Raw genomic sequence first — 134,229 nt, 5'->3', positions numbered from 1 at the left:
CTCGATTCTTTATCTTCCAAAAGCCTCTTCAAACTTCTGCTCTTGCAATGCAACGCATCAAAATGCTTCACCTGAAAAACAAAACAAATCACAAACCCAATAATGTGAAACAGAGGGAGCATAAACCCAAATGCCCAAAAGGGTCATAAACCCTGATGTTAAAAACGGCCATAAACCCTAAAAATTGAAGCTTTACCCAAGAAGAACGGCAGTTCTGGACGAACTGTTCCCTGGCTGGTTTACACTCTGTTGGGTATAACAGACCCTTGGATGCAATTTCAGTCTGTTTCTTATCTGATTCTTTCTCCAAACAAGCATAGAATGCATCTCGAGCCTAAATGAACCCATCAAGTTTCGGATAGAAACCACAAAATTCAAGACCCAAGATTGAAACTTTAAGCAAATGAATCAAAGATTGAATGCATAGAAGAGTGAATAGGACCTTATAGCAAGATTGTCTTGAAGCAGAGAGCACGTCGGCGTGAACAACATCTGGGTTTCGTGTTGCTAAAGTTTCTTTCGCCATGGCTTCGCTAATCACAGAACCTTTCTTGCTTCTGCGAGTGTCTGATTACTGTTTGGAATTTTTTTTTATAAACAGTATATGAAGTTTGCTCCATTAAGAATTAAGGGTATTTAATTGTTACTACTATTTATCCATTAACTCTGTTCAATTTATACTACTATTTATCCATTAACTCTGTTCAATTTATACTATTATTTATGGGAAATTTTGTTGTACGCAGCTGACTAATCCACCGTACACACTTCCACACACAGCACGTGTATTTTATGAAAGCCCTATATCAACCATTTAATTATGTATGTATTGCACACACTGCTGTAGAGCTGAACCCACTATTTATCCGTAAACCTATATATAAAGCCGTAATTTTGATTTTTTTAGTACAGTCTATTCAGTATAGTGGTATTCTATATATATAGGTCTATTTTTGTTTTTGGTAATGGATATATAGGTCAACATATGCTGGCTATACTGCCTCTTTCGTCAATACAATATTAGAATCAACCTATTTTTCCAAATTTATTGGAAATCTATTAACAAAGCAAACTTTGATTCTTTGTCCCCCTACAAATGAGATTTGATTTACAAGTAATTCATGGATTGATTTTATGTTGGTGCTTTCCTGAAGAACTTGCTGCTCTCTTATATGGTGCAAAGAGATTAATTGTTGGTATTCATATATTTGACGGGATGTTAGAATATATTAGTTTTGTAAATGAGGATTTTCCTAACTTTAGCCACCTACCTATTCTATTGTGATTTGTTGCTAACAGTTGTTATGTTATGTTTTTTTGCACTCATTCTTAGTGTTCTTCTTCTTATGGTTAAAGAAGAATATGCTACCAACTGAAGGAGGAGGGATTACTACCCCCATGAACCAGATAAATCAAGAAGAAGAAAAAGTGAGTCGTACTTTCTCCTTGAAGCCATAGGGTCCTGGTATCACCTCTTTTATTCTGCTTTACATAAATGATTTCTTGGATAAGCAGATCAACCATACTTGCCTTCCGCAAAAACTATGTCACTAATGCAAGGAGGTTATATGATGTCGTGATATAAGATGCCATCAAAGTTCAGGTACTGTCATTCGAAGAGCATATCATAATTCCAGAAGCCATTGCTGAAGTAGTGCACAAGCTATTGGTCAATAACTCAGTAAACTTTCTGTACGACATAAAAAAGATTGTAGCATATGGTCGCGTGGCTGAAGGACCAAAACAGAAATTTTTAGAAACCTACAGAGTCCTCCCTTGAAATTTAAGTCTCACAGTCTCACTCACTCACAGACACAACAGTTAAAAAAAACCAGAAAAATCAAACCTTTTCAAAAACCCATCTTTGGTTTCAAAACCCAGAAAGACTCCACTTTTGTGTCTCAAAACGAATGTTACCGATGAGCAACAAGACACTGCTGAAGGAGCTTTGCGTCAAAAGGGGATGGGCTACACCCAAGTACAGTGGCACCAAGCAAGGCCCGGATCACGTGCCTCAGTTCTCTGCCACCGTCGTCGTCAACGACCTCAGCTTCATCTCTCCGGCGTTCGTCAGCTCCAAGAAGGAAGCTGAGGCCTCTGCTGCCGGTGTCGCACTGGAGAAGTATCTTGGTTACCAAAGCCAACAGCCCATTAGCCCAAATGTCAAGACTTTCTCATCTCCAGGTAACAGGGTTTTACAAGGGTTTAAGATATTATGGGTTCTGCAGTGGAAATTTGATTGTTTGAGATTTGTTGCAGGGAAATTTGGTCAGGTGGGCAGAGTTGAGGAGAATCAGACAAGGGTGAGTCTCAGACTCTCAGTTTCTCATTATTGAGGTTAAAGTTTCCGACTTTAAGAGTTGAAGTTAACTTCTCCATTCTCATGGTGCTGTAAGGCTAGCTTCCTTATATTGTTCAATGTTCATAATATGTTGTTGAATTGAGTTGTTACAGTGAATTGTACTGGACATCTTTCAGAATTGATATGCTTGGAGTAGGATAAAGCATTGTTAGATAAGCTTAAAGTTAACAAGATGTAATGTTGATTAGTTGTTGTTTGTATATAGTTTCGTGGTTGTGCAGTGCTTCCTTGTTTAAATAGTAACTTCTCCTTGTAAATTAAGTTATAGTGATTTTACTTATCTCGTTTTTGTACTACTGTATATTGCAATTTGATTCCATAATGTACTATTTTAGAGTTTTTGATGGGGATAAAATAGTTGCCTTTCTCTTGCAGAGTGACAATGACACCCCACCGAAAAAGAAGGGTGCTGGCGAAGTGGAGCAGTTGTTGGCTCAAGAACGGAAGGTTTGCTATTAGATATTTGGTTTTGCTTGCTGATTTGGTTGGTTATGATGAAGTCATGAGCCTCTGAAAATTGTTGTTTTATGATTAACCAGCTATGGCATAAAGAGAAGCATCTGCTTGAGCTGAAAAACCTTGAATTGGCGAATGCGATTGACGTGAAGAGTAATGAGATCCAACTGTTGGAGAAGAAGCTGCAACATATGGTAATGAATACTGTGTTGGTGTCAATGAACTTGGTATCTATTTATGTGTTGGTAATCTAGTAGCCAATATATGCTTGGCCGAATAGTGACTCTTGTAGTCTTGGTCGTTATATCTAATATGAGATGTTTCCTTTCAGAAAGAGATGGGAACAATGGAGCAGAACAAAACAGAAAGGATGATAGCATTGCTAGAGGGGAAACAGGTTTGTCGTCACTTGTCCATATCTTTTCTGGAAATGTTTGATTTTGGATGAATGAATCTTTATATTTGTCTCCTTGATTCTTTTGACAACTAATGGTTGAATATTAACTGGCATTTACAGAAAGAAAATGAGAAACTTCATCTTAAAGTGGCTGAGTTAGTAAAGCAACTCCTGGCAAAAAATGCGAGGCATGGGGATGTGGACGTAGACACAGAGTTTATCGGTCTCTCTGACTTTTCCAATGCATATATTGTCAATGAGCAGAGCTATAAAGATGAACTCCAGGAGGCTCGTAAGGCGTTGATCAATGTATGCAAGTCTGTTCTTTCTGGTGCAATAATCTGGGCAGTTCGCTATTTATTATCTAGATGTTATATATTATTTATAAAATATTTCCCATAATTTGTAGATTATAAAACAAATTGAATCAATTTCATAGTTTGTTATGCCTTAAACTTATTGGAGCCTGTTGGCCTGATTTGCTGATCTAAAAATGCATTGAATTTGTTGGGAAGGTTTGGAAGTTGGAACTACAAGTGTTGTCTTTATTTTGAGCAATGGGTGGGATACAATTATGTCTGATATCTTTGGTGTTGTCTTTCTTGAGGAGTGTATTGTAGCTGTAGTCTAAGCTTTGTTGTTCGCAGGTATTGCGTGATGGTTCAAAAGTTTCTATTGGGGTGAAGAGGTTGGGGAATCTTGAATTGAAAGCATCTCAAGTTGCTGCCAGAAGAGAATATTTTGTGGAAGAGGAGGTAAATGAGAGGGCAGCTGAGTTATGCTCTATGTGGGAGAGTTGCCAGAGATCCTGATTGGAAGCCATTCAAGACTATCCTGGATATGAGAGGAAGGAACAAGGTACTTGTTCAAGTAATTATTTAACTAAACTATACAACCTTCCAAGTTTGTTTCCCTTGGCATTGGTTTCTGACTTTCTCACATTATGTCCTTGTACTCTGAATTCGTTTGTTTCCCAGTTCTAACTTTGCCAAGTGTGTCGCATTTGTGGTTACAGGTAATTGTTGATGAGGAAGATGAAAAGTTAAAGAATCTAAAGGAGGAATCAGGTGATGAAGCGTATGGGGCCGTACTAACTGCATTGTTGGAAATGAACGAGTATAATCCTGGTGGTAGATATGCAGTTGAAGAGCTATGGAACTTTCAACTAGGTAGGAAGGCATCATTGACAGAGGGACTCCAATATCTTCTGAAGCAACTTGATTCGGTTACCACAAACAAGCGACAAAGCTGAAGCAATAGATCTTCCCAGTGTACTTCATATTCTAAAGCTGGTAGTAGATTCTTTCCAGTCCCACTCATGAGGATCAAGCAAACCGAAAATCACACATTAACCTGTTCCTTTGAAGCTCAAATGGAGCTTGTACGTACTAGATGCTGAGCTTGGCATTTTGAGGAGATTTTGACTGTTTGGAAATGTCTGTAGTTTGTTTCCAAATCTGGGGTCCTCAAGCTCATGGTTGAATTTAACAGTGTAGACATTTGATATGGCAATACTGCCAAGAGATGAAAGATTGAAAGAACACCAAAAACCAGTAGCCAAAGCAAATCATGGAAGTTCTCTATGGAGAATGGATGAGATTAACAGTGATCATAATATAGAGTACCGAAAGTCCGAAACGAATTCGGGGAGCTAGCCCGGTGATAACCTCAACATAAGTCATTCATCCCGGTACACTATCACAATCCACAGGTCATCAAACACTAGTCATCAAAATTAAGACCCCCTATAATTTCTCAAGACATTGAACGCCGAAAGAACAATCTCATCAATTTACTTAACCCCTAAAAAAACGTCTATATCCTTGAGAAATTCATGATGATCCAGAAAAGAAGGCAAATTTCTTACCCCTCCCAACACTAGATGATATGCATTATTTAGTCTTGATGTACTGATGTCATTATTGACTCTTAATTGGAAGTGATGCACTGATGTTATGGCATGGTGACACAAAACACTGATAAGAAATGACTTGCGGACATGACAAAGTCCTAATCCTGCTTTTTAGAATGACTTTGTAACATCACATTACTTTTGAACAAATGAAGCAATGAAAGATGCGTAATACACATAATAACTAGAATCATCCGTTATGATGATGGCAATTCTTCCATAATCTCACTGTTTGTTCAAGGAAATGGCTTGGGGACTCATTTCTCAGTTATTATCAAAACTAGGGGTGTTAATTGAAAACCGAAAACCGAAAAAAAACCGAACCATAACCGAAAAAAACCGAAGAAAAAAAAAACCGCACCAAACCAAAAAAAAACCGCACAAACCGAAAGATTTGGTGTGATTTTGGTTTGGGACGTTTGGAAACCGAAATTGAACCGAAAAACCCAATATATATATATATATATTATAAAGAAATTATATTATTTATAGATATTTTTAATATACATAATTAAATATGTTATCGATCGAGACCCAAACTTTATCAAAATTCGATGAATTTTTTACCATATCTGTATTTATATATGCTGATCACATCCGACGGTCGAAATTTCATAATTTGAATTTTAGATATTGGAACCACAACATGTCTACTAATGTGGTATAACTTGTTTAGTGGTCTTTTTGCAAATGTATGCAGTTGTGAAGCAACTATATCTTATAAATAGAATTTTGCAAATTTGTCTGCATGATGCATTACGTATAGTGAAATATGGTTATAGTAAAAAAAATCACATATTTTCGATAACGTTTGTGTCCCGATCGAGGCGGTCAACCCTTTTTACGCTTATTATCACCTATGGGTAGCCTTATCCCTGGAACATACAATTTTTGAAAATTTTACACGAGCTGCTACATCACATATATGTGAGAGTGTGTGCATGAAAAAATCCACCAAAACTAGTCAAGAAGGAGGGGGTAAGAACAAATTCACTTAATTAGATGAAATTAAGTTAATGTTGACCACATCGATCGAGACCCAAACTTTATCAAAATTCGGTGAATTTTTTACCATATATGTATTTATATATTCTGATCACATCCGACGGTCGAAATTTCATAATTTGAATTTTAGATATTGGAACCACAACATGTCTACTAATGTGGTATAACTTGTTTAGTGGTCTTATTGCAAATGTATACAGTTGTGAAGCAACTATATCTTATAAATAGAATTTTGCAAATTTGTCCGCATGATGCGTTACGTATAGTGAAATATGGTTATGGTAAAAAAATCACATATTTTCGATAACGTTTGTGTCCCGATCGAGGCGGTCAACCCTTTTTACGCTTATTATCACCTATGGGTAGCTTTATCCATGAAACGTAAAATTTTTGAAAATTTTACACTATCTGCTACATCACATACATGTGAGAGTGTGTGCATGAAAAAATCCACCAAAACTAGTCAAAAAGGAGGGGGTAAGAACAAATTCACTTAATTAGATGAAATTAGGTTAATGTTGACCACATCGATCGAGACCCAAAATTTATCAAAATTCGGTGAATTTTTTACCATATATGTATTTATATATGCTGATCACATCCGACGGTCGAAATTTCATAATTTGAATTTTAGATATTGGAACCACAACATGTCTACTAATGTGGTATAACTTGTTTAGTGGTCTTATTGCAAATGTATGCAGTTGTGAAGCAACTATATCTTATAAATAGAATTTTGCAAATTTGTCCGCATGATGCGTTACGTATAGTGAAATATGGTTATGGTAAAAAAATAACATATTTTCGATAACGTTTGTGTCCCGATCGAGGCGGTCAACCCTTTATACGCTTATTATCACCTATGGGTAGCCTTATCCATGGAACGTAAAATTTTTGAAAATTTTACACTATCTGCTACATCACATATATGTGAGAGTGTGTGCATGAAAAAATCCACCAAAACTAGTCAAGAAGGAGGGGGTAAGAACAAATTCACTTAATTAAATGAAATTAAGTTAATGTTGACCACATCGATCGAGCCCCAAATATTATCAACATTAGATGAATTTTTTACCATATCCTTATTTAAATATGATGATCACATCTGACGGTCAAAATTTAATATTTTGAATTTTAGACATTGGAACCACAACATGCTTACTAATGTGGTATAACTTGTTTAGTGGTTTTTTGCAAATGTATGCATTTGTGAAGCAACTATATATTATAAATAGAATTTTGCAAATATGTCCGCATGATGCGTTACGTATTGTGAAATCTGGTTATGGTAAAAAAATCACATATTTTCGATAACGTTTGTGTCCCGATCGAGGCGGTCAACCCTTTATACGCTTATTATCCCCTATGGGTAGCCTTATCCCTGGAACGTAAACTTTTTGAAAATTTTACACGAGCTGCTACATCACATATATGTGAGAGTGTGTGCATGAAAAAATCCACCAAAACTAGTCAAGAAGGAGGGGGTAAGAACAAATTCACTTAATTAGATGAAATTAAGTTAATGTTGACCACATCGATCGAGACCCAAATATTATCAACATTAGATGAATTTTTTACCATATCCTTATTTAAATATGCTGATCACATCTGACGGTCAAAATTTAATATTTTGAATTTTAGATATTGGAACGACAACATGCTTACTAATGTGGTATAACTTGTTTAGTGACTTTTTTCAATTGTATGCATTTGTGAAGCAACTATATCTTGTAAATAGAATTTTGCAAATTTGTCCGCATGTTCTTTTTATTTCGTTAAGAATCAAGTAGGTAGACAAGGAAAGAAACTCCGATTTTCTTTACAAAATAACCGAAAGAAAAACCGATATAAACCAGAGAAAAACCAAACCGAACCAAACCGAACACAATTGGTTTTTATAAAAAAAAGTGAAAAACCAAACCGAACTAAACCGAATAAATAGAACGGTTTGGTGTTCGGTATCACCTATAAACCGAACCATTCAAACCGATTAACACCCCGAATCAAAACCATTGAAAGAAAATGAATGGTACATATTATCTGGTGGGAAAGATGAGAATTGACAAGGCAACTAACTTGAGAGAGATTGGGATGGCCATCTCGAAAGCCACAGTCAAAACAGCTGAATGAAATTTTGGTAACTTGCAGGAAATTTAGCATACACCAGTGTAAGAAGCATATAAGTTTTACTCATCTACCATATTTAGTGAAATAATGCACGTGTTTCACATAGCATATGTTGTACATTGAATTCAAGAGATCAGATATATCAGACCAGGTCCATCCGTCCAAGTTCTCTTCTATCAGATTCCCAGGACATTATAAAAGTTTGTCACAGATTCCTTGCAATGCACTTGCGTTTCTTCTAGTCTCATACAAAAACTCTTCTACCAATTATGAATGTTAATTATTCAACTTGGTTGTAATTAGCCGCGCCCGCAGTAATCATCAACCTTAAGCTCTTCTGTCATACCGTGAATTGGAAAATTGCCAGAGAAATGATATATTGAAAGTGCTGAACTTCATATGCAGAATCTCTCTGATATCCTTAATCATGGCATACAATTTAAGCTACGAAACATAATTTCAAGTTTAAGTTGGTGGTCTATCATTCATCAGAATAGTGCGATTTAACAAATAAGCAACTAATTATTCATCTGTTAGATACTTTATTAAAGTACGTAACATCATTTCACCTTCCCCAGTTTCTCCACTGAGCAAACAAAAGAAACCTAATTAAGAACAAGTGCTGTGTTTTTGTGTCGAAATACAATGGTTTCCAGTAGTTAGACAGTTCTTCTAGGGCATGTGAGCCACAAGAAGTAGAAGAAAAAAGACCATGAAATAATACCAAAACCATGTGCCTCATTTGTTAATTTTGCACCCTGTGACTCTAATTTGGCAACTCTCAGTCACAGTCTGAGTCATAGTCAGTACTCAAGTGTCTTTACATAGTCCTACCTGGGGATAGGTTCATACATCGTTATGCAACCTAGTGGAGTAGTGGTTCATTGTTTGTTCATCATTTAGCACTATGACAACCGTTTTCTCAACTACTAATGCCCTCCCATTATTTCATTACATAAGATTAGAAAACAATAGCATTTGGAACAAACGATGTCAACTTGCAAATGAATCTTTGTTTTCCTGAGAACGAATGGAGTAGAGGACTTTGGACCCCAACTGATGGGAGTTAGTGTCTAAAGTGTATTTGAAATCTTAATTGATCCAATTTAGCAAACCTAAGACCAATTTGTGAAACTATGATTGTTCTGTTGGGCCATTGTCCATTGATTCTTTTAATTTGATCGATCAAGAAACTTGCTTTTCAGTTTTCAGTCGTCTCTAAGCCTTTGGATTAAATTCGAGTTTACTTTGGATGAATTCGGTGTAAATAAACAGATCAAAAGGTGAAAAAGTACAGTAAACACAACCGGATCCCAAGTATAATGAAAAAACTCCAGCTGAAGATAATAGAATCGTTCAGTTTCAACGGAAACTGTAAATTTATCCAGTAGCTGCAATGGTGAAGTGGTAAGTCTCTATCAGCCATGTTTGTTCAAGAACACACCTTTAAATGTTGGTAATAATTCAGACGGATGCAGACAATAATAGAGCAAAATAGTTAAGAGATAAAAAATGGAATATCCAATCATGCATGCAAACGGGAAAGGATAATAGTTTTGGCTCTCATCAATCTTCACCATCCTCTTCTTTTCAGTATCAAATCTCAGTATAGGCTACAAGTGCTTTCTGGCGTGTAAAGCAAACTAGAGCAACCTACCCTTTCTTCCTTTCTTGAATCCGATATATCTAGCAACCATATAGGCCCATAACTCCTACCATATGAGTAAATGAAATGAATCCTGCAATTATCTCTTTGTATTTTGTACATTATAAAACAGCACAAGGGTTTCAATCTTTTCATAATTCCCACAAACACAAATGACTTCACAGTTTCAGTTATTCACAAACAGAGGAAAACAGAAAGCATAACAATCAAAACGGAATTTCAGAGCCTCAATGGCCTTAGCCAGCTTCAATTTCACTCTAACAACAACAACAACAATTGTCACAATTCACAGCAACAATAAGACTAAAAACAACGAATCAGGCAGGGGCGGCCGAATTGGTCCAGACAATGTCTTTGAGCGCCGGTCTGAGCTCTTTGCTACAGAACTGGTTGTACTCCAGAGTATCACCACTGTCCTTCTTCACCTCCACAACCAAAAACGACGGCGTTACAGTGAAAATCTCCGCCGCAATCACCAACTTCCCTTTCCTACCACTCTCCTCACCCTGAAGCCTCACCATGGAGTCACTCTTCTTCACCCTAAACCTCCCAGATTTCGCCACCTCCACCAGCTTCGAGATCACGCTGCTCGCCGACCGCGTCGTAGCGAATCTCAGCTCCTCCCTCTCCTCCCTCTTCTTCTCCTCAAACAGCGGAGACAAGTCGAACCCTTCAGAGAGCGAAATAATATGAAACGCATTCAACGTCTCCATTTGCTTCGAAGTCTTCTCTGTACTTTCATCGAACTCCTGCTCTTTCTTACTCTTCACCGTTTTGGGCACAGACTTCTTGAACCAAGACGACTCCATGATCTTGGAAATGGATACTCGTGTACTCGGGTTCGGGTCTAGAAGCTTCGTAACCAGCCTCCTCGCCTCGGAAGAAAACCACGGCGGACACTTGAAGTCTCCTCTGTAAATCTTTCTATACATGGACACCAAATTGTCATCTTGAAACGGCAAGAACCCGGCGAGAAGCACATAAAGTATAACACCACACGACCAGAGATCAGCCTTAGCTCCGTCGTATCCCTTTTTCCCGATCACCTCCGGCGCCACGTAAGCCGGGGTCCCACACGTGGTGTGCAACAGCCCGTCTTGCTTTAAGTGCTCGGTGAAAGCGCTCAGCCCGAAGTCAGTGACCTTCAAGTTGCCGTCTTCGTCGAGGAGGAGATTCTCGGGCTTCAGATCGCGGTGGTAGACTCCTCTGCTGTGGCAGAAGTCGATGGCGGAGATGAGCTGCTGGAAGTAGACTCTGGCGACGTCCTCCTTCAGGCGGCCTCTGGCGATCTTGGCGAAAAGCTCGCCGCCTCGGACGAGATCCATGGCGAAATAGATCTTGGACTTGCTCGCCATAACCTCGTGAAGCTCGACGATGTTGGGGTGCTTCACCATCCTCATCACCGAGATCTCTCTCTTAATCTGCTCCATCATCCCGACCCTGATCACTTTCTCTTTCCCCACCACCTTCATCGCCATGGGTTTTCCGGTCTTCAGGTTCCGGGCATGGTACACCTTTGCAAACGTGCCGTGGCCCAGCATACGGCCCAGCTCGTACTTGCCGCGAAGCAAGGCGGAGGCGCCGCCGTTCTTCTCGTCAGCCATGACAAACAAACTAGAATATACAACGTAGAGAACAAAAAAAAAAGATGAAGAAAAATGCTCCTACGAAAATGGCGTTATATCGCAGTTAACGTAACGAAGAGAAAGCCGAGCCGGGCGAGGGGGGCGAGTAGGTCACCCGTCCTCCACGTGCTTCCGGTGACAGTTTCTGCCGCCGATGCAGCGTTTGGCTCGTACACACAGCTCAGGCTTTCTCAACGAAGCTCCTCTCATCTCTCTGCATTCCCTAAAACCCTTAACAGATATATAAAAGCTTTAGGAGATTAGGGTATGGTTAACAAAGGACCACCGTAGCAGCCGAAGAAGAAAGCTCTGTTTGGTTTTTCGCTCTGGTTTTGCTTCTTCTTCTTTTTTTTTGCCTCCGGTTCTCTTCTTCATCCTTTCGGGTTATATACAACTCCGTAGCTGTTAAATTACGGTTCTGACACTCGTCGGGGCTCGTAGACGACTGGTTGGCTCGAGCGGTGTCCTTCCCACCTCATGGTTAGTACGTGTCGAAAGCTCTGACGTCTGTATGTTGGCCCCGACGTCATATTCTAGACACGTGTGAGGTTTCGCTTGGGCTTCGGACACAGCGCAATGCGTTATGACGATGTTGCCCTGATTGGAGAATTTACCATTTCCGGCTGGTTTGGTTTGATGATGAGCTTGAATTATGTGGATGATGATATGCGAACTACCACGGAATATGAGCAGTAAATTAGGGGAGTTGGTTTGGAATTTCGTATACGATGCGAGCCTCAAATGGTAATAATGTGTTGGTATATTCAAAGAGTGGATAAATGCATCCATAATCCACCAATGAAATGGTGGACACTTGTGAGTGTGATTGATTAATGGCCATGAATGATTCTTAGATTGGCAGTCTGGTGGGTAAGTGACAAGTCAGCATTGAGGGGTCCTCATGCAGAGGGTATACTTGATTTCTGGAGGGACAGTGACCTAAGCTTTGATTTGAAAAACCCTAATAATTTAACAACCAGTAACAGAAAAAACAAGAAGGATTTTTACATCTTGAAATTTTGGACCACGAGTTCCAGATTTGCTATATTCGGGATAACAAGAAGGTGTATCAAACTCATTATTGGGTTTTCTCATTGAAACGATGATAATACGAAATTTATCGGTTTATTTTGTTTGATTTTGAGTGGAGTAAAGAATGATTTGAACGTTATCCATAGCAAAGGACGACACATAATTAATGAAGGACCATTTGCACATGTACGTATTACTCGTGCTAATCTTGGAGTTATGAATATAAATTACGATGTGGGGTTGTTATGCTTAAGATAAACAACAATGGTGCATTGCTGACTTGTAGGTAGATGAATGACTGAAAATTAGAACATGCCCCAAAACATCGAATGACTATAAGCTAGATGAAACTCGAAAACGCTAAAACACAAGATGGCTTAGTGGCCTCTTTGTCATGTACCAACCACTTGAATATTAGAAATTAATTTCTGGTAAATTTTATGCCGACTTTAACCTGTGGTGCACTAGGGCAGACCTCAATTATGGATACAGTAACAGAGCACTGAAATAATTAAAGTCTATAATTCCTCACATGCGACATATCAGCTTCAAGAAGAGTCAAATTTTGAAGTCCGAAGTCCGAACCAAGCATATGACTAGAGCGGTTGCCAGGAACTGCGTCTAAACTTTGCATGTGGTATTTGGGCGGCTGATCTCGGTGACTGATGCAGCTTCTGAGAAAGTTGCAGTTGAGCTCAGCCGGCCCAAGGTTTGAATAATCCATTGTCGCGGCGGACTTGCATTGGTTAATCTGGAGATGATGAGAGGAAATGAGTGGGGGAGTGTTCGTCTGGTTCAGGTTGCTTTCGTGATCGATAATAACTGTAACTGTTTGAGTGGTGATGGAGAGTGAAGAGGTAAGAGACACGAAAACATGGATATATGACATATAGTCATATTACTCATATATGCTAATTGAGGCAGCTGTGCTTTGTTTCTCTTTTGTTTTTGTTTAACAAGTTGACTCCCAAACCCCACACCATCCCACACTCCATCTTAATTTTTACTATACTTCATTTTCTGGAAATGCATATTTTATAGCATTTATCCCATTCATTTCACACTTTAAAATTTTATTTTAATCAGTTCACTCCGTATGTTTTCAAATAACATTAACAAATGACAAAATTCATTTTTTTAATAAAAATCCGATTAAAAATTATCAAAAAAATGCTTCAAATCATATATGCAAGACCAAAACAAAATTCTTAATAATTTTACAACACTAGAGCTTTTAAAATTAGGTATTGTAGCATACATATTTATATAATCCATATAAAAATCTGAATTTTGTTATTTTTTGATGTCATTTGAAAATATAGAATAGTGAATTGATTAAAATAAAAATTGTAAAGGTAAACTAATTTTGAATGTAAAATTTATGGAGATAAACTGAAATTAATTCTTCAAATTAATGCCATACTAGTATGAGAATCTAGTGCGCGCATATTCAAATGAGTGAGTATCACTATAATACAACACGGCGAGTTAAATTTGAGAACTTAGTCAATATTTTATCGTAATTATACTAAATATTAGTTGCATCCGACTTCATATCCGAACAAATTAACTATATTAGAATATGATAGATAGAATGGTTCATTTAATTTGATCAAGAAAGATATCAATCAGTATGTGATTGTGAACTGTGAAGCATATGCATGGTGGACCAAACTTATACCAATAATATGTAATTATACATCAATAATAGACTTGTAAACTCTACCAAATGTACTAACTAATTGAGAAACATTCCATAATGTCTAGGTAGGTGATGAATTACAATGCATAATCATCCTCATCATTGACATATAATGTATCTAGTACTCTATCAACAATGTGTGGGTATTATGTATATGTGTTTGTGCATGTGTACGTGTACGTATCACTGAAGTCGATAGCTAGCTAGCTACCACGTACTAGCTCATTTAATGGAGAAAGGGGATGGGGATCGAGAGGCTAGTTTAGAAAATTAAGGCATTTTCGAAATAGAAGTTAGAATGAAAGAATTTTCCAGTAAGAGTAATTAAGGCTATAAGGTATACGTAGTAAGAATAATATATTCTATACTCCAGCTCTGATAAATAAATCATTTTTGACATAATATAAGGCTGGTTAGCAATACTTTTTCTCACAAAAACAATTCGTGTTAAGATGGGATCGATTTGTATAAATGCATGCATGAAGCGGATTCTTGCTTGCCCAGTAGTAACATCACAAATCGATATCACATCACACATTCACATTCACATGGGTCATGCAACAATGTAAGAGATTCGTTTGGTTCATTATTATAGATCGTCAAATCATGCATATGCATGTTTTGTTTTTATTGCCAGATTATAACCTATTCAAATATCTAATTGATCAACCGATGTGATTGATCAAAATAAACGGTCTGATAGATATCTTCTGGTATTCAGTATCGATCGAGTTATTCAATATATATTCTTTTTCATCTAGCTAACGAATACAAGTATGTGTATTTTGCATATACGTACATATATATACTAGTTGGTATATGTATCTGGCATTGTTTGTATATCACTGCAACCCGAAGTACATACAACTCGGCCTGCTGCGCATGGTGTCGTAATATTCCTGACGGATGGGATATGTTATTCTTATTTATAAGATAATAAGATATGTATTTGCAATTATGTGTCGCCTCTCTTTTGGACCTTGTCCTTACATCATGCGTTATTCCAAAATTCCAATATCTCGAACGTACAGTTTAGGCTCGATTAGCCAAAGGTGATGGGAAGGGTCGCTTGACCTTAGAACAATAATAAACAAAACGAATGTATTTGTAATTTGTCCCGAACCATCTTTAATTTGTACATCATTTTTACTATATATTATACTCGGGTCGGATTAGCAACAGTAGCTACAGTGGCCGCGAGGTGAACAATATTGACTGTTCGGAGGAGAGTTGCATTTTCAACATTACCGCTACAGTACATGCTGGGTATTTGGGCCTCTAAGTTCCTCAATGATTGATGCGTGTATTGTTGCTTCCTTCTCTTTTACCGTTTTTTTCCCCGCAGCAACGCCCGTGCCACTTGTCTAGTCTGTATCAGTGATCAGTGATCTATTTCAAAATAGAGCTGTAGCAATTGTAACATATCTAAGTTCTTCCTACGCAGCTAATATCTTATGGAAGGCGAATGCAATGACGACCCATTAATCCGAACCAAAATCGTACTAAACCCGACTAGCTAGGTAATTGGGAGCTGATCGTGCATTGATTTATACAGGGTTAGAAAATACAGACTGTGAGCCACCATCATCATTGTCATCGACCTTTCATGCATTATTAAGCTCGATCATGGATTTCTTAATCATGTTTTTCGAGCATCATTTAGTCTTGTTTTTGTTTAGTCTCCTACTAGAACAATTGCTGGACAACTACCAGAGAATTATATAGCTACATACCTATGTGCAACTGATAATTAACGCATTGACCACTGAATTAATTGATTATAAATTAAGTAGCTACTTACTTGGCTTTGCAATACTTCTAACGAATGCCTTTACTTATAAAATGTATATTTGCATACACTTAATTAATCTTCTGTAAGGTCCATAATAATTGTGATTCATATGTAAATCGAGTAATTTTGTGACTAAATGTGCTCCAAATATTGATTGGTTGAACAAATTATTACAGTTGATTAGTTGCGTGGAGAACACCTTTCATGCATGTGCTCGAAATTGAATTTGCATTTATAAATTCCACAAGTGTTTCATATATAAAATATAAAAAATAATAATGGATGAATGAGAGAAACAAGAGCAAGCTAGTAGTCAAGTATATGGAGCTCATTGTTGAAGTGGCTAAATATGTTAATGTGTGTGTGTGTGTGTGTGTATATATATATATATATATATATATATATATATATATATATGGACTAATTAGCGTGAATTAGCATTCGTTAATGTGATGAACTAATTAACGCACCTTAGATGCTCATTGATATAGAATCTTTAGCTTCCATGGATTAGTAGAACTAATTGAAAAATAAGCTCTTTTTCTTGAAGTTTCTTTGGTCAACATATTAGCTTAGTGATTAATCAATACCCTGACCTTCATGTGATAAACTAAGCGAATTATTGTTCAACTTAAGCCGACGAGTTTTAAATCTTAAATTGTGTGGAGCAAAGCGGTATATGCATGGTACGTAATGGTTTGCTTGTTGTTTTCAACAGTGTCTTGCATAGATTTATTTAACTTTATTCTATCCATGGACTATGGATCTGTGGCTCAAGGAATCTTATCGTGAATCCCCAAATGTTTCTGATGATCGATCTGATATAAACAATTTATATGTATGTTCATCTCATCGATCTGATGGTGTCATTTGGAATACTTCAATCAAATTTACTCATGAATTTTGTTAGCCTCTTGATCAATGATCTGATTTGAGCATTTTTTACATGCTGGGCACGGGATCGGTAGGGACGGAACAAGATGCGGCTCATTCCGTGGTCCATTCCATTTTTAGAATCGGAACGGGACATACGTTTTTAATAATGCATTACACTCGGGATTAATTCCGGTTAGAATCACGACGAGATGGGCCTAATCTCACCGTTATATGACATTAAAATATCTAATTTCTCATAGACAAATAATTAAAATAAATATTCAAGTATTCAATTATGATTAGGTCAAACAAACCCTTATTTCTTTCCTCTAGCCATCCTTAACCAATCTGACAAAATGAAACCCATAATTGTTCAAAGTTTTATAACCCAAAAATCAACTAACAAACAATTGAAAACAAAGTTTAACAATGAAATCTTACCCAAATCGAATTGCAGCTAGCAGAGAGTGGAAAACGAGGGTAAAAATAGGGTTAGGTGATCGATATGAATCTACGATTTGCTGATTTCTGTCTATTTGAAGTGAAACGAAGAGGAACGATTTAGCAAGATACTAATATATGTGCTATTCATGGTGGGTTAGCGAAGAGTTGTAAAGAAATGAGGCGGAATGATTTAGCGAGAAAATGAGATGAGGAAAGAGGAGTTGTAGAGAAAAGATGTAAATGACTAAAGAGGAACGCAAAATGAAAGTTAGTCATGTGTCTCTTTTGCGGCTTATGTCTTAACCCTAATAATTATAAATCAACGGTGATGATGAGATATTATTCAACGGTCAAGATTAAAAATTATTTAATTACGGGACATGATGAGACTAAACGGAATAGAAATTGTTCGTCTCACATCTCATCTCATTATAATAAAACAGGACGAGACAAATGTTTTTAGACTTCGGTCCAATTTAACTCTTACAATTTTCTGGACGGAATTGAGATTTTAGTTTTTTATGACCGGTCCTAACTGGATCAGTGGAGAGAATTAGGGACACGAGTATGAATGACTCAGAGTCTGAGAGGTGGATGTGACATTGACCAAAGCACGAGTAGGTAAGCGCGCAGCACCAATAATACATGTAAAGACAACCAATTTCAAATTATTGCTTCCATTTATATATACGAATCGAACATTGGCGCGGAGCATGCATGCATATATTGATAAATAGTTCCAATACATACCGATCGAGCCTTTCTACATGTAAACTGGCAGTAGTTAATGCTCTTTCTGTTTTCCTACTTACAGTAAATGAAGGGTTAATTAACCTTTCCCAACAAAAAGGATTAGCACTTGATAAGTTGATAGCGTATCAATACTGAGAGTAATCGCATGCAGCTATACTGTTTCACACACATGCGTAGTTACGAAAATTGAAGGAGAATAAAATGAAATTTAACTATGAAAACCTCGTACGCGTACGATACCTAATTTTCAATTCTTGATGTACAATTAGATACATTTATAACAGTTCTTATCGGCCGGCTAACGTTCACAAATGCATCACTAGAGCACATGTCCTCAGTTATGTCTTTATTTAAGATTTGTATTGTAATCGAGTTTAGTTGATCCATCAAAACTTCAAAAACCTGAACAGCTTAAACCATGAATTATTAAGCTCTTTAAATTAACTAGGGGTTGGCTCAGGCTGGTAAACAAATAATGTCATCCACAAACTTGCGATTTTGAATAGACCATAGCCAGCATTCAAAGCAAGTAATTGATATATGAAGTGACATACATAATAAATATATATATGTCTTGTATCTTTTGCTAACACACACACACACAAAATAAAAGTCATTTTTCTCAGACGTGACATCTCTGTCTTTTGCTACACACATATACAAAATGCCCCACAAGAAAATCATTTTATATGCACATTCAGAAAATGAACTTAAGAATTCCCTAACTAATTAAGTAAGAGTTTTTTTCACCAACAGTCCCTCAACTTTGGTGTACCTACCAATGTGATACATCAACTCTTAATCGTACCAATGTGATACCCAGACTCTAGTATTGCTATCATTGAAGTACTTCCGTTAGTTTTTTTAAATTTTTCCGTTATCTTGGTGACGTGGCAGGTACGTGAAGCCCACAAAGAGGGTTAAAAGACAAAATTAACCTCATCTGAGATGAGCAATGTTTTTCCCGCCCTTTATCTTGAGAAAGACACCCAACAATTCCAATTTTGGCGCCAATTTTCCCTCTATACTCCTTAATTTGTCTCTTATCTAAACTAAAGAACTACCGCTAACCAGTCGACCACAATCTGATAAAACCTAGATCAATCTCATTTTCTATTTTTACCCTAGCACTTGTTAAACTAACAGAATAAATATATATGGAACATCTCATTTCCACAATCTCATAAGAATATAAAAACACATAACTTAACGAAATTCAAATACATGTTTAAGTACCATTAGTTGCCACCTTTTATGTTGATCTGCCATGATTTTTGCTTGTAAGAACTAATGGTACATGTAGTTGAATTTCGTTAAGTTATGTGTTTCTATATTCTTATGAGATTGTGGAAATGAGATGTTCCATATAAATTTATATATTTATTCTGTTAGTTTAACAAGTGCTAGGGTAAAAATAGAAAATGAGATTGATCTAGGTTTTATCAGATTGTGGTCGACTAGTTGGCGGTAGTTCTTTAGTTTAGATATTAGACACAAATTAAGGAGTAGGGAGTGAAAATTGGCGCCAAAATTGGAATTGTTGGGTGTCTTTTTCAAGGTAAAGGGCGGGAAAAACATTGCTCTTCTCGGATGAGGTTAGTTTTGTCTTTTAACCCTCTTTGTGGGCCTCACGTACCTGCCACGTCACCAAGATAACGGAAAAGTTGAAAAAAAACTGACGGAAGTACTTCAATGATAGCAATACTAGAGTCTGGGTTTCACATTGGTACGATTAAGAGTTGAGGTATCACATTGGTAGGTACACCAGAGTTAAAGGACTGTTGGTGAAAAAAACTCATTAAGTAATAAAGAGGATAATAGATAAAGTATGACTAGATATAATACAACCAACACATCATAGATCATATCATTAAGTGCTGTCAAAATCAACTCAAGACAACATTTTAGATACTATTGTCTTTCACCATTTAACCAACTCATAAAATAAGAGACACAACAGGCAAAAGAACATTTGATTTGTGTCGATCCTTTAGGTAAAGTCGTAAAAACACACACATTATCATATCATGCTATATAGTAGATGCGTATATAAGTAGTATAAGTAGGAAACACGTACATCACTTCACCACTAATACAAAGAAAGTTGCATATGTGTATATGCGGCCTTTGTAAAGTAAAGCCATCGATTTTTGTCATGAACATGACAGGTTGCATATGCAATGCCATTCAGATAAGGAAGATACTTGTGATCAATTTTCCAAGCCTCCAAGGTTAAGAAGCGGTACTTTGACTGTGAAGCGAGCGACTTAAAGCATAGACAGATCGAATTAGGATTTACTTCTTCATGTTCATCAGTACGTACATGCTTCGATGATAGGGTGATATATTTGACGTTATAAAAGATACATGAGACTGAAAGCTATCGAAACTAACAATGCTAAATTTAATAGAAATGTGAAAATAATAATCAATCACTTGGTGAAAATTCTACATGGAGTGAGGAAGGTCACAATTAGTCATGATAAAGTAGTTATTGTTTTCAGATGCATGCATGAAGAAGAATAGTCACAGACAACATACCTTATCTCTGTCCTCAAAGTCATTGTTTTAGATAGGCTATCAAATTCGGCACTCAATTATTCAAACTCCCACCTCATAGTTATTGATCTCAGTTCATCAAGCAATATGCAATATGATGATTAAATATTTAAACCTAAAACCCATCTCTACTTGGTAATTAGAAGTTTAGAACCAACAATTAAAACCTGCAACGATCATCTCACAAGTTGAAACGTTCAAACACTAGACACCATGCATCAAGCCAATATATATCACCCAGCAATAGTCCAATACGTACGCACTGTCTCTTCCGAACTAATTAATTTGCCTTCCCTTGATTCATAGTTTTCATACTAATTAAATGTTAGAATGCTAGATCGATTTTGACAGCTACAGACTTTCCTATATATCCGATAAATTTGCAGATTACAAATATTGATTAGTCTTCAAGGTTGAACTGATTAGTCTTCAAGGTTCAAAGTTCAAACGTTGATTTCAAACTTCTTGCTTGCTAGATTGGAATAAATTGGCTTGGACAACTCAGACGACAAAAAAAATTTCTATCAGTGAAGTTGAGTAGAGTGAGAGATGGCTACTTTTTACGTTCGGGGAAAGATGGAGATAAATCTTACCCAAAAAGTAGTTCTTATCTAGCTCTATACTCGATTAAGTCGATTTACTTTCAGGGCAAACGTATATAGAGGAGAAACCTAATCCTACATGATCATTATCGAGCTTTAAAGGTAATTTACTGATAAGCGATAACCTCTTATATATAGTCTCATTCTAATATATTTCTGCTAAAGTGATAATACATATCTTAACCTCTTTACGGGAGACATTAATTTATTCTATCATAGTATCTCAGTTTCTGCATGTAATTGGTCGAAATCCCAGTATATAGTTATATACTATTAGTTTGAGACTTTTGATCAGTGGTTGCTTACTCATCCAGCCATGACAAGTAATTAAGTATACGTATTTAATTGAAAGGAGCGTAAAACTAACATATACGTGCATAATACATTAATATATGATCGAGTAGTCATTTAACAGAAATATATAGTAGGTTGTGAGTTGTGACAAGTACGTGTGAAGTTTTGAAATCTACATATCAGGTCATTCATCAAAGCCTTTCCAGAATTATCACGAACTAGCATTTCCTAATTAAACAATCGGAAAACCGAAGTTTATAAGTCTGTCGGGTGACTCGGGTCTATCTAATATTCTGTTTCGTCTAGGAAGTTCCATCTTTTCATGTGCTGGAGAATGAGCATCTGCATTTCTCCATCATGAAGCTTATTGAATTCTTGTGGTTGTACTCGCGAACGGATCAGTTCATCATGAACTGAAGACAAGTCTATCACGCATCGACCTCTGAGTCTTATTTCTTATCTAATATAATTGTTTGCCCACTATCTACACGCGTCACTATAGTGAACGATGATCAGTCTCTGTAGGTGTGTATATCGACCTAATTTGATTGTCAAAGCTACAAAGCATTCTTGTTCTGTGAGTAGCAACATGTGTCTTAGTTCTCAAACCAGAAAACCAAAGACCTAACAGTCTAGGCAATATAGGTTTCGAACCAGTCCCTTATGGAATGTTTGGTTTGATAATATAGAAGATGGTTGGATGGGGATGTGTCACCTTTATGGCTATATCTCAATTTTACATCAACTCACAATCACTTCATTCACATCAACGAGAGTTGAGTCACTGAGTGAGTCGACCTCCCCTACTTTCTGCTGACACTTGTTCGACTATGCTAAATACCATTTGGTAATACACAATATAAGCTGTATTCATGAACATTAACTTGTGGGTTGAGAACTTTGGGATGTATTGCTTAATCCCATTTCCAGTTTTTCGAGTTTCTTGCGGATGGATCATGGAACTTTTGTGCTCAGAATCAGGTTTAGACTCATAAAAGCCCAATATGAACCGGTACTTCTTCGAATGACATTAGTGAAGAGTTTAATGACAACAGATCAGAAGCTTCTATCTAATTATAAAGACAGCTGCCGAAACTAGTGACACATCCTCCTACAGCCTTAACACATCTTCCGTTCTTGTTATCTGACAAATCAGGCTGTATCCATATACAAATTCAAGAGTAAAGCCTGCTCTAGTCGAATCAGCATCAAAATTCACATTAGTCATAAAAGTTCTACCAAAAAAATTTCTACAACTTTCCCAAGTTATCCTCCACAACAAGGGCTGGTTTTAGTTATCTCAATAAAAAAAAAATCACTGTGTTGGGGTTTACATTTTCGCTTCAGTGACTGGAAACTTCTCTTCAGGTTGCTTCCGCCACATATAATTTGCAGCTTCAAGCCACCGAGGATGGACCAAATACTTCTTCTGTTTCACTGCCCAGCGAGACTTTTCCGTTCCAGCATCTAATGCAACTACATGGGTCACTGATGAATCCACTTCTGTACAACAAATGGCTCCCAGCTGCTCTGCCATCTTCCACAGATGATGACTATCAGCCTGAAATTTTGAAGGAATAATACGACTGAACACAACTTTGCACCCCTTCAAAACTTCCTTCCTAACAGTTCTCAGAACCTACAAGAATAACACCCATTTAGAACCCATGTGTGTGTGTGTGTGTGTGTATTATATATTTATATAAGGCATATCATATTAATATGATTAGCAGAACTGAGAGTAGAAGAAGCAAAGCTCTCCAACAATGTACATATCAAACATAAGCAAGGAAAGAAGTTTTGGTTGGTGGAATATTTACCTGTCTCACATCTCTATCAATAAGATTGCCTCCCAAATCCTACAAGAAGGTTTGCCAACAATGGTTCAGTACACAGCATGACAGCAACATCACATACTTTAATCAATATGGAGACAAGAAGATGCACTTACATAAAAGAATATCTTGTGGATTCGCTTAAGAAGGTCAAGAACATTTGCAAGGGCTCCGTCAGGTTCACTCTCATCACTCTTCAACTCTGATAGAGACTCACAAGTGTACCCGAATTGGGCACAACTAGATCTAAAGAAATGATATCTTTCCATCAAGATTAAATTGTCCTTGTGTTTTATCCATGCCTACAATAATATAGCAACATTAATAACCAATCAGAACATAAAAACATTGGCACATCATTAAAATGATAAGCACAAGATAATTCCATTGTACTAAATTGTGAGTTTATCCAAATATAAAGTTCATCATAACAAGTTCATTTTCTAAAGATTTGTTTTACTAACAGGTATATCTCTGCTAAATCATAAGCAATATAACTAGTTCAGTTAGAGGTAACATAACTAGCTCGGCTTTCCCTGGGTGGAACATGCTATTATGACAATTTAAACAAGCTTCTTCAAAGATTAACTACCCTATAACAAGGTTAACTGGTTACGAAGTACTACAAAAGTCACTGACACATGGAAAAACTTACATTTTCAGTATCATCCAGTATTAAAACAGCACTTTCTTGCCCAAGCACTATATCCAGACCCTTTTGATGCTTTTGGGTGCCGTCATCCCGTGATATCACTCTATCTCCAAAGTACTCCTTTTTGGGATCAAGCAACTTGGCCATTTCCAGTGCATAGGCTCGGTCACCCATTGTATATACATACATTTCAAATATTTCACTGGCTTCCTTCAAAAATGTCCTAATGAAGGGCCTTAACTTGGTCATCATACGCATAAAGTCCAGTCTAAAGAGGCTGTCTTTCAAAGCATCTGGAAGTATCACATCGCAACCAAAATCAAAAGATTCAAGTCAATACTCATTAAGGTATATATACAAGCAAGCAACTAGCAACCAGAAATGTGTAAACATCAAAATTGAAGCATTAAACATGTTAAACTAGAAGAAAGACTTTAAAACAATACATATAATACCTGGAAGAGAATCTGGTGGGCTCATCAAATATTCTTCCTCTGCTGTCATATGATTCTGTTGGGTAGAATTCAGCAGGGTATGGTCAAGATCAAGTACCAAATATAGTTTCTTATTATTTAGCGACTTCTTGATGTCTGTGTTCCGTAACCGGTCGATTTCATCATTATGAAGTCTTAATCCCTGCAGAAGCAAATGTTTCATACTATATCACATCCAATAAGATATGGATAAGGTACAATCTTAAATAGAAACATGGAATGATGGAACAATTAGGTAATTTCTTTATTAAATAACCCCAAAAAAAAAGGCCATTAGTAAATCAACAAGTCAGACTTGACTGAATAACCTATGCATGGAATTGTTGTTCCCTAACACTAGTTTATTATTGAAGGCTGCTCAATATCCTGAATAAAAGGTGACAGCTAATGGGAAAGACTAGTGCCTGTACAAGCTAAATCATGGCATAAACCATTTGCGTGTAGTCGTGTACACTTCCTGTAAGCAGAAGCATTCAAAACTTTCATATTACAACAACTCATCCAGGGGAATACCTTGTGTATGTACCCAAATGTCACACCAGACTGTTCAACCAACCTCTGGCCACAAAGAAAGCACATATCTCCAAATGACCCAGGATGTGCACACAAATCCTCCATTGCAGACAGATCTGCACATAATTTCCGAGAAAAGTTTAAAAACAGGGCAATTGTAACTGTATCCTCTGAGGTAGAGATAAACAAAGCAATTAGCTAATATTCTGTGTTCAAAGTTCAAACGAATCGAAACTTGATGCTCATTATATATGTACTCTCTGGTTTCTTGAATCGGAAAAACTCTCACTTTCGGGGTGGAAACCCAAACCCGGATACATGGTGCATCCACTTTTGGGTGGCTCCAAGCCATATTTATCCAAACAATCTGCTCTCTAATAGAAAATAAATACTGGTGGAAAGTTTCCCAGTTGAAAATAGTTTTATGCTTCCTTGAACTGGAAAGACTATTCCACTGAAATACAGCATCACCTTAGTTTATTCCGGTAATGTTATTTTCTACTACCATAACTGAAGCATGCCAAAGGAAATATGTTCTCAAATGTAATTCTCAAAGTGTTTGTTTTTATCAAAGAATACATGCAATGATGCAAACAGCAAAACAGTTCATCAGACTCGAGACATACAACTTAGTGATACTTGATTGATATTTGCACTTAATGCAAACCGACCAAGATGTAGATTGACATAACATTAGGAACGAGAGACTAGGAGCCCGCTAGTAAGTCATTGCAGAAAAGCTTTCTCATTAGATGGGTCTCAGGATGTATAGCAAACATGTATGTGTCATATAAGACAGTTCTGAACACTTTGTACACAATCAAGCACAACACTATCCAAAAGAGATCAAAATGCTACCTGAATTTTCTTCCAGTAGTCCTCCTGAAGTCGACGCATTAGCTTCCTCTAAGATTTCTACAGTCTCTACCTTCTGCCTCTTTATCCTGCAATGCAAGTTACACCTCACAAGTCATATCTGAACAGCTCCGAATACAATATCTGATCAAAACTCACACTGCATCAAACACGAAAGTCCGAAACAAAAGAGAAAAATGCACAAACCTGCTCTCAATTTCAACATCACTGCCATCATCAGCTGCTGCAGCTTTATCTTCCTCATCCGGCGACGACTCCGAAGAGCCAGACTCAAGTTCTCTCTCAAGCAAGTCAGCAAATCCATCACTGCTGGAAGAGTGTACCGGAGACTCCGCAAGACTCATCGGAAATCGTTCAGGCAAAATCAAATACTGCAATACATTAACAAAGTGCTCACCACAAAATCGACACAGCAGAAAGAATCAAAATTTCCAATGAAAAACAACAAAGAATGTAGAAAGATTGCAGCTTTTACTTTCAGAGCAAAACGAGATTGAAGGAAACCCTAGAAATCGAATTTGCGGTGAAAACTAGTAAGCCGCGAACAAAATGAAGAGCGGTGGCAGTTATAAAGAAGAAAGAAGATGATATGAAGTAAGGAAGGTACCGTGAAACCCAGCGCGCAGAGCAAGACGACGTCGTTTAATGATAGAGAGGGAGAGAGTGACTGAGGAGCTCGTCAAATTTTGAAGCTTTTGTTTTGGGAATAGAGAGAGAGAGAGAGTCTGAAAGCGGGTCGTTTTATTCCGAGTCCGGAAAAATGGGAAGTCCGTTTTGTGAACAAAGTTCGCTGCGAACTTTATTCATAAACAATTCTAAAATTCACAATAAACTTTCTTAGTAAAAACAATTTGGGTAAATCCCTCCGATAGTATTATAATATATTTTAGGGCAATATATATTTTTTCTTTTTTTTTAAGAAATAAAATAATTTTGTTATATTATAAAACAGATACCATACTACACTAAAGAACTGTTAAAAGATTTATAACAAAAGTAAACAATTCTTTTAAACCATTAAGAATATACATTGTAATTTAATACTAAGATCAATACTCATTATTGGTAGTGTGTGAGGTGACATAACAAATAATGTTAATATATATTTTATAAATTTATTTGAAAATACAATAAAAATAAATATATTTTTTTAAAAAATGAAATTTTCTTCTCCCAAATATCTAATATAGCTAGGGTCGTCAATTCCGACATGACTTGAAACCCTCACGATTAAAAAGCAGATCAGTTGACCCGCTATAACTCATTTAATAAATGGATTAACGACAGATTAATCCGCTAACACGAAATGAATCCGCATGACACATTTAATAAAAAGGTTAAACTAAATTTTATATAAAATATGTGTACACTAGCTATTGAAAATGATTACATCATATGTATATAAATGTTTATTGATTCTTTTCTCATTTTTAACTAGAATTTTAAGTAATATATTGAATTTTTTTGTTTGAATATTGATTTAGTTGGTTATTTTATATAAAATGACATGATATATTTATTAAATGGGTTGGAAACATGTAACTAGGTAAATAAATAAGTTGAGTTTGAGTTTACATTTTATGACACACGAGACACATTGACCCGACACGAACTCAACCCGACACGACCCATTAATAGTCATATCTCTGATATATTTGATATCTCTCTTTTTCAAAATAGTTGGATAAATCATGATAGTAATTTCTGATTATTTAGACAATATGATACATTGTATAAAAAGTTTGAAAAGAGAATTTGGTTCGGAGAGCAAAACGGTGTCGTTTTGAACAACCAAACTAATTGATTCAGGCAAAACCCAATTCTTGTGGGCCTAAACTGGCTGGAGGGGCCATCTTTAAAATAAATCAAATTAAGTAAATTGAATACTTCACTGTATCAATTTTACCAACTCAGTGGTATAAAATCAATCAAATGAACTAACTGTCATTTCATTCATATATATATATATATATATATATATATATTTGTAATGGTACACGTAATGTGAAGTACTTATTTGTTCACGAACTCACAATGTCCTCCTAGACTTGTTAGTATGACAGAATGAACAAATGTCCCTAATATTTACAGTAAATCAACGGGACTAAAACACAGAAATGCAGGAGATGACAGTGCGTCATTTTTATATGAGATATCCCTATATGTATATACTTTCAGAATCCTTTCCTTTGTTTAGTGATGTGAATATCAATCAACTGGAGTGGCTCCTTGCCAAGTATCTTCAGCTCCTTCTTCTTCTGCTACATCCTCTTCCACCCACTCCTCCGTCACCAACTTCTGCTGATAGTACCGGAACGCCACCACCAATATGAACGCTGCAACATTTTGTGTTTCGTAATCATGAACATAATTTACATATACTATTGACTGCTCGAAATATTTACTAGGGTGAATAAGATTTTCTTACCTGCCCAAATTCGAGCCCCGACTGAAGACAGGTTCCATACTAGTAGAAAGATCCCAACGGTTACGGCTTTCTTGTGAGTGCAGGAGTCCCAAGCATCCCGAAACCGTCGACCCCAAAATTTAGCTTCACATATGAACACCAATTTAACACATCAGATAAGTGATATTTCACAATGGCTCATTATCGCAGAACATTTCATGACATTAACTTAGTCTTCTTAGAATTTCATCTACACCTTTCTTTTTAAGGAAGAATAGAGCTGTTGGGGCAGCATAAACCCATCATTACCCATTAACGTAAACATGAAATTGACAGGCCGTGAATTATAATCCCACCCGAGAAAAATATGGGGCCCTAATTACTGTTGTTGGGTCAAAATATGGGAGGAGAACAATAGAGGTTTTCTTTCAACAATGAGAAAGATGAATATTGAACACTCAAAACTAGAGATTGAAAGAAAACAGACCGACAGTTTCTTCACTCTGGAATCGGAAAATGCGAAGAACTCTCCGATCAAATTTTATGTGCGTCGGATACTTTTTTTTTTTGAGTAAATATGTCGGATATTATCTAGATGAAGAAATCAATTTATTTTCCACGAACCAAACGAGGCCGTACAGCGTTTAAGTGTCTTGGTCGATCACCAATCCCTTTAATGTCATGCCTAATAATAGCTGCAATGTTTTATCTTGTGATCCACCACCATGTTAGTTCAGTTCAACGACCGTACCCATCATGGGAATTAATGTGTGAGGTCAGATAAACTTGGGCCCCTACAGATCCAGACCCAGTCCAATGGAGCCGTTATATGAGACAAGGATCATGATGGGTTAGGTAGTGTACAACATTGGGCCACATTAGGTAAAGATCTTGGCTTATAGTCGAAACAAAAGGTGCTACAGCTAACTACTATAATGGTGTAAAAATTGATGCTGTAAATTTGTGATAGTACCATGCATGATGTGGAGTAAGAGAGGAAATGATTGCAGGAATTTACCGTAAATTGTTATCTGGGTGGAATACAAAGAACAGATTTTTGGTACGGTAAAAACTCCGAAAAAGCCTGTAATAGTTTTAGCACAACCAAGCAAGGGTGTCAGTATGTAAAAGTGAAAGAAGGTTCAGACTGGGAGACAGAGAATTTCACACAGTTGTCTCACTATTTTGGCTACTGGGAATAAAAGCTCACCATCATTACATTTACTGTTTCACTAGAATGATCTTAGTCTTTTTTTTTTTTGGGTGATTCTCATCTAAATTCTAAATAAATTAGAGCAAAGAGCAAGTGGAACTTACCAACTTTGGCCATAGTCCAAATGGTTATGGAGCTGCCACACCTGGCCAAAACAAAGAGCAGCACTGCCAACTGCCAATGTGTATCATCATCTTTCTATGTTCTTTTATACATTTGCAGAAATAAAAAGAGATGGAGGAAAGGAATTAAGAAAAAAAGGAGGAAGAGAGAGTTACCTTAATTGTGGTGGCAGGGTCACCAGAAAACAAAGCTTTAAACTTTAGCAGGAACTCATTCAAGTAAGGCAGGACCAGTTTCAGTAACCAAATTGCTTCTTCTTCACCCACCACAGAGTTTGCATTTTCTACTTCATAAGCTCCCCTGAAATTGGAATTTCCATAAAGAAAGAAAAAGAATCGGAAGAGATCAACTTGGAAATGTATGGTAATATTGACATGTTCATAATGATGGTTGCAAAGTAAAGAATTTACCTGCAGATTATGGACCTGAAGAGGAATTTTACAGCCAGATAAACGAGGCTCATATATGATATGACAGAAATGAAGCTGTAGACCCAAAAAAAAAAAAATTAGAGCATAATTCAAGCTGATATTTAACACTTTTCAGTTGGGATTTTGCTTACCTGATATTTAGATCCTTCATGTAGGAGGATGATAGTATCACAAATGTTCCGATTCCGAATATAAAAACTGATCTTGATACATCTTTCCACATTACTAAATCCACTGGAGAAAAAGAGAGGAAAAAATGAATCTTTTGAATTAAAAGAAATGCAGAAGGTACAGTTCAACATATTAGGAATGAAAACTCACCTAAACTTTGCAAATTGCTATGTCTTTCTGGGAAGCTATGGTACTGATCATTCGAAGCTGCATCTAATTGGTACAAACAGAACAATCAGGCTCAATTCTATGTATATGAAGAAAAAGATAGATAATTTACAAGTGAAAAAGAACTTACATGATGTATTTTTAGGGAGATTTGAGTAGACTGCTGCACGCCTCATAACAGGAGACTGCTTTTTCAGATTAAGGGAGATTGTTTCTGGCTTTGGATGAACATGTTGAAGCTTTTTCACTTCTTGATTTCTTGATTTGCGGTCAAATTGGAACTTCTTAACTTCCTTCACTACCTTCACTTCATTCACAATCTTGCTTATTCTCTCTTGAACTGGGGCTTTCTCTTGTACAGCTGGTTCTTTCACCTGTACTGGTGCATTGATTTCCTTAATATCAAGGCTTATATTTTCAACTTCAACATCAATTTCCTCATCCATCTCTTCCTCCAACTCATCTTCTTCTTCATCGCCATCTTCTTCATCAGCAACAACATCATTCACCAATTCCGCTGGATCAGATTTGACCACATTCACATTGCTTGGAATCACCATTTCTTTGCAGACTCCAAACTCCTTGCAATTCTCATTGGATCCATTCTCCTCCTCCTCAACTGGGATTTTCTCAATCACCTCAACAGAATTCTCAACATCCTTATCAAATTCATCAGGGGAGGCCTTATTCGACTCTGATTCCACCATCCTCAACTGAACAGCATTGCCAGGAGAATCACCCCCCTTAGTAGACTCTGATTTCACCTTCCTCAACTGACCCAAATTCTTCTCGTTCCCCTCATCCTTACCCAAATCACTAGCACTTTTCACCAGTTCAATCTTTGTCCTCCTACTCCCAACAACCCCATTTGGACTCTCCCTGCTTCCCTCAGATCTAATCCTCCTCACAGACCTCACTTGACTTGGACTGTTCTTGATCCCATCAACAGAAACACTCAACTCCTTGCACTTCTCATCAGAACTCTTCAACTCAGATTTCCCAGTATCAGAATTCCAAGTCTTCCTCTTCCCATTATTGACTGCTCCACCAAGAGATTGACCCCTCTTCAGCCTTGTCCTAGGAGTTGTTGCAGACACCCCATTACTAGTAGTGCTGCTGCTCTCTTCAGAATTCTCCTGGTCACCATTGAAGACCTTCATCCCACCTCTGACCTCATCAAGCTTCATTCTGCTCTCCCACACTGACCCTGCAACCACAGTGTTCCCAGTCCTGAGTACTCCTGCATCTGATCTCCTCCTGCCCACTTCCATTGCCTTTAAAATCTCTTACCTTGGCAGGTAATTCTCCTCTGTTTCACTTTTGTCTTCTCTTTTTAGCTAACAATGAGTACAATGGGGCATGGATAGTACAAATTATGAAAGAAAAAGCTTTAAGCTGAAGAAATGGCGGTTGGTAATGGTGGGGTGAGAGCTTTGGCATCCCTTTGCCTTCGGAAAAGCAAAGAGAGCAGAGTGCTGGAATTATTGTGTTATTTGTAACAAGAAGGGAGGCTAGACGCTAGTCGAAATAGACAGTAATATTTCAGAACTATTTCTTTGTTTTTACCATTTAAAAGTTATTCACAGACTGAAAAATAGTTTGAGTTATTAGAGAACTAATCAAATTAGAATGCATAATATATATACTAGTCAATAGTCATTCTCACATGCTCTGCATGATCATCTTATCACGGTTGGCTTAACCATGACTTTGAAGTGTCCAAATAGTTTACTAACTACTTATAATATGCTTAAGTTATGATATTGGTATCGTAATTAGAGAATGAAGACTCAAATGTTTTTATATTGAGTGTGACTTAAGAAAGTAATTGTGAAAACGTGGGGTGAACTTATATATGGTGTGGTAGAATGATTAGAGATATAAAGGGGGTGTTGAGGATCGGATCAATGACGTAGCTACATACGGTTACGGTGGATTGTAACTCACCTCGTATTACTAAAAAATTTATATTTCTAGTTAAATTTTTAGTGTAAAAATTTAAATTTTAAATATGAATTCACCATAAATTTATATATATTTCATAAATAATCGTAATTTTTTTCTAACCCAATCAATTATGAAATCTTTCGCTCTTTTTTTCTTTTTCCTGGGGAAGGATGACCGGAATTTGATTCCCTAATAAGCAGACTCACTGGCTTTTGTGTTGGAGGATCTCTGCACTGTGAGTCTGTGATCGATGCAACCACAAAGTAGTCATCAACCTCACAAAGCCTCACATGCAAATGAAAGATTGCATACTTTCCTAGCTATCTTCCTTATTTTGGAGTGGTGGAGTTTGGAAGCTAGCATGTGGTGATTTCTGGGAAGTAGTTTCAGGGAATAATGGCTAACCTTGATCTCCAGCTTTTGTATTGAAGGTGTTAACCCGACCTATTCATCTGCGCTCTATCATCAATTATATATGCAAAGTTTGCTTCTTTTTCTTTTTTCCTTTACCCCTTTTCTTCTACTTGGATAAGTAGGGAAAGGCCAAAAAAGGATGAATATTAGGAAGCTTCACGATTTGATCGGATACATGACATGCACTACTTGATCTGTATCAGCAGCTCAGCACCAGTTGTTCTATATAGAACTAATTATAGATTGACTATAGTTAGCTAATGCGTCTTAACACGGTAGTTTGCTTAAACTAGATGGTCTGTTTTTCTAAAACAATTTCACCTTCATTATATTTCGTAGCTACACTGATGAAATCACATTATGGCATTTTAAAAAGCAATGTAGTGCGACTTGAAACCTTGAGTATTTCTTTGCGTAGCCTAATCAGGGCTAGGGTGTAGTATGCGCGTTAGTATATAAGCATAGTTTTGGTGACAGGGTTTATTCCTTCTAAGTATCATTATGATCGATGTTAAGGCATGCAGAGTCTTATTATTATACATAATTGCCTAATTGGTTCTTCCAATCAATGCAAGACGCATACGGATAGATTAATAAAGGTGCAGACGGCAGAAGATGCAGACATGGAATCATACACTAAAATAATTAATGTAGTTGCATTTGGATCGGATCAGTGCCTATGTGAATAATGGACAAGGAGGATCACAAAATCAATTCATATGAATAATAAGAGTGAAATTGACAAGGCCACGGACCTAGAATTTCATAATGATTTGAATTATAAAAAATATACAATTATTTATAGGTTATATATAGAAATTTAAAATGAACTACACTGTAATTCATATGTAACTACGTCTTTGCATGTGAATGATTAAGTCGCTTTTTGAGGGACTGACGTGGTGATGTTGCTCGTTGAGAAGGAATCCAATTAACATCCTTGCCATGCCCATTGAAACAGTGGTTCACGTACGCAATGATCTATGTACAAGTTCGTCGATACGAACACGTACATTCAACATATACAAATTTTTCTCATAGTTGTTTGCAAGCATGCATTTGGTTTAGCTACATAAGTTATTTCAGCTTAGATCGAGTTATCTACGCACGTAACTAATTATAGATGAGTTAAATGGTTTCAGTTAATTTATGGCAACTTAAATCTGATTTTGGAGTCGGCATGCGAGTCCAAATCATACGTAGTAGTGCAGCAGTGCTGCACTGATGAGTACGTCAGACGGTGACAGGTTTAACTCAATCTCACCGGCTACCTCTCTCTCTCTCTCTCTCTCTCTCTCAAACACTCACCGACACTATACTTGCAATATTCGAGGAAAAAAAAACGAAAAGAAAAAAAGGTTAAAGTAGTGACAAGCAAAGAAAGGAAGAGACGCATGTCATGTGAGTGGAAGAAAGCCTAAGCATAATATACTACAGTAAAACTGCGTTTTTTCAACTCTTGATCTATTTTTCAATGCAAACCATAATATAGATTATAGACACCAAACACTATCAGAGGTCAGCAGCCTCTGGGGATTTGGTTTCCGAAAAACTAATGGTTGCGTTAATTTCCATTTAGAGAAAATGACAGCATAATATGATTTTGGGATTGAAAGCATGAGAAGGGAGGGAGCTGAGCTTAGCTGTGAAAGTGTGAATAACAGCAATATTGAAATTCTTGGCAGAGAGGCCCTGCAGTCTTGTAACGTTGAAGGCACGTGAGGTGATTTGCTCGACGAACGAGACATATGTTCGTTCAAGAGTCCTGACATTATATTAGTGAGAATCCCACCACCCAAAACTAACGTACATGCCAACCCTGATCCAATAACAACGTTTTTAATCTTATTAGGGAATTGCACCAAAACCAAACTTGTATATACTCTAGCTAGTTTACTTTCATCCATGAGTTAAAGAAAAAGAAAAAGAAAATTACCGTTGTCAGCTTTCTTTAAGGAAGAACATGAACCAATAATTAACACTGGTATTAAACAAAGTAACTGGGCCGAGGCCAGTAATAAGATAATCATTGTTTGATGGCTCAACGTCAATGATTGGAGCCAGTTCATTTGGATTTTACCAGCTGAAGGGAGGAACGTGAGACCGAAGTCAAGTATTTCTTTACGTGTATAATATAAGTAGGAAATCACCTAACTCAACCTGCTTGTCTGTTCTTTTTTTTGGGTTAAAACCTGCGTGTCTGGTTGTTTGTACTTGCAACCAGAAAGCGATTACGTTGCGGTCATTGCCTCCAAATCCCATATCTTATCTTAATATTATAACTGCAAAAGTATTTGATGAACTCCAACTTTAGCTGCGGCCGTGAGATAATCACAAACCTCAGTTTCAAGTTCCTGGTTTTCTCGACAGTATGTAGACATGAGCAAAAATTAGATAGAACAGCGACCAACCCAAAGGACGAGTTGTAGTTTATTCAAGGCAGATGAAACCTGGTAGAGTAGAACCTTACTAGCCAACAACCATATCCTGATAGTGAAAATGATCATGAAGTTCAAGTTGGTTCTTTTGACAAGTGACAACGATATATAGGGATCACAAAACGAGTGACCATATACAGGAAGTCAGTTTGCCACTCAAATATTAGAACTGACCCTTCCCGCAGAAGCCATCACCATGAAGAATCAACTTCGTATATACCGAACATCGCACAGACGTACATGTCATGACCCTTGAATCTCTTCCGAGTACATAATCTTCTACCACCCCAGAATCTAAATTTTAAATCACAATTGAAGACTTGACTATAATAAAACTCGAATAACAAGCTTTCAATATTGGAATTAACTAGCCGGTATAACAAAACCCAATATTGGGATATCACTAAACTCCATCATACTTTCAACAATAAAAGAAATTTATGTGGTGACTACTTTTAGTTAGTCAACATACTGAATCCTGAGGGTATGTCATGGTTGAAACTCTGCCTATCTGAGGTGTGCCAACATAAATAATGAGTCCACATTAGTAAACTCACTAAACGGAGAACATTAGAAGCAGAAAACTTATCAGTAACCACTAGCGGGCATAAGAAAAGAAGAGCTTAGGGAACAAGGTTACCTCTCGGTGGACGACAAAATTAGGTCTCGAAGCTCTTATTCTGTCCCGTCATTGCCCTTTACCTACAGGCTACAGCTTCGATACAAATACAATACAACCTAGATTATGTACATTCTAGTTCCAACATCAATAAGCGGTCTTTTCCCGGTTAGACATGTAAATCATTTGATATTGCTATTATGGATTGGAGTACGCAACACACGTTCTGACTGCTTGGAAGCACCCCTCTTGACCTTCTCACTTTCTGCTGCTTTTTTCATTTCAAGCTCACTCTGTTTGCAATTTTCGTCATGGGACTTGATGAACATTCTGACAAAGTTGAGTAAGGTTGAAACAACTGCAGCAAAAATTGAAATGGTTAAAAAGCATGCACATACTAGTTCTTTCTGGGGTTTGCTATCCTGGGTTGAAAGAATAGTCCTCGTATGGAACTCAATATGAGGTATTACACAATAAAGAAAGTGCATGCTTAACATATTGTGAATAAGCCTATACGCGTACGTGAATGTCACATTTTAGTGGATACCTTGTTCAAATGGGCATTTTGCAGGATCCTCTCCAAAATAAAGAATCAATGCATCCACATTTCTCCCCTGTGAAACATTTATCCGCGTGTAAGAAATACTTCTCTCAACAATGTAAGCTTGGAATAGTATGCTTCGAAGCAAGACTTACCACGGTAGAATATAGTGAAGCCAAAGATCTCACCTCGGCTTCAGCAGAACGGAGAAAACCCTTCAGAGTCTGAAGGTTGGGACAAAGATAGTCAGAACCTGATGAAGTGATGATCGAGCAAGAATCTATGCTGCTGGTCACTACATTAGATCCTAATATGACAAAAAGATTCCAAAATAATATTCAAGCATATATGCCAGTCAAAATGGAGATCATGTGTCTTCTATTATCGATTTGAGCGCACTGGCTGAATGTATGCAATCATCTACAGTTAACCAAAAAAAAAATGCAATCATCTACAAAGATGTGTAAAACTGCACCAAGAGATAGGCAATGACCCTAGAAAGAAAATCTGGTAGACACACCAAGCGTCTAAAGTCTAAACCACTGCCCCCTACACATGTAAGTCCATAAAGCACATAGACAACGTGGGGTAGCCAGGCTCACGAATATTGCAGCCCACTACCAGTAAACAACCAATCTACAGTGCCATATTGAAGACAAATTTTACAATTAGAATAACCCAAGACAGAGGATGGGATTGGCATATAGACAGTAGTGTGAATGCTGAAACTGATTCAGTCATGGATGTTCACAACATCCAGAGATCCTTTAGCACTAGCATATAAATCAGCTAACACTTTGAGAAAATAAGTACCTTACGGAAATTTTCTGATATAGGACCATCACTTTCAGATGTAGATAGTTCCTGTACAACTTTCTCCAGTCCTTTACTTACTGCTTGCATTTCCTCCGCCAAAAATTTCAATTGTATCTGCAGTGGATCGAAATTCGAAATTTCAGTCAATAGATACCAAAAATATCGTGGATTATCGTGCAAACACAAAAGGAGTACCTTTGATGCAGGCTCTAAGCTGGCCAGGTCCTTATAGAAATCTAGAACCTCTGGTAGTTGGTCGGCAAGAACCTACAGCGTATCAAGTATAATTCAGTATAACAGATTGAGGCATTGAGCAGTAATGTCAAGCAATGCATTTTAAGAATTATAACACAGAGAAAAAAAAAAGGATTATGCAAGGTGAGTTCCTCATAACAAGCTTATGCCTATAGAAGCTTCAGTCTACAACTCATCATTTCCGTATATACTAACATTTTCGCAGATCCATACTGGTACTCACCATGTATACAATAAGAAGATAGCAACTGATGCACATGACTGCACAAAGACAAAGACAGCTTACGGGAATAAGAATCAAACTGTACCTTACAAAGATAATGCATAAGAGTCATCTTGTTGTTCCTTGCGCGAGTGTCAATAAGTTTGAGAAGACTATCCAATCTAAATCCAATAGCAGCCCCTAATATAATATCAACCATTAGACTCAGTTAAAAATGAATGGACGTGATAGTAATCAGCGACCAATGTATGTTTAGTGTGTGATGTGTACAGTTGGTCAGTTACACAAATGCTAATGCACGATCTTTCCCATCACAATTTGCATGAAGTCACAGACAGATTATGATATGAAGAATTCACAAATAGACCAAGAAGTTGCGTCCCACAGAACCTCTTGCTGTCCCCTGGTTTAAAGCATTCCCTAGTGAAAGAATGGTCTGCATAACTCTTTTCAACTTGACTGAATTTCTGATCTGCTAAGAAGCATCTGTGATAAGTTAAATGCAGTATAATTTATGAGCGATTACCATGAACGGTTTAAAAAGACCAAAATGAAGAACTCACCTCTTCTGCTGCAGAGTTTACAACATTCAGGCTTTTTCTAAGGTCAGAAACCTACATGACCATAATATGGCACCATAAGCATTGTGTAAAACCTAAACCACATGATTGCTACCTGATATATTTGATATTTCACCTGGGCAGAGAACTGTATTTTGAACGAAAAAACTCTGAGCTTGGATTCCACTCGAGGTACTTTCATCAACTCTAACAGAAACTGCCCTCAACATTAAAAAGAGCAAAATAACACAGAAGTCAAGCGTAGACAATACTCAAACATGTGATTACAATGACAATCAAAATGGACACATGCTATATAGTTTTGCAAATGAGGTATTGTGAGCCATAATCAACAACACAATCAACGATGATATCCTTCTAACCTGTTCACATTTTCCTAATTTCTCCTTGTCTCCCTTGTATCCCTGAACACAAAATATAAAACCAATAATGAAATTGAAAAGAACAAAAGGTTCTTTAGTATCAGTTTATAGATCTACCTTAAGTAGCTCTATCTCCTCCTTAGTAGGACAAAACTTGATTAGGTTCTCGACCTGGTCAGGATCTAATGCTGTATCTTCCAGGGCAAGCACCGAATTCTGCCAGTATAGAGAACAAGACATTTTAAACAGATTATACTGATCTGATCTATTTATTGGTTTATGTGGAACAAGTTTATCTACAATGTTAATGTATGTGGAAGTATGATTAAGCTCACCATTAACTCATGCAGTGGAACCTTCACCTTTGAAAGCATGATTTCACAATTGTATGCCCGTCTGTGGTCAATCTGCATTCAGAAAATATATACAGTAGTGGATTCTTGTTATAATCTAGACAAATTTCTACTAAGAAAACAGAACAACACGCTAGCTCCAATAAACAGAACGATAAGTCGAAAAAAGAAATCAATCAATATAAGCCACTTCATGTACCAAAATAAACAGAAGCGCATCATTTTATTTAAAGAAGAAGAATTTACCAATTGTACTTTGTCAGATTTAGGGGCAACTGGACCTGGTGCAGTTGCTTTCTTGCCATGATCTGAAGTTGGAACCGCCGCAGCGAAAAGATTCTCAAGCTCTGACATGTCGATCTCTGGAGCCCTATCTCAAGGAAACAATGAATGGAAATGTCAACGTCAGAATGCAGCTAGCATGAATGATCAATATCTGCATTATAAAGATATCCAGTTTGAGCATACTTTGTGTCTTCACTGGTTTTGTCTGCCTCAGCCCATAGGCTTCCCTGAACTGCTCTTGATAGTTTCAACCAATGTAATGGCTTCAGCTTCTTTTGATTATCCTTGGAACTTATAGTACGTGATGTACGGCCCTTTGCATTACTAGGGGAGCTAAGTGGTGGTGGGGGAGGAGTTCCCGGATTGGAACCTCCTTTAACCAAGGGTGCCGGAGGAGGTGGGGCACTAGGAACAGAGATACCTCCAGATTTCCCTGACAGAGGAGGAGGAGGAGGAGGAGCTGGAGCACTAGGTGGTGTTGGTGGCACTGGAATAGGAGATGAGTTTGTAGTGCTTTTAGCTCTCACCGAGTGCAGAGGAGGCGGTGGAGGTGGGGGAGGTCTATAAGTAGCAGCACGGTTCTCTTTCAAAGGAGGAGTTGGAGGAGGAGGAGGTGGTGGTGGTGGAGCAGGTCTAGAAGTAGCAGCAAGGTTATCTTTCAAAGTAGGAGTTGAAGGAGGAGGAGGTGGAGCAGGAGGCTGAGACGATGAAGTAACTTTAGAAAGTGGAGAAGGGGAGGTTGGTATTCTCCCAGGGGCAGACGGTTGGGAAAGTGAATCTTTGGGCTTTGAAAGTGGGGGTGATGGTGGAGGAGGAGTTGTTGTAGCAGAAGTAGATTGCGACGTAAGAGCTGGTTGAGGTGTTGGTGGTGCAACTGAAACAGTCTGGGATTTAGGGAAAACTGGAGGTGACAGAGAAGGTTGGGGAACCGGTGGCTGAAATGCAGTATAAGTTTCTTGGGGTTTAGCTTCCTGTTTATTGAAAGGGGTATCTTGAGGTTTCTTAGGTGAGGCTACACGGCTGAAGATCTCCTGCACTTGAACGAATGCTTCCATTGGTGTTAGAGTAGGAGGTTGAGGCCGTTGCTGGGACACTGAATCAGGTTGGTTAGGTGGCTGCTTTGCAGTATGAATGTCTTGATGATCTTTCGCTTCAGGTTTAGTCTTGGCACTATCTGGAGGTTGTGTAGGTAAGGGTACTTGGATCAAGACCTCCTGAACTTGAGCAAATGCTTTCAATGGCTCTGACTGAAGAGGTTGGGGCATATGCTGGGTCACTGAATCACCTGCATCGTGTCGCTGAACATCTTGAGGTTTAGCTTCCTGTTCACTGACACTTGTATCTGGAGCTCGCCTAGGTGAGGCCACTGACTGCACCTCGGAGGAGGATAGAATCCTGGGATTCTTTTTATCTGCTATTTGTTTAAGACCTGTTTCCTGCATTACATTTCTGTCATCCCGGGAAATATCATTATCCCACTTTTCGTGGGGGATATTCGACCCACCTAGTTGGTGAAGAACATTCAGTGCGGCGTCTGCCTTGGGGTCTAACCAATCAACATAACTAAAAATCTCTTGAACTTGAGAGAATGCTTCCATCGGAAGTCCCTGCTTATCCTCAAAGCATGATATACCACCAAGAATAATGGATGTGACAGCATCCATCTCTGAGAAAAGAATCTTCAACAATACAACAACCAAATATATGTCAGCAGGAAAAGATAGAAGTGAGGAAGCAGTAATGCATAGCCAAATAGAGCAGAAGCACACACCTCTACTCTGAAGTCCTTTGGGAATTGTTCTTTTGCATCCCACAACATGTCGATTTCATCACGATTGAGCATCAAAATATTAGATCTTATAAAAGCTGTATTGAACATGACGCGGAACATCATATCTTCACGTTCCATGTCATCATGCAAGTTAATGCATTCAATCACAACATCACCTTGAATATGGCAATTAATGTCAATTTTAACCAGTTCACATTCTGCCTGCGATACATTCAGAAAAAAAAAGGATTACATGATAGATTAGAAGCATTTATGTGTGAAATATAAATGGCAGTCATAAAACAATAAGCTGAAATTTTCCAGGAGAGCAAAGCTCAGAAATCTGAAACCCAGGTTAAGGAAAGATTAGATTTACTTTTCTGTATCACTAAGAAAAACTTCATGAATCGAATCCATTGCATCTGTCACCCAGGACACACTATTCTCCCTTAAAACGAAAATAATTTAGACCAAAGAACATACAGTAAAATGATCAGCAACATAAACAGTTTGAAGATAGGTAGTTAGACATTCTAGTAGGTAAAGTACTGAACCTTCAGGTCACGAACCGAATCGTGTTTGCCCAACTGTATTGAAAAGTTAGCCAACATGAACATACTAATCAAAATCCCGCTTGGTTCAGCAACATTATTCACTTAGAAGAGATATGCTTCATAAAATATTATTGCATTAAAAAATAGAGGCGAAAATGTAAAAATGTAAGAGAACAATAAAGAAAATCTTACCTGCTTGTAACCCCGGACGGTTTTGGTTCGTTTTGGAGTCGAGTATAAGACTTTGGAAGTTCGATCAGTAACAAGAAAAGGGTCTTGCCCATATATACGAAATATAGGATGGCAGCCTCCTTCCCCATCAAAATTAGGAATAAATCTAAAAATGATGCAGTCCAAGGTAAGTGCTCGATCCAGAGGAGGCCATTCTAAGGCAACATTCCTCCTCGATACATACTGTAGATACCTAAGTTGAGAAGGAATAGGATTCAAGGCTGATAGCAAATGCAAAAGCTCTAGCGGAGCCTGCCTGTAAACCATGTCCAACGTCCTATGCTCACCAGTATAATGCTTCCTGTAAATCAAGAGTGCAGCCAGCATGAAGGCTAAAACAGGCCAACCTCCCCGCTCACAATGCATCAAAAGGACGTTATTGTGCCCAAGTCCCAACCAGCTCTCACTTGATCTAAGAAAGTGATGGATCAACTCCATTGTCAAAACAGGACAACCTTCAAAGTGCCGAGGGTAATCCATTATGGTCATATCACACTCAGACAAGATGCCAGCCATCTGGCTCTGCGCTGAACCGTCATTGAAGTTGAATACCAAGAATGACGCATCTGGTAAGTGCTCTTGTAATTGTCCAACCATCCCACCAATGTAAACCTTATAGTTTTCCTCCTTCCAAGCATCAGTAGTGAAGCAGCAATCAAAAACTATATGTTGACGAGTTTAAGAACATTAGTCTCTAATTATAGACTTTTAGGCCTTTAGGCTATAGACTTTTAGGCTCAGGTATATCCAGGATAGTTCTAAATTTATTGTCTACAATAAGCCATTTACACCAACACTCTGTTGGTTGATTATCTGTTTCACCACAATACAACACAACAAGGCAAAAATCATCCATCTTAACATCAACCAGCTGCTTTTGGTGCAAAATTACAACATTCCTACCGAAATGAGTCCATTATTCGACTGTGATTGATCACTTTAGAACAAAGAAAGGGACTGTAATTGATCGTTAGATAAGTCAGGTTACAACATTCAATAAGACATCTCAGAGTTTCAAACTTATCTTGAAATTCATTTCCTGATTACCCCAGTTACAAAATTAATCTCAACCAACTTGCACTTACGCAATATACTCACAATCAAGCACACAATGTAGCCACTCCCATACCCGATTATACATTCATACACGAGATTATTCAACTACAATCATCATTTTAGCATAATAAACCGAAAATCAGTCACGAATCTACAGTTTAGAACAGAAAACGCACCGTAAACTCGCTCACAGATCTCGAACAGTCCATCGGGCGGTTTGCGATAGAACAATCTGCGCAACAACGCCATATCAAAAGCACTCTTCAAATTCCGGAGCTCACAATCAGAATCACCTCCTCACCTGAAATTTCCGATACAAAATCACGTACATGCATGGTGTTATACACAATATAAACACACGCGAAACATTCAAATGATTGCCAGGATGAAACTTAGAGCTGAAAATCGAAAATTGCAACGTTACAAATCATGAAGGAATTGGCAGAGATGGAAAATCTTACCGTTTTGGAGTGATGTAACGAATTCTTTGATTGCTCTGTCTGCCGTACTCGCTAGAGGGCTTGTTTGGCTTGGCTTTGTGGTGTGGTCTGTGAATTAGATTATGAGATTTTCAGAGTGATGAAGAAGATGGTGATGAAGGATTTGGTTATTGTCTGTTACTCTCCTTTTGTTTTTTGTTTTTTGGTGTTTCTGTTTGGTGCTGCTTTCTCCAGCAATCAGCAGCTGGAGATTTCACCGACCCGTTGGCTCTGTCAGCTCTCCGATGACGTGGATGCCGCCGGAAGTGGCCATCTGTCCCGGCGTCCCCAGGGGCCAGGCCAACGTGCCTCTTTTTCTTTTTCTTTTTGATTTATTTCCTCTTTATCTGTTTTTCCTTTTGACATTTTTTTTTGTTTATAATAAATTACAATACCATATTCATGAGCACGCAAGTGCGACTGCACTGCAGAAGTAGTTGGGGGATTTAGGGAATACATCACTAACGTGCTTAGAAATGGTTCTAGACTTCCTTTAATTAAAAGTAAAAGAGTTTTTTTCACCAACAGTCCCTCAATTCTGGTGTGCCTACTAATGTGATACCTCAACTCTTAATCGTACCAATGTGATACCCAGACTCTAGTATTGCTATCATTGAAGTACTTCCGTTAGTTTTTTTTAACTTTTCCGTTATCTTGGTGACGTGGCAGGTACGTGAGGCCCACAAAGAGGGTTAAAAAACAAAATTAACCTCATCTGAGAGGAGCAATGTTTTTCCCGCCCTTTACCTTGAGAAAGACACCCAACAATTCTAATTTTGGCGCCAATTTTCCCTCCCTACTCCTTAATTTGTGTCTCTTATCTAAACTAAAGAACTACCGCCAACCAGTCGACCACAATCTGATAAAACCTAGATCAATCTCATTTTCTATTTTTACCCTAGCACTTGTTAAACTAACAGAATAAATATAGAAATTTATATGGAACATCTCATTTCCACAATCTCATAAGAATATAAAAACACATAACTTAACGAAATTCAAATACATGTTTAAGTACCATTAGTTGCCACCTTTTATGTTGATCTGCCATGATTTTTGCTTGTAAGAACTAATGGTACATGTAGTTGAATTTCGTTAAGCCAGAGGGAATAATACCAGCAGATAAAGCATTGTACTAATGGTACTTAAAAGTTCTTACAAGCAAAAATCATGGCAGATCAACATAAAAGGTGGCAACTAATGGTACTTAAACATGTATTTGAATTTCGTTAAGTTATGTGTTTTTATATTCTTATGAGATTGTGGAAATGAGATGTTCCATATAAATTTATATATTTATTCTGTTAGTTTAACAAGTGGTAGGGTAAAAATAGAAAATGAGATTGATCTAGGTTTTATCAGATTGTGGTCGACTGGTTGGCGGTAGTTCTTTAGTTTAGATAAGAGACACAAATTAAGGAGTAGGGAGGAAAAATTGGCGCCAAAATTAGAATTGTTGGGTGTCTTTCTCAAGGTAAAGGGCGGGAAAAACATTGTTCCTCTCAGATGAGGTTAATTTTGTCTTTTAACCCTCTTTGTGGGCCTCACGTACCTGCCACGTCACCAAGATAACAGAAAAGTTAAAAAAAACTAACGGAAGTACTTCAATGATAGCAATACTAGAGTCTGGGTATCACATTGGTACGATTAAGAGTTGAGGTATCACATTGGTAGGTACACCAGAATTGAGGGACTGTTGGTGAAAAAAACTCAAAGTAAAATTGGTTATAGTGTATGATCAGATGAATTTGTAAGAGTTATTGTAAAGAATATAACTAGCTTAATTTTTTTTAATTAATTTAATTTTTTCTTATGTAACAAACAAATTGGTATAATTTCATCTCCCAATTTTTTTTAATGAAATTTCATCCCCCAATTTTGTCACGCAATTCATATTACAAAAAATCGCACGGTTTTCATTCACTTTCACCATAAAATCAGCCGAGCACAACCAATATGTACTTGACTTTTAATCCATGATTATTCAACCAATTATATTTATCATGGTTTTGGTGCTGACGAGAGAACACGAGTGAAACACAACAAGCGGCTGTGGAAAGTAGAGAAAATCCAGCCACACTTATCTAGTGAGGCAAAAGGGGCAGCGACAAAGATAGAACTGCGCAGCCTAAACCAGTTGTGGTCTTCCCCCCTCCTCAGAAAGCTCTGTTTTTTTTTCACTTTCATTCAATCTCAAACTCAATCACTCAAAGCTGAGAGCTTCGAAGATATAGAGCTCTGAAGTGGGGGTCCTTGTGAACTGCAATGGCTTGCAGACTTGCAGATTCCATGTTATTATCCAAGGTGAGCTGACCTCTATCATGTTTGGTATTCTCTATCAAATCCATTTGCTTATAATTTGATTAAATTCTCGTTCTTTTTTTTCGGGTTTGAGTTTCAGGGCCCCTACCATAAGCCAATTCGAAGCCAGAGACTTGGAGCCCATTGTTCTTCAGGTCTGCCATTCTCGATTTGTCTTCATGGGTTCCTCAATTACTTCATGAAGTTTTGTTCTTTTTTGTGTTTATGTGGTCATAGCTAAACTGGAGTTTGGGTTTTTATTCAGTCCATTACAATTTTAGTTGCAGGGTGCATTTCTCTAAGCAATGAGCAATTGTATTGCACTGGTTTTCCAATATGAAATCAGGCAGTTGCACACTTTATTCTCTAGCGCAAAGTGTCATTCTTTAAATATTCAGCAACCAACCAACATTCTTGACCAGGGTAGAAAATAGATTTTCACAATTAAGGATTCCAAATTTGATAAGAAAGTGAATTATTGTCCTGAAATTTTCATCCTTTACTCCTTATATATATTGAGTTAGACTCGAAACTTTGTGTATATTAGACACACACTGAAAAAATGAGAAAGTATATTTAACATTGCTACAGTATTAGCCTTTTCAGGATTGGCACTTGCTGCTTGTATAAGACTTTAAAGAGATATTTTTGGGCATCTGAAAATGCTTGTCATGAACAGGAATCTACAGTTTGAAATGGGACAACCTATTCCAACAAGGAAGTAAGCGTCAACAGTGTTCTTTTAGAAATCAAAGGACGTTTGTACAAGCGATTGCCATTCCAGTTGCACCATCTTCACCAGACAGTGCTGAGTACAGAAAACAATTATCCGAAAATTATGGTTTCAGACAGATTGGAGAACCACTCCCGGACACTGTTACGCTAAAGGATATCATTGATACCCTTCCAAAAAAGGTAGTAGATTTATTGCAGAGCGATCAGTAATGCAACTTATTTGTTTTCCTCATTGATGCGGTTGTATAGGGTTCAGCCACTGTGAGTGGCTATTCTGATCAAATGAGTACATTTGGGAGTTAATTTTACTGAGAAACTCCATACTGCATGCTTGGAAGTCTTTTTTCCTTAATTGTTACTGAATGAATTATGTACTTAATTTCGTGGGAAAGGGGGTGTCGCAGCATCATAGATAATAATTCGTCATTTCTCGGCTTTTTGTTTCCATTGCAAATGACATATCTTCTTGTAGCATAAAGAGAAGGTATAATACAAACCAGTATTTTGATCCTGTTAGTGCTCTAATTGGCGGCTTTCAGTTGGTTCCACGAGCCTTGTGCTGACCATGATTATCTTTATTGTCAGGTGTTTGAGATTGATGATGTGAAAGCATGGAAGGCAGTTCTAATATCTGCCACTTCCTATGCACTTGGGCTCTTTATGATTTCGAAATCCCCATGGTATCTACTCCCTCTGGCGTGGGCATGGACAGGAACTGCAGTTACTGGGGTCTGTTCAAAACACATCTCTTCATTCTATATTGGTTTAAGTCCAGTGTCCCTTTTATTTTGTAATTACAACAGTGAATCTAAGACAACTAATTCCTTTTTTTCTTCTTTTTCCTGCCCTTCCCAATTATAAAGTTTTTTGTTATAGGCCACGATTGTGCACACAAATCATTCTCAAGAAACAAATTATTGGAAGACATTGTTGGGACTCTGGCCTTCTTGCCGTTGGTATATCCATATGAACCATGGAGGTTTAAGCATGACCGGCATCATGCAAAAACAAATATGTATGTGTTATTCCCAAATAAATGCAATTGTTCTAATGTCTCATATAGGGACCCTTGATCCCAACATTAAAACCTGCACGATTGCTTAAGCTCCTGTACATTCTATTGTCTTAACTGTAAACCTCCTTAACTTCTCTTTTCACCTCATAACCACAGGTTAGTTGAGGATACAGCTTGGCAGCCTATTCCGAAAGACGAGTTTGATTCATCCCCTTTGTTGCGCAAGGCACTTATTTATGCATATGGCCCAATTCGTCCTTGGATGTCAATAGCTCACTGGTATGCAATTGTAAAAGAAGAATCATAGATTGTCTGTGTTTGTTTTTCAAATACTATATGACGAAGGATCGCTTTTTAGTGGTGATTTTTTATCTGAAAATGTCCAATAGGCATATCTAAATGTTATTTAGCATCTTAATAGGTGGCTCGTCCACTTCAATTTGAAGAAGTTCAGAACAAGTGAAGTTAAAAGGGCGGCTATAAGTTTGGCTTGTGTTTTTGCATTTATGGGGATTGGATGGCCACTAATTGTGTACAAGATGGGGATCATGGGATGGGTAAAGTTTTGGCTGATGCCATGGTTGGGCTACCACTTTTGGGTAAATATTATTCCTTGGTCTCCAGTGCTTTATTTGCTTACTTATCATGTAATGATGAACATGAAAAAATTGCTTTCGGGAATTTTATAATTATGGAGCTTGCTGAGTTTTTTTATTACTTGTAGATGAGTACTTTCACGATGGTTCATCATACTGCCCCTCATATACCTTTCAAATCGGCGGAGGAGTGGAATGCTGCTCAGGCTCAACTCAATGGAACAGTTCACTGTGACTACCCCTCATGGTACTATATAGTACTATGCTCTTGTTATTTTCCTTGTGCCATGTGGATTTATAATCTAACATTAAGACAGCATATGTATTAACGTTCTGAATTCATTCCTTTGTTTTCTCAACAGGATTGAGATCCTATGCCATGATATCAATGTCCATATACCCCATCATATATCTCCAAGGATTCCAAGCTATAACTTACGAGCAGCTCATAAGTCTATCCAAGAAAATTGGGGAAAGGTTAATTGAACTTCTTTCTCTGTAGCTTTGCAAGTGAAAGCATAAACATGCCCTTAATATAAATACAACTGTTGAAAGGTAAAAAAAAGGTCACCAAAACATTAAAATGGAGGGTGTTGTTCTTTTTCTCTCAACTTTGTTTTGCATTTGTCATTACAGTATCTCAATGAGGCTACATGGAATTGGCGCTTGATGAAGACGATAATGACAGTCTGCCATGTTTACAACAAGGAGGAGAACTACGTCCCCTTTGATGAACTTGCGCCTGAAGACTCTCTTCCAATTACAATCCTCAAAAAAGTGATGCCTGATTATGCTTAATCAAGTTGTGAGCTTTGTGGGGCGTCTCAGCCGTTTTGGTCTCCTCTTTTGCTTTGTCTTTATGGGTCAAATTAGGTATGCTTAAGCCATTTCTTACTTGTTCTTGCTTAATCTGTATCTGTCCATTTCAAAAGTTTTCTTATAATTTATAAATAGAGCGATTCATTGGAGGAAATTTCCTGGAACGGCACTGAATAGCCTTGAACAGAGTTGATCTGTTCTCTTTTTTTTTTGTCATGTTCTAGTAATCCTCTAGACTTGGATATGTTTTTTTAATGTTCTCTTTTCTTTTTTGGTGCTTGTTTGCAATGAAAATTGACACATTGGGTCAGAAACCACTGAGTTCATGAATTAAACTAGATAGGGATCAGGGTAATGTTGGTTGGAACCTGTGTTGATCTTTATTTTACATAGCTGACAATGATTTCTCACAAAAATATTAATGCCTGGTACTGACGCTAAAGCTTGAGATTAACAAGCTGTAAAAATTAATAAGATCTTAAACCACAAGGACAAGGTCATGTTAGCTACTCAGGTCAGTAGGAATAGAGTACAGGCTCACCTAACAAGAAAGTCTACCCGAGTTTAGTATTCTATATCATCATTCAGGGTTTTTAAAACTGAAGTGGGATTTCCTCCTACTTCATGCATATAAAATTGAAACACCGAGCTGTTCAAATAGATTAATAGACTTAATGTTGGACAATGGAACAGCAACAGAGGCAGTCGTGTTTGGTAAGCAAGTTTTCTAAGTCTGAACATAAACAGAAGCAGAGGAACTGGTCAGATGTTCATAAAATGCAAAAGGCTCATGGTTGTTTGTTATTGTGGTTGATAGATTCCAAGTTACCCGAGGCTGCACCCAATAGCTTTATGCAAAGCGCTGCTGTTCATATATACATCCATCATAGCGGTTGCAACTGATCACATGCAAAAGAGGGAAAGAAAAGAAAAGAGAGGTTCTTCCCAAAAGTAAAATCAAAAGAGTGGAAGATAAACCTAGTTGTAGATAAGCATTCAAATTTCATTTCTAAAGCTTTAGTAGTTAAAGCTAACACTTTCATACTCTGCATTCAGCAAACCCTATACACCATCAGAATTTTGCAAGTTAACCAAGCCTACTATTTCTTCAACATCCCTATAGTCTAAACTTTAAACATTACTGGCAAAACTATGTATTGTGTATGTCAGAAATGAAAGAACACTCGAGAACAAGGAAACTATAAGCTGATGAAGTATCATATAATTGGCGAAGGCGGAGTCTCCCATATGTCAAACACATTCTCCTCGCTATGAAGAGCGAAAAGCCGATCCCCTCCAATCGAGAAATCGCAGATGGAACCTCCATAGCTTCTTCGGAGCCTTGATGTCAAAACCCAATCAGGTCCACAGAACACTGAAATCGAATCATTCATGGACGAAAACAGTTGCCCTTCATGTAATGCAAGCTTAGGGTAGCAAGGCTCATCAGGCATTTTCCCCTTCATGAGCTTACTCCTTGAGCTCCACCTCACACTTCCCCCAGAATTTCTGATATCAATAAACCCCAAATCCTCATACTCATTCACAACACAGATTGCATTGCTCTCTTCCATAGCTATGGCATCCCTAACCCTCTTCTCATCCGACGTTATCGGAGCTCCCATATCGGACCAAGACCACACCATCTTCTTCTCCCGAAAATCCAACAAACTAATGTAACAGTTGTCGTTCCTAGGAAACAAAGTAGCCACCAGCAAACAGTTACTCCCATTCAGCCATTGCAGCTTGTCTGCATCACCAAGAGACCACCCCAGCGGCTCGTAGAAGAAGTCAGTCTGCTTCCCAGTTATCTGATCCCAAACTCCAATCCCATACTCATTACTCCTCCCTTTACAGCTCGAATATATCTTATAATCCGAGCTGAAACTCAAGGCTCCAGCAGTGAAGCTCTTCACTTGATTCTCGTGACTCACCTGAAACTTGTCCCTCAGCTCACCGCTTGACGAGCTGAACAGCCCAATTCCGCCGTCGCCGCGGCCCATCCTCTCACAAACACTCACAACTATGTTCTCAGAGTCCAGCCACCCAACGTCATTGACTGTCTGATAGTCAAGATTAATAGGAGGATGCTCATCCAACATCCAATCATACACATGAACCATACAACCATGAGCCACGCAGCAGCCGCCATCCGGGCCGGCCCGTATGGCGGTCCCGTCGCCGGGAGCTTGACCGGCGACGGTTCTAGAGAGCCACAGCCTGTTGCCATCGAACGGTCCCCATTTCGCGGACCGGACGTGGTCTAACACGCCGTAATACAAGGCTTCTCTATACAAGAGCTTTTCGGACATATTTGCAGGGACACAGAGTTCATTGCTTCTGAGAAGATCAAGGAGGACCGCAAAGCAATCGGGGTTGCGGTCGATGAAGTACTCGTTGGTGTTATCGGATTGGAGATTCCAGCTGTCGTCGAACATGGCGCCGAAGAGGGAATTCCGGCCGGCATTGGCGAGAGTTGTGGCGGTTGTCTCGAAGATTCTGCCTCCTACGTTCAATCTCACGCGGTTTTTCTGGTATCCCGTCATTGAATTTGAGAAGCGCAGAAGGATTTTGAGCTGGAAAATGAGTCAATACATGATCCTACAACAATAAAATTTGAAACTTTCATTTAAAAATTGCAAACTAAAGAACACAAAGATTGAGAGGCCAACAACTGTGAGAAGTTAGTACCTGTGTGTTTATTTGGAGACAGAAGTCTGAGGTATGAAGAAGAAGAAACAGAACACCATGGGAGACCAGGTGGACTTTGATCAAAGATGATGGGAGAATTTGATGGATTTGACAGAAATGACGATCTGGGTTATGAAGAGAACAAGTTGTGATAAATGGGTTTCTAAATTTGCGGGATTTGGTGAAGGAGTTGAAGAACTGGAGCGGTTTAGAGTTCAAACATCGCTCCTACTTTGGCTCTAATTTTTCATGTTTATAGCCAACGAGGAGAAATAAAGGTTCAACCTTTGGTCCGGACATAGCAGAGCTTTTGATGAAAATAAATTCGCTGTGGTGGGTCTAACGTAGCTTTAATGCTCCTCGGATATCAGCTGTTGATTGAATAGTCAATGTCCAATTGAATGAGGGAGATGGTAAGTCAAGGTCGCTCAGAAAAAGTCAGCTGCGTCCCGAAGAGAGAAAGCGTGTCTTGTGGGGTGTGGTGTTTCAAATGTTGTGTTTGTTTTTATGTCCTAAAATTTGAAGCTTTGGAATGGAAATGAATGACGCAGAATTTGAGACTTTGAGATCGACGAGCAGAGAAGCAGCAGCTCACGTTGGGTTTCATCTTCCAATCATGGCACTGACTTGATTTGCTTTATCTTGTCCGTTTCAAAACATATTTAATTTCATTTATTGGTGATGTAATTGGATGATTCTATTTTCCATTTTTTGTATTCTATCATTTCTATGTGGTTTGAGATGAATAGAATAAATCTTTTTTGATGAAATTTATGAAGTGAAACCCAACAATGTTTCATTAAGAACTATTCTTAGATGGTAAAATCCCATAGTACACCGTTGCATCCTATGCAATCCGATATCTTGTGTTTGTCATTACATATAAGTATAACCAAAGCAACATCAATTATCAAGTAGAAGATTCACGGTGGTCAATTGGTTCGGGTGCTAAAGTTTCTTTTTGGAAAGATAATTTCTTGACACGGCCTCTCATTGATTTTTTTGGAAGATATGCTAATGTGGTGAATGAGTTAAATGGAACGGTGGTAGATTTTATATCTAATGGTGCTTGGAATCTTCCTGATTTATTAAAGATTCACTTCCCTGGTCTTTGTAGCCTCATTGAGCAAGTTCCCATTGCTTCTGACCCTTTGGCAAGTGATGAACTTACTGCAAAGGATGCTTTTCAGTTTTTACATCCTAATGCTCCATCTATTTCATGGGGTGAGTCTATTTGGTTAAAATCCATTACTCCCCGTATGTCTTTGTTGACTTGGCAAGTCTTACATGGTCGTATTCTTTTCAGAGGATGTTTTGCAAATAAGAGGTATATCCATTGCATCTAGATGTGGTCTTTGTTGAAAGAATGTGGAGTCTCTGGAGCATATATTTTTTTTTTTAAATTGCTCCTTTGCTTCAGCAATATGGCTTTTTTTTATTGAACAATTTTGATTTGGGAGCTTTGCCATGTTCAATATTAAATGTCTTCAATTGTGGTCTTGTTGCTTGTCGTAGTGCTCAATTACAAGAGTTATGGAGGGTGGCTTTTACTTCTGCATTGTGGTACATATGGAATTCTAGAAACAATAAGGTCAGATATGATAGTGCTGTGGTTCATGCGAATCATTTGTGTGCGCTTATTGTTGGGCATGTTCATGCTTCTAGTCATCTTGTTTTCTGGGATCATGCACAACTCAGTTCTTGATCTTCATGTCTTGAAGTGTTTTGGGGCTCGCTGTAATCCTCGTCAAGCTCCTAAAATTGTAGAGGTGAATTGGCACCCTCCTCCATCGGGTTGGGTGAAGGTTAACACGGATGGTGCTTGGCGAAGAGATTTGGGTGTAGGTGGCTATGATGGTGTTTATAGAAATGAGCATGGGGGTTTTATTGGCGCTTTCTCTTCTTCTCTTGATATTTCGATCTCTATTGCAGTAGAAGTTACGGATGTCATTACAACGATTAAGCTTGCTTGGGTACGAGACTGGAAGTTTATTTGGTTAGAGATCGACTCACAAATTGTCCTCGACCTTATTCGTTCTCCCATGTCAGCTCATTGGCGGCTTCGTGTTTTGTGGAAAAATTGTCTTCATAAGATCTCACATATGCATTTCTGTTCCTCTCATATATATTGGGAAGGGAATCAGGTAGCAGATGCACCAGTAAGTTTTGACTCTAGTATAACCTGGTAGGATTCCCCTCCAGATTTTGTTCGTTCTTTTTATGATAGAGATAGGGTTGGTCTTCTCAATTTTCGATTTCGCTAGTTTTGTTTCTTGTATGAGAGATTTCGGTGCCTCATTTTTATTTTTTTTTATTTCCAATAAATTTCATCATTCTTACAAGGCTTTATAAAAAAAAATCAAGTAGAAGATTTCAGACAAACCTATCTTTGATGTGAAGCTCAAGTTAGCTCGAGAGTGAACTATTCACGTAATGCAACTATTTAACCAACAAATCCATCCCTTTGTAAGTAGCTCCTAAACTCATTATTGGCATCTCCTCATTAGAATCTAAACTGCTGTTAAGTAAGTCTCAAAATTGCTCCTAAATCGTTAAGTTTGAGGGCCGTTACACATCATTTTAGACCTGCAAATGGGGATTGCGGGTCATAGACGGCACATCATCACCTTGGTTCTAATAAAGTACTTATATTACACAACGTTATTGGCAGCTAGCTTGGTTTGTGGTGCATAATTGACCATCTTTGTAACAACTAACAACCCTCTAAGGGGTATGATCCACATAGGTAACTTATACTCCACGTTTTGTGTTGCCATTTTGTGATTGATCTGATTGATTTTCACACTAAAGGTTGAAGAAACTCAAGAAAAGTAAGACTGACTTTGCAATAAGAGGTGGGAGTGGATTGTTATGAACTCGTGATGTCTGATTAAGCTAGACTTATCTGGAATTATCCCAACTTTATGGGTTTTCTTGCACTTAAAGGGTTTGATCTCATTTGCTTCAGTTCAAAGTTCTGAAAAATCTACTCAGAGCAGGATCAAGTACCATTATTTATGTCCATGTAGCTACTTATATATAGCTGCCCTACTAATTAAGAGGACTACATTAAAGCATGTTAGGTTCCAGTCCAATGTAAGATGTAGTTCTACTCAACTTCTAATTAATCCTCGAATCAAATACACTTACTTAAAAAATATGTGAAAAACAAATGCCGATGTTCTACATTGTTAAGTAAAAGAAAACTTTCCCGCTTGCTTTTCCTTCGGACCAATTGCCATAACTCCTATAAGTAGCTGGTTCTTCGGCTTCCCCCAAATTCCCGTAGCCTTTTAGGGAGATCAAGCTCTCACTAAGAGTACTCATGATTCGTATGCACTCCGTCTCACTCTCACTTGAACATTTGAGAAGATTTTTGGTGACGAGCCTCTCTTGTATCCAAGAATAATATTGTGTTTGATTTTTTGAAAACTATCCACAACATAATGCTCTCCAAAACACAAAAGGAGGATTCAATTCAGGCATGTGGATATTGATGGAATAATCCAACATCCACTGTTTTTTTATTATAATCTTTCATCACCCATATTTCAATATGGGTATCTGATGTCATATTTACCCATATATCCTTTATAGTTAATCAACTGTAATCGGTTGTAGCTCATACCCTTTAATACGAGGCAAGGAGTAGGAATAAAAAAGAACTCTTCTTTCTTGAAGTCGAAAGAAAGTATTTCGATCTTGAATTCCTTCTCTTGTATAATCATACACGCAGCCCCGTTTACACGGTCAGTAGCTGTTCACACGGTCAATAGTTGACCGTGGAATTCATGTTCAACTATCATTAGATGTAAACCAAGAGTTGAAAATAAAATAACTCAATTTAAAAAAAATTCTCCTTATTCTTGGATTTATATCTAATAGTGATTGAATATGAATTTCATGATCAACTACCGTGTGAACGAAATTGCGGTCATACACGAGCCAATGCTCATCTCCATGTGCACATATATTCTTGTAGCGATGTAATAACGTATCTGGAGGTGGAGCTGCGGGTACATGTCGCCAAGAACAAGTGCTTGGGATACATAGCAGTATCTGTATCTATTTGTAAAACTCCATTCCCCTTCTACAATGATAATTTTTGTAACACGAAGAATCTTGTAGGTATTGGTTATACTATCAAATCCCATTCCAGTCGAAACATACCCGTCGCAAAAATTTGGACCAAAAACTAGTTTAGCAATCTGGTGACGACTGGGTGGGAGTCTTAGAACTTCTCCCCGAAGAGGATTGACCACAAAGCTGAATGCACCATAGCTATATGTAACGCAAAACAAGTTGCAGAAAACAAATTCTACAATGTAATAATCAGTCGGATTGGATGACTGCAAAGTAAGTCCTTCATTAAGTTGAGTACATCGGGCATCAGAATTAGGGTCGTAATGAAATAAATGCAAGGTGGATACGAATATTTTCTTAGGAAAAATGTATGATCGACAATGATGTAGGATCAATGGAGGCGGAGCAGGTGGTACACGAGAATCAGGATCAAGAAGAAGTTTAGAACGCAACATAACAAAAGAGGGGGAGTCGACTATGCGCAACAGCATCTTACAGACGCATCTGATGCGACAAACCCACTTTGCAGACACTCTCTTCATGATCTCCACCACCACTTCCATGGGCAGCTCCATCCAATTCATCTTCATGTGCCTCCCCATCTTGTTCCAACTTCCAAACCAGAAGCTGCCTTAAACCCTAAAACCCTGTAAATATATAATGCAATGGTCTCACTGCTTCTTCCCTTATTGGGTTAGGAAAGTAAAAATCCTAGTTGGACTCTTGCTGAAGGGTACAGACTACAGAATGTCCTGAATCTATTGAACCCAAAAGGCCCAACATCCCTGATTCCAAGTGTCTCAATCCCCTGCACTCGACCTCACCGTAGTCATCATACTCTCACCTGTGCCAAAAATCTTGAGCTTCCGACACTGGACTGCTGTAGGGTTTAATACTGCCTCCATCTCCCACATTTTGCTTCCTCTTTCACTCCCACCTCTCTCTCTCCTCAAAACCCTAAAGCTCCACTCTTTCGATTCACGCAGTCCAATCCCTAATTACCCAACGCCTAAAAATCTCAGCTTTCCTCCACCAAAAAGCTCTGATTTCAGAAAATGGCCGACGTGCTCAGCCCCGCAGTCCGATCGGGTCAGGGCTCGGATCCGCAGCTCAAATCGGCCGACGATGCCTCACCGTTCCCGAGGATCGAGTTTCATCTCGCGAGAAAGCCGTTCAAGGGGTTCAACAACGACGGCAGTGACTTCCGGCCGGAGACGCTTAATCCGGGGACTAGCGGCAGCTCCGATTCACGTAGACCCGGGTCGGGAGGCTCGGGTCAGGGCCAGTCGGGTTCGGGCGCGAAGAAGAGTGTTGGGTCGGAGTTTCTGGAGAACGGGTGGGATCCGGAGCTCAGTTTTCCCATTACATTTCGGAGAATTGTGAGTTTCAGTTTTGTTTGTATTAGTTTTGATGCGTAAAGGTTTAAGCTTTGAAGCTTTAGCTTAATTTAATCATTGCTTACTTGCTTAGTTTCTAATTGGGAATGAATTGTACTATGATAAACAGAGTGACTCTGTTTTTGAAGTTTCGACCTTTAATTTTGGATGCTCTGCTGGTTATAGATAATGCAATGATTGATAGGAAGAATGGTTTTGATAATTTTGCAGGGTGCTGGATTGATAAACATGGGGAACACTTGTTATCTCAATTCGGTGCTGCAGTGTTTGACGTATACTGAGCCTCTAGCCGCCTACTTGCAAAGCGGCAGGCATCGGAATTCTTGTGAGTACTCAGCGAGATACTTGGTTCTTATGTGACTGTATGAGGAATGTTGAATTCAATTCATAGCTGATTTAATGGTTTATTTGCGCAGGTCATATAAAGAATGGGTTTTGTGCTTTGTGTGCCATCCAAGAACATGTCAGTCTTGCTCTACAGTCCACTAAGAGCATTTTGCCAAAGGCTCTTGTCTGCAATCTACAACGTATGCTTGAAATCTTTATTTACTTGTATTTTCTTGCATGTAGACTAGTCTCATACTGGATCAGGAAAGAATAGTTTATAGTTAAGTTTGCTCATGTTGGTGAAATACCAATCAAACCATTTCAGATGACTAATTAAGGATGCTGTATGATAGGGACAATTCTTTGTTATTTTCATTGTTTGGAAGTCCCTTCAGAAAGAAATACACTATATAAATCCTACATATGAATCAGTCCAATTTATCTCTTATGGGGTTGAGATATACTTGGTTCAGTTTCCTGATTTATACTTTGGATGTTGGGATTCCTGACAACATGATTAGGCATATCGCGAAACTTCCGGAAGTCCAGACAGGAGGATGCACATGAATACATGGTAAACTTGCTGGAATCCATGCATAAATGTTGTTTACCATCTGGAGTGCCAAGTGAATCCCCTAGTGCCTATGAGAAGAGTTTGGTACACAAAATCTTTGGTGGTCGCCTTCGAAGTCGGGTGAATTTTTGTTTTTACCTCCTTTTTTTGGTCTTAATAGGTCAAGTTTATATCTTTGAAGATACTGTAGGCCATGAAAGTTTTATAAATAATGAATTTGATGAATTTTCTACCTTCTATTCTATTTTAATTTCTATGTAATGTATTTCTTCAGGTCAAATGTTTGCAGTGCTCGTATTGCTCTGACAAATTAGATCCATTCCTAGATTTAAGTCTTGAAATAGCCAAAGCAAATTCATTGAATAAAGCACTTGTGAACTTTACTGCTGAAGAACAATTGGATGGTGGGGAAAGGCAATATCAGTGCCAAAAATGCAATCAGAAAGTTCGAGCTATGAAACAGATGACCATCCACAAGCCCCCTAGTGTTCTCAGCATCCATTTAAAGCGGTTTCGTGCACATGACCCTGGACAAAAAATTAACAAAGAAGTTCAATTTGGTCCTACGTTGGACTTGAGGCCTTTTGTTAGTGGAGCATATGTAAGAACACTTAACCAATTATGCAAACTTGATATATTTTTAATTCTTCAGATACACTTTATACAGCCCTATCTATGCAACACTTATAACAGTACTGTTCTAATTCTATCCACTTTTGTGTTTAAATTAGCCGGAAGGAGACTTGAAATATACTCTTTATGGGGTTCTAGTTCATTATGGGGCTAGCACATATTCAGGCCATTATTATTGCTTCGTTCGGACATCAACTGGCATATGGCTCTCTCTGGATGACAATGATGTAAGTTGATAATCTCAGATCCTTTTGTCTGTATTGGTCTTGCACATGCTCTCGCTTTTTTATTAATGTTAGGTATGTTATGAAGTACGTGAGCTACTCTAATATAAGTACACACACAATTAGCTCTTCAGTTTAGTTGTATTTGCTATATTAAACTTATAACTTGGCATATCTCTGAAGGGATGATCCATTCTTATGTTTTAGTAGCTCAATTGTATTGAGTTCCCTCTTACTTTAGGGAGAGATCATATAGTTTGCTGAATGCAGGATCTTATATTTCCTGAGTGTAAAATAAATTAAGATTTCAAACAGCTTATGAAATCATATGATGTAACAGGTAAAGCAAGTTCGTGAGATGACTGTTTTGCAGCAAAAGGCTTACATGTTGTTCTATGTACGTGATAGAAGAAATGTTATTCCCAGGAAGCCTGTTGATGTTACTCAAAAGGAGTATTTCAAACCAAATGGTATTGGAAGTAAGATTACTCCTGTTGACAACCATTTGTCGAAAGAACCTATTCGAAACATTTCAGCTCCGGCCAGATCAAGTGATCTAGCCTCTTCTATTGCACAAAAAGATGCATCATCTATTGCCCCAAGGGTCTCCCAACTGAAGGAAGCATCAGTTAATCAAAATAATGGCCACATAGTGACACAAAATGTGGTGCGTAAGAAGGAAACCATCTCAGAGTCTTTGAAAGTGTCACAATCAGAGAGCTCATTGAAAGAAAATATATCACCATCAACTACGCTTCCAAGCAGTAAAACTAGCATGTCAGATTCTGCAACTGCCATGGCTTTTACAAATGGTGCCAAAATAAACGACTGCAATGACAAAGCAAGTTCAAATGATGATGATAGGGTTTCAATTATGATATCGCCTGCTGTCATAGACCCTGAAATCTTTAAGGCATCTAAGCCTGTCCAAGATGATATTTCTTTGAATGTAAGTGGATGCTACTAAAATTCCATGTACATTGGTATATTTGGATTATTTACCAAGCTTGGTGTCTTATGTTGTACTTGACTTTCTGTTTATGCATCTAGAAGAATCATGCTCCCAGTGCTAGGAATTCGAGTGTGGCTTCATCCAAAATTCCTAGTGGTTTAGCATTGGAGAAACTGAATCCGGAAAAGCCATCGGATCCACCAAGCTCTAGAATCAGTCAGGTATTCGTTTGTGTATCTGTAGTTTTATGTTATGTGTGCTTTCATGATTTGACTCCATCCATTTTCCAGGCTGGAAGTTATACCAATGAACATGGGAAGGCTAGTGATTGTGGCCAGACATTGGTACATGCTGATTCAGCAAAATTGTCTGGCTCATCAGTTGTGACAAATAAATTATTAGTTGTGGAAGCTCCTGACTGCAAGCACCCTAAAGGATTGAAAAACAATAACATAAAGTGTAAGGTGACAAGCATGCATTTTCGGCCGTCTTTACTTTCTAGGGCAGTCTTAAGTGTGCAGAAGAAGCAGAAAAGGAGAAAACACCGAACTTTAGATTGTAGGAGCCTTAGTAAGAAATACTTAAGAAAAAACTGTCCTTCATCTGGTCTAGGCCCATCGACATCTGAAACTACCCAGACAGATCACTTGGTTTCTGTCTGTGTAAAGAGAAAGCGAAACAAATCTGGTTTGAAAACAGATGAAGATGGAACTTCTAATAAATGCTTGGTGAATCCTCATGTTGTTCAGTTTAGAGAGAACATCATTCATAATGTAACAGTGCTTGCAAGTGAGAAACTACAACAAAATGGTATTGGCTCTTCCTCTGTTACACTTGAAAACCAAAGGGAGCCGGGTCGAACTGATGCTCCACATAACTGTAAAAAAGATACAATGCAAAATGGATGTAATGGTGTGCCAACTCCAGGTCCAGCTGAGACTGTTGGTGAGTGGATAAATGCTATGATGATCATTACTGGCGTTTTTTTTTGTTTTGTTTTGATAATTGAACATTGCTGGCTTTTGCATGCATTTGATTCTGGCTTTTGCATTCGTTAGATTCATGCCTGCATGAGTATGTTGCAATGTATGGTGGACATTGGTTACCTTGTTTCAACTTCAAAAAGTATATTCAAGCATGTGATTTGATCATTACTGGGTTTTTTGTTTTTGTTTTGATAACTGAACATTACTGGCTTTTGCATGCGATAGATTCATACCTGCATGAGTATATTGCAATGTTTGGTGGTCATTGGTTACTGTGTTTCAACTTCAAAAAGTATATTCAAGCATGTGATTATATGCATAAATGGGCAGTTTGGTTTTAGACTTGTTCATGACCAATTTATCTGTAGTTTCAGATTTTTAACTTGTTGTGAATGTCAAGATTGGATGTGGTTTAACCATGTACTTTCCAGCTTCTTGGTCACTTTTTTGCCTTTATAGATGGTCAAGAAGCACCAACTAACTGTATGGTCCTATTGGTTACTGAATGGTTTCTGATCCCCCGTAATTTGTTAATTGCAGTTGCACCTTGGGATGGAATTGAATTGCCTCAGTCTCGTGTTGTAGAATCAAGCCATGCACCTATGACGATCGGTTATGTGGGAGATGATTGGTGAGTTGGATTGTGCCCTCCGTTTAGGGTTACTACAATGCGTTGAGCATTTAAACTTAAAAATGTAGTAATATATGAATGACTGGGTTTAATTACTCAATCTATAGAGCTTGAGGGATTGAAACGTTAGCAACTACAAGATTACATTCGGCTATTACTGATGTAATATCACATCATTTTTGACAATCTGAATTTCCAATGCGTGCAGGGATGAAGAATATGATAGGGGAAAAAGAAAGAAGGTGAGACAAGCAAAACTCGTCCCCGGAGGGCCAAATCAATTCCAAATACTTGCAAACAAGAAAGCACAACAGAACAAGCCAAGATTACAAAGGTTTGATTCTGGAAATCGTCCACGCAGGATATGATGGGTCTGCTGTCTTGTTTTCTGTAGCAGTTGAGACAAATTGTACGACAGGGAGAGCATTAGGGTTCTTGACATTTTTGGGTGCGCTGAGCTGGGGACTGTGTATCTTATTCCTGTGGGAGCATTTCTTATGCAGTGATGCAGTCATTGCTTCAGCTGAAATGTTGTGTTACAGGGATATATTGATTTTATATGTTTATTTTTACTTTTATGTTTATTGTTGTTCATCTCCTATGAATCTATGATTAGTGGGAGCAATTCTAACTCTGTAGCATTGTAGCATTGAAGTGTGTCCTGTAGCTGGTAAAACTTGGGTTCCAAATAATTCAATAAATATAGAGATTTCCCCATTTACTGAATTGAGTAGTTTTATCTGTTGTAGAACAGAATTGCAGCAATTCCGTAGATATCCGCATATCTACAGCAAGTTTATCTGTTGTAAACTTTGCATTGTATTTATCAAACTTGTGTTTTTGAAACCTGCATGTTTCAAACTTTTATAGACCTTCTATAGCCCAAACAGCCAAACTTCAATCATCAGAGACCTGCATATTTCATTGGCTGCTATGCTGACTAGATGACGTTGTGAACGCATGGATGGAACATAATATAAATTACCCAACAAATATAGTATAAACTTATCTAAAACCTCTATGCATTCATTTGTGTTTTGTTTTTTCTTTACTAGTAATTGTATAGGCCCATTTGAACAAACAAAGTCATGACAACAAACTTTGCATTATGAGATCAAAATGCACACGTTGGCTGCAATTCAATTCCCTACCTACTGTTATTAAAAGAAGACAAGGATGGTAGGAATAGGAAAGTAGCACCACTTAAGGTATGTATCCTCATTTGTGTATAATTAACAGTAATTACCACTCACCTGTATTGCATTAATGCATCTCTTCTTATTGGTTTGTGCATACTCAACCTATGTTTTTTGTTCGATACAATATACTCAACCTATGTTGAGTACTTGAGTTTCCCCCTGAAACATTTATATAGACCTCATTTGTTGGTTTTAGGTAGTGCTACTGTTTGGGTTTGTTAACTTGATAGTTTGATTGTTGGCTTTTCTTTGAGTTGTTGTGAGAAGTTGTTGTGGTGCCATACTGGACCATCTCTTCTCTTGGTTTAGGCTCATGGTCATGCATCTTACTCATTGAGCCAGTTGTACAGTTTATATAGTCTGATTATGCTAGGGTTCTCTTGTAATCTCAACTGGACACTTGTCGTGATCTCAGCGAGTCTTTTATTTGTATTTAAGTTTTGTGCTAAGACATCAGCCGTTATCAGAAATCAATATTATCTAGTTTCCTATTTTCTACTTGTTTTCTTTGCTTTCACACCTCTCGATTTCCTGAGATAGGGACAAGACCCTATCAAGTGGTATCCTATCAGAAGTGAACAATAGTTTTAATGATTAAACGTTTGGGTTTCGTAGTTAATTGAGTTGTTTGAAATTTTCTTTGAATCATATTTCTTAGTCACTTTAATTCCTTATATTCTCTTATTTTTGACCTAAGAGAACAAAGAATTAAATTCTCAAAGTCGTTGAACTTAGAAAGAAGCTTAAAAATAGTCAACCCCTCTAAGCAAGAATCTGAGACAGCTAATCGAGAATTAGCTGTTGTAAGGAGAATGCTGCATTATAGAATAAGGAAATAGAAGAAGTGAGAATGATTGGATTTTTTTCTTTCTTGGATGTATTATTTTGCCTCGAGTTTTTTCAAATTTTAGGATACTTTATATTAATATGTTCAATTTCAAGATACTAGCAACCATCACCCACCACTTGTGTGTAGAGGAAGTTAGTAGTTATACGGGAGAAATTATCTGCATAAGAGATTTTTTTATTTCTATTCTGATTTTATCTTTTACTTTTTTGTCTTTAAATTATATAATTTCATTTTAAAATAACATATATTTGAAGGGTGTTCATGTATTTTCACACATGTTTAGTCTTTATTATAGTATGTAGATAGATAAGTACAGTGAATAAGGAAACCGATGGCAGAACGCCTCAATTAGCATCAACTAGCTATAATGGCAAACGTTACAATAACGAACGAACCACGAGGAAGCGTTATTCAACAAAATAGAAGGCTGGCTCTTTTTATGTTTGAAATGTTTTCAACATCTGAGCAAGCTTTTTTTTAATCTCTCACTCCTTGTGCACCTCTGAGATATGAAAGGCAGCATCAGGGTCTATTGTAGAATAAGACCGATGAATACAAAAGAGACCTCAGAAAAACAAAGATGCGTTGTTTCATTTGGTTACTGTTGCAAACTCGGGAAAATATGGTAAACAGAAAACAGTATAAATATCATCGTGTGTTTGATGATCGGTCACGCCACCCAAGAAGAGGTGTTTGATGATACAAGTGTAAGTTATTCTACTAAAGCAATTTCCTTTATTATTTGTTGAAATATATGTCACTGGTATTCTATTAACAATGTCTTAATGTAATGCAGTATTTGGTACAATCTGCTGCAGATGGGGAGAATGTATGCAGCCTGGGAAGACATATACCATTTATGGTTCAGAAGCTAATCCTGGACTTATTTTTAGAGCTACGTACTGTAGAACATTTTGAAACCTTGAAGCAAGACAGCATCAAGTTCTCATTGAAGGTATATATCCTCAATTGTGTGTAATGAACAGTTGTTACCACTCAAGTTAAGTTTCTGACCTATGTTGCATTGATGCATCTCTTCTAATTGGTTTATGCATATTCAAAGTTTATTTGGAGATCTTCGTTCCCGTCCCCAAAAACTCATTGAGTAAACTATGCAATTGGCTGCTCGTGTTTTTTAGTATTAATTTTTTTTTTCTGATGCTGATATTGTTTCCCCTACTTCACTTTATTTTTTCTTCCAGGACAACGGCATTCTACTCACAACCCATGATACTGTGGGATCCAACTCAAAGGTAGATTAAACTTATTGGCATCTATTTCCTGTCCTAGTCTTGTAATCCAATTCCATCATGCCTATGCTAACTTATTATTCTGTGTTTGGTGCAATGCATTTGATCAGCAGGTTGACAAAGGTGAGGCTATCCATCCCAAAAAAATAGAAAAAGAGCAAGAGAAGCTGAATCTACAACTAAGAAGCTCGAGTTACAATCAGAACTCGATTATAGGCACCAGAGTATGTGTAGTTTCTTCAGGTAAGACATATTGATTGGTTATGGATTTGTAGTTCATCAAGGTTTACTTTGAATCATTATCAGTTAATCATGTATATGCTGATGATTCACGGTTTTTTTTTTTTGGTGTTGTATTGTGTTCTCTGTAGTAGGATTAGAAGAGTAGTATAGTTTAGCAATGCTACTACAGGACTCTTCCAGGCTCGATTCTGAACCTAGCAACTAATTTGCCACGGATTCTCATCTGTGGATGGGGTGAACTATTGATCTGAACCTCGTCTCGCATTTGCTGGTTAAAGATAAGTTGCCATAGGATGTTTATTGAGATTGAATATGGAGGTGAAGGCCTAAAGAATTTATGGGGGAAATCTGAACCTTGGTCTTACTATAGTATAGCTTATTGGTGACTTTGTAGCGTGTTCATGTTGCTTGTGAGGTGAGAATTGTGATTTGACCTTGGTCTGTTTGACCATGTTGGCTAGTTTTGCTGATTGCTTGAGGTCGTAATGTAGACTTGGAAGGAATTTGCAATTATGAAGAGCTGGGCTAAGAACAGGGTTTTAGGGCGTTATGGATAACTACGTAGAAGAATTTTCATTATGATGTTTGATTGGTACATTCAATCATGGATCACTACGTTTTGGGTATGAAGTTATTACTTCTCTCTATGCTCATTCCAGTAAGTCATGAGAATGAAGACGCTAAAGTAACTAGTAATGTTCAATATGAGAATGTACTACAGTACTAGCCGCCACATATGCAACTTGAACCTGTTTAGTGTTTATTGTGCATCATATTTACCAAACATTGCCTCAAGATTAAGTTTTATGGCATGATTACTCTTTTATATCATATAGTTAATCAGAATCTTATAGAGTAAGCTTTAACATCACTCACAATTTTAAATCACTATCCTCAATGAATGCAAATCATTACCACAGCAAGACTGGATTGAGGATTCTTCTTCCTTTCTGGATTTTTTTTAAAAGGGTTTGGAACCCCCTTTCTATAATTTTAGAGTGAGAGAAATGATACTAAAAAAAGACAAACACTAGCCGAAAGTCAATTTTATGCCCATGAGGCTTTGACCAGAGAGACACATGCTCATGTGCAAATACCATATTAAATGAAATTTTTCTTTGTCCATTACAAGCAGGGTTCTCTAAACCTTCCAAAACCTTAATGTGACTTGAGGTTAACTAAAGATAAGTGTCTATTCACCGGAAAAAAAAAAACATAAGTGTCTATATCAGCATGACAAAGATTAATCATGTTTTCCATAAACTTGAATAATGCTGTCACAAAAACACACAAAATGCTCCAAGATTTACTCAATGATCAATACCATGTTCATTTTTTATGCTCTATCAACTTGAACTGTATTATTACTATTCTCTGTATGTAGCTGTACATGATATGACAGACATGGCAAAATGCATTTTCTTATTCCAATTCTGTGTGTGTGAATGATGCAGATGCTGATCTGGTAATAGTCATTCTTTCCTTATTCCTTTAGATATTACTAGGATTATGGAACTATATCTTACCCCACTACATATTAATATTGATGATCATGGGTTAGGGGATCAATCGGTTCTTTGCTTTTAGAAAATGGGTGGGGAGAGGTTTCTTTTTATATGTTTAGAGTCAACATAACGCTACATCAGACCAAGCAATCTCAGCTAATCCATTGAAATATGCTCACTACTGTTGTGGAAAAAATTCCCACCAATCATGCCAGAATGCCTTACAAAGAAAAAGGTTTCAACATTAGAGATATAATTCGTCATGACTAACATAAAACTAAGAGAAGCATGAATGTGTTTGGATCATTATACTTCTATCACTTATTTCAAAGAAAATTATGATGATAGGAGTGTCTTTGAATCATGTTGGCTTCTAATTATGATTCATGTGTTAGATCTGATTCCACCTCTCTTCATTATGATCAAAATTGTTTTCTTTTGGTATCCACTTTTGTAGCAAAATTGATAATCATTTAGTCATTTAAGTCACTAAATGAATTTTGACACTACCTAAATTCTCTATTTATTAGATATTAGTTTGAGAGAAAACGAACTTAAACATCAGTTTAATTCATTGTGAACCTTCAGGCTTCAGTTATCTACTCCAAGTCTCTTAAGTTTTTTTAATATGAAGCTGGGGATATAATTAGTGGAGAAAAAGAAGAACAGTAGTTAAAACTAAACAAATATTATCTGGCAACTCAACTCTTATATGAGAACTACAAAAGATTGCCGGTTGCAAATTAGATTTTAATCAAAGAAAGCACTTCCAATCTGAGGAAGGAACACATGAGTGATGGACAATCTTCAATGAAGAATCATTGAATTCCCACCAACACAACAAAAGGTCACCGACCAATATAGATTATACATTTCTACCATTATAACCTTTCTCATTTATGAAGCCCAACTTCTGTCCACCACCCCTGTCTGCATTTTACTTGTTTGATTAGTTCTTCTTTACCTTCCCCATATACCCTCCCTCCTCTGTTTATGTGCAAGTTTCTCAGACCAAAACTCTCCTTGTTTTCATAGAAAAACACAAATGATATACAGTAGTGTGTTTCAAGAAACTTTGCAACAAAACTAGAGCTTCTCATATTCCAACTCTACACAGAGACAAAGAGAGCTTCCTCCCCTTTGTTGTTTGTATCTGTTTTGCTTTCATGGCAGACCCTGCCAACCAACTACTCAACTTGAGCTGAGTTCATATTCTCTCTGGAAAAATGTCAAGAACCCATTTCTTACATGCATGTTCAGCTTCCACCCAATATTGACATTTTTGAAGATATTTGGTCTAGCAATCTTATTTGATGGAGCTGCAAGGGCCAAGAGATAAGTGTCTCTGAGATGGGCCCAAAACCATTATTGATACTGTAATACTGCTTGTGAAGCTCTGGCAGTGAGAGAGGTGTAGAGGAGGTTAGTGCTTGGTTTGGACTCGTTATATTCCTCACGCTTGTTACTTCTGGTTCATTTTTTACCAAATGGGTTTCAACTTCTTTGCTTCTCTACTGGTTCTTTCACTGTTGTTGAAGCCATTTGCTTGTCAACAACCCAATACAGATGGGTTTTATGTCTCTCTGTTCTTGCAAAAAATGGGTTTGCCATCATCATCTTCTTCTTCTTCTTCACTTTACAACTTCTCTGCTCCGGTTTGTTCATGGCCTGGAGTGTTTTGTGATTCAGGAAATGAATACGTTATTAGCTTAGTTGCTTCTGGTTTAGAACTCTCTGGTTCCATTCCTGACACCACTATTGGAAAGCTAACAAAGCTTCAATCTTTGGACCTTAGCAACAACAAAATCACTGGCTTCCCATCAGACTTGTGGAGCTTAGGCTCACTCAAGAACCTTAATCTTTCTCATAACCAGATTTCTGGGTCCTTGACTAACAACATTGGCAACTTTGGCCTACTTGAAAGCTTAGATATTTCAAGGAACAATTTATCTGGTGAGATTCCTGCTGCTATAAGCTCACTCATCAGTCTGAGATTTCTTAGGCTCAGTCAAAATGGTTTTGATATGAGCATTCCTCCTGGCATTATGAGTTGCCAATCTTTGGTTGAGATTGATCTTTCATCCAATAAATTGAATGGGTCTCTTCCTGATGGTTTTGGTGGTGCTTTCACTAAGCTAAAAAGTTTAAATCTTGCTGGAAATGCGATTCATGGCAGGGACTCTGATTTCTCAGTGATGAAGTCCATTACTAGTCTTAACATTTCTGGGAATGTGTTCAAGGGTTCAGTGATGGGTGTGTTTATGGAGCAGTTGGAGGTGATTGACCTGAGCAAGAACCAGTTTGAAGGTTACATTTCTCAGGTACAATTCAATGCAAGCTATAACTGGTCTCATTTGATTTATTTAGACCTGTCTGAGAATCAGCTTGGTGGAGAAATTTTCCATGATATTACTGGAGCCCAAAATCTTAAGCACCTAAATCTAGCACACAATAGATTTTCTAGGCAGAAATTCCCTAGAGTTGAGATGTTTTCTAGTTTGGAATACCTTAATTTGTCGAAAACTAGTCTTACTGGTCAGATTCCTTATGAACTGTCTCAGTTGAGTAGCTTGAGTACACTTGATCTTTCGGAGAACCACCTGATAGGTCATATTCCATTACTGAGTCTAGAGAGCATCCAAGTGCTTGATGTTTCATTCAACAATTTAAGTGGAGAAGTCCCGGTTTCGCTGTTGGAGAAACTTCCTTGGATGGAGAGGTTCAACTTCTCTTACAATAACTTGACACTTTGTGCTTCTGACATCTCCACTGAAACCCTCCAAAAATCTTTCTTTGGTGCTTCAAACAGCTGCCCCATTGCTGCAAACCCAACCCTTTTAAGAAGTCGAGCTGCTAAGGATAAGCACAAGGGACTAAAGCTTGCTTTGGCTTTGGCCCTCTCAATGGTGTGTTTGCTGGTTGGTTTGTTATTCCTCGCAGTTGGTTGCAGAAGGAAAACCAGAATGTGGGAAGTAAAGCCAACCTCATTCAAAGAAGAACAAAATATATCAGGCCCCTTTTCCTTCCAGACTGACTCTACTACATGGGTGGCAGATGTTAAGCAAGCAACATCAGTGCTTGTAGTGATTTTCGAGAAACCATTGCTGAACTTCACATTTGCTGACCTCTTATCAGCAACTTCAAATTTCGACCGCGGCACACTTTTGGCTGAAGGGAAGTTTGGCCCTGTATACAGAGGATTTCTGCCAGGTGGAATTCATGTAGCAGTGAAAGTTTTAGTGCATGGTTCTACATTGACAGACCAGGAAGCTGCAAGAGAGTTTGAATATCTCGGTCGAATCAAACACCCCAATCTTGTTCCATTGACAGGATATTGCTTAGCTGGGGAGCAAAGAATTGCTATCTATGATTACATGGAGAATGGGAACCTCCAGAATTTGCTTCATGACTTGCCGCTTGGTGTTCAGACAACTGAGGACTGGAGCACAGATACATGGGAAGAAGATGACAACAATGGCATTCAACATGTTGGTTCTGAAGGGTTGTTAACAACTTGGAGATTCCGACACAAGATTGCTCTAGGCGCTGCTCGAGCATTGGCATTTCTACACCATGGTTGCTCACCTCCAATTATTCATAGAGATGTCAAGGCCAGTAGTGTTTATCTCGATTATAACTTGGAGCCAAGGTTATCTGATTTTGGACTGGCTAAGATTTTTGGTAGTGGTTTAGATGAAGAGATCTCTCTTGGATCACCAGGCTACGTGCCACCAGAGTTTTCTCAGGCAGAATGTGATTCTCTAACACCAAAATCTGATGTATATTGCTTTGGAGTTGTTCTTTTTGAGCTCATTACTGGGAAGAAACCATCTGGTGATGATTATCCGGATGACAAAGAAGCAACTCTAGTGAGCTGGGTCAGAGGATTGGTTAGGAAGAACAAAGTGTTGATTGCTGTTGATCCGAAGATTCGTGATACAGGACGTGATGACCAAATGGAGGAGGCACTCAAGATTGGATATTTGTGCACAGCTGACCTACCATCAAAGCGACCAAGCATGCAACAGATAGTTGGACTACTAAAAGATATTGAACCAACAGGTAACCAATGAAGAACAAAGTTGATAATGGAGAATGTGGGAGTTTTGTTCTGTAGCTTTTCATTCCTTAGTTCTTGTACTTCTTTGTTATGAGTTCTTTTAGCTGCCATGGGGAAATTGTACAGTAGCCCTGGAAATTCCGTCTGGACTATCGATCATGTAGCATGCTCATTTTGCTTTCCCATTGTTGATGGCCTAAAAGCTTAATCTATATATACACCGGAGTTTTATTTCCGACTCCAAGGTTATGAATCTTTCTTGATATTTCATTTAGTTGGCAGTGTCATTCCAAACTCCAAGCTTGTTATGCTATGTTCGTCTGTCAAAACATGTACACTTGGAGTGTGCAAATATGAATGTGCATGTTCTCGTAGGGGAACTAACTATAGCGGCGAGTCACAGAAAGGCAAGAGTTCTGGCCTCACCGCCTAAGTCTGCCGGCAGTTAGTGATATACTGGACCACATTTTGCACCATCAACCATGACTTCAACCAAAAACCAGAAATGTGTGGCTGTCTGTGTTTATCTCAAAGTGAATAGGTACATTGTTAACACGGGGTGTCCATTAACATAGGTAACAACCCGTGTTCAGGAAAAGTCTCTAGTTTACTTCCATACCAGAGTACCAAACTCATCTGCAGAAATTTCACTGCTGTAAGTTGTTACTGTAAAGAATGCATGTAAAGCTAGTGAGAAAGAGACTCCTGCATAATTGGAGCCAGCATGCGGTTCTGGCGTTCTGCTGACCTCATCATCAAAAGTGAAATAGAGAAGACATGCATGATTAACTTGAAACGCATGCATCAGAGAAATAGAATCATTATATACAAAGAACAACAACATCATAACTGAGAATATGAACATCATCCTACACAATTTTCAGGAAGATATTTATAGACTCAAAGGTGAAAATGCAGAAGAGGTCTCCCATCATAATATACTAAGAGGCCTCAAGATTTTAGTGAGGGCATTCATCATATTCACTACCACATGGACTCATGGAGCATAAGTGTGTTCATTGATTCCAGCTACCTAAGTAGGTTGTGGTCCAAAAACCAACCAATCAAGTACCTGAATGTCTTTCTTTTCCCTAGCGTTTTTGAGTTGGTACTTGGTAGTAGTTAAGAACTAAATTCCTTCACCTTGCAAAGGATATTTTTGGGGTAACTCTAAAAAGAGAGAAACACCCTAAATCTAACTCCATAGAATATGTACTTCATCCCATTTGTTTTCCAAAAGTAATTAAACCTTTCCATGTCAAAATACACAGTTGTGGTTTGCTTCAGTTAGTTTATGGATCATGGCTACATATACATAACATGTTTCTTCATCCACCACTGCTAATCATCTAGGTTATTCTGTTCACCTGTTTATATCACTATTTCTTATTCCTTTCACCACATTTCTCACACTTGTATGAGCATGAATGCATGATTACAGTCCTATCATTACAGTTTCTCAGAAATTGTTGAATCTAATAGCATTTTTCTTCCTAAAACAAAAAAAAATAAGGAAGAAAAAAAAAGAAAAGAAGAAGAATTGGATTTGGTTTTGGTTTTGCTGTGGGAATAAATGATGGGTCCATTGGGCATAAGATTCTGGTTCGGTCCGAGTCCAATATGGCATCTCAACACCCGACGTCTAATCCGGCACGTGTGAACATTTTGCTGCCTTGACCTATCAGGCTATCACCAGTATTTTGCTACAGCTCACTATCAAAACCTATTTCAACTCCAACAAGATATAATTTGAGATCTAATAAAAGATATTTCAAATCCAAGTTACTATTTTACACATCAATATTATTAGTTGTAGAACTTGTGGTGATTTACAATCATACTATAGAGCTCGAGAAGATTGAGTCTGTTTGAGTAGATGTCGATGACGCTAGTGTGACAGCAATGAGAATGAATTGAACTCTCGGTACAAATATAATGTAGAGTGCTAGGTTTAAATACAAACTCACGTGAGTTCAATTTTCTTTAGTGATATATTTTTCTTGGAAATTTTTCGTACTTCATTGCTGATCTCCTCCTGACAATAAATCTTCTTTTTGTCCATAAACTATGAAGGCCAACTAAGAATATTATTTGTTTTTTTTTTTTAAAATTTCAATACATCAAGTGAAGGCTCTATCTCTCTCAGCGTTCTTCTAGAAGGCATGACCCTTAGGTAGGGGTGGGCATGAGACGGGATGGGACGGGACGGGACGAAACTCATCCCACGTCTCGTCACACTCTTTTAAATCGGGACGGGACATGGGTTTTTAATAATGCATCTCACTAGGAATTAATCCCGGTTGGGACGGGACGAGATCGGGACGGGACGGGACAAATCCCACATTCCTATGAAGTTAAATAAAAACCTATATTTTTACTTTTTCATTAACAAAGTAACATTCAATAATTAAATTTTAATAAAAAAATGCATATTATGTTCAAAATATTATAATATACTATTATTATTTGAGTTTATATCATTTTGGAGTTAATAAGAACATAAATTAGTTTTATTTTGATACAAATATATAAGAATTTTTAAGTTTTCATTAAAGGTGGGACGGAACGGGACGAAGCGGGATAGAAATTATTCGTCCCACGTCTCATCCTACTATTATGAAATGAGACGGGATCGGGACGGGACGAACGTTTTTAGACCTCCGTCTCATTCCGTCCCTATGAATTTCGGGACGGGATCAAGATTTCCATTTTTTATGCACACCCCTACCCTTAGGGTTTCGTGTAGCATCAATAACAGCTTTCTCCACAGAAGGGCGATGTCCGATTATCCTTCAAGGCTGGCGACGTAGGTTGTCTTAGTCTTGTGGGGTGTGGCTGAAGCAACTTTCTTCCAAGTGGGAAGGTTGGGGCGACAACGATAAGGCAAGGGTTGGGTGTGATTGGCGACGGGGTCTTGTGTTATGAGTTGGGATTTGTAGTTCATGTTGATTTGAAGGTCAAGAGCTTGTTGCATCGCTTTGCCTTGGAGGAGGTCTGTACTGGTCATTTACTAAGGCTCCCAACACGGTGGAGGCGTATGGAAGGCTACCTGAACAGTATACTCCAATGATCTTTTCCGGCATTTGACCAGTCACGTTAGTGGAGAAAGGAGGTAGGAGAAGGTTGGGCTAGGCCCTTATGGACCTAGTTCCATTAGTCCAATTGTTTCTTATGTTCTGTTTTCCACTAGCTGAACTTGGATCTTGGCCTTCAATAAATTAGCCGTCCTAGCATGACATTGTTACTAGTTACTATATAAATCGATTATAAGATAACTAGAAATTAGGCATTTCATATATTTTCAAGTATCGTGACTTCCAATAAGCGGTCGGAGATATGTTCATATTGTTTCGTACATTTACTTATTTAGTACAAGATCTTGCGTCGTAGTTTCAAAAAAGAACTATGAATCTTATTCTACAAAGTAGGATTAATGAAAAAAGAAAGGTGGATAATTTCCTCCTTGCCCCAAAATTCTTTTTTGCCCCAAAATTCGTTTTGGATAAGTCCACAAGTGCAAGAGAGCGAGTGAAAGGTGCTAAACCCTAGCATCAGATCCAACGGCGAGAAATCAATCTAATCTAACCAGGGTTAACACAGTCGCGCCCCCTCAAAAAGAGTTGGAATAAGAGCCCAGCCGCGGTCACACTTTTTCTCCCAAGTCGTCCTCCTCTCTCTCTCATCGCTTTATTCACAGAGTCGAAACCACAGAGTGAAGCTCCTCCTCCTCCTCCCAATCAGCCGCCAATGTCTGACGAGGAGCACCAGTTCGAATCCAAGGCCGACGCCGGAGCCTCCAAGACCTATCCTCAGCAAGCTGGTACCATCCGCAAGAATGGCTACATCGTCATCAAGGCCCGCCCTTGCAAGGTTCGCCTCCGCCGGCTTCCTTTATCTTTGTTCTTAATCGGTTTCTAGGGGTTAATATACTGCTTTTGTTTCAGATCTTCGATTTTTGCTGGCTTTGATTTGTGTTTGGATTTGTTTCGCTTCTGTTTGAGCTACCAATTTCTCACTTGTGATTTTGCTTAGGGTTACAGTTGAGTTGTGATTAGGGCGGTTTTGTGTGCTAGCGTGAAACCCTAGCAGAGTGGATTATAGATTAAGAGCTGGATTGTTGTGAATTAATTACTGTTTGACATGGAATCGTTGCGGATCTAGGTTATTGTGCTGTATGTTGTAGCTGGGCTAATTTGTTATGAGACTAATTTGGTGGTAAGCTGAATGGATGTTTGCTTGCTTTGCGATTAACAGGTTGTTGAAGTCTCCACTTCCAAGACTGGAAAGCATGGTCACGCCAAGTGCCACTTTGTTGCTATTGATATCTTCAATGGCAAGAAGCTTGAGGATATTGTCCCCTCCTCCCACAATTGTGACGTAATCATCTATCCAAACTTGATCTTTGTGCAATTATGTTTCCGTGTGGGCAGTTTGTTTTGTGCTGTACTGTAGTTATTTACTTATCTTCTGTATTGCAGGTTCCTCATGTGAACCGTACTGATTACCAGCTGATTGATATCTCTGAAGATGGCTTTGTAAGTATCTAAACTAATCATTTTCAGAAGTGGGGTATAATTATGAGTACTTTTGAGTTCATGTGTACATTTGCGTCATAAACCTGTGCATTGACTATGTTTACACCTTTTCTGTCCTGTTAACACATTTACATTAAAAGTATTGGATAATGATTCTGTAGTTGTCTTTCTTCCATTTCATGTAAACTAACTGAAGTATGGTTGCAGGTGAGTCTCTTGACTGAAAATGGAAACACCAAGGATGACCTGAGGCTTCCCACTGATGATTCTCTCCTCACTCAGGTATGATGCCCTGATAGAATTTCCATTCAATGGAATTTTTTTTATGGTGTGTTGCTTCGATATGTTTATGTATCATATTACTGAACTCTTTCCTTGAATATGACTTTGCAGCTGAAGGATGGATTTGCTGAGGGCAAGGATCTTGTGGTGACTGTCATGTCTGCAATGGGAGAGGAGCAGATTTGTGCCCTTAAGGACATTGGTCCCAAGTAAACATGATGCTTTATCAGTGGCTGTTTCTGATGGCAAGACCTGTGAATTTTGTTTCATCTGTGTTGCTAACAGGGAGGTTTATCAACCATATATCTGTGCAATGAAACCTTTATTCAAATGGTATTTTGGTTTGCGGGGGTTTGTAATAGTGATAAGAAGTGAAGAAGATTTAAAATGCCGGATCCCTTCTCAAAGGGAGCTTGCATATCTATGAAACTATCTGTTTTTTTCCATCAAAGGAAAGATATTTTCTGTGATTTCATTTTGTGCTGCGTGTTCTATGTGAAGGAATGGTTTTGCCTATCTTTACTAGTCTAGATCTTGTTTCAAGATGCCAATCACAATACAGGTATTCCTGAATCCTAATTCGCATATCATGCAGTCTTGGATGGCTGAATAAACTATAATTTATTGAACTGAGTTAAACTGCGACTTAAAAACTAGGCTTGGTGGTGTGTTTCTTTTTTCCTTGTCTTTTTTCTTTTTAGTAAGGTTGTGTTTCTATTTCCGCCGGGTTAAACACTGAGGTTAATCCTTTCTCAGGTTGAAAGCATGTTAGCTATCTACAAATTGCTGCACAAAAGTCATAAAAATTCTATAATATCATTTACCAGTTTCGTTTAGAAACAATCGTAGGTGAGCAGTCTATGCCCTTTCAAACAAATACACCAGAAGTAACATATTACTAAGGATCTCTGCTTAGCTGCCATAGATGTAGCAGCCAAATCCCCAAAACGTAACAATCAAAGAGAGGATTTTTAAGCCGCTCATGGGATCATTTAACAATATCACAGCTGCAATGCTTGTGAGTGGTACCCTTACTGCATTAAGAACACCAGCAAGAACAGTGGAAGACAGAAAGAGCACAGCAGTAGCCCCTAACACCCCCAACTGAAAAGTGATCGTACTCCAAATGAGAACTTGGTAATAAGAGGATTTACCACCCTCGAAAGTTTTAGCTTCGGATGCCATTCCCTGAAAATCCTTATTCAAAATCATCCCGATGGTGGTAAACACAAAGGCAAATAGGGACACCCCAAGTTGTTGCTCCAGCACAACATGAAAGGACCTTCTACCAAGTAGCTTCACAAAAACTAGCTCTGAGAGAGCAAAAATGAGCCCATGGAGAGCAGATCCCAATATATCCCAGACGAAACCTAGAATGTATTGCTTCTCGGTGACATAGTCGTATCTGTCTGAATCAGAATCCAATGCAATGATGGTCATAGCAGCAGTAATGACCACAATAGCATTTACTATTGAAGCGTTTAGTTTGTTCTTCACCAGTATATATCCAAACAATGCAGAAAATACAAGAGATGACGATGCAAGGAGAGAAGCAGTAGATGCTGGGAGGTAAGCATATGCGTATGCATACATAAGGTTGTCGGCAGCACTTAGGAGACCTAGCACACCATAAGATAATGCAAGTGTGAAATTCAGGGGAGTAGGACTGGTTTTGCAGATGAAGTATGTTGGCAGTAAGATCACAGCAGTCAGAGGCCACCCTGCAACAGCCGCCCATGATATGATCCACTTGCTAGTGCCGCCATTGGCAAAATAGATACGAGATAGAAGGCTAGATGCAGGAAATGCTACAAGCATTCCCGCACTGCTTAGAAGTAGAAGTATCCAATGCGAGATTGGCTTGCTTTTGTATTCTTCCCTAGCCATTGTGTTGAGGGCAGAAATCCGGGCACGTAGTGAAACAGGAGGATTCGGTGAATCCTCTTCCATTCTTCCCCCTGATATGAATTCAATGATTTATGAAAGACATGGTTAAACATAAGATTTTGCAGAACAGTAATTCCAAACAATTTGTGATGATTTGAAGTTTGAACAATGCAGAATCATGGTTTTCATAAACCAGACTTTTCTCTCCTCTGTGAAGAGGAAGAATACATAACCTGATTGAATATGCAGTAAATCAGGAAAATTGAACAGACAGTTATAGTTCATGATAATATGATGCTTGAGGAAATTAGGTTGGAGCAAAGAAACACGGGTGTCAAAGTCAGATCAAGGGGATAAATTATTACGTAAAGATATTATAAGCCAAGGGTTCAAGGTTTCAGGCTTGGGATATGACCTTGAGTCATACAGATTGTCCTTTGCTTTCATATTCTCAATAAAAAAGAAATATCATATCTAGTTGATCAATCAGCTGCGTGAAACCCAGCATAGAAGCGAAACCACATACAGAAAGAACTAAGAAGCAGCACCAAGAAGAAACTAAAGAAATAGTAAGATCTGTGGAACAGAGGGTTACAGAGCTAACCAAAGGAAAAGATCTAGACTCATAGAACTTGAAACCAACACAATAACTTAACATTGAGAGTACTTTCCAGTTCATTAATCCACTACTTGAGAACTATGGTTGAACTAAGAGGAAACCACAGCCAAATAATATCAGTGGAACAGGGAATCCCAAAGCTCAAAGGTTACCCAATTAGCTTCTCTAGATTTTAAACAACATTGTACCTCAAATTCGATGAGATTCTTTTCATAAATTTTCCGGCGACCAAATACATCAGAACTCGAGAAAAACAGAAACCAATCAATACTAACTGAAATTGATTCAGAATTTAAAAGACAAACCTGACTCGAGCAGCGGCTGCATTAGATTAAGGTTGGTAGAGCCTGTGAGACTGATTTTGAGGTCACCAAAGTAGCCAATGAAAACCAACCAGATTTGAACTATAACTACTCGCAATATCTTAATTTTTTTTTGGCATATAAGCAAATTTTGAAAAGTCCACCACATTTTCCATTAGTACATACATAACTTAGTGTTTTGGCTTAGACACTCAACTATATATCCATAAAAACAACTAATTGCTTGTTCTTTTCATCATCTAATTAATGGAAATAACTAGTTGTCTTGTTTGATTTGACAAATCAGCTGCTCATTATCGAAGATTTTTAGAAGGTAAAGAACCACCAAAGGTATGAGGTTATGAAACTTTCACATTTTCCAATTATATGTGCATCACATAGGTATGAGAACCTATGAAGCTAGTAACAGACAATATAGGGCTTTTCATCGTTAAATTTATGGTCGTTTTCTTATAATTTTTTAGTTAATCCTCACTATAGCTCACGGCATGTGTAGTTTATAATATATATATTTAGTTATTTACATAATTATGTGTGTTAATTCGAGTTTTAAAATATATAAATGTGATATTTTTCATGTATCATATTGGTTTTAGATTACAAAATTTTGTTTACTTTAACAATATATATATTTAGTTATCTACATAATCATTTTTCTGTTAATTCAAGTTTTAAAATATATAAATGAGATATTTGTCATTTATCATATTGGTTTTGGATTAACAAAATTTGGTCGGTGAATACGTAATAACCTTATGATCATCTTAATCTGAATTCATTTAATAATGTGAATTGATCAATTGAATTAGAAGAAAAAATATAGGATAAAAAAATGTCCGGGCCCAAACGGCAAGCTGTAGAATGTAGAAACCGTCAAGTCAACCAAACGAATGGTGATCCCGGCACCTTGTACGACGGAGATATAAACGGCTACGGTTACACCGTCATAAATACGAAACCCACCTGAGTCCACGGCAGTCAAAGACACATATATCCCCCCACCCCCACCCCCCCCTTTAAAAATTAAACACCTCTCTCTCTCTCCGGTCACAGAATCCAATACATTTCTCGGTCCAATTCTCGGGTTTGGACACTATAAAACCCCCCGCACCCAGTAACCAACCGTTTCTCTCTCCCTGAAAACTTTACTCTTTCTAATTATTATTCTCACTGATTATCCGGACATGGCTGAACACGAGAGCCAATTTCAAAAGCAAGGCGAAGATGATGAGAGAGAAGAAGAAGAAGAAGAAGAAGAAGAAGAAGAAGAAAAGGAGAGTGGGATCGAGTTACCGGAGTCGACGCGATTAGAAACCGTTGCAGGTTAGCTTTGTTTTTCTGATTTGGTTTTGCTATTTTTGTGGTGTGTATGGATTTAGAGTGACCTTGGTTTGATCTTTGCAGGCTCGGGAGTTAGGTCTGCGGCGGAGTCGGTTGGTGGAGCTCAATTTCAGGTTAGAAGGATTGATCATGTTGAGTGTTATGAGCTCTTGAATTTGAATCTGTCTAGGTCTAAGTTTTGTTGTCTGTAGATTTCAGTTTGCATGCGATTTCGAACTGTTGTTGTGTGCATGTTTGAGTTGTTAGGAGAATTGTAATTTTCGGAGAGGTGGAAATCATAGAGTTGGTGTGTGCAAAGCGATACGGTGGGAAGGGGAACTGTTAGGGATGGTAGAAAAGATTGTGATTACTGTTATGTTAGATTATTAAGCAATAAGCACTGTGTAAGGGGCAATTTGTCTTGTTATTGTTTTATGATCTTCGCGGCAGTAGTTTGCGAGGGCAAGGGGGTAGGGGTGTGTTCTACTGACAGGCTAAGATACCTATGACATTAGTTTCTGCGGTGGTAAATGGAAGTTATTAATCTATTTGTTGTTGAGCTTAGTTGAAACGGGAAAAGGAAATGTACAAAGAGCATAAGATTTTCTTTATAGTGATGTGACAGATAGTAATAGTTGAGGAACAAGAGGCAGGCAGAAAATTTTGTTTACTGCAAGCTAGTGTTTACGCGGTAAATTGTTTTGGTATATAGTTTGTATTTGCACGAGTATAATTTTTTATATTTCATAGGAGCAAGTAGGGATAAACCGCCTGGATGATCTGGCAAGTGCATCGTACCAGCCTGCTCAGGGTCGGACACAAAATCAGCCACAATTGGTTTCTTGTCCAACTTCGTTGTCAGAACTGTCACCAACTTCTGTTACTCAATCTATTTCACCTGCTCCAAGCCCAATTCTTCGAGAACAAAGACGGCCATTGCAAAATGTCAATAGTTTATGCATGCTCGAGGGGGGCAAACAAATTTCTTCTGACTTTGATTCTATATCGCCCGTTCGTCTTGTAAAAACCTCTGCTTCAGATGGTTACAACTGGAGGAAATATGGCCAGAAGCAAGTGAAGAGTCCTCCAGGTTCCCGAAGTTATTACAGATGCACATTTTCTGAGTGTTCTGTCAAAAAGATTGAATGCTGCGATATTTCAGGCAATTTAACTGAAGTTGTTTACAAAAGTCAACATAGTCATGATCCACCTCTGAGGAGTAACTGCACAAGGGAAATCAAAGTTGCATCTTCTGCTGAGTGTGTAGGCAATAGTGTTACAGAATATCCCTGTGCACTACTGAATGATTCAGAGCAGTCCACAACTTCGAAAGAACACGTACAAGAAATCCCAATTTCTGAAAATAAACGGCAGAGTTCAAGTAACTCCGATGGTAATGATGATGTGATGATCAAGGAGGAGCATAACAATGAACCAGAATCCAAAAAAAGGCAAGCCTTTTACAATTCTACTTTCCTCCTCCCTTGTAATTTTGTTAACTGTGTTTAGAGGAGGTGAGGCGATATATGTTTTAACAGTTTCTCTTGTTATATCTAGATTGAAGAAAAGCAACTCAGAACATTCAGATTCCCTCTTGAAACCTTGCAAGAAACCTAAGTTTGTTGTACATGCAGAAGGGGATGTGGGAATATCAGCTGATGGATATAGATGGCGCAAGTACGGACAAAAGATGGTGAAGGGAAACCCCCATCCCAGGTGCATGCCATTTCTATCATTTGTTTTCCCCACTTTTCTTTTGTTCTTTTTGTTTGACACATACTTTTGCATGTCCTCTCTACATCAACTTGAAATTTACTGACTGCAAACAGTGCAAAGTATTTACCTAGAACCACCTCAAAGTAGTGAAAATGCAATTGAAATGAAGATGATCATAATGATAGGAGCCTCAGTTGTGAATTACTACTGTAAAATTTGATGTTTTGAATCGGGAACGTGATATATATTGATACTTTATGGGTTACAATACGTCTTGTTTTATATTTGGAATGTGGTTTTTTTACCACCCTGCCTCTAGGTATCTGTTAATAGTTGATAGATTATCAAAATCAGTTACCACATGATGTTTAGAATTTTATAATTAAATTTGAGGTCTGTTTTTCTCTTTGTGGTGATAATCGTATCGCTTTTGGATCTAATAGGGCAATTCTCTTTCTTTCTTTACTTGTTTTTTTTTCTCTTTGAATAGTTTTCATACAATTCCATTCCTTGCATATCCAAATCATACCCTTTCAATAGTTGCACTTGTTTTTATTTCAAAGTGATAATCATAAAAGAATAGATTTGGAAAATCAATTGACTGAGACTTAAAGAAGAGGAGTGCACATGTTGAAAAAGGGTGTGTTGAAATCTCTTTTATATTGGTATTCATCTATGAATTGCTCAGTAAGCCGTCAGCACTATCCTTTAGAATGGAAGCATTTTTTAAGCTGAGGAGTACCAGGCAGAAGATTATCATACCCTTTCAATAGTTGCACTTGTTTTTATTTCAAAGTGATAATCATAAAAGAACAGATTTGGAAAATCAATTGACAGAGACTTAAAGAAGAGGAGTGCACATGTTGAAAAAGGGTGTGTTGAAATCTCTTTTATATTGGTATTCATCTATGAATTGCTCAGTAAGCCGTCAGCACTATCCTTTAGAATGGAAGCATTTTTTAAGCTGAGGAGTCACCAGGCAGAAGATTATCATATGTTTCAACTCATTTGAATTTTGAGAGATTGATAAGACTTTCTCAGAAAGATTGAGGAAAATTATGCCGTCTCGTGCATCGAGCTCTTAGATAGTGTTGAATCGGGAATGTGAGATATATTGTTACTTTATGGGTTTTAATATTCTCTGAGATGGTGTAAAGTAGAGTTCCCCTTAAATATGTTTACCTTTATGTGACTAGGACCTCAGTTTCATTATATATGTTAGCTGTTAGGTATTACTTGGTGATCATCTAATGATTGTCTTTCACCTGCTGAAGAGTAATACAAGATAATTGTCAGGAGCGTATTATGCAACTGCCCTTAGACTAGGCGTTGGTGATCTACTGAAGAAGCCTAACACTAGCTCAGATTCCCAGAATTGTGTTTTCGTATATTACTTCTTACTTTGATTCTGATCGGTATGCTTATATTTTTTCGTAGGAACTACTATAGATGCACTTCTGCCGGATGCCCTGTCCGGAAGCACATTGAAACGGCCGTAAATAACACAAGTGCTGTCATAATAACATACAAAGGGATACATGACCATGATATGCCTGTTCCAAAGAAGCGGCATGGCCCTCCATGTCCTCCTCTTGTTGCCGCCGCTGCCCCTGCTTCCATGAACAATTTGCAGATTGTGAAAGGTGATACTGAAGGGCACCAATCTTCGACCCAGTGGTTAGTGAACAAGGGAACTCAACAATCTTCGACGCAATGCTCAGTGGACAATGGAGCACACCAATCTTCAACGCAGTGGTCAGTAGACAAGGAAGGAGAATTGACTGGTGAGACCTTAGAACTTGGAGGCGAGAAGGCAATGGAATCAGCTCGAACTCTTTTGAGCATTGGATTTGAAATCAAACCCTGTTGAAGGTACTTTTGCTGCCTGTGGACTAGTCAAAACTTTAGAAGATCATCAACCAGCCTTTCTTAGAAAAACATGCATATGTATTTATGTTAAGATTTAGCATCACATTGGCAGGTTTGTTTTTTAATTTTTCGTTCTTTCACCTTTTTGCTGTTGTTTATAGTGCACAGTTGTGTATATATTTAGTTTTGTATCATTTGTATGCCCTGGAATCTTGTTTGAGTAGGCTATAACTAAAGAAATGGGAGTATCTTTCTTGTTTTAAACTTGTTATCAGGAGCATGATACATTTAAGTTTTGGAACTAGAGAAGTAGTCGAAGTTAAGCTGCAGTTTCTTACCGAATGTTTCCCAATTGAATCAAACTTCAATAAAAAGAGAAATACTGAAACCACAGGGCATTGCATTTACCCAGTTTGGTAGAACTTAACTTTAATGAAAGAAGAAGCTTTTTGTACAGAAGCCAGAAGTGATTCCTAAAGAGTCGATATATAGATCCATACATGACTTTTTATGGTGAAGTTGTTTAGCAAACACTGAAAACTTATCTACTAATTTTGTCCTCATCACTGTCCTAAGGGAACAAGGAGACATTGTACGCACATCGTTCATTATCACCAGCAAATCCATTTAAAGCCAATTGACCTTTTCAGTTTTTAGTCCAGCACACTAGAAGTCAAGTACGAAGAATCAAGATGTTTCAACATTTGCATCACTTCATTGCCGGTAAAATAAAACACAGTATATGTCTAAAATAAAAAATTCAATTTGATCAGAAAATTACGTGTTAATATATGTCCAAAATGAAAAATTCAATTTAACTAAAAAATACGGGTTCAATTTGCTAGAAAGTACGGATTAGTATGTGTCCGAAATAAAAAATTCACTTTAACTAGAAAATTAAGCGTTAATTTATGTCCAAAATGAAAATTTTAATTTGGTAAAAAAATACTACGTTAGGATATGTCCACATGAGACCCAATATTCAATTGCCTAGATATGGGTTTAAAGACTAGTGGATAAATAGTTTTAATGTACAAAAAAATGTATATTAAGTTTCTGAAGGCTATGAAGAGATTTAGTGAGCTATTCCTTCCTTACACCAACAGCACAATCACCAGTTTCATTTTAATCCACTTCAGTAATCTACAGAAAATCCATATCTGCTTCAGATGTCATTAATTTACACAAGAAACCATCTTCAATGCTACCCTATACAAGAACAGTATGAGTAGCTCTGAATCAGTCAATGGGGTAGGTAATCTGATGATTGAATCAGGGTGATCAAGATTCAAGACACAGTCTTTATACGTCTGCGGAGAAACTCAACTCATCCAGGGCAACCGACAAGTCTGATTCTATCCCGTTCTCGATTTTCTTTTCACCCTCTTCCAGGGAGCCATTCTCTTGCTTCCCTTCTGCAGCATTCAGACACTCCTGGAATCTGAAGCAACTAACCAGATGGTCATTTGTAATTCCGGCCACTTGCATGAAAGAGTAGATGACAGTGGGACCCACGCTACGAAATCCCCTTCTCACAAGATCTTTGCTTATCACATCTGCCTTTGGGGATTTGGCTGGAACCTGCCGAGGGTACCGGAATCGGCTAATTAATGGCTTGCTATTCACGAAGTTCCAAATATACTTGTCGAAAGATCCAAACTCATCTATGACCTGGCATCAGCAAAACCTGCACAAAGTTAGCTGCATAGATAATCAAAGCAATTAAAAATGTGCACTCATGGCTGCAGTAAAAGGGTTATTTTGGGTTTTTTGGGGGGGGGGGGTGTAGTTAATGGTTGAACTACTATCAAGACAAATAAGTTACTGAATCACTCTAATAAGGCAAGCTGGCTGCTGAAGAAAAGGAATAATTAGGTTACATGAGCATTTCTTGATTTGAGCTGTCAGAATGGTAGTATCACTAAATGTCCTCTATGTGTAATACAAAGACAGGGGAATCAGGGCCACCATTCATCTACTTTTTTTTCCACCTAACCTACTTGATCAAATCATCACTAAGCACCAATTATATGGCAACTGATTACTAATGCAAACAATGTGGTCCACAGTTTATAAGACTAAACTAAGGGAATGAGATAGTTTGCTTCCAGATGGATGAAAGAAATAAATCCCACTAGAGCTACTATACTAATATAAATAGTTGAAGAGTCAATTTCTGCTGAAGAAATTCACAACTCTACAGTTTATTAGTACTCATATGAGCTAGTCGCATCTTCTGCTAGTCAATCATATAGAACAGGAGAAGGAAGTGAATATATACCTTAGTCATTTGACGTCCATTTTCAAGAATAGCACGCAACTTTGACTCGGACAATAAGGAGCCTGCAACACTACCCGGTGCCATTATCTTCTTCTCATTCAACTTCGCGACAGCAATAGGATCAAAATCTGCAAACACTTCCCTGCACAGAGAAGCTTGGGCATAAATAACATAGAGCAGAAAAGGTCTTGTAGCAGGAAGGCCCCAACTTTCATGTATAAGGTTAATTTGGGGCAAGCCTCTATTGGTAATCGAAAAAGAAAACTTCAATAGATATTACCTAAAGATGTGCCTTTTGCTTAAAATGAGAGGCCATGAAAGTTCAGCCAAAGCACCAGATAGGACAAGAAGCTCAAACAGTAGCCTGCATATGGGAAGAACGATCAAACAAATTACTCTGAAGTCTAACCATGAACAATCATTCCAATAATCATGGATTCAGATATATTATGACATACTTGTCATCGTGTACCGGGAGCCCCCATTCTTCATCATGAAAAGCAACATAACATGGATCTGCTTTCAACACAAAAGATGTCGTCATATTCTGACAAATATGAAGAACTCAAGCAATGAAGAAAAACTTAACACAGTTATAACTTATAATCTTCATACCAATGAGATATATATAGAGCCATGCAATCACTCTTAAAATCAATCGGGTTATGATTTCGAATACACTTCCAACACTTTTAAAAAATAGATTATACTAAAAGCTCCAATAATTTAAAACTCCGCTCTTCCCCTTCATTTGATATAGTTCAGACAGTATTTTTGCCAATGGATTCATGCTAGCAATGAGATCATAAACAATAACATTAAAGAAAGTAAATCGTAGTCAATTAGCTAGAAACAGCCACATGTATCTGATTCCTCAGACATTTGAATTGAAGCACTTTATTCTATGGTGTTGATTATAAAAGGAGGCAATACGAACTGCAATCTTTGTAATTTTGATTTTAAACATCTGAGGAACACTCAATCACTAGGAACTTACGATACTTTAAAGGCCTAGGTTTTGCCTACACACTGATGGATTGTTGAAACTTTACTCAGGTTCATATCGGCTAGGCTGACAGTTTCCCCAATATTTTTTTCAATGTGTATTCCAACATAATTTTACAAGGCCATGGCTAAGATGATGAATTAATAATTTGTATCTACGAATCTGTATGTTATGTTTCAACAGCGATCAAAAGCTCAATTATAGGAAAGTTAAAGTACCACAACAAATAAAGAATAAATAAACATAACCAATTACTCCAGAAGCTAAGAAGTTCACTTTAGTTCAGAACAGTAAGACGAACCGGTATTTGGAGTCACCCAAGCACATCGTTTATTTGACTGTGAACCACCAGGAGGAGAGTCCAATCCACCATCAGAAACAACACTTCTTGGTTTCGACACATACTGCTTCCTCCTACTCCCTACACTATTTGATCGAATAAGTCTACCAGTAGATGCTCTACTATGGAATGAATCTGTAGACGCATCGGACGAACATGAAGCATTTAGTGAAAAATTAGACTGCAATAACTGGTCGTGCCGACGAAGTACTGAAGGAACACTGATAGAATGCAGCTTAGGAGAGGTAGAGACTTTTGAAGATTGCTGGGTTTTCTTGTCCTCAGCTGATGTAACCTCCTCAACCGTTTTCTCAGTCTTTCTCAGTGGCTTTGTAGCCGGTTTTCGTGCACTGAATGCCCCTCCCTTGTTCCCAGCAGGTCCAAGCACGGACCGTGACTCAGAATTAGCCACATTCATAGACTTTACTCTTGGAGCTCCTGACATTGTTTCGCCTCTTTGTCCAGCACTAACTTCTAAACAGACCCAGAATCACCAAATGCCGAGAAAATAGCTCGAAAGCTGTAATTTAACCAGCTTAAGGTTTTGTTCTAATCCTCTATACTTTCCAACAATCCCCAAAACCTAAACTTTAACTTGCATTCACACCCAAAAACATATAAGTTATTCATTGACCTTGCTCCTCCAGCTCAAACACAGATCTTAACATTTCAACCACACTATTCCCCAAATTCACACTCCCCCGTACCTTTTAGGTCTGTACATTCACATTCAAATCCTCCAACTTCACCTCACCCCTTCCAATACCCATATCCAAAAACCACTAAAACCCTCCACTTCTCCTATCCCCAGATTCCAGCTCACCCCAAAAACCCCCCAACAAAGTCAGAACCCAGATCACAATTCCACAAAACAACACTAAAGTTTGAAACTTTAGCTCAAACCTAGGGCTTTCCTCACCTAAACAAAACAAAAAAACTGAGATACTTGAAACTCAAAGCTTCCACATTCTCAACTTAATACAAAACCAAGAAACCAAAACTGTCTAAAGGCAAAGATTAAAAGCAGAGGCCTTTGAAAAAATGAAACCTTTGGGGAGTGAGAGAGAGAGAGAGAGAGAGCTCAGTGCAGCACCACAAAGCAAAGCTGACACAAATGGGAAGCTCCCTCTGAAATTCCCATGTTACTAATGCGATGAGAAAATGCGGGAAGCTGGGTTTTGTGGGTATTGAAGAGAGAAGCAAAAGAAGCTTTCGATCTCAGGAATTGAAGTTTCTCTCAGAGAGAGAGAAGAAGAAGAAGAAGAAGAAGAAGAAGAAGAAGAAGAAGAAGAGAGAGAGAGAGAGAGAGAGAGAGAGAGAGAGAGAGAGAGAAGGGTGAAAGCTTTGTCCTTTTTTGTTTGTTTATCACAGGGCGACCTACAAACCCGGTTTGGTGTAACATTTCACTGCCTATCGCCGGTTGCACTCATATGGGAACAAATTAGGTTATTAGGGGAACAAATTAGGAAACAAATTAGGTTATCTCTAAACATTTTAGGACTGAGGAATCTGAAAGCAAGTTTTAATTAGTGTCTTTGTTGTTCATTTTGATTGGAAGATAGTTATCACAACTGATAGACAATTGTTCCTCTTGTCGATTAGGAATCTAAATAAAATCCTAAATACTCCAAATATATTAAGGACTCTTATCCTATGGTGCAATACTATATTTCATAAATCTCATATATTTAACACGTTGTAGAAACGACTGCAATTTTTAAGGTAGGAGCGGACAAACAAATTATTTGAGTTGTGGGATGGTTGGAAAAAAAAAAGTCATTGTTTTAGAGAGATAATTCTACTGGTGAAATGGACCACTGCAACTCTGGAAAACCCCGATTGCTGGTATGAAAATGGCAATGGCATATGGCAATTTATAAGGGGCTTAATTGCTCCACTGCTCTGGTTTCCTTGTCTTCATTCTTACAAAGAATTCCTATACTACACTCCTTCATATGATTAGAAAGTCAAATACAGTAGACTCTGAAGGATGGCTTGCCACACAGGAGAGCTATATCCAAATGTAATTATACCAGTAAGTTTCACCATCAGTCACAGAGATAATTTCTCTCTGTGATCACTAGTGAAAACACATAACTCAGAATCTCAGGCATACATAGAAAAATCCACAGAGAAGGAAACTGAAGGAAGTCGACTTTAAAATTGAGTAGAAGGTCATCAAGTACTTTTGCCAAAATAGGCAAATAATCTCACGGCTTTTGTATGTTAACCAAACTACGTTACAACAGGTATCTAGATGCCCAAAAGGAAGAAAGTACTAATTGAAACACGCCTAGATTGGCTACATTTTGGGACTTTATAAGGTCATGATCGAAAGAAAATAACTGTATTCAGTCTTCTGGCTTCGGCAACTGCTTACAAAATCTGGAAATGACATCTGCAAGCCACAGAAAACAACAGTTAGTGAGGTAAGCTACTAAAATTGTTAAGGATCTGCTATTTAGGTTGACGTAAACAAACAACAGTAGTTTAGAATAGCATCCAGCCCCACTACTGGAAATATTAGAAGAGTGGAAAACAGAACCTCAGATGACTTTGTACCAACCAAACTTGACACACTACCTTCTACCAAAGTTTTTGTTTATTCTTCCTAAAATAGGAAGAGATAAATTAACACGTTCACCAATATTTTTCTAGTTCAAATATCAGATCAGAACAAAGACTAATCTAATGCGAGTTGATAAACAAATTTTACGTACAAAATTAAAGAATATTTTTCCAGGAAGAAATCAGAAAGATTTTATCCTTGCCGACAAAAACATCCAATCAACGATGAACAGATCAAATCACATTAGACAGTTCAACAGATCTATGGAATATCAAGATCCTCAAAGCAACATTAAGATGCTCCAATAACAATAAGTGACCAACAAAGACATTTTACTTGCAAAAGATGTCTGAAATATATTTTAAGGAAAGAAAAACAGATTCTCTTTTCAAAGCATATACCAATCAAAAACAAACATAATAGACAGCTACACTAAACCTATATCTGAAGATCCTCAAAAGCACCAGCAAGAAACTTTCACAAGTGATCAGATCACGAGGACAACAGAACAAGGATGTGAACTTATGTAAGAGGGGCCATGAGAGAAGACATACCCAAGTAGACCCCTGCCTTGCCATGTTCTAGGAGTCACCATTAAATTCACTCGGGCACCTTGCCTTAAGACCTTTACAGGTACAGCACAACCCTGATTCGTTTGAGCCTCAAAGGCGAGTTTCTGCAACAAATTGTCACCATTTTCCACATTGCCAAATTTCACAATCTGATCTCCAAGTTGCAAACCATCCTCTGCTGCTGGTGACGCATCAGCTATCTCATCAACCAATGCAAAGGGTACACTCACATCCACATCCATGACATCCGAAGCAACATTAGTCGAAGAAGCAGATTCTCCAACACTGACAACTGAGCCACTCTGCCCATCTGCCATTTTTATCATTACCAACAACATTACACAGAATACAAATACCACGCCTACGAAAGCGGACAAAGTTGCATTAATACGACCACACGCATTCCACCACCTACCTGATGGTTGGAGGGATGATGATTTCGGAGCAAGCTTCGCGGAATGCAGAACTTGTAAATTCCGGTCCAATTTCTCCGTAATCTCTTTATGGTCATTTTTCAATTCTGCAGGTTACAAGAAACACCACAAATAACCATATCAATGTCCAATGCCACCAAATTACTAACCACTTCAGCTTTCTCTACTTGGACCAAAAGTAGTGAACCGAGTATGAAATCAAGTCACAATCCATTACTAACCGAAAACACACATCACAACTAAAAGCGATGACTAAAGCTCCACACTCAAGTGACTCAACTATCAACATTACCTCTCAGTAAAAGAATTATCTTTTTTCTTACAGTAAAAAAATTACCAGCAAGACGACGTCGTTCAGCTCGCACAGCTGGGATATCAATATCCTCGCGAGGAAACCCCTGCAGATTACGACAGACAGTTAGAAATTGAGAGCAATGAAATCCCTAATTTCACAAAATTGGAACAAAAATTCTATACAAGAAAACGAGAAAAGAATGAAGATTAAGGGTGACCTCGAAGTTGAGGAGGTTGCCGGAGAGTCCAGGGCCGCCGGGCTGAGTAAGACGCTCGATGATCGCGTTCATCTCTGCCTCCAGAGCACTCCTCTTGTCCATCAGACCTAAAGTCTCCGCTTTCAGATTCGCCGCCACCATTTTCGTTCTCTTTGGGTATAATTTTCCGACGCCTTTCTTCTTGGTCTTCTTGTTCCTCAAGAATATGAAATCTGCTTCTTTACATGAGTGTGAGAGAATTCGAGAAATTAGAAAGGACGGCGGTGCCGGTAGGGGTAGTTTCGGTAAAGGAGAAAGCCTGGGACACGTGCACCGCGCATGTTGTATTGCTGGATTTGCAAGAGAAGCAGGCCGAAGAACAGCCCAAACATTATGATAAAAAGTAATTTAGCTTAAAGTAACGAGTGAAGAATGATGAGGAGATGGAAGTGAGATTATCTGACTCAATACGTTCAACCGTTGTATTTCACGATAAATCTATTGAATAATTGGGTTAAGAACTTAGGAATCAATTGACGTCCTGAATATAATTCTAGCTTGTTTTAGAACACAATAAGAAATAGTTATAATCAAGATAAATTCAGCTCAATTTTCATATTATGTGTTTGAGAGTAAACTTGTCAGGTGCCCCATCTTATTTTTACTTCATTAAAATTTATCAATTGCCGAGAATACTCAAGTTTTAGTTAATTTTTTTTGTCTTACAAGCATTCAACCATTTACACTTACCGAATAAGTAATGTCGCAACTTTCTCTATTTCTGTCAATTTTATTTCTTTTTTCTCTTCGTCTTCTTTCCCTATTACCTAACCCCAAAATCTAAAATCCATAATTCTTAAATTAGATTAATTGATTGCATTTGGGACCTTGGAACTGAGTTCCACACTCCACATGCCTAATTCCTATATTTGTTTTCAATGATTATATGTTATTAGAATGAGATCATATAATGTCAAAAATTCAACCAAAACGGAAGCGTATGAAAAACAAATTACTTATTGGTAATGGTATGGTCTTTCATATTGAGAAATAATATGCTGAATCCATAGGGAATGCAGATGTCATAAAAGAATTTGAAGAAATATTAATTCATATAGTTAAATTTAATTAGTTTAACATTTTCTATTGTATGCATTTGAGGGAGTATACTCATTACGTTCCCTCTGATTAAGTGTGTCCATTTTAGTTTCAATTAATAAATTTTTCTCACACCATCGAGATTCTCACTATTTTCTTCTTATTATTCGGTTTAGAACTTCAAGCATCCCAAAATTAACCATTCAGGAACCGCTACTGCCCCGCTGACTACACAACTTGCAAGTAAAATTATATAACATGGATCATAAAAGGTAAAACATACATGAACTCATAATATATATACACATTTGTGTTTTGGTAAACTGCTCGATTAATTTTATAAATAAAAATTGTTTGCCTTATTATCATCGTGGTTTGAGGTTAAATCGATGACAGTTGAGCACAACCGAGTAGGTTATCAATTGGATTAAGAATACGCGGGCCAAAGAAAAGGCCGGAATCAATGAGCCCAAAAACAGAAATAAAATTCAAAACGCCGACTGTCAAAGTGAGTGAAGGTTATCCAAGCCGCTGGGGTTGAGTATAAATAGAGAGAGGAGTCCTCCAATGGTGGCCAGTGTCGTGTCATTGGCTTCTTCCTTCATCGCAGTCGCTTCACCTTCGTACTCGTCTTCCTTTGTTCTAACCAAACTCAGGTCCTCGCCCAGTCTCCGTCTCTCTTTCACAGTATCTTCGCCCTTTTCTTCTCGCGGCAGAGGTGGGAGCCACATGGCCCACACTATCGCTCGCGCCACTCTCGGCCTCACTCAGATTTCTCCGGCTTTTGAAGCTCCCGAGGTATTAATTGTCTGGAATCTTCCAATTTCCAACTGAATTCGTTTCGGCGTGTGTGTTGATTTGTTATTTGTTTTTCGAATTAGTTTTTGGTGTTAAATTTGTGAACAAAAAAATAATAATAATAATAGCTGTTCGTAATCGTTCTTATTAGTTTTTTAGATTGATCTGGAGCTTTAGCTTTATATATGTAGAGGATCTATCTCTATTTTGATGTGGCGATTCGATAGTGTTTACTGTTTAGGTTATTGACTTTTATGAAGTAGGAGCTATACATAATCTCTGAGCGATTTGATTTGGATAGAATTGGATTTGGTTATGTGATATTGTTGATTTTTGTTGAGTGCTGAAATTTATGTTTTGTTTGTGGTGATTTATGAAGCTCACTTTCGCGTCGAAAGAGATTGATGTGACCGAATGGAAGGGGGACCTGCTAGCTGTGGGCGTTACGGAGAAGGATTTGGCCAAGGATCAGAACTCGAAGTTCGAGAATCCGATTTTGAAGAAGCTGGATTCGCATTTGGGTGGTGTTTTGGCTGAGGTTTCGACTGAGGAGGACTTCACAGGGAAGTCTGGACAGTCTACGGTTGTTAGGCTTCCTGGTGTTGGATCTAAGAGGGTGGGTTTGTTTGGGCTTGGGCAAACTGCCACGTCTACTGCAGCTTTCAAGGGCCTTGGGGAGGCAGCGGCGGTGGCAGCAAAGAGTGCGCAAGCTAGTGATATTGCTATTGTGCTTGCTTCATCGGAGGGGCTTTCTGCGAAAGCTTGCACAGCTTCTGCAATAGCATCTGGTACTTTGATCCGTAGATTTGTTTGTTAAGTTGGCATTTGGTTTATGGTAATAGTTTTGATAAAACACTGTGGAACCGCTTAACTTGTTGTAGGAGCTGCTCTGGGGATATATGAAGACAATAGGTATAAATCTGAGTCTAAGAAACCAGCTCTCAAGTCTGTGGACATTCTTGGTCTTGGAACTGGACCTGAACTTGAGAAGAAGCTCAAGTATGCTCAAGATGTTGCTTCAGGAATAATATTTGGGAAAGAGCTCGTGAATTCACCTGCCAATGTTCTGACACCCGGTTCGTTTAAGTTCTACTCTTCACATTTTTCTGGGTTATACTTGTAATATCCATGGTGATTGAGTTATGTCTTGTATTGACTGTATGTGGTGAACACTATGTTTTCAGGGAAACTAGCAGAAGAGGCCTCAAATATCGCTTCCTTATACAGTGATGTTTTATCTGCAAAGATATTAAATGAAGAGCAATGCAAAGATCTGAAAATGGGTTCCTATTTGGCTGTGGCTGCAGCCTCAGAAAATCCTCCACACTTTATTCATCTGACCTACAAACCCCCTGGTGGACCTGCAAAGCTCAAGTTGGCGTTGGTGGGTAAAGGCTTGACTTTTGACAGGTGATTAAGATTACTTAGAACAAGTATTTTTTTTTCCTTAGTTTTCAGTTTTCACAAGTCATATTTCTTGGGATTGTATCATGACATTGTGAATACCTGTAAATGCTATGAAGTCCTGTAAGCGATTGGTTGTTTTTTGAGTTCAATTGAGCTGTTATTTGTCTATTATTTGCTGGCACTCAATTTTTATTGACTCCAATCTTATATTATCAGTGGTGGCTACAACATCAAGACAGGGCCTGGTTGTTCAATTGAGCTTATGAAGTTTGATATGGGAGGTTCAGCAGCTGTATTAGGTGCAGCAAAAGCCATTGGTCAAATCAAACCATCTGGTGTAGAGGTAACTCATTATATATGTCATGTTTCTGTAGGTGGGGGAATGACAAACATTACCTATTTTCAATGTGTTTTTTTCTTCTCACTTTCCAGTTTTCAGAAATCAATGTGCACCTTGTGTTTTAACAATTGATCTCATCATGCAGGTTCATTTCATTGTCGCAGCTTGTGAGAATATGATAAGTGGAACAGGTATGAGGCCTGGAGACATTGTGACAGCTTCCAATGGAAAAACCATTGAGGTAATGTGTGGTTGTCAAAAATGCACATCATATAATTGATGATTGGTTAACATTGGCAATACTACAAACACTAAAATTATGTGTTTGCATCAATTAATGCATGCAGGTTAATAACACTGATGCTGAAGGAAGACTGACTTTGGCAGATGCGTTGGTATATGCTTGTAACCAAGGTGTTGACAAGGTGTATATCAAAACTACCCATTTGTATATAACATACAGATCGGTCATTATTAATTATGAGATTATCTAAGAATTGCATTCATAACCTGCTACATTAGGGATGGCTTTTTTTCTTTCTTTAGTGTAGGCTTGGTATTGAGCAATATCAATGTGAAACAGAGAGACAGTTTTTCATGTTGCTCACTTTGTTGCTGAAATATAGCAGTAGTTAAATACCAACTTGAATTCTATGTTGAAGATGCTACTTGTTTTGAATGTTGGATTTCCAGCTTATATGTATATTACAGGTTTCTAGTACTGCTAACTGTGTTAGATCATGACAGATTGTTGATCTGGCGACCTTGACTGGTGCCTGCATAGTCGCCCTTGGACCCTCTATAGCAGGTATCACTTTCTTTAAAAAAATTTAATTCAATTACTGTTGACATAGTAGTTCAGTAGAGTGGGGTTTTATGTAATACTACAATAATCTAAACCAGTGGAGTTCAAATGAGATTATGTAAATATGTTGATAGTTGCTGTACGTAGTTTGGTTATTTCCTTCTCATCTGTTTGTTGTGCGCAATATTTTTGAACCACTTGTTGATTGTACAATTGTTTCCTTTTAGGTGTCTTCACACCCAGTGATGACCTCGCAAAGGAGGTATTTGCAGCCTCAGAGATAAGTGGAGAAAAATTTTGGAGGATGCCAATGGAGGAGAGTTATTGGGAATCAATGAAATCAGGAGTAGCTGATATGGTTAACACTGGTGGTCGTCAAGGTGGTGCTATTAGTGCTGCTCTCTTCTTGAAACAGGTAATGTCTCGGTTTCATTTGTGCTTGTTGCTTTATTAACATAAAATTGCAGGAACTGTAACAAACACTTTTATATAATGCCTACATCTGGGATGTGATTGTATCACCAACAAAAGTCACCTAATTTCAATGCTTCTGTTATATTTTCCTGCCTCTTCATAAAATTTCTTGCATATAGTAGGAAGTCTTTTATTGAATTGAACTTCAACTGTGTTTTTGCAGTTTGTTGATGAAAAGGTTCAGTGGATGCATATTGACATGGCTGGTCCTGTTTGGAGTGATAAGAAACGCACTGCGACAGGGTTTGCTGTTTCTACCCTAGTGGAGTGGGTTTTGAAGAACTCCTCTTAGGTGCCGCAGAAGTATTGAAGAACACCATCTGCATGAGCTTATACAGTGAAGAGAAAACAGATGCGATCTCTGATGGGGTTGCAAGGCGCAACTTAATTTATGAATAAAATGTGCAGTAAAAGAAGATGGTTAAAGGTCAAGGCATAGTCCTTATTTATGCTTCTCTGTGATGAGTCAACTATTTTATATCTATTTGGAAAATGGATTTTTTCTTCAGTTTTGTTGCTTTGTAACATCCTCAAGTTTATTTTTCGACAAACACCAACAGATGAAGAAACAAAGAACGAACAAGGAAGAATCCCTTAGCCTGCAATTGATTTTGTATGCCAACTCCTGCCACACCTCCGTGATCCTCCTCTAATATCATTGATCTTTTTCCTATTTGGTTCAGGAAACAAGTTCAAACGCCTTGTTTCATTTGGTCATTTGATCATTTTTAGCACACAATGATGTAATGGCAATCGCTGATTCATTTCCCATGTCATTTGAAAACCCGATTTATGTAAGTAAACTATGAGCTATAATATTGATAACGCTCGATTTACGTCATTTTAGTGTAGAACGACGAACAACAGCGAAAGTTTGAGCGAGAATTACGTCAAGATGTCTGCCATGAACAAAAGACAAAGACTAATTGTTAATGACGTGTGTTGTGTCGTGGCCGCCATCGGTCAAAAACGCACTTTAAACATTTTGACCATTCCTTGGTTTTCCAGTTCAGACATTATTGAGCTTCTTCGCTTCCTTCTCTTTCTCTAATCTCCCTTTGCTTCTTTTGCTACCTTTTTTAATACTTGCACTTCTTCGTAATCACTTTCTGTTTTGCCGAATCTCCAACTTGAGCTTACAAGAGTCGAGTATACCACCTAATCCTCCTACCCTTCTTCTATCTGGATCAATAAATATATATACGTGATCATGTAGAAACCTAAAGGGTTGCATATATATAGAGAGAGATAGGAACAAGATGAGTGTTTCTCTGACTGTGATGACCTTCAATCTCCATGAAGATCCGAGTCAAGATAGTTCTAATTCTTGGGAAAAGAGAAGAGATTTGTGTATGAGCGTTGTTACTAGTTATTCACCAATGATCCTTTGCACTCAACAAGGTATGCATATGTATTGCTTCTGTTGGCATATGGATCTTGGTTGTGTTTGTGATTTGCTAGAAATGGTTTACCTGGGTCTTGTTTTCTTTGTGTTTTGGAGTTGGGTTTTTGTTGGTTTAAGGTTTGAGGATTAAAAATGTCTTTGGTGAATGTGTTCTGGGTTCGAAAGCTTGTTACTTTACTTAGCTGCGTTCTAGTATGATATGTTGTCTTGGATTTTATGTTTGTGTATTGATTCATAATTGATAAATATTTGATAATTGATATCAGGAGCTAAATCACAACTGGATTATCTTCAACAGTGCTTGCCAGGTAACATTCTATCCAATAATCTAGATTTCATCTTGTGGATTAGGAAATGATCGACCAAGATCATTTCACTCCTGCATTTTGAATGAGTGGCTTGTTGGCATCCGTTTGTGATTTTAAAGAAAGCACTGATGTATTGTTCATGTAATCTCAACCTTCCCCCTCAACATTATTCCAAGTTTATATTTGAGATTGGGCTATTTGTACACGACTTCAGTCAACCAATTGATAGCACGTTTATCTATTACCTGTTAGGTTATGATCAATTTGGGATATCAAGAAAAGGACCTGAAGACACTTTGGACGAACATTGCACCATCTTCTATGACAAGGAGAAGGTATAAATACTTCATCTAAGAACATCTATCTAGTGTTGTTTTTCTGTTAGAGAAAAGTTCTTTATGCCATTCTTTTATATATGAAGGTGGAGCTTCTTGAAGGGGGAACATTTTGGTTGTCAGAGTCACCTTCGGTCCCTGGAAGCATGTCGTGGGGTGCTCTAGTTCCATGTATTGCTACATGGGTGATATCCTTATCGTATTACTTTCTCCATAATTATTCATTATTGACTGCCTGAATTCTTATATGGAAGTGTGCTATATCGTTTGATTTCTTGACATGATGTGTACACATTTCAACTGAAAGGAGTTGAGCCTCCTGGCTTTTCATTCCAGATAGTAAACACAAACATGGATGAGTTCAGTCCTCGTGCACGGAGGCGGAGTGCTTTGCTTACATGGCAGCACATTGCATCCTTGCCACCTAACTTGCCGGTTGTTTACTGTGGAGGGTTCAACACACAAAAGGAATCAACCACTGGTCGTTTTCTTCTTGGGAGATCAAGGTAACAAACACACCAGATTCCTTTTTGCCTTCTAGCTAGTACTCTGTTGTTTGGTGGATAGGATTTTCATTCCTTGATGTAGTTCAAAATATTTCTCTGTTTAGTAAAGTGTTTTGGTCTTGCCTTGCGTTCAGAGAGCATGGCGTGGTTGGTGATATGAGGGATGCCTGGCCTAATGCTCGTGTGAGGAAAAATGCTTCTCTTATTCGCACTTTTCATGGATTTAAAGGTAGCCTTACAATAGATTGCTACTTGTAACGTTGCAGCTTCTCACTGAGCATGACCTATAATTCTATAGTATGTGATGCTGTCAGGTGACAAACAAGGAGCTCTTGAATTTTTCAAGTTGGTTTTCAGAGCTCTGTGCCTTTGCTGGGATCGCCAAACACAGGATCTACACATAGATTGGATTCTTTTCAGAGGTAGATCTCTTGTTCCTGTGCTGTCTGAAGTGGTGAGTGATAACATTGATGGACAATATCCATCCTCCCATTATCCAGTATTTGCCGAGTTTCTGCTTCCCCGTGCTGTGAGAATGGTTGACCCACCTGCTGTAGAGGAAAATTGATATGCACCTATTTTTGACCCACCACCTCCCTAATTCTCGCCTTGGAGCATTGAAGATCCTGGTCAATAGTTATGCGGTTCAGACATATCTTATTCACTATTTGTTCACTCGCATGAAAAGAGGTTGTGGATCTCTTTTGGAGCGTTTAGTTTATGTTATGTCACTTTGTCCTTCAATTTTCCATTGAAAAGTTTAATTGATTCTTTCTTTTTCCTACGATTGACTTGTCTCAAACTGTAACTAAATTGAGCATCATCACAATAGTAAGGAGACTGGTATACACCAGTGCAACGAGTGACCATTTGTAACAAGATTTGAAGTTCCCACAGTAGTGAAAAGCATGCAACCCTTATATAGACATGTTTGTTTTGTAAGGCAGCACCTTGTCTAGCCAGGTGACTCGCAATTATTATTGCATCCATACTACAAATGCGTAAGAGCTCAAGCCACTTACCCTAAACGCGAGTGTTTATGATAAGAAACGACTAACAACAATGAGCTTACGAAATTAAGGTTCAAATCGGCTTTATAGACCAACAAAAAGAGAGAGAGAGAGAGAGAGATGAGCTAGCATATATAAGTCAACAGCAACAAGTTCTGAACTTCTGATCGAAACAAATGCAAAGAGCAAGGTATTTCAAAGTTGGAACTTCAATTAAGCATGCTACACTTGCAACCATCTATGAAATTACATTTACAAGCTTACTGAGAGCGATCAATCTATCTAAATCTTTTCTAGTGAAGAAATCACACAATGAAACTCGCTCCGACTCTGAGTTAGAGTGAGATTCTGGTTCCCAGTTAATGTCCGATGCAGTAGGCAGCACCGGAAAAGGGTTCGTTCTAAACCGACACCTTAGTCTAGGGCAAGAAGGCTGTGTGTACTCGTTACCACAGTTTGGACAAAGGCCCGTTTGCAGTAGTCTGAACAGAAGATGGTCGCGCATTCACCTCCGCTTTCTCTACCACTGCACAGATTGTTTGAGTCTCCTTATTCCCTTCTTTTCTGTTGTCACCTGTGTATGTTTACGTTTTTGGTTCCATTGTTAGATACAAAATGTACTGCAAGAAGGTAAATTCTATGATCTCCCTTTCTCTGTAGCCGGCTACTGTCAATTATAAAAATTAACTGTTATTGTCGATTATAAAAACTAACTGTTACTGTCGAGTTAAAAACCACCTGTTACTGTCGACTTGGAAGGTACCTGCTACTGTCGACTATAAATATAACTGATACTGTCAACTGAGAAACTAACTGCTATTATGGTTTTTGGTGAGCAAAATTCAAAATTTCAAAATTTCTTAAAACATATGCAATATGGTACTTAAATGAAAGCCCATGACATAATGAACAACATTATATATTGGCACACCTCCAAATTTCCGGTGGTTTGGCCGGAAAACTTAAATTTGCCGAAAAAAAAAACTAAAAAAATGAGGAGAGATAAATTTTTTAGATATATGAGTGATATTTGATCATTTTCACGAAAATAAAGATATTTTAGATATTTTTGTATTAATTAATTAATCAGTTTTGTTTTATTTATTCCTTGAGCTTGAGATTATGACTAATTTGTATAAGAAATAAAAAAAGTGAGCTTTTAATTAATCCAAATGTGGTCTACTACCATTAAATAATTTTCTAATATTATTACAATATGGCGATTTTTTATCAAATTAAGCTTTCGGCTTTGGTCGATCGCGAACAAAAGAAGTTACCTTTTATTTTTCGGAGAGTAAACAAATTATTATAACATTCACGTACAGTTTCCACTGATGGAATCGGCAAATGTTTGTACGTTATTTATTTTAATTTGCTCTAAAAACTTACCTGATCTTGTATACATGGAATTCTATATATATGTAGTTATATGTGATCAATGTCACCACTGAAACTAGAATTAATAGTGTTGTTATTGCTAGCTCGTCTTTTATGATCAATCTGTTGTCACAAAGCTATGTTTATTAGCTAGAAATTAAGGACGTCGGAAAATAATGAACCCTCCCAAGGGTACAACTAATCTGGGTTTTTTTTAGGGTGGCATCAAGCTCGCCTCAGATTTTAGAACAATATGTTAAGATAAAGAAAACCATATCCTCAGTACGTAAATTGTATAACTATTTTCCTCGGGTTAGATACTAAGTGTATTTAAGCTTCACGTAGTTATGAAACGTTTGTGTTGTACAGTCTCAGATGAGGAGGAAAAGCTTCTACCACTAAACTCGGAGTCAACAGTTGTCTGCACAGTCGCCAGGGTTCTTAGCTACTGGTACTTAATGTACCACAGAGTCAATAACTCGGTAACTATATATAATTAACCACATATGTACTTCACCAATTACCATGACTCAGCTCCATGAGCTAGCCAATCCTATACAATGCATATACATCATACATGTGACTTTGTTTAACATATATAAGTGCATGCATGATACAGGCACCTGTATCAGCTGAACAAGCATCACTAAGGGCATACAAGTATATGACGGGAGAATTTGACCACGATGATATATAACATTACAGGGATAGCTGGGGACATGAGTTGACGTTCGGAACCCTAATTTCTGGAAAGGTACTAGCTCGTTCTAACGAACTTGTCAGCTAAATTTTAGGTTTCACGCTTGCACTTAATCTGGCTTCAATGGACTGCAGGATTTCCAACTTTACAAGGTTATTCTAGACGCAGAAAACAATGTCTATCCTACAGGGGAATGATGAATGTTGAAGCAATAGGATCTGGTGCTAAGTATGCTGGGATTGTTTTATCCGACGGGTATGTACTTCCCCAGTTCCCCCTCGGACTTGTGTTTTTCTTATAGCTAGCTATGCTGTACGTGTTTTTGTGTATTAAGCTACTGCTTTATGCTAACGCGAGCTCGTTGCTTGTGCTAGTCATACCATTGAATCGTATGGGAAACACAAGAACCTGACCATAGAACAAGCTATTGAGTTGGCAATGAAAGCTATATTCTATGCAACCGTACGCGTGGCCGACAAATTTAGTGGCGGATATATTAAGAGTAATCTCTCTCTCTCTCTCTCTCTCTCTCTCTCTCTCTCTCATCTTTTGTATTTTGGTTTTCAGTTTACCATATGGATGAAAGAAGTTCGTAGTCAAAAACCACTGGATGTGTACTATGAATATTACAACCTTTACAACATTGATCAATGCACACTTTTCCTGCTCTATTCCACGAATTTCAAGCCGTATTTTGCAGAAGAAGACCTCAAAGACCTTATAGACGCAATCTGGTATATCTGATTAAACTCTGTACTTCTCCATCATTAAAATTTATAGTAATTAACAAACTCGTTCATCATTAAATTTTGACAGGCCATCAGGCGAAATTAGACCTATAAAATTTTCGGCATGCCATTTCGTGGTAAAGAAGCGTGACCTATACTTTCATCGACTTGTGCTCGACCTAGAAGATGTTCCATATGCTTATACCTTATCAAAAAGCAGGCTCCTCCACATGATCATAGCATTCTAGGAGGGAAATTTACTTTCATCGACTTGTGCTCGACCTAGAAGATGTTCCATATGCTTATACCTTATCAAAAAGCAGGCTCCTCCACATGATCATAGCATTCTAGGAGGGAAATTTCTCACTTGTAATTAGGGGTGGGCACGGGACGGGATGGGACGGGACGAGGCTCATCCCACGTCCCGTCCCACCAGGGCCGGCCCTGAGATTTCCAGGACTCGAAGCGACGAGAAAAATTGGGGTCTCTTATCAAAAAAAAAAATTGAAACAATAAATTTTTTGATACAACAAAACATAGCAATAAAACTTTCAATAATAATAAAATGCTATAATGTTTGAAACAAAAATATAAAAGTTACAAATATCAGTACCTTTTTACTCAAAAATTGCCATTCTTACATTTTTAGAAGCAAAAGTATCAATTAAGCACGAACACTGAAGCTTTTCCACCAACTCCTTTTCAATCGATAACATAGCCAAATCATTCAGTCTTTCTTGAGACATAGTTGATCGAAGATAAGATTTGATCAACTTTAACTTCGAAAAGCTTCTCTTAGCACATGCAACAGTAACAAGTATGGTTAACAAAAGTTTGTAAGCAATCCAAGCATGTAATAACTGCTATCTTTACTCATTTCAAAGTGCTTACAAATTGTTGTTCTACATAATGTAAGATGTAGTTCCATCATAACTGTTAGTAAAAGTAATATAACAACAAATATAAATACAAGTAATTGTTGTATTATATTACAAAATTGGTCAGGTAATACATTGTCTCAACCAACAAGGTTTTGTATTTGACTTACATTGTCAATATATTTTGTCCACAACGTCAAAAGATATTAACTTACTGATATCCTTGAAATATCAATACATTCTTAGAGGGGTCTCACACATAGAAGATTGTTAAATTTTCCTACTGGTGCTAAAGAAAATCAGCACTAGATACATACAAGAAAGATAGAAATGACAGTTACGACACACATTACATTACCCAAGACACAGTCCGATCTTCACCCAAGCCAATGGTCCTCTTGTAGTTGCTCCAAAACTCCAATAACTGAAACAAAATCACAATTTTCTTCGTATACATATATATTTTGGAATCCCGTTCTTTATTTTGGTATTTTAAAGTCCGGCCCTTCTTTTTTTTCATAGCGTTTACCGTAAAAAACACTGTTATAGTTTTTTTTCTGACCCAGTTTTTTTTTTTGTACAATTAAGGGGGCCCTTAAAATTGGGGGCCCAAAGCTATTGCTTTAATGGCTTTAGCCCAAGGCCGGCCTTGCGTCCCACTCTTTTGAATCGGGACGGGATCGGGACTGGACGAAGCTTTTTAAGAATGCATCCCACTCGGGATTAATCCCGGTTGGGACGGGACGAGATCGGGACGGGACAAATCCCACTTTCCTATGAAATTAAATAAAAACCTACATTTTTATTTTTTTTATAACAAAGTAACATTTAATAATGAAATTTTAACAAAAAAAATACATATTATGTTCAAAATATTATAATTTACTATTATTATTTGAGTTGATATAATTTTGGAGTTATTAAGAACATAAATTAGTTTTATTTTGATATAAATATATAAGAATTTTTAAGTTTTCATTAAAGGTGGGACGGGACGGGACGAAGTGGGATAGAAATTATTCGTCCCACGTCTCATCCCACTATTATGAAGCGGGACGGGATCGGGACGGGACGAACGTTTTTAGACCTCCGTCCTGTCCCGTCCTTATGAATTTCGGGACGGGATCAGGATTTCCGTTTTTTATGTCTACCCCTACTTGTAATTAGGGTTAGAAAGAGAGACCAAAACAGGAGCCCCCGAGCATTTCACAGTGTATATGGAGAAAAGTTCGAAGGATCTGCTACAACTCATATGCAAGCTGCAGGACCCAAACAACTTTGTTTACGACCAAAGTTAAGGTGTACCCGGAGTGATCGATGTATGTATGTACGTAAGACCACCATTCGAAAGTGGGGATCTGTGGGTTGATGAAGGCTTCGCAAATTAGCTAGCTCAATCATACAAGGTCGATCGTATTGGTCTTTAATTTAAATGAAACTTTATTATGGATTTCTCCAAACTGCTTTTTGAACTATATTACAAGTAAAAAAGAAGCCTTTCCTAACTTTCGACGAAATTGATTAGCTCAAGTGGTAAGAACACCATTATTTAAAGAAATAAGAGAAAGTTCTAAGGTGCGCAGCTGTATGACATACAACAGCAACATTCACCACATGTGCATCAATCTCTCTCCCTCTATCCACCGTCTGATCATGTTGTATGACATACACACGCTCTACAACAAATGAACCAGAAATAACTTAGTAAGTGCTCAGTTCGAGTTATATCGAGCAAAGACGCATTAATTTATCCACAAACATACCATAAATATAACAAAAATAAAAATATAAGAGCAGCCGCACTAGCTTTTTATTTTAAAAAAATGAATAGTTTAGGTAGCAGAGAGTGACATTTAAGCATATTGTGTTACGAGAAAAGCTCGTAATCACCGTCAAGTCCGTCAGTGCAGTCCCAAACCCAAATCTCCACCGTCCACGACAAAAACTTTGCCCATCGTCTTTGTAATTCCCAAACCATTTGTTTGGTGCAGAGGGAAACAAAGTGAAGGCGTTCTCGTTCTTCTCGTGCTTTTAAAAAAACCAAAAAAACCAACCCACTCACTCTGAAATTTCAACTTCAAAGAGAGAGAGAGAGAGAGAGAGAGAGAGAGAGAGAGAGAGGTGGATCTGGATCTTCTCTCAAGAAGAAGACGAAGAAGAAGAAGCAGCCATGGCGAGAGGACCTCTCGCTTTTCAGCTATGGATCTCTCTGTGCTTTTCGCTCATTCTTCATGCTCGATGCTTCTACCTCCCTGGTGTTGCGCCTCAGGATTTTCAACACGTCAGTTTTTCTTAATCCTCTTTCTTTTGCTTTTCCGCGTTTGAAAATCAATTTGTGCTGTGCTGAATTGTGTGTGTGATTATGACAATGTGTCTTGAGCTCGTATGTGTTTGCATGTCGGTGGATTCAGATCCGCGTGAGGTTTCGGACTTTCGGCGTTTGTGATTTGGATTTGAGATCTTAGCTCTGCGTTTGCTGCATTTTTGTATTGTTAGAATTGGAGTTTTGTGAATCGGTGTTGGTTTCGTATAGTGAGCTCTAGTGTGGAACTGATGTGTTGATTCACAACAATGCAGTAGTACAAGCATATTCATAGCACCAAAACTCGATTATTTATGTCATAACTCGTATGTTTCGGTTATTTCAGTTGCATTTGCTAAAATAGAGATTATATGAGGTTTGCAATTCAGAAGTTTCATATCAGTAGTAATTGTAATGTATTGCGCATCAACATTGTATATGATAAGATTGTGACTGAATGATGCACTCTGGTTGAAGCTAGATTGTTAGGTCTTCGTTTGTTTAAGTTACCGGTAGAAATCTCGGCATCGACTCTGATGTTAGGTAGCGCTTTTGCAAGCTAGTAGAGGAGGATTAGCTTTTCTGGACATGAGGTTTAGCCGTTTAGTGGGTGATATGTGGTACCGTCATTTAGGTTAGGTAGACATCAATTGAGATGTTAACAATGTTGGTTATTGGAGTAAAACTAAGGGTATAACTGGGAATATGGTAGGTAATTTCTAATTGGGAATAGGAAGGAGGGTTAAGTGGATAATTTATTTGTGCCATATTCCAGAGAGTACAGTTCAGGAAAACATAAGGAAGTACTTCTGAAAGTGATTGTTGTTTAAACTATTGGATATTAGCTAATACTTCAACCGTTGGTATCTACTGGATAATTGCCATTGTATTCATTTTCCTCGGACTTTCTTATGTGCAGGGAGATCCTTTGAATGTGAAGGTGAACAAACTAACCTCTACAAAGACTCAACTTCCTTATTCATTCTATTCCCTCCCATACTGTCGTCCAGAGCATATAATTGACAGCGCAGAGAATCTTGGGGAGGTTCTTCGTGGTGATCGCATTGAAAACTCTCCTTATGAGGTAAAGTAGGATTTGAAGAGTACTACTTTTATGGTTGTGTGTTCGGTCTAAATTGATTATTAAGAGACTTTGAATCTATTGTTTGTTGCAGTTCAAAATGCGAGAGCCACAGATGTGCAGTGTTGCATGTCGTATCATGCTTAATGCAAAGACTGCAAAGGAATTCAAAGAAAAGATAGATGATGAGTATCGGGTGAACATGTGAGGCTCATGTTTTTCAGATAATCTATATAGATAAAATGTTCTGCTAAAAAATGTACTGAACAAAGTATTTAATAATTTGTGTCTATTGACAGGATTCTGGATAATCTACCTCTGGTTGTTCCTATACCAAGGCCTGATCAGGAAAATTCCTTGGTGTATCAATATGGCTTTCATGTTGGTCTCAGAGGACAATATGCTGGGGTAAGTGTTAATTCAATTAGCATGTGTTCTCCAATTATTAACTATTTAGTGATTTGCTACTTACAAGAGTGTTTGTTTGTTGTTGTATATTTTTTTTCCAAAAAACAGAACAAGGATAGAAAGCATTTTATTAACAATCACCTGACTTTTGTGGTCAAGTATCACAAAGATCCAATGACAGAATCTGCCAGGATTGTTGGTTTTGAGGTCAAACCTTTCAGGTATATACGTGTTGGTCTTTTCCTTATAGTTTAGTTTCTTTAATTCTTTATACTTTTTTCATCAATTATAGTCCATGCTTGTATGATGCTTATAAATATTTCCGTTAATGCAGTGTTCGGCATGAATATGAAGGTGAGTGGAATGGGAAAACACGCTTAACAACCTGTGATCCCCATGCAAAGCGCATGGTTACTAGCTCGGAATCCCCTCAAGAGGTTGAAGATAAAAAGGAAATTACATTCACATATGATGTTGAGTTTCAGGTCAGTGACTTTGCTCCTCTGCAACAAAGCACAGCTTCTTTGCTATCTTGAGTTGGCTTTCAACCTTGTTCCTCTCGTTTTCTTAGCTATGGATTGTTTATGACTTTGTAGGAGAGTGACGTGAAGTGGGCATCTCGCTGGGACACGTATCTTCTGATGGCTGATGATCAGATCCACTGGTTCTCAATTGTTAATTCTTTAATGATTGTTCTTTTCTTATCGGGCATGGTGGCTATGATCATGTTGCGGACACTTTACCGGGATATCTCCAAGTACAACCAACTAGAGACCCAAGAAGAAGCCCAAGAAGAGACAGGATGGAAACTGGTCCATGGTGACGTGTTCAGACCTCCAGTAAACTCAGATCTACTGTGTGTGTATGTTGGCACAGGTGTTCAGTTCCTTGGGATGATTCTTGTCACTATGCTATTTGCTGTCCTTGGGTTCCTCTCTCCTTCAAATCGTGGTGGGCTGATGACGGCCATGCTCCTCCTTTGGGTCTTTATGGGTCTTTTTGGTGGATATGCTACAGTCCGTCTCTACAAGTTGTTTAAGGGAACAGAATGGAAGAAAATCACTCTCAAAACAGCCTTCATGTTCCCTGCAATAGTCTTTTCCATTTTTTTCGTCTTGAATGCTCTTATCTGGGGTGAGAAGTCGTCTGGGGCAGTGCCGTTTGGAACCATGTTTGCTCTGGTATTTTTATGGTTTGGCATTTCAGTTCCACTTATATTTGTTGGTGCCTATGTGGGATTTAGGAAGCCAGTGATTGAGGATCCTGTGAAAACCAACAAGATCCCTAGGCAAGTGCCAGAACAGGCCTGGTACATGAATCCAGTTTTCTCTATCCTGATTGGAGGCATACTGCCATTTGGCGCCGTCTTTATTGAGCTGTTTTTCATCCTCACTTCAATATGGTTGCATCAGTTTTATTACATATTTGGATTCCTATTCATCATCTTCATTATCCTCATCATCACTTGTGCGGAGATCACCATTGTTCTATGCTACTTCCAGCTGTGCAGTGAGGACTACTATTGGTGGTGGAGGTCGTATCTGACTTCAGGCTCATCAGCACTGTATCTTTTCCTATATGCTGCCTTTTACTTCTTCACTAAGCTTGACATTCAGAAGCCAGTGTCCGGAGCCTTGTACTTCGGATATATGCTCATTGCTTCATACTCTTTCTTTGTGCTGACCGGTACAATAGGGTTCTATGCATGCTTCTGGTTTACTAGGCTCATATATTCATCTGTGAAGATCGACTGATAAATATACCTGACACAAAGGAATTGGTTCATTTGTTTCTACACGAGGAAGCAGACTTCACTTCAATGGCATTTCTAGAAAGCCCTTGATGAGATACCAATCGAGTCATAGAAATTCATATTATTAGCCTCTCTATATACATACAGGTTCTTTACCAGTCATAGAAATTCATATTATTAGCCTCTCTATATACATACAGGTTCTTTACCAGTTCTAGTTCGTTTTTCTTTTCTTATTCGTGTCATTTTCTTTTTTCACGAGAGCACACATGGTGCAAATTGTTAAAGCAGATTCTGTTGTTGAGGCTCAAATGCCTGTTTTAGAAATGAAAATGGATTCCTGTATCTACACTGCTACTGTTGGTTTTTGCTAACTTCTGTTGAACATTGGATCAGAGATTTATCAAATTGTATACGTGTTTTGTGATGGAAAATGATATTTTTTTAGCAGAAAATAAATGGAAAATAAAAAGTTAAACGGTGGACATCATGTGTCAAAAAACATATATACTATACTTTTTTTACCGGCTAAGTAATTCAAATGCTACAAGCCTACAACTAGTTTGTACAAAAGAGATATTGTATACCACCAAACCAAATGGATGAGCTACGAGATATTTCCGGACCTCATTTGGTTAAGTTGATGTTGTTTTGGTCTACTAGTGTGGACATCACCAATTGGTTGTGTGACTCGTGTATGTGAAGGACATATATTTTGGAGATAAATGAAAAACAATTTGGTGATGATAGGAAAATATAAAGTAAAATATCAGGTATCATTTGTAAAAAAACGTTCGTTGTGAACTTTCTTTAGAAACCATTGTGAGAAAATGCGAACTTTATTCAAAAACCATTTTTGTGAGGAACATTTGCCGTGGAACTTTCAGAAAATGTCTTTGTGAAAAAAGTTCGTTGCGAACTTTATTTATAAAACCATTTTGTGAACAAAGTTCGCTGTGAACTTTTTTCAAATTATACTTTTAGGTAAATTTCTCCAATAATATCTGATTTCAGGGTTTAAAATATCTATATCGGATTTTTGAAAAAAAAAAGATATCAGAAATATATTGAGAATATTTATTTCAACATTTTAAAAAAAATTATTATTTTTATTAAATACTTAAATAAATTGATAAATAAATGTTAACTTAATTTGATATGTCATCTCACACGCCATGAGGGATGAGTATTGATCTTCACATATGAGTATTAAACTACAATGTATGTTCTTAATGGTTTAAAATGAGTTTTTATTTTTGTTATAATTTTGCTTAAGAATAAAAAAATTATTTTATTTTTATTTATTTTTAAATAAAAATATATATCGTCCTAAAATATTTCAGTAATATCGGGAGATATATCGGAAATATCAGAGATATTTTAAATCTTGAGTTAAATAACTATATATATGGAAAAAAATATTTTGTTTGGGTGGTAAACAACACAAAAGCTTAAAGCCTTTTCCTAAGATGAATGGTTGACCGAGAGCCTTTCTTAATTTGCTTATGACCGGCTCTCATGAGCAAACCCTATGTTGATTTTCAACAAGTAGATTCGGAATTCATCAATGGATGATGAAGAAGAAAGCATTTCAAAACACATACATTAGGTCTAGTATTGTGCAAAAGAGGCCGAACATTTTCTTAAACCGAAACGACACACCGGCCTAGTACTGGCTTTTTTTCAGAAGTGAGAGATATGAGTTCGTCTAAAGCCATAGAGCTGCAGTAGTTTTCAGAGTTATTTGCTGAAAAAAAAAAAAAAACGACACGACTTTTGGTCAAAGCCTAAACTCTTCAACAGAAGAACACCCAATAAACAATCCACAGCCTTCTTTCTTCTTCATTCCCATCTCACATTCTCACATTTTGCTCCCCCCATCTATTCTCATGGAAGTCGCTTCTCACTCTTCGCATTCTATACTTTGTACGTTATCTCTTCTCTCTAATCTTTTCTTGTTTCGAAATAAACATTAAAATCTTGGGCTGACTCTAACGTATCAGGTTACAAGCAATCGAGGCTTCCATCATCAACCTCGTCTTCGTTGCCGGTGAGTGTTTTGCTCGGTTCTTCAATTTTCCAAACTAGCTGTTTCACCATGGATTAAGTAATTAGAAATTGAGCTCATAAGGCTTGAAATTTTCAACCCTCTTCTGTATGTTAGTGTTGAAAATTGCTGACTGCTGAGAATATATCTTTATAATGCAGCTGTTTACTCACAAGGGACTAACTATTGGGTGCTCCCCGTGCAGACGTCCCATTTTCAGAAAGCTAACTACTTGTAAGTCAAGGCAATCACAGCGTAATATATGATGTGATTATTGCACGCTAGCCAGGAGTATGTGAGAATTGTGGAATGACATTGCTCGGCTAAAGTTTGTGTTGAATCTACTTGTTTTCGTTATTGATAGCACTCAGTGTAGTTTCTTGCACATGTATAGATGTTCTATGGATTTAGGGGAACATGTTTTGAGAGTCTTTTATTCTCTTTTTTTTTTTTAAAGATCATATTGTGATGCCTCTCTTTTATCTCTTATTTACTCAGCTGCTCGTTATGGCATTTTTTGCATGGTGAGGAAGCCAGTCGGGATATCATGGTCTGACGTTGATGGAAAAGAGGAGTTTGCCGGGTCTTATAATGACGGCAGATTGCATAGCCAGCATAAATTGTCCAGGCATACAGTTGTGCAATCTGGAGTTATTGAAACTGGAAGCCCTGATGCTGCTTTACCAGGTATATCTATTGAGGCTTTTCTGTTGGCATCCTCAAGAATCTGACTGACTTATGTGTTGTTAAATTTTGAATTGCAGAAGTAAATGTCGTCTCAAAAGTTAGGGGTGTGTTATTTTATGCCATCGCTGCCTTTAATGCTATCTATCTCTTTGCACTGATGGTAATAGCCCATCCTTTTGTTCTGTTGTTCGATCGATATAGAAGACAAGCTCATGTTTTTATTGCCAAAATTTGGGCCACGTTTGCTGTTACTCCATTTCTCAATATCAAGTTTGAGGGACTGGAGAACTTGCCTCCTCCAGATGTTCCTGCCGTATATGTTTCCAACCACCAGAGCTTTTTAGACATATATGTTCTTCTCACTGTTGGGAGACCCTATAAGTTTATTAGCAAGACTAGCATATTCCTCATCCCCATTATTGGGTGGGCTATGTTTCTAATCGGTGACATTCCTTTAAAGCGCATGGACAGCAAAAGCCAATTGGTATCCCATTTCCTCTGTTCCACCTTTACTTGACAATGCTGTAACTATAATCGACGTTGAAAACCATAATTCTGTTGGCTTTCTGCATACAGGAAAGCCTTAAACGTTGCATATATCTTCTCAAGAAGGGGTCATCTGTCTTTTTCTTCCCTGAGGGAACACGCAGTAAAGATGGATCATTAGGGGATTTCAAGGTGAGATCTTTTTGGGACTCTTATTTTCTTTGGTGGCTGGTGAACATGAATAAGAAGGAATGAATTTGGGTTTCTAATTTGTTTCTTATGAAAGCTCATTTTAAAGAATTAACATCTTACTTGCCACAACTACTTAAGATGCTATTTATCATCAGTGGTTAGCTTTACTAAATTTGGGTACTTTAAGCTTCTGAATTGCATATTTTTCTCTTCTTGTTGAAATGCAGAAAGGTGCCTTCAGTCTTGCAGCAAGAACGAAGGTGCCAGTGGTGCCTATTACTCTAATAGGAACTGGGAAAATAATGCCTGTGGGAAAGGAGGGTATCTTGAACACTGGACCTGTTAAAGTTATTATACATCAGCCTATAGAAGGAAATGATACAGAAACACTGCGTAGAGAAAGTAGAAACGTAATTGCAGAAGCACTCAATTGCCAAGGCTGACATATCTTCTGCCACTTGTCTGTTTGGTCCATATGGTTCTTACTAGATTTGGTCTTTTGCTGTGAATGGAAGTAACATAATCCCATAGGTATGAACTATTTATCGAATTGTCACTGTGTGTGCTCATGCTATAATTAGTTAATTACAGTTGCATTTCAATCATGACTCCCTTTACATCTTTCATCTGTTTCTTTTTTCACCTGTTTACCGTTCTTGGTCTGTGGCACAAATGTTGTGTGTGTTTTATTTCCTTTTCTTTTTCACTTTGAAACAAACGAATTGCAGTGTTTAAGTATTAAATCTAATCTACTTAAGAACTTTATTCTTGCTGAAGTACATAATGAGAGGGTAAGCCTGTATAGTTGCTTGAGTGAATAATCTTGATCAGAATATTCAAAGGGGTAAGCGGTTCTTATTGCAGCTCAAGTTTGGAGCCTTTTAGCTCATTGTAGTATACTTGTGGCTGATAGTATTCTTGAAACTTAGGCCACACAAGGATGGTTACCCTTGTTCTAGTTTCGAAACCTAGTTAGCTAGGTTCCCATGTGCTCTATGGCCCTAATGTGGTGCAGGCTCAGCTTTCATTTCCTATTGTGAACATTGTTTTGTTATTCAAGAGAAGTTTTCTGCTACTAGTCTTTTCTCTCCCATTGTTTTTGGTTGTGAAAGCTTAACTGATACTAGGCGGTGAATAATGTCTGGAGACTGAAGTGAATCATGGCGTTCGACGTCTTATTTACTTGTGCTGTGTTTTGGCAGTGACAACAAATAAAATTTGCAGGCAAGGGCTATGAATCTGTGGGTGCTGCAGCTGGTCAATCCCATATTCACAAACAATGGCCGGCTAGAAGAAACTGCCTTCATCCGAAAGGCCACTGTGGGAAGCCAGAAGTGGTGGCTTCAATTTGTTAGATAATAATAAATAAAAAGCATTATCCATTCTTGTTGTCAACATTTTTATCCTTGTCATTTCTTGTTTCCGACGCTATCAAGTAAGAAGAAAACACAAGAAGGAAATGAAGGGGATATAAGATGCATATTAAAGTGGTGGAATATAACGTGTCTTACCATACTTACTATGCGTATGATTTATAAAAATTTGGCAATCAAATTTTTGACGGAGGAAGCCCGGTTTGACTCACCGTGTTTTATATGATAAAATGGTGATATGCATATCGTTGCAGTAGAGCTATATCAATAATACTGAGAGGGTACTCGTGTTTTCTCCTGCGAACTCATTATAACCTTGCTCGAGGATCGTTTTCAAGAGTACATATATATATATATATATATATATTTCTTAGTCTCCTCGTTATAACGGTTGTTCATGTCTGGCGGAATTTTTCATGTCTAATGAAAAACATGCTAGACTGTAAGTGAGATGAACATTTATAAAAATTCTTCATAAGAGGTCTGATCTCGAACTCACGCGAAATGCATCTCTTAAGGAGGAACCATAGCTAAATTGACTTCCGGCTCCTAAGTGGTAGTGTAATACGACTTAAATATTCTCCCCCAATTCAGGATTAGCTAGAAATTCTTCTTCTCAAAAAGAAAAAGAAAAAAAAAAAGAATTAGTTACTAATAACGACCACGCGATCAACGGCGTTAGAGACGAGGGGACCGGGGGTTAAAAAGATCGTCATCAGAGTCAGTTAATTTAGTGAAGTTTTTACTCTGCAATTTTCACTCATTGACTTTTTTTCTTTCCTTTTTCAATTCTCTCTCTCTCTCTCTCTCTCTCTCTCCTTCGTGACTTCCTCCTTCCTTTTCCTCTCTCTGTGCTCTCCACCCACTTCTCTCTCTCTCTCTCTCTCTCCAATTCACACCGATTCTGCTCTCTGTAAGTTCTTTTCTTTCTTCAATTCTTTTCTCCAATCTCATATGCTTTGATTCTGTGTTCGCAAAGATTGATGCTTTTTAGCATTTTTTGTACCAAAAAAAAAAAAGATTGATGCTTTTGTTTACCCCCCCCCCCCCTATCAATTTTTCAATTGGTTATTAAATTTGAATAGTTTTGGATCATGGAGATTAGTTCAACTCTACTGCATGTGTGTTGGGCTTTTTCTGATTGATTTTGAATCACTCTGGTATCTTGTCCTTTTCTGCTTATGTATAATTGGTTGTGGTCAATGTTTAAATTGGTAATTTCTGGTTATATAGGGAAGGATTAGGCTTGAAGTTAAGGAATTGAGTTTTGTTTGGAGATCTGTTTGGTGGTTGGTGGGGGTTGAAAAATGAATTATATGCCGCAACTGGACAGTACTGGTGTTGTTTGATCTCATGTTACTGAGTGTCAAGTTACAAGTCTACTTTGAGAATGATAGCTTTCGACTTCATTTGTTGAATTATAGGAAGAGATACTGTGAAATAGGGTGTGTTACTTCACGATACATTGTTAAGTTAGTAACTTGTTTATGTGATATGACCTGACTGCCTAGACTTGGATTGATACGGCTTAAATGTTTAATGCTTGTTGGTGTTCACTTGATTCTTATGTATGCGTATATTTGTTGTTTTTTCAGGTCCGATTTATGTGTTAAGAGTGCCCAAGATGTTTGACTGTGGCTACACGTCACAGTATGTGGGAGGGCAGAAAGACAAGTTTGTGAGGTACCAAATGCATCTTTTCCCTTGTGCCATGGTTGCACAGTTCATTACTCCTGCTTTTACTTTTGGTGTATAGCACGTATATGAAGGAAGACTACATTATATTTGTCGATAAATATGGTGGTGGTGGTGGTGAGAATTCAGTTTCAGGGTTTAAATCATATTATCGCATGATTGATTAATAGACATATTATAGTTCCTGATCACTGTCTAAATGGCATCTAATGTTGTGCATGTTTGCACGATTTTTAGGCTGGATGACTTGGACTCTCGATTATCATCCTCTTCTGATACTGGAGTGAGAAGGTGTGGACTTAATATTGAAGGACTGACACGGAGTGCTCCTACAAGGGATACGTCCTTCAAAAAAGGAATGAGAAAAGGGTCTGAAGGACTTAAGTCCATCGGTCGATCACTTGGATTTGGTGTTTCTCGTGCAGTGTTCCCTGAAGATCTTAAGGTTTCAGACAAGAAAATATTCGACCCTCAGGACAAATTTCTCCTTTTCTGGAATAGACTTTTTGTCATGTCATGTATTCTGGCGGTGTCTGTGGATCCTCTTTTTTTCTACCTTCCAGTTATCAATAATTCTTCAAGTTGTCTTGGTATAGACCGAAAGTTGGCTGTCATAGCAACCACATTGCGAATGATTGTTGATGCTTTCTTTCTCCTTCACATGGCTCTCCAGTTTCGGACAGCATACATTGCTCCGTCATCTCGGGTTTTTGGACGAGGTGAACTGGTGATTGACCCGGCAAGAATAGCTAAGCGATACTTACGAGGTTATTTCATCGTTGATTTTCTGTCCGTGCTACCTCTACCACAGGTAAGGTTGTGCTACCATGAATCAACTAAAAATTCTCTATGCCGGTACCTCTTTCTTTATTTCTTGGAGGAACCTAAGGATAGGAAGTTCACTGAATTTTCTTAATAATTGTACATGACTGGCGTGATAGATTCTTTCTTATCATCCATTTTCAATTGGGGCAGATTGTAGTATGGAGGTTTCTGCAGCGGTCTGGAGGTTCAGATGTGCTTGCTACAAAACAGGCTTTGCTTTTCATTGTCTTGCTTCAGTACATTCCCAGACTTCTTCGAGTCTTGCCTTTAACCTCTGAACTGAAAAGAACAGCTGGTGTCTTTGCTGAAACTGCTTGGGCAGGTGCTGCATACTATCTGCTGTTGTACTTGCTTGCTAGTCATGTAAGTACCTAATTGGATTCTGCTCTTGATTTCTCGTCTTTTTGAAAGAAAAAACAATATATATATATATATATATATATATATTTGCTGCATTGTTCACTTGCTGTATATAATTAAATCTAATTCAGTCTAATCAGGCCTATTAAGTTTTCAGTTCTATATACCTTATTAACTAATTATGTATTTTTTATTAATTTAGCAGGCGACACTGTTTCTAGGTCAAAAAACAGTACAAGAAAAAAGAAACTAGCATTGTTATTAACAGTGATGCAATTTCTTTTCATATTATAAGTATTCATATATGCTGAACTTATAAATCACACTCGTAATTTAGGTTTGTATAACTTTAATTATACAGTTTAATGGTTCAGTAACTTATTTAGCTGTAATTAATATTTCTCTTCAATTCATCTTTACAGATTGTTGGGGCGTTTTGGTATTTATTAGCTGTAGAACGCAATGATACATGCTGGCAGAAGGCTTGTTCTAAAATTGGCGATACTTGTGATAAACGTTTACTGTACTGTGCGGACGAGAATCTGCCACTTGCTGCTATTTGGTCTAACATTAGTCTTACCATTCAGTCAAATTGCTCATCGGCTGATGATAATAAGTTTTTTGATTTTGGAATCTACAAACAGGCTTTATCATCTAAAATTGTTTCATCTAAGAAGTTCATCTCTAAATACTGTTACTGTTTATGGTGGGGGTTACAAAATTTAAGGTAATGAGGTTTTCTTTGTGATAATGTTACTATTAGATAACATAAGATAATTACTTTGATCAGATTATGATCGGAGGAGTTTCTTACCTACATTGTCAATGACACATGTGAGCTTGAAGCTGATTGTTAATGACATTCTCTTTTTTCTTTTTACAGTACACTTGGCCAGGGGCTTTCAACTAGCACCTATCCAGGAGAGGTTATATTTTCTATAGCACTAGCTATATTTGGGTTGATCCTCTTTGCACTTCTGATAGGAAATATGCAGGTAAACATTGAATTGATAGCTGATGTTTGAGATATCTTAAGCTATAAGCTTAATATTTAATTCTTTACCATTCACCAGGGCTACACGAGTACTTGTAGTAAAAAGTTCAGAAGTTTTTCTTTAGCTCTATGTTTCTTTAAGTTAGATAGGAATCATAGTTTATTGCCCCAAGAATTGCTGAAAGGAATAAAAAAATTGTCACTAAGAACTTAAGGAGTAAATGTGCAGCAGTTAAAGAACACTAATGATTATAAATCGTTGATAATTAGGTCCATTTGGTGGTATATACATGTTGGTTGCTTAAGTGTACTGGTTCAGAAATAAATTTTACTCCTTCAAGTGACATAAAATTTCATTGTGAACCTGGTATAATTCTAATACTCTCAGAATGTGCTTCTTTGACAGACCTACCTCCAGTCTCTTACCATTCGACTTGAGGAGATGAGAGTCAAACGGCGTGATTCAGAGCAGTGGATGCACCACCGCTTACTTCCACAAGATCTTCGGGAGCGAGTTAGGCGATATGATCAATATAAGTGGTTGGAAACACGCGGAGTGGATGAGGAGAATTTGGTTCAGAGTCTACCAAAGGATCTAAGGAGAGATATCAAGCGGCACCTCTGTTTGGCATTAGTGAGGAGGGTATGATTATTAATTCACTTGTACTTTATGTACCTTTCTAGTGGTCACTTGCAGATTGATAGGTTATTCTCACCATCCTGTAAAAAAAATCTCATAAAAGCAGAACACCCCCCCCCCCCCCCCCACACACACACACACACAAAAAATCACACACTTGTTATGCAAATTTCTTATGTGCATCATCTGGTTTATTGTTACAATCACTTTGCTTGTTATTGTAGGTTCCTCTGTTTGAGAATATGGATGAGAGGTTGCTTGATGCCATTTGTGAGCGATTGAAACCAAGTTTATTCACAGAGAGTACCTACATAGTTCGAGAAGGGGATCCAGTCGACGAGATGCTTTTCATCATCCGTGGTCGCCTCGAGAGTGTAACCACAGATGGTGGTAGGAGTGGGTTTTTCAACAGCAGTCTACTAAAAGAAGGGGATTTCTGTGGGGAGGAGCTTCTAACTTGGGCACTGGATCCAAAATCTGGTTCTAACCTTCCTTCATCTTCAAGAACTGTGAAGGCATTAGGAGAGGTCGAGGCTTTTGCGCTTATAGCTGAAGAGCTGAAATTTGTTGCCAGTCAATTTAGGCGCCTTCATAGTAGGCAGGTTCAACACACCTTTCGTTTCTACTCACAACAGTGGCGTACTTGGGCTGCACGCTTCATCCAAGCTGCATGGCGTCGCTATTCCAAGAGGAAAATTATGGAGCTTCGCCGGAAGGAAGAGGAAGAAGCAGAAACAGAAGCACTGGCAGGTGCCCGCCACAATGTTAGCATTGGTGCCACTTTTTTAGCTACCAGGTTTGCTGCAAATGCACTTCGTGGGGTTCATCGAAATAGGAATGCAAAGAGTGCTCAGAGCGCTCGAGATTTGGTCAAATTACAAAAGCCTCCAGAGCCTGACTTTAGTGCTGAAGATGCAGATTGATATGTGATATACTTAATGACTCGTTGAATATGCTGATTACTTTGTATTTTCCTAGGTTGTCACTTTGTAATATATACAAATTTTAGTTTGGAATGGCAATTGTAAGTTTACTTTGTTTCTACAGTATGTAGTATGTTACTTATTGGTTCAGGTCTGACATGGTGTTATAAAGGAAAGCTGATAATGTTCTTTACGTCATGGTTTTAGTAAACAAAGAATATGAACGTCGGTTTTTTGGTATCCATTTCTAAGAGTTGGCAACTAAGTAGCACAGACAAGCCTCACAGCTCACATATCGCGTGTCCATGTCGGACACGATACGGTTGCAATACGCCTGACACGCGTATCACAATTTAGATACGGTATGGACACGTGTGTCCATTTCGGACATGAAATTAAGTATGATACGCTGGGTTATTTCGTCTTTTGAGTTTCAAGCAGAGGAAAAATGAATCTCATTCGCACCTCTTCTCAGATCTGAATCTCTTGCAACCTCGACATCGTCCCTGATCGAAAAGGATTATCATCGATCAGGGAACCTCACTTCATGTCCATGCTACATCCAAAATATGAGCTGAAAGAGATAGATGTTCGACTTTGGAAATTGCTCTCAGGATTGTGGTTGCACGGTTACAGGAGTGCTCTTGTAGAGTTTAGAATAGCAGTGCCTAGCAAAATAATCGGGAATAATTGCGTCCTGAGTTCAAGGAATTCAAGCTTTGGGGCATTGATAGAATAGTAGTATTCACAAGGGTCACTACCAAAAGTGTAATCACCCTCCCACTTCTCAGCTCTTATACTTAATTTCGTTAGTTCAGGCACAAAAAGCTCGAGCTTACAAGTTACATCTGTTAATGTATCTCCAGATATAGCCAAATCTTCAAGTAAAGGGAAGAATGTTAAAAGCTTTTCCATAAGGTCTTTATTAAGATAAGCAACACTGATATGAAGAACCTTGAGATTTAGGAAACACCCCGACTTAGGATATAACAATCTGAGATCAGCTTCAAGACCTCCAGTGTTTTGCACAGATAAATACTTTTAGGTAACTCAAGCTTTTTTCCTACCTGATCTCCCCAAACATAAACATCAAGGACAAGTTCGACAACATTACGGCGAATAGCCGTGCCAATCCAACCATCGATACGACACAAATCCACATCACTGCAGTGGAGACGAAATCTTTGAATGTTTGATATTTCACGATAGAAAAGCACACGATCAACAAATGACGCAAACTCGGCAGTTCTGCCCTTACTGTTAGCATGAGTCAACAAACAACAAACAATCTCACCAACCAAATCTATAGCCGTACTAATTGACAAATATGTATTTGGTTTCATACTAGATAAACAGTAGTTTAGATCTCTATAAAAACCTTGTAATTGTTCATATCAATTAACAGAGTGAATATATACCTTTTCTACTTGGTATCAGAGCCTCCGTGCTCTGTTTTTCTGGGCAATTTTTCCCGGTTTTTCTTTCCGGCAGGCTACTACCTTCGTGCTCGCAGCTGCTCCCCGCCGGCGCTCCATCACCGCCGGCGCTCCATCACTGCTGTTCCCCGGCGCTCCCCGACGTCGCCCTTCACCTGAGCCAAGCCCGACGTCGCCGACACTCCTCCAGCGCTCCCGCTGATTCTCGGCCCGACGCCGTCCGCTCCGCTCTCTCCCCGACGTCGTCCTCTCGTCACCGCTGCGCCGCTGTCGCTATCTCCGCGCTCCTGCTCCGACGCCGCTCCTCAGTCGCTGCTCCTCAGTCGCCGCACCTCCAAATCGCAGAAAATCCAATCAACCCCAAATCACAGAAAAATCAACCCTAAATCGATCTCCCGACCCGGTTCAATTAAAACCCGGCCCGAACTCGACCCGGCCCAGCCCATAAACGGTGTGGCCCGGCCCACTCGATCCGACCCGAATTTATCCCGGGTTCGACCCGACCCGGCTTCGACCCGACCCGGCTTCGACCTGACCCGGCTTCGACCCGACCCGCACCAGATCCGACCCGGCCCAGAATTCATATCTCTTTAATGTCAGTGTAGGTGCACTGACAGTGAACGTGTACCGAAGACAGGTTCTTATCAGTTTTTTGGTGTTTCCGCTGCATAAATCCTGATTCTTTTTTCATTTCCTTTCCAATGGGTTCTGGAGACGAAGCTGATGTTCCGAAATTTGAAGTATCTGTCAAGAGTTCTGACAGTGGGTCCTTTGGGGGTACTAAACTCAATGGAACCAATTTCCGTAAATGGAAGCGACTTATGGCGGCTCATCTTCGCGGCATGCACAAGATGGGGCATGTAACTGGAGTCACTCAGGCTCCTAGTAAAAATGATATTATTGCCTACACTAAATGGGACGATGACGATGGTTTTGTGATGTCCGTCTTGTGGAAAGCTATGAATGACGAAATAATTGATTTGGTGGAGGCATGTGACACTGCGCAGGCAATATGGTTGACACTTGAAGGCTTATACACTAATGATTCTGATTTCATACAGGTTCATGAGTTAATGTGCACCGCTTTGACGATGCAACAAGATGGTCAACCGGTGGCGCAATATTTCACCAAACTCAGAAATATTTGGGCAGAGATTGATGTGAAACGTCCTTGCATGATCAAACATCAGGAGGATATTGTTTGGTACCAACGTGAGAAAGAGCTTGAGCGAGTCCACCATTTTCTGAAAGGTCTTGATACTAAACATAACAGTGCGAAAGGGGAATTACTCCGCCAGACCGAACCCCCTAGCTTAATTACAGCTTTCACCTATATCCGTAAGGATGAATCTCACCAGGAAAGTCTTCATCAGACACAAGTTGAAGTTTCCAGCCTTACTATTCATGCTAGATCTTCAGCACCACCCCTTCAGCAGGCCACTTCATCTCCACTTCATCACCGAGGACCACCACCAGGTTTCGGGAACCAGCCCCGCCCTCCTTGTTCTTATTGCCATGATACAAACCATGCTCGTGCAACCTGTTGGAAGTTGTATCCACACCTTAGGCCTCAAAGGCCTAATTATCGTCCTAAGGCAAAAGCAGCTATTCAACTGGTCCAGGAACCAGATATTTATGGTGTGGTTGGACATGATCATCATACAGCAGGAGGAGCAACACCTATAGCATCAATAGCTGGTCGTGGTAAGATTGGTATGGCTTTACATATTTCTCACTTTGATGGTTTTGATACATGGATTATTGATTCTGGTGCGTCTGATCATATGACTTATGACAAATCTTATTTTACTATATTATCTCCCCCACCAGTACCATATGTTACTAATGCTAATGGTGAGGCCTTCCCCGTATTAGGAAAAGGATCAGTTCGTATTACTCCCACAATAGAGCTTCACAATGTCTTATATGTACCTGCTTTATCTCATCATTTGATATCTGTCCCACAAATGAACACTGAAGCTAAGTGCTCTGTGACATTTTTCCCGATGTATGTGATATTTCAGGATCTTCTCACCGGGGAGTTAATTGGTCGGGGGTATCTACGGGGCAGGTTGTTTCATCTGGATCAGACATATGCGGGGGAAAAACCAGGGGCACAGTCCCGGATCGCTTTGCTCTCCACTTCTGATAAGCTAAGTGAAGTTTGGTTATGGCATCGTCGCTTGGGGCATCCTTCATTTAGTGTTATGAAAAAATCCATGCCTACTTTGTTTATTGGTGTGGATGAGTCAGTTTTTCGTTGTGAAACATGTGTTTTGGGCAAAAGTCATCGGTCTACTTATTCCCCTAGTACTTCTAATAAAAGTATTCTTCCTTTTGAATTAATTCATTCTGATGTTTGGGGACCCTCCAAAGAATCTACTGTGTCGGGAATGCGGTATTATGTGTCATTTATCGATGATTGCACACGTCTTTCATGGATTGTTCTTCTAAAAACCAAAAAGGAGGTTTTTTCAGCCTTTCAAGCCTTCTATACCACTGTCCAAAAACAATATAATGCCACAATTAAAATTCTTCGTTCTGATAATGGGGGGGGGAATATGTGAATCGTGTCTTTCAGGAGTTTTTTAACACACACGGAATTGTTCATCAAACAACGTGTCCTTACACACCTGAGCAGAATGGAGTTTCCGAAAGGAAAAATCGTCATTTACTTGATATGGCTCGGTGTATTCTCTTTAGTGCCCATATGCCTAAATACCTTGGGGTGATGCTGTCATAACTTCCGCTCACCTCATTAATCGTCTTCCATCTCGTGTCCTTGAAGGCAGAGTTCCATATGAGGTGCTTGCTTCCCATGTTTCCTTACCCTCTTTTCATAATCTTCCAGCCCGTGTTTTCGGTTGTGTTGCTTTTGTCCATCTTCCAAAACATCAGAGGTCTAAGTTGGATGCCCGAGCGATTAAATGTGTGTTCGTTGGATACGGAGGACATCAAAAAGGGTACAGATGCTTTCATCCACCTACCAGACAGTATTATGTCACTATGGATGTTTCTTTCTTTGAGGACATGAGCTATTTTACATCTTCTGATACTGCTCTTCACGGGGAGATTCGATATTTTGAAGAACTGTATCATGGAAAGGAGGAGACAAGTCAGCCAGGAGATATGGTGCCAGATTCGGTTAGGATTACTGATGTGTCAGCTACACATGCACCACCAGATGATTCTGGTATAAACACTCCAGAGATTCAGGTACCGGAAGCTGAGAGCACAACTGCCTCCCCTACTGTTATTTATACCCCTGACCAACGTTCCCCTGGTACAGAAGATCACTTATCTGAGGTTAGTAATTCTATTGGGACTAGTACTAGTGAAGCTAATAGTAGACAATATATCCTGCCAAATAGGTCTACTCGGGGTCAGCCAACAAAAAAATATGAACCTACCCTTCAGGCTAATGCTAAGTATCCTGTGGCAAATTTTATGTCTACTAAAAGATTGTCTAAGTCATATGAATCATTTGTGAATCAAATTTCTGCTGTATCAATACCTAACAAAGTGCAGGATGCATTAGAAGATCCAAAATGGAGGAAAGCGATGGAGGAAGAGATGGAAGCATTACATAAGAACAATACGTGGGAGCTTGTATCTCCACCACATGGCAAGAAGGCAGTGGGATGTCGTTGGGTGTTTACAGTAAAACATAATCCAGATGGGTCAGTAAGCCGGTATAAAGCACGCCTAGTAGCAAAAGGGTTCACCCAAACATATGGCATAGACTATGATGAGACTTTTGCACCTGTTGCAAAGATGAACACTATTCGGGTATTGCTCTCCTTTGCTGCTACCTTAAACTGGCCGCTTAGACAATTTGATGTTAAGAATGCATTCCTTCATGGAGAACTTACAGAGGAAGTGTATATGGATCTTCCTCCTGGATATGTGGCAGCTTCTCCAGATAACTGTGTATGCAGGTTGAGAAAGTCTTTGTATGGTCTTAAACAGTCTCCTCGTGCTTGGTTTGGAAGATTTTCACAATTCATGAGGAAAATTGGCTACAGACAGAGTAATTCAGACCACACATTATTTCTCAAACATCAACAAGAGAAGGTAACAGCCCTAATTATATATGTTGATGATATGGTAGTTACTGGTAACGATACTATTGAGGTGGACAGATTACAAAAACAGCTAGCCACAGAATTCGAGATGAAGGACCTAGGTACACTCAAGTACTTCTTAGGCATTGAGGTAGCCCGGGGAAGTGATGGTATCTATCTGTGTCAGAGGAAGTACATCCTTGATCTACTAACAGAGACAGGTATGTTGGATTGCACTCCAATTGATACTCCTATTGAGCAAAACCATCGATTAGCAGAGCACCTAAATCAGGTACCTACTGACAAAACTCGTTATCAAAGGCTAGTTGGACGCCTGATTTATTTGTCACATACCAGACCAGATCTTGCGTATGCAGTAAGTGTAGTAAGTCAGTTCATGCATAATCCCAGTATGGATCACATGGATGCTGTTGTGAGGATTTTGAGGTATTTGAAGTCAGCTCCAGGAAGAGGAGTAATGTTTTCTAATCACAACAATACCATTGAGGTTTGTGGTTTCACAGATGCAGACTGGGCTGGAAATATTACAGATCGGAGGTCCACATCAGGGTACTTTACTTTTGTTGGGGGTAATCTTGTTACTTGGAAGAGTAAGAAACAAAAGGTGGTAGCTCGATCTAGTGCTGAAGCAGAATACAGAGGTATGGCTCAGGGAGTATGCGAGTTGTTATGGCTTAGAAATTTGCTACAAGATTTGGGTGTTAAGCCTAAGAATGTTATGCAGTTGTACTGTGACAACAAGGCAGCTGTTGATATTTCACATAATCCTGTACAACATGATCGTACAAAGCATGTGGAGGTTGATCGTCACTTTATAAAGGAGAAGCTAGATGCTAAAATCATTAGCTTTCCTTTTGTTCCTTCAGAAGAGCAACTTGCAGATATACTCACAAAAGAAGTATCTAAGAAGGTTTTTTGTGACTCACTTAGCAAGTTGGGCATGGTCGATATGTATGCACCAACTTGAGGGGGAGTGTTAGCATGAGTCAACAAACAACAAACAATCTCACCAACCAAATCTATAGCCGTACTAATTGACAAATATGTATTTGGTTTCATACTAGATAAACAGTAGTTTAGATCTCTATAAAAACCTTGTAATTGTTCATATCAATTAACAGAGTGAATATATACCTTTTCTACTCTTACAACCCAGATGAAAGTCTAGACAGGGAGCATATGCCCAAACGTTCTTCCACCTTGTAGAGAGAGTGCTGGTCCTCACAGCATGTTTGGTTTCCAAGAAGGAGAGCATGTGAGACAGAACTGCATCTGGTAATTGACTGATCTTATCTTCATCATCTCCTAACCTTATTTTCTTTGACTGTGAATCCATTGGTAGGCGATCTCTTTTATGTGATTCCAATCACTGTTGTATCCTGTCAAAAGTTTCATCATTACAAATTTCACGGACACCCTCTACAGGTATGTAAAGGTGTTTACAGTTCTCTACATATGACCCAAATTGAACTAAAACAAGAATACTCTTCACATAAAATTCAACTAGTTCATCTGTAACTAAAACAACGACTTTTGTTTTCCATAAACCAAGAACACAATTGCTATTACGTACTTCCCAGTTTTTGCACCTTCACAGCGATGTTTCACTCTCTTAGGTTTCTGTAAGAATTAAATACAATGATCAGCTCATATAACATAATAAGAGCGCAGAACGAGAAAGGAAATCCTTTTTATGTATACTAGAACAAAACGAGGTAATTACCTCCTTAATTTTTATACTAGTTCATGCCGGATACCTCCCATACAGGTTTTCCTTAAGAATCAAGACTTGTATCTGAGAATCTCAATGCATCACAATTTGGGACATTCTTGTTGTCCAAATAATGGATTCCTGATCTGATACCGTACCTTCAACATTAAATGATTCCTAGTTACTCCAGGATAACTTGTGATATGTCCAATTGTCCAAACGTCCTGTTTTAGTCTAAATACTCAGCGGGGAAGGCACCTCTTTCTGAGAGAAATCCCAAACAAGTCCATGTAAAAGACCCAACACAAAGTTGCATCCGGGAAAAGAAGAGATTTGTCTACAAAGGTAGTAACACAAAACCCTAATTAGGAAACAAAACATCCAAAACATGTTCTGAAGTCAGTCAAGTGTAGTTGCTTGGAATTCTAGCAAAAACTATACATTATATGATGGTTCAGTTTGACAGAAAGAAATTGATCTTGAGTAGAGTATGATTTTTAATTGTAATACTTGAAGAGTTGAATATTGTAACTCGAATTGCTTGAAGAATTGTTGAAAGTTTGAATCTATTTCACTCACAAAGAAAAGCTACAGTTGGTTACACAAGGAATTCTTTACGACATTGAACATTCACTTGTTACTTAGGCAGGTTCAACACACCTGTTTCTACTCACGCCACTGTTGTACTTAGGGTTCTTGCTTCATCCACACGGCATGCCTTCACTATTCCAAGAGGAAAATCATGGAGTTTCATCGGAAGGAAGAGGAAGAAGCAGAAACAGAAGCACTACTGGCAAGGGTCACGCTACAATGTTAGCATTGGTGCCACCTTTTTAGCTAACAGGTTTGCCGCAAATGCACTTGGTGGTGTTCATCGAAATAGGAATGCAAAGAGCGCTCGAGATTTGGTCAAAGTACAAAAGCCTACGGAGCCTGATTTTAGTGCATGAAGGTGCAGATTGATTTATGATGGGATTACTGTGTGTTTTCCTAGTTGGTCACTGTGTAATATATACAAATCCTAGTTTGATCGAATGAAATTGATCTTGTTTAGAGTAAATGTTGTGCATTTTACTGCTTCTTAGTATATGATTTGTAACTCGTATAACTTTTCATCTTGAACCTGTTTTACACTCAAAGAAAAGCTACAATTGTGTGCTGCTTCTTTCACAATGAAATTATTATTTGGCTCCCCATGATTGAATATCATTAGTTGCTCCATGAAGACATATAAATCCGGCAATCCCTATTTTCATAGAGTAACATGACGATTGATGAAAACGATTACCTTAAAAGATGTGCATCTTATTTCTTCTTAGCTAGACATAAAAACAGAATCAAAAAATTTGTTCGCAAGAAACAATAGAATTACAAAGAAATAAAAGTCGATATATATGAAGTGTGGTGAGATCTATTTGCCGGGGTGAGTGTTGTCTTGATGAGAGACTCCTGTGGCAACTTTGGCCACATCAAGGGCTGATGCCTCGGGCTTCTTCTTGGAGTATAAGGTTAAGTAACCGATGGTGAGGATGACAGCAAATCCACCAACAGCCATTCTCATGGGGCAGACAGGGGCTTTCGACCGTTGATGAAGTACCTCTGTCGTGTGCATCCCCTGCGCTGCGCCCTTCATCACCTCTGATGTGCCTCCCGATTTTGCTTGTTCCGGTCCTGCCATTACTGCTTTGAATTTTGATGTCTCTAGGCTCTCGCTTTGGTTTCCCCACTTCAAAATATGGAACTTTGTCACTAGTATGTTACCTTCCTAATTTGTTTAACCTCAACTATGTCCACATTTAGTCTTGTGGGTAGTTCACCATTTGCGGTAGTGCAAGGAGTCCCGGATATCAGGCAATTTGTAATGAAATTATGGTGTCAACTATTCCAAGGACTTTTTCCATGAAGCACATATCTGTGGCTTCAAATAACGGATAACCTAACTTTCAGGATAAAGGGATCTTTATGCTAAATGAAAAATCTTCACAAAGGCAACAACGTACGTATCTCTTTTGTACGTACTGAAAAACCTAGTTTCAGAGTTTCAGGCATTAAGGACATAGTGCATGTGTTACAATATAGGATAATATATAACCATAAAGATCAAATCCAAAAGGTCATTTCATTCGAACAAAGTAAACATACTGTGATGCCATGGAATAAAGTAAAGATGTATGAACATGCTAGAGAATCAATTCATATTCAGAATACTACCGAAATAAAACTTAATTTAAACCCAATACATCGCTCTCTTCCTCTAAATATCGAAATCAAACACACAAAGCCAAGCCTACTAGACCTGTCATCCCAATCGCAACGAAAGCCATAAACCCACCACCAATTAATCCATGAGGTGCAGCACTTGTTGGTGATGCAGCTGGCTCTGCCGCTATACTATTCATCTCCGGAGCCATAGCAGGTGCTGGAGCTGGTGCCCCATGATCTTTACGATGAGCATGAACCTTCACAGTAATCTTTAATCCCTTGTCACAAAGCTCCTTAACGCCACTAATGAAGTAGAACATACCAGCAGGGTTCAGAGTCACCTCCGTCACGTTAGCCTTGAGAGGGTTTGATATTTCACAGCTCTCATACGCTTCCTTTGTCACTTGCAGCACTGGAGGGTCGAAAATCTGGGATGTGCTCGTGTTCCATTCTATGAAACGAAGCAAAATGTTAATATCAAGATATCAACCATATTCATATGGAGTAAGAAAAGTAAATAAGAAATGTAAAAAGAGGAGGAGAAAGAAATAACTGAGAACATCGCCAGTGGTGAAATGGTGTCTGTGAGTCCACTTTGTCAGATGATCGGAGTTTTGAACTGTCCAGCCATCGACCATGACTTCTCTCGCTTCGGCGAGAGCAAAAAGCAGGAAGACTAGGGAGAGCGCTGGAAGACAGATTGTTTTGGAAGCCATTGATCGATGATGATTCAACTTTCAAGTTACAGAACAGAAGCAGAAGAAGGATGATGAGTAGCTAGGGTTTCGGTTACTACGGGGGTTGGTTTATATAGTCGTCAGGTTTGTTGTGGGACTTTGGGTTGGGGTTTGGTTCTGAAGGACCCGAAGCTGCTCATGATAACCAAGTATCGAAATGAAACGTCAGGTTTTGACTTGATTCTTCCAGGGCTGTAAATGTGAATCCAAATATTGTGCATTGAAGAAAAATGTTAAACGGCTATTCAAATATTGTGCACATCAATTTATGATAATATCTCTCTACATTATGTGATTGATAGTGTACCTTTTCAATTGTGATTTTGAGCCAATTGTGTATGAAACCCCAACTACTTTGTTTTTATAGGGAAATTGAAGTTTCTTTGATCCTTCCCTTCTAATTTGGAGCTAAATATGGGATCATATATGATTTCTGAATGCAAATTTGATCCCATATAATACAGGGTCTCTAATAGCCAGGGTCACTGTGTAGGGTAGAAGGTTCAATTCTCTTGTTTTATAATACAGATCATTTGGGAATGTTAAATGGTAACATTAATGTCATTTATCTGAAGACTGTTAGATTGGTTCATGAACCGAACCCTTTTAAATGCTAATCCCTTTTCACTGATACTATCATATTATGGTAAATAATCTCCCTACAGAGAAGGAAAAAATGAAAATATAGAACGAATGCGAGCAACGAAACGATAATGTCAATTCTCTTGAATCAAATTTTAATCGATTCAAGTTCCAAGGAGGAAAGGCAATAGGGTCTCAGTTACGTTGGGCGGTTTATATAGCCGTTAGGTTTGATGTAGGAAATTGGAGTACTGATATGTTGGTTGGGAGGACCCGAACCTACTCACGATGGCCACCGATACCAAGGGAAAATGTAAACCTTGGCCTGTATCACTTTGCCAATGGGTGGTAAGAATACTGGTTAGTACTCCCAGAATTTACTTCTTAAACTTGGATTCTTCGATACAAAAAGCCAGTCGTCTCTAATATCCCGAATCACTGTGTCACTCTACTTGCTTTCAGTTTTGGATTTATCCTCTGGGGATTTCCAAAGAAGAAAGGATAATTCCCAAGCTCGCTGGATATTATAGAAAACTATGAGTTGTCATTTCACTTGTGTAATAGAATAAGAAGACCACTGCGCAGCATAGTGATTAAAAAAACTTGCGTATTATGAGATCTAAATGACTGATTCACCAAGTTTTTATAAGAACAAGAGCTGACACAACAAAACAGTCATAGATTACAGGAAGGGAAGCAAACATGGTTTCATAACAGTATGATGTTCAAGAGAAACAACAGAGGCACGCCAGGAATAAAGAACTTAGGCAGGTAGCAGCAAGTCTCTCATTTCAGAAGGGTCTTGACAATCGATTTCACATTCAGCTTTTTGAGGTCTGTGTAGGACTGCCCGCACCCAACAAACATGACTGGGGATCCAGATATATAAACCATGGAAAGTGCAGCTCCAACCTACATCATGTATCGATTCAGTTATACACCAATTTAACTTTGAATTAAGCAGCCAAAGAATCAGAGCAGAAAAACTTAAAATATCCAAAATCATTTGTACTTCAGCAGTATGGTTACCTTATCATCGATAGTATCAAACTTGGTGAGCAATATTCCATCTATCAATCTGGGGTTGGGTGAAGGTGAGAGATCAGCCAGTTTCTGTAGGAACAGGGTAGTTAGCTTTAGTAACCAACCATTGAAAAAGCAATGATACAGAAGAACAGCAAAAACTGGGATAGATAATCCTAAAACAAATGACAAAATGAATACTATTATGGAATTCAAACCTGATTGAACTTGGAAAGCTGATCGACAGCGTCATTCCCAACCAGTGCCTCTCCAACAAACAAGACAAGGTCTGGATTGTTGATGTAGATAAGCTTTGACAGTGCCCTCATTAATGGTTCATTATCCTGAAAAGAACCATAGCAGATAACTTTAGAAAAGGATAGCAAATGTTGATAACATAAGCAATTAAAAAGACTTAGATAAAAACAGCAATTATAGCACACAAATTTGCTCAACTACTGTAATAAGAACCATATAACACAATACCTGCATTCTACCAGCTGTATCAACTAGAACCACATCCGAACCATTGAGTTTGGCTTCCTGGATTGCTTCCTTTGCAACAACAGCAGGATCTTTCTCATATCCCTTCTCGAAAATAGGGATCTGATACAGAAATTGGATAAAGTTAATTAGTTTGACCAATAATACTTTAATTAACTTTGTATTCTCAAACTAAAATCCACCCAAGTGAATGTGAATGCCAGAGTGTCATACCTGGAGTCTACGTGCGTGAGTACGCAGCTGCTCAACAGCCCCTGATCTAAATGTATCACAGGCAGCCATCATAACACTGACCTGATGCTGCTGAAGCCAATAGGCAACCTGGAAAGAGAATTTTGTCAGTAGAACATTTTGGGTGAAAATGGATTCAATATTATTAAGAAAAGGGTTCAGCTCAACCTTGGCCAAATTTGTAGATTTCCCCACTCCATTGACACCAACAAAAACAACAACATAAGGCTTCCTCTGCTCCTTGGCAGCATGCACATCTCTCAGTATATCAATAGAGCGCCTAGGAGTTAAAATACGAACAAGAGCTTCTTCCATTGCAGCCTGCAGTAATGTTTACAACCGTGATGTTAGTCATCCAACTTATAAACATTAAAAAAAACAAGCTCTTAGATTAAAATTGGAAGAATGAAGGACTGAGTTGACAAACCTGGACAGTAGAAGAAACTCTAGTAAATGAACCCAACTTTTTACCCTCAAGACTAGCTGCCACCGATTCACAGAGCTTCTCAGCTATCTCCTCAGCCTAAGTATGAAAAAGCACAGAAAACCGATTAGATGCTTTATAAATTAACTTCAGCAGAAGGACAGGAATAATGCTAAAAGTCTAGAAAACATACCACATTCTTGGTCATGAGCCTATCCTTTAGAGCTTTCAAAGCTGGCTCCAAATCCGACCTCTCCAAGTTTGCCTTGCCTGCAATACTGAATACAAACAAGAAAAAGATACATAAAAATGATCTAACAACTTAAGAGTTCCACTTCAAATTCATCAGGTAACTGAGGTAAGAAAAAAATATGAATTACAAGACATCTCAATCGCAAGTGTTCTCAGTTCTCACCCAGTCAACTATTGATTTTGTACATAACAGCTATTACAATTTTCTAACAGATAAGCTCGTTAAAATTCACACTTGATGGAACACATAGGCACACTAATTCTTAAACTCTTTATCTTATCCAACCACATTCTTAAAATGTGGCGGCAATTTTAGGCAACACAATAGTAAAATTATGAAGAATGTATATTTACCTCTGGAACATAGATGAGAACCATCCTTTCTTTTTCGGATCAGGCTTGCTTTCCTTTCCAACTTCCTCTTCCTCTTCAGCGTCACTTTCACTACTGTAATCCTCTTCCCTATCCATCATACTTTCACCATGGTCTGCTGCTACAACCTCAATATTGTTATCAGCATTCTCACCCTTAGTATCTGTAAAATCCAATTTTGACTCACGCACCTCTTGAGGTGCATCATCCCAAACTCTATTTTTCTTGGTAATCTTCTTTTTTGCCTCAGCTTTCGAGCCCTTGCTATCAAGGGTAGCAGTTTTTTCTGTCTTCTTTCCAACCTTAGATCTAGACTTGAGCTTATTTACATCAAAAGCCCCGAGATTGGAACTAGTATTCTCTTTTCCATTAGCATTACCAACTACATTAGATTCTTTACTAACAACATGATTACCATTGGAGATTCCATTCTCCAATCTACGGCCTTTCACAGCATTACCATCCCCACCATCACTAGCCAAACCACCTTCATTACTTTGCTTGTCTCCACCACGTCCAGCCTTCTGCACCTGCCCTTGCTTCTTACCACTACTCACAGGCTTACCCACCTGCTTGGACTTCTTCATTTCCTCAGCACGAGCCTCGGCCTCCTTCCTGAGCTGCCGGAAAGTCTCATCAAAATCATCATACACCGTCCTCTTCGGATCATAAATCTCCGCGAAACTCTGCTTCACCATCGCAAGCAGTTCATCCACATACAGGAGATGGAGGATCTTCTGGTAAACAGCGACGAACACAAGGCCGAGCTCATTATGGAAGGTCCATTTGAGCGTGTAGGCCGCCCCGGACGCGGTGTAATCGAACGATGCCGCACCGGATCGTTCCTCCAAGAGACAGGACCGGATCAAGGTGTCGATCGGCGATCCTTTAAGAGCATTTCCAAGCTGTTTACAGGTCCAGAGGATCAATCCTCCCCTAGTGAATATCAGTAATTGTTCTAACATCTTCAAACCAACTCCTAAACCTTCTGCAATCAAATGAACACTAATTTCAACACAGATTTGGATTACCCAAACATTAATCTCAATAATATATAATCATCACTATCTCAATTTCATCATGCAAGTTACAACCGCACATTAATTGAATCAAATATATTTCAACTATATATAAATTAGAGCAGAAAATTGAGATTCAGAAAATCTAATCCAAAAGGATATACAGGATCAAGTAATTTGTAAATATAGATAATAAATAAACGAAATTCAAGATTCGTTCAATCAAATCGTCATCTGAAATCATCGATCTATGAATCAAAGAAAATCGTAAAAGAGAAAACACAAACCTGAATCGGATTGGAGCTCTGGGAATGATAGTGGACTTTAGAAATATAAGAAGAAAAGAAAAAAGAAATAGGAGATGATCTGGGAGAGAATGAAAAGGAATTAAATTGGGGAATTTGGGAAGGTTTTGGTTTATATATAGACGGGCTTTCTTGAAGAAGGGTAGTTGTGGGAATTTGGGGGTTTTGGAGTCTTCAGTTTTGACTTTGTTTTTTGGATTTTGACTTGGGACACAGTTTCTGGACGGGAAACGGTTAACGGAAAATATCAACTTGGGAAATTGAAGCATTTATAAAACGTGTTTCCGAGAAGGGATCGAGCAGTCTCTCTAGCGTTTGGTTAATTAGAATAATTCTATAGGCACATATTTGTTTATGTAGATATTTAAAGTTTGTTTGCTTCATATTCGAACCAGTGTGTTCGCTTTTAGATGTCCTGAGTGTATAAAAGATTAAAAACGAACGACATCCATATGTTTGAAGAATAGAATGCTTGTGTTCTTATAAACAAAAGATGTGGAAATTTTACCATGGTTGGTTTATAATTTCAATGGATCTATGGTTTATAATTCAGGATTATGACTGTACGATGTATCTTATTTTATTGGAGTTATTTCCTCATATGAATGTTCATAATGTCACATATGTATTAACCACCATGAGGTTGAGTAATACAAAATGAGGATTTCATAATGAGTGAATTAA

At 38.2% G+C, this 134,229-nt stretch overlaps 22 protein-coding genes across 34 annotated transcripts in view; 11 read left to right on the top strand and 11 right to left on the bottom strand.

Moving 5' to 3' along the window:
• The window catches only part of LOC126798433 (cytochrome c oxidase assembly factor 6), a 1,820-nt gene extending 1,213 nt beyond the window's left edge, over window positions 1-607 (bottom strand). For all 3 annotated transcript variants that reach the window (XM_050525407.1, XM_050525416.1, XM_050525400.1), the window contains exons 1-3: window positions 443-607; window positions 197-334; window positions 1-71 (exon numbers count right to left, since the gene is read on the bottom strand). The exon at window positions 1-71 is cut by the window's left edge. In XM_050525407.1, the coding sequence (XP_050381364.1) occupies window positions 1-71; window positions 197-334; window positions 443-526 (293 nt within the window). In that variant the 5' untranslated portion in view covers window positions 527-607. The remainder of the gene's footprint in view (window positions 72-196; window positions 335-442) is intronic.
• Window positions 608-2,763: 2,156 nt separating this feature from the next.
• LOC126797273 (factor of DNA methylation 3-like) lies at window positions 2,764-4,457 on the top strand. 2 transcript variants are annotated; one of them, XR_007672436.1, is made up of 5 exons: window positions 2,764-3,012; window positions 3,150-3,215; window positions 3,336-3,524; window positions 3,863-4,085; window positions 4,231-4,457. XR_007672436.1 is itself a non-coding variant. In XM_050523929.1 (5 exons), the coding sequence occupies exons 1-4, from the start codon at window positions 2,890-2,892 to the stop codon at window positions 4,025-4,027; spliced, it is 543 nt and encodes a 180-aa protein (XP_050379886.1). In that variant the 5' UTR covers window positions 2,764-2,889; the 3' UTR covers window positions 4,028-4,073; window positions 4,231-4,457. The 2 variants fall into 2 exon arrangements, 1 of the variants encoding a protein (XP_050379886.1); XM_050523929.1 differs by having other exon boundaries at window positions 3,863-4,073.
• Window positions 4,458-10,070: 5,613 nt separating this feature from the next.
• Window positions 10,071-11,897, bottom strand: LOC126782353 (CBL-interacting serine/threonine-protein kinase 6). Its single transcript, XM_050507582.1, has one exon. It carries the CDS (start codon window positions 11,527-11,529, stop codon window positions 10,243-10,245), a length of 1,287 nt encoding a protein of 428 aa, XP_050363539.1. The 5' UTR covers window positions 11,530-11,897; the 3' UTR covers window positions 10,071-10,242.
• A 10,794-nt stretch (window positions 11,898-22,691) lies between these two features.
• On the bottom strand, window positions 22,692-26,672 carry LOC126786874 (RNA polymerase II C-terminal domain phosphatase-like 4). The gene is made up of 9 exons (XM_050512842.1): window positions 26,582-26,672; window positions 26,161-26,345; window positions 25,957-26,042; window positions 25,099-25,214; window positions 24,547-24,727; window positions 24,095-24,384; window positions 23,556-23,741; window positions 23,425-23,463; window positions 22,692-23,243 (listed from the first exon to the last, which is right to left on the bottom strand). Exons 2-9 carry the CDS (start codon window positions 26,316-26,318, stop codon window positions 22,935-22,937), a joined length of 1,365 nt encoding a protein of 454 aa, XP_050368799.1. The 5' UTR covers window positions 26,319-26,345; window positions 26,582-26,672; the 3' UTR covers window positions 22,692-22,934.
• Window positions 26,673-27,933: 1,261 nt separating this feature from the next.
• LOC126786285 (reticulon-like protein B21) lies at window positions 27,934-31,950 on the bottom strand. 2 transcript variants are annotated; one of them, XM_050512171.1, is made up of 9 exons: window positions 30,618-31,950; window positions 30,470-30,526; window positions 30,280-30,382; window positions 30,128-30,202; window positions 29,873-30,017; window positions 29,699-29,768; window positions 29,400-29,465; window positions 28,403-28,525; window positions 27,934-28,310 (listed from the first exon to the last, which is right to left on the bottom strand). In XM_050512171.1, exons 1-9 carry the CDS (start codon window positions 31,756-31,758, stop codon window positions 28,183-28,185), a joined length of 1,908 nt encoding a protein of 635 aa, XP_050368128.1. In that variant the 5' UTR covers window positions 31,759-31,950; the 3' UTR covers window positions 27,934-28,182. The 2 variants fall into 2 exon arrangements, with proteins under 2 accessions (XP_050368128.1, XP_050368052.1); XM_050512095.1 differs by having other exon boundaries at window positions 27,935-28,310; window positions 30,470-30,532; window positions 30,618-31,949.
• Window positions 31,951-36,001: 4,051 nt separating this feature from the next.
• Window positions 36,002-43,540, bottom strand: LOC126805029 (formin-like protein 18). Of its 2 annotated transcripts, XM_050532116.1 has the most exons (18): window positions 43,395-43,540; window positions 43,110-43,234; window positions 41,839-42,539; window positions 41,093-41,314; window positions 39,505-41,000; window positions 39,283-39,406; window positions 39,019-39,090; window positions 38,801-38,899; window positions 38,684-38,725; window positions 38,437-38,517; window positions 38,304-38,354; window positions 38,131-38,212; window positions 37,826-37,920; window positions 37,458-37,529; window positions 37,260-37,376; window positions 36,602-36,670; window positions 36,453-36,519; window positions 36,002-36,263 (listed from the first exon to the last, which is right to left on the bottom strand). In XM_050532116.1, the coding sequence occupies exons 2-18, from the start codon at window positions 43,180-43,182 to the stop codon at window positions 36,088-36,090; spliced, it is 3,639 nt and encodes a 1,212-aa protein (XP_050388073.1). In that variant the 5' UTR covers window positions 43,183-43,234; window positions 43,395-43,540; the 3' UTR covers window positions 36,002-36,087. The 2 variants fall into 2 exon arrangements, with proteins under 2 accessions (XP_050388073.1, XP_050388074.1); XM_050532117.1 differs by lacking the exons at window positions 36,002-36,263; window positions 36,453-36,519; window positions 36,602-36,670 and having other exon boundaries at window positions 37,741-37,920.
• A 1,915-nt stretch (window positions 43,541-45,455) lies between these two features.
• On the top strand, window positions 45,456-49,177 carry LOC126783328 (omega-6 fatty acid desaturase, chloroplastic). 2 transcript variants are annotated; one of them, XM_050508784.1, is made up of 10 exons: window positions 45,462-45,716; window positions 45,814-45,868; window positions 46,393-46,628; window positions 47,034-47,177; window positions 47,312-47,463; window positions 47,620-47,742; window positions 47,885-48,062; window positions 48,188-48,306; window positions 48,422-48,536; window positions 48,696-49,172. In XM_050508784.1, the coding sequence occupies exons 1-10, from the start codon at window positions 45,678-45,680 to the stop codon at window positions 48,855-48,857; spliced, it is 1,323 nt and encodes a 440-aa protein (XP_050364741.1). In that variant the 5' UTR covers window positions 45,462-45,677; the 3' UTR covers window positions 48,858-49,172. The 2 variants fall into 2 exon arrangements, with proteins under 2 accessions (XP_050364747.1, XP_050364741.1); XM_050508790.1 differs by lacking the exons at window positions 47,312-47,463; window positions 47,620-47,742 and having other exon boundaries at window positions 45,456-45,716; window positions 47,874-48,062; window positions 48,696-49,177.
• A 542-nt stretch (window positions 49,178-49,719) lies between these two features.
• Window positions 49,720-51,856, bottom strand: LOC126789222 (BTB/POZ domain-containing protein At2g24240-like). Of its 2 annotated transcripts, none has more exons than XM_050515332.1 (2): window positions 51,570-51,784; window positions 49,720-51,454 (listed from the first exon to the last, which is right to left on the bottom strand). In XM_050515332.1, the coding sequence occupies exon 2, from the start codon at window positions 51,422-51,424 to the stop codon at window positions 50,096-50,098; it is 1,329 nt and encodes a 442-aa protein (XP_050371289.1). In that variant the 5' UTR covers window positions 51,425-51,454; window positions 51,570-51,784; the 3' UTR covers window positions 49,720-50,095. The 2 variants fall into 2 exon arrangements, with proteins under 2 accessions (XP_050371289.1, XP_050371281.1); XM_050515324.1 differs by having other exon boundaries at window positions 49,729-51,479; window positions 51,570-51,856.
• Window positions 51,857-56,572: 4,716 nt separating this feature from the next.
• LOC126805120 (ubiquitin carboxyl-terminal hydrolase 23) lies at window positions 56,573-62,092 on the top strand. 2 transcript variants are annotated; one of them, XM_050532255.1, is made up of 11 exons: window positions 56,573-57,031; window positions 57,260-57,374; window positions 57,466-57,576; window positions 57,898-58,070; window positions 58,225-58,551; window positions 58,682-58,810; window positions 59,148-59,756; window positions 59,861-59,980; window positions 60,050-60,704; window positions 61,286-61,376; window positions 61,585-62,092. In XM_050532255.1, exons 1-11 carry the CDS (start codon window positions 56,708-56,710, stop codon window positions 61,742-61,744), a joined length of 2,814 nt encoding a protein of 937 aa, XP_050388212.1. In that variant the 5' UTR covers window positions 56,573-56,707; the 3' UTR covers window positions 61,745-62,092. The 2 variants fall into 2 exon arrangements, with proteins under 2 accessions (XP_050388212.1, XP_050388205.1); XM_050532248.1 differs by having other exon boundaries at window positions 59,858-59,980.
• A 5,227-nt stretch (window positions 62,093-67,319) lies between these two features.
• On the top strand, window positions 67,320-70,727 carry LOC126785528 (probable LRR receptor-like serine/threonine-protein kinase At2g24230). The gene has a single exon (XM_050511244.1). The coding sequence runs from the start codon at window positions 67,911-67,913 to the stop codon at window positions 70,494-70,496; it is 2,586 nt and encodes an 861-aa protein (XP_050367201.1). The 5' UTR covers window positions 67,320-67,910; the 3' UTR covers window positions 70,497-70,727.
• A 3,413-nt stretch (window positions 70,728-74,140) lies between these two features.
• On the top strand, window positions 74,141-75,778 carry LOC126782898 (eukaryotic translation initiation factor 5A-2). Its single transcript, XM_050508254.1, has 5 exons — window positions 74,141-74,353; window positions 74,738-74,860; window positions 74,962-75,018; window positions 75,226-75,300; window positions 75,412-75,778. Exons 1-5 carry the CDS (start codon window positions 74,231-74,233, stop codon window positions 75,511-75,513), a joined length of 480 nt encoding a protein of 159 aa, XP_050364211.1. The 5' UTR covers window positions 74,141-74,230; the 3' UTR covers window positions 75,514-75,778.
• A 360-nt stretch (window positions 75,779-76,138) lies between these two features.
• Window positions 76,139-78,186, bottom strand: LOC126782892 (probable purine permease 5). The gene is made up of 2 exons (XM_050508241.1): window positions 78,112-78,186; window positions 76,139-77,258 (listed from the first exon to the last, which is right to left on the bottom strand). Exons 1-2 carry the CDS (start codon window positions 78,131-78,133, stop codon window positions 76,213-76,215), a joined length of 1,068 nt encoding a protein of 355 aa, XP_050364198.1. The 5' UTR covers window positions 78,134-78,186; the 3' UTR covers window positions 76,139-76,212.
• Window positions 78,187-79,175: 989 nt separating this feature from the next.
• On the top strand, window positions 79,176-83,262 carry LOC126783236 (probable WRKY transcription factor 32). Its single transcript, XM_050508669.1, has 5 exons — window positions 79,176-79,452; window positions 79,534-79,583; window positions 80,200-80,900; window positions 81,007-81,165; window positions 82,603-83,262. The coding sequence occupies exons 1-5, from the start codon at window positions 79,314-79,316 to the stop codon at window positions 83,033-83,035; spliced, it is 1,482 nt and encodes a 493-aa protein (XP_050364626.1). The 5' UTR covers window positions 79,176-79,313; the 3' UTR covers window positions 83,036-83,262.
• Window positions 83,263-84,031: 769 nt separating this feature from the next.
• On the bottom strand, window positions 84,032-87,905 carry LOC126801893 (uncharacterized). The gene is made up of 5 exons (XM_050529413.1): window positions 86,623-87,905; window positions 85,774-85,831; window positions 85,596-85,679; window positions 85,316-85,457; window positions 84,032-84,705 (listed from the first exon to the last, which is right to left on the bottom strand). The coding sequence occupies exons 1-5, from the start codon at window positions 87,104-87,106 to the stop codon at window positions 84,337-84,339; spliced, it is 1,137 nt and encodes a 378-aa protein (XP_050385370.1). The 5' UTR covers window positions 87,107-87,905; the 3' UTR covers window positions 84,032-84,336.
• Window positions 87,906-88,800: 895 nt separating this feature from the next.
• LOC126802584 (uncharacterized) lies at window positions 88,801-107,250 on the bottom strand. Its single transcript, XM_050530265.1, has 6 exons — window positions 107,247-107,250; window positions 90,749-90,892; window positions 90,574-90,634; window positions 90,218-90,322; window positions 89,785-90,112; window positions 88,801-89,059 (listed from the first exon to the last, which is right to left on the bottom strand). Exons 2-6 carry the CDS (start codon window positions 90,887-90,889, stop codon window positions 89,038-89,040), a joined length of 657 nt encoding a protein of 218 aa, XP_050386222.1. The 5' UTR covers window positions 90,890-90,892; window positions 107,247-107,250; the 3' UTR covers window positions 88,801-89,037.
• Window positions 92,345-96,157, top strand: LOC126801584 (leucine aminopeptidase 1-like). The gene is made up of 10 exons (XM_050529021.1): window positions 92,345-92,623; window positions 93,003-93,411; window positions 93,505-93,699; window positions 93,808-94,033; window positions 94,247-94,373; window positions 94,516-94,611; window positions 94,718-94,795; window positions 95,118-95,178; window positions 95,403-95,590; window positions 95,813-96,157. Exons 1-10 carry the CDS (start codon window positions 92,393-92,395, stop codon window positions 95,939-95,941), a joined length of 1,740 nt encoding a protein of 579 aa, XP_050384978.1. The 5' UTR covers window positions 92,345-92,392; the 3' UTR covers window positions 95,942-96,157.
• On the top strand, window positions 96,648-98,990 carry LOC126802322 (uncharacterized). Its single transcript, XM_050529966.1, has 7 exons — window positions 96,648-97,050; window positions 97,321-97,362; window positions 97,615-97,697; window positions 97,784-97,886; window positions 97,990-98,203; window positions 98,338-98,432; window positions 98,518-98,990. The coding sequence occupies exons 1-7, from the start codon at window positions 96,909-96,911 to the stop codon at window positions 98,769-98,771; spliced, it is 933 nt and encodes a 310-aa protein (XP_050385923.1). The 5' UTR covers window positions 96,648-96,908; the 3' UTR covers window positions 98,772-98,990.
• LOC126801280 (transmembrane 9 superfamily member 10) lies at window positions 104,961-108,789 on the top strand. The gene is made up of 7 exons (XM_050528795.1): window positions 104,961-105,177; window positions 106,118-106,282; window positions 106,374-106,483; window positions 106,579-106,687; window positions 106,796-106,908; window positions 107,022-107,172; window positions 107,284-108,789. Exons 1-7 carry the CDS (start codon window positions 105,067-105,069, stop codon window positions 108,439-108,441), a joined length of 1,917 nt encoding a protein of 638 aa, XP_050384752.1. The 5' UTR covers window positions 104,961-105,066; the 3' UTR covers window positions 108,442-108,789.
• A 1,490-nt stretch (window positions 108,790-110,279) lies between these two features.
• LOC126802178 (1-acyl-sn-glycerol-3-phosphate acyltransferase BAT2, chloroplastic) lies at window positions 110,280-113,257 on the top strand. 3 transcript variants are annotated; one of them, XR_007672912.1, is made up of 8 exons: window positions 110,280-110,366; window positions 110,444-110,490; window positions 110,649-110,721; window positions 110,986-111,174; window positions 111,252-111,658; window positions 111,751-111,852; window positions 112,080-112,383; window positions 113,055-113,257. XR_007672912.1 is itself a non-coding variant. In XM_050529830.1 (7 exons), exons 1-7 carry the CDS (start codon window positions 110,330-110,332, stop codon window positions 112,293-112,295), a joined length of 1,071 nt encoding a protein of 356 aa, XP_050385787.1. In that variant the 5' UTR covers window positions 110,280-110,329; the 3' UTR covers window positions 112,296-113,026. The 3 variants fall into 3 exon arrangements, 1 of the variants encoding a protein (XP_050385787.1); XR_007672931.1 differs by having other exon boundaries at window positions 110,307-110,366; window positions 110,693-110,721; window positions 113,055-113,256; XM_050529830.1 differs by lacking the exon at window positions 113,055-113,257 and having other exon boundaries at window positions 112,080-113,026.
• A 784-nt stretch (window positions 113,258-114,041) lies between these two features.
• LOC126801052 (probable cyclic nucleotide-gated ion channel 5) lies at window positions 114,042-118,780 on the top strand. Of its 2 annotated transcripts, none has more exons than XM_050528539.1 (8): window positions 114,042-114,138; window positions 114,821-114,908; window positions 115,158-115,731; window positions 115,896-116,108; window positions 116,528-116,832; window positions 116,989-117,100; window positions 117,506-117,742; window positions 117,964-118,780. In XM_050528539.1, exons 2-8 carry the CDS (start codon window positions 114,850-114,852, stop codon window positions 118,660-118,662), a joined length of 2,199 nt encoding a protein of 732 aa, XP_050384496.1. In that variant the 5' UTR covers window positions 114,042-114,138; window positions 114,821-114,849; the 3' UTR covers window positions 118,663-118,780. The 2 variants fall into 2 exon arrangements, with proteins under 2 accessions (XP_050384496.1, XP_050384569.1); XM_050528612.1 differs by lacking the exon at window positions 114,042-114,138 and adding an exon at window positions 114,367-114,385.
• Window positions 118,781-127,877: 9,097 nt separating this feature from the next.
• LOC126802672 (early nodulin-like protein 1) lies at window positions 127,878-129,883 on the bottom strand. The gene is made up of 2 exons (XM_050530357.1): window positions 128,650-129,883; window positions 127,878-128,547 (listed from the first exon to the last, which is right to left on the bottom strand). Exons 1-2 carry the CDS (start codon window positions 128,810-128,812, stop codon window positions 128,162-128,164), a joined length of 549 nt encoding a protein of 182 aa, XP_050386314.1. The 5' UTR covers window positions 128,813-129,883; the 3' UTR covers window positions 127,878-128,161.
• Window positions 129,884-130,025: 142 nt separating this feature from the next.
• Window positions 130,026-133,639, bottom strand: LOC126801435 (uncharacterized). Of its 2 annotated transcripts, none has more exons than XM_050528829.1 (10): window positions 133,528-133,639; window positions 132,204-133,209; window positions 131,791-131,875; window positions 131,601-131,696; window positions 131,342-131,494; window positions 131,156-131,263; window positions 130,925-131,044; window positions 130,657-130,782; window positions 130,445-130,528; window positions 130,026-130,327 (listed from the first exon to the last, which is right to left on the bottom strand). In XM_050528829.1, exons 2-10 carry the CDS (start codon window positions 133,184-133,186, stop codon window positions 130,202-130,204), a joined length of 1,881 nt encoding a protein of 626 aa, XP_050384786.1. In that variant the 5' UTR covers window positions 133,187-133,209; window positions 133,528-133,639; the 3' UTR covers window positions 130,026-130,201. The 2 variants fall into 2 exon arrangements, with proteins under 2 accessions (XP_050384786.1, XP_050384859.1); XM_050528902.1 differs by having other exon boundaries at window positions 132,204-133,206; window positions 133,528-133,609.
• Window positions 133,640-134,229: the final 590 nt, after the last annotated feature.

This window comes from Argentina anserina, chromosome 1 (assembly GCF_933775445.1).
Source record: "Argentina anserina chromosome 1, drPotAnse1.1, whole genome shotgun sequence".
Classification (NCBI taxonomy): Eukaryota; Viridiplantae; Streptophyta; class Magnoliopsida; order Rosales; family Rosaceae; genus Argentina; species Argentina anserina.
This window is presented reverse-complemented; position numbering and strand designations above follow the sequence as displayed.

What these genes read in the sequence shown, in the direction of transcription:
- LOC126801435 (XM_050528829.1), bottom strand. Translation starts at nt 133,186, where the DNA reads ATGTTAGAACAATTACTGATATTCACTAGGGGAGGATTGATCCTCTGG. An exon ending in TTCTCATCTATGTTCCAGAG is followed by an intron (nt 131,876 to 132,203) that starts GTAAATATACAT and finishes GTTTGTATTCAG; the next exon opens with TATTGCAGGCAAGGCAAACT. An exon ending in TTGATACTATCGATGATAAG is followed by an intron (nt 130,328 to 130,444) that starts GTAACCATACTG and finishes TACATGATGTAG; the next exon opens with GTTGGAGCTGCACTTTCCAT.
- LOC126786285 (XM_050512095.1), bottom strand. Translation starts at nt 31,758, where the DNA reads ATGGAAGTGGGCAGGAGGAGATCAGATGCAGGAGTACTCAGGACTGGG. An exon ending in TAGCAATTTGCAAAGTTTAG is followed by an intron (nt 30,383 to 30,469) that starts GTGAGTTTTCAT and finishes CTTTTTCTCCAG; the next exon opens with TGGATTTAGTAATGTGGAAA. An exon ending in CACCCAGATAACAATTTACG is followed by an intron (nt 28,526 to 29,399) that starts GTAAATTCCTGC and finishes TCATATGTGAAG; the next exon opens with CTAAATTTTGGGGTCGACGG.
- LOC126805120 (XM_050532248.1), top strand. Translation starts at nt 56,708, where the DNA reads ATGGCCGACGTGCTCAGCCCCGCAGTCCGATCGGGTCAGGGCTCGGAT. An exon ending in CTTTTGTTAGTGGAGCATAT is followed by an intron (nt 58,552 to 58,681) that starts GTAAGAACACTT and finishes TGTTTAAATTAG; the next exon opens with CCGGAAGGAGACTTGAAATA. An exon ending in AAGATGATATTTCTTTGAAT is followed by an intron (nt 59,757 to 59,857) that starts GTAAGTGGATGC and finishes TTATGCATCTAG; the next exon opens with AAGAATCATGCTCCCAGTGC.
- LOC126789222 (XM_050515324.1), bottom strand. Translation starts at nt 51,424, where the DNA reads ATGACGGGATACCAGAAAAACCGCGTGAGATTGAACGTAGGAGGCAGA.
- LOC126797273 (XM_050523929.1), top strand. Translation starts at nt 2,890, where the DNA reads ATGATTAACCAGCTATGGCATAAAGAGAAGCATCTGCTTGAGCTGAAA. An exon ending in CATTGCTAGAGGGGAAACAG is followed by an intron (nt 3,216 to 3,335) that starts GTTTGTCGTCAC and finishes TGGCATTTACAG; the next exon opens with AAAGAAAATGAGAAACTTCA. An exon ending in CTCGTAAGGCGTTGATCAAT is followed by an intron (nt 3,525 to 3,862) that starts GTATGCAAGTCT and finishes TGTTGTTCGCAG; the next exon opens with GTATTGCGTGATGGTTCAAA.
- LOC126782353 (XM_050507582.1), bottom strand. Translation starts at nt 11,529, where the DNA reads ATGGCTGACGAGAAGAACGGCGGCGCCTCCGCCTTGCTTCGCGGCAAG.
- LOC126805029 (XM_050532116.1), bottom strand. Translation starts at nt 43,182, where the DNA reads ATGGCGTTGTTGCGCAGATTGTTCTATCGCAAACCGCCCGATGGACTG. An exon ending in CTTCACTATATTCTACCGTG is followed by an intron (nt 36,520 to 36,601) that starts GTAAGTCTTGCT and finishes AATGTTTCACAG; the next exon opens with GGGAGAAATGTGGATGCATT. An exon ending in AAAATGCCCATTTGAACAAG is followed by an intron (nt 36,264 to 36,452) that starts GTATCCACTAAA and finishes TTTTTGCTGCAG; the next exon opens with TTGTTTCAACCTTACTCAAC.
- LOC126782898 (XM_050508254.1), top strand. Translation starts at nt 74,231, where the DNA reads ATGTCTGACGAGGAGCACCAGTTCGAATCCAAGGCCGACGCCGGAGCC. An exon ending in CCTCCTCCCACAATTGTGAC is followed by an intron (nt 74,861 to 74,961) that starts GTAATCATCTAT and finishes TCTGTATTGCAG; the next exon opens with GTTCCTCATGTGAACCGTAC. An exon ending in ATATCTCTGAAGATGGCTTT is followed by an intron (nt 75,019 to 75,225) that starts GTAAGTATCTAA and finishes GTATGGTTGCAG; the next exon opens with GTGAGTCTCTTGACTGAAAA.
- LOC126802672 (XM_050530357.1), bottom strand. Translation starts at nt 128,812, where the DNA reads ATGGCTTCCAAAACAATCTGTCTTCCAGCGCTCTCCCTAGTCTTCCTG. An exon ending in CACCACTGGCGATGTTCTCA is followed by an intron (nt 128,548 to 128,649) that starts GTTATTTCTTTC and finishes TTCGTTTCATAG; the next exon opens with AATGGAACACGAGCACATCC.
- LOC126782892 (XM_050508241.1), bottom strand. Translation starts at nt 78,133, where the DNA reads ATGCAGCCGCTGCTCGAGTCAG. An exon ending in GCAGCCGCTGCTCGAGTCAG is followed by an intron (nt 77,259 to 78,111) that starts GTTTGTCTTTTA and finishes AATTCATATCAG; the next exon opens with GGGGAAGAATGGAAGAGGAT.
- LOC126801280 (XM_050528795.1), top strand. Translation starts at nt 105,067, where the DNA reads ATGGCGAGAGGACCTCTCGCTTTTCAGCTATGGATCTCTCTGTGCTTT. An exon ending in TTGAAAACTCTCCTTATGAG is followed by an intron (nt 106,283 to 106,373) that starts GTAAAGTAGGAT and finishes TGTTTGTTGCAG; the next exon opens with TTCAAAATGCGAGAGCCACA. An exon ending in TCAGAGGACAATATGCTGGG is followed by an intron (nt 106,688 to 106,795) that starts GTAAGTGTTAAT and finishes TCCAAAAAACAG; the next exon opens with AACAAGGATAGAAAGCATTT.
- LOC126786874 (XM_050512842.1), bottom strand. Translation starts at nt 26,318, where the DNA reads ATGAGTCTTGCGGAGTCTCCGGTACACTCTTCCAGCAGTGATGGATTT. An exon ending in CCCACCAGATTCTCTTCCAG is followed by an intron (nt 24,385 to 24,546) that starts GTATTATATGTA and finishes TGATACTTCCAG; the next exon opens with ATGCTTTGAAAGACAGCCTC. An exon ending in TTGATAGAGATGTGAGACAG is followed by an intron (nt 23,244 to 23,424) that starts GTAAATATTCCA and finishes TTATTCTTGTAG; the next exon opens with GTTCTGAGAACTGTTAGGAA.
- LOC126801052 (XM_050528539.1), top strand. Translation starts at nt 114,850, where the DNA reads ATGTTTGACTGTGGCTACACGTCACAGTATGTGGGAGGGCAGAAAGAC. An exon ending in CAGAAAGACAAGTTTGTGAG is followed by an intron (nt 114,909 to 115,157) that starts GTACCAAATGCA and finishes CACGATTTTTAG; the next exon opens with GCTGGATGACTTGGACTCTC. An exon ending in TGGGGGTTACAAAATTTAAG is followed by an intron (nt 116,833 to 116,988) that starts GTAATGAGGTTT and finishes TTCTTTTTACAG; the next exon opens with TACACTTGGCCAGGGGCTTT.
- LOC126802322 (XM_050529966.1), top strand. Translation starts at nt 96,909, where the DNA reads ATGAGTGTTTCTCTGACTGTGATGACCTTCAATCTCCATGAAGATCCG. An exon ending in TCTTCTATGACAAGGAGAAG is followed by an intron (nt 97,698 to 97,783) that starts GTATAAATACTT and finishes TTATATATGAAG; the next exon opens with GTGGAGCTTCTTGAAGGGGG. An exon ending in CACTTTTCATGGATTTAAAG is followed by an intron (nt 98,433 to 98,517) that starts GTAGCCTTACAA and finishes TGATGCTGTCAG; the next exon opens with GTGACAAACAAGGAGCTCTT.
- LOC126802584 (XM_050530265.1), bottom strand. Translation starts at nt 90,889, where the DNA reads ATGGTGGCGGCGAATCTGAAAGCGGAGACTTTAGGTCTGATGGACAAG. An exon ending in GCAACCTCCTCAACTTCGAG is followed by an intron (nt 90,635 to 90,748) that starts GTCACCCTTAAT and finishes CGTAATCTGCAG; the next exon opens with GGGTTTCCTCGCGAGGATAT. An exon ending in ATCATCCCTCCAACCATCAG is followed by an intron (nt 90,113 to 90,217) that starts GTAGGTGGTGGA and finishes TAAAAATGGCAG; the next exon opens with ATGGGCAGAGTGGCTCAGTT.
- LOC126801893 (XM_050529413.1), bottom strand. Translation starts at nt 87,106, where the DNA reads ATGTCAGGAGCTCCAAGAGTAAAGTCTATGAATGTGGCTAATTCTGAG. An exon ending in CTCCCGGTACACGATGACAA is followed by an intron (nt 85,680 to 85,773) that starts GTATGTCATAAT and finishes TCCCATATGCAG; the next exon opens with GCTACTGTTTGAGCTTCTTG. An exon ending in AGCAAAAGGCACATCTTTAG is followed by an intron (nt 85,458 to 85,595) that starts GTAATATCTATT and finishes TTCTCTGTGCAG; the next exon opens with GGAAGTGTTTGCAGATTTTG.
- LOC126783328 (XM_050508784.1), top strand. Translation starts at nt 45,678, where the DNA reads ATGGCTTGCAGACTTGCAGATTCCATGTTATTATCCAAG. An exon ending in CACTGTGACTACCCCTCATG is followed by an intron (nt 48,307 to 48,421) that starts GTACTATATAGT and finishes TTTTCTCAACAG; the next exon opens with GATTGAGATCCTATGCCATG. An exon ending in TCCAAGAAAATTGGGGAAAG is followed by an intron (nt 48,537 to 48,695) that starts GTTAATTGAACT and finishes TTGTCATTACAG; the next exon opens with TATCTCAATGAGGCTACATG.
- LOC126802178 (XM_050529830.1), top strand. Translation starts at nt 110,330, where the DNA reads ATGGAAGTCGCTTCTCACTCTTCGCATTCTATACTTT. An exon ending in CCCTGATGCTGCTTTACCAG is followed by an intron (nt 111,175 to 111,251) that starts GTATATCTATTG and finishes TTTGAATTGCAG; the next exon opens with AAGTAAATGTCGTCTCAAAA. An exon ending in GATCATTAGGGGATTTCAAG is followed by an intron (nt 111,853 to 112,079) that starts GTGAGATCTTTT and finishes GTTGAAATGCAG; the next exon opens with AAAGGTGCCTTCAGTCTTGC.
- LOC126801584 (XM_050529021.1), top strand. Translation starts at nt 92,393, where the DNA reads ATGGTGGCCAGTGTCGTGTCATTGGCTTCTTCCTTCATCGCAGTCGCT. An exon ending in TGCCAATGTTCTGACACCCG is followed by an intron (nt 93,700 to 93,807) that starts GTTCGTTTAAGT and finishes CTATGTTTTCAG; the next exon opens with GGAAACTAGCAGAAGAGGCC. An exon ending in TCAAACCATCTGGTGTAGAG is followed by an intron (nt 94,374 to 94,515) that starts GTAACTCATTAT and finishes CTCATCATGCAG; the next exon opens with GTTCATTTCATTGTCGCAGC.
- LOC126785528 (XM_050511244.1), top strand. Translation starts at nt 67,911, where the DNA reads ATGGGTTTCAACTTCTTTGCTTCTCTACTGGTTCTTTCACTGTTGTTG.
- LOC126783236 (XM_050508669.1), top strand. Translation starts at nt 79,314, where the DNA reads ATGGCTGAACACGAGAGCCAATTTCAAAAGCAAGGCGAAGATGATGAG. An exon ending in TTGGTGGAGCTCAATTTCAG is followed by an intron (nt 79,584 to 80,199) that starts GTTAGAAGGATT and finishes TATATTTCATAG; the next exon opens with GAGCAAGTAGGGATAAACCG. An exon ending in AAGGGAAACCCCCATCCCAG is followed by an intron (nt 81,166 to 82,602) that starts GTGCATGCCATT and finishes ATTTTTTCGTAG; the next exon opens with GAACTACTATAGATGCACTT.